The following is a 144,179-nucleotide window of genomic DNA, read 5'->3' on the forward strand; positions in this document are numbered from 1 at the left end:
CTGATTATCTTATATAATCTGCCAAACAATTGTCTAAGGTATGTTCCACTAGTACCTTGGTTTCATCAGTGAGGGAAGGGCTGAGGTTAGAAATTCCACATAACTCATCTAAGATCACTAGGACAGCAGCTGGAGGAGCTGATAAAGCATGGAACTTTTTAACACCAAACTCTACAGCCTCCTGGAGGTGGTTTTATCATGAATGAATTATTGAAATGAAACTTAATATCCTTCTTTTTACATTTTCAGGTTGGCAGATTACATGAATGCTGAAGGCACTGTGTATCTCAATACATCAAAGTATCTCACATCAAAGTATCTCAAATAATAGCTTTATAAGTATAAGGTGAAATGAGATATAAACGATGATTTGATGGGTAAATTAACAGCTAGTTGAATCACTGTACTGAGTAAGTGTTGATTAATAGGGCTATGTCAAACTAGCCTCTGTGTTTTTTGGGAGCAACATATTGTTAAGACCCACACAGGAAAGCCACATGATTCAGCACTGATAAATGCTTGTGGAATTTAACTGAAGCCCTCGGGAGTCCCTGATGAATTGTTATCAAGCCCTATCCTTGACCTTGGCTTATATGATATGATATTTACTTCAGTGAACTGAATGGAGCCCACAGTTCTACTTATAAAATCCATCATGTTACATTAAAATAGTGCTAATAAATTACTCATTAAAGGAAAAATCAGAGATACATGATTCAGCAATATTGACTCAAAGACATCACTGAGCAGCCACTATGTACCAGATTCTCCACTGTACACTGAAGCCACAAAAATGACTAATGATTAAATGATTATCTTGTACCAGATAATGATGATTACCTGGTACAAGATGGCATTTAATAGACTTTATGAGCAGTATTTGATTTATTTTTTAAGGAAATTGCATAATTCAGGATAACGAGTCAAAGCATTGAGTCACATTGGTCTTATTACACAGTTATGGGACCCCAACAGTACAACATTGTTATCAAGGTCATCTGAGTCAAACTTATGCTGGGTTAGAAGAAACACGATGTCCAAATAAAGAGAAGGTAGAACACCCAGCTCTATTTTGACCTGGTCAGGCCACATCCAAAATACTATATCCAATCTGAGCACCATTAAAAACACCACAGCCAACAAAACATTTTAAAATCATACATACACTAGCAATTACCCAAATGAAAGCAACTAGAATGCTCTGGTCCCTGTACTCTAGGAAAACTAAGGGGCTAGAATTATTTAATCTCAAGAAATAAAGGCCAATAAAAGACACAACACATTCACAAAAGATTATTATGTCGAAAGTAGGGTAAGCTTGCACGTTGGTGCTTCAGAAAGGAAGGTGAAAGAAAAGTAGAAGGAAGCCTATTTTGGTTTTACCCATGAAAGAACTTTGTAACAATGACACCAATTTCAAAAGAGGAGTGTTCTCTCTCAGAATATGGTAAGTTTTCTGCTTCTTGAAGCATATTTTTCAAAGCAGCTGCATGTTTGTTGAGCACAATAACTTCTGAAGTTTCTCCCAAGTCCATAGAACAGAGACTGTTTCTGCTCTAGGATAGACCATTTAATGAGTAGAATGTCACTGTGGTTATTCACCGAGTTCATAGAGCCTGAAAAAGAATGCACACATGTATTCCCTGCAATGAGATATTTCTTCCCTGGAGTATATCCAGAAAACTTACTGAGGAAAATAAAATTCAAAATGCAACAACCTTTGTGGAATAAATTCCAGCAAATGGATCTTACACCTTATTCTATTTATTTGAAGAACTCAGATTATTAATGATGCCAGGAAGCTTATTCTCTACAACGCATTTTAGTCACTTGTCTCCTGACCTCCCTGTGCCATATAGTTTACAATGTCATTTCAAATCTTAAGGAATATCTGTAGAGTCTGGATTAAGGGAATGGATATACAACATGACTACATTTGGTTTCAAGTTAATAAATTGGAACAAAACAATACATTTTCATATGTACATCATAAATATGCTTTGCACGTTTTTTTTTTCTTTTTTGGCCAAAAGATAAATAATGTAAGACAAAAAAGTGTTAAATAAATTTTTTAATGTTTTCCAACCAGATAATTAATAACAGTTATGAACACTGGGTGTGTTACTGAAACTAGATAAAAATCTTTCTGTTATCTGTTCCCCAAAGAGACAACGGTTTTCCCTCTTGGCTAAGATCCAAAGAAGGAGCTGCTATGTCACTCAAAATGCTGGAAACCACTCATGAACCATTTATTAGAGAAGGAAGAGTACTAACTACTTATAGAATAATGAAACTTGTCCGGAAGTCTTTTTATTAAAAAAATTAAATGACTGGGTGATTCTTATAAAGTTAACCTCTTTAAAAAAAAATCTCTCACAGTGACTATAGTAAGGTTAAGCAACACATATGTTTCTGACAATAGATATTAGCTGTAAAGTACAGTTCTCAATTAGCAAAGAAGCTAATGATTTATTATGTGCAACAATTAACTCTGAAGACATTGGGCTTTTAACAGGAATCAAACAATGTGTTATGATTCAAGGACAAGGAACTAATTAACGAACAGAAACTTGTGATTTCCACTTTGGGATATTGTGATAGAAAAGGCAGATATGGAGAAATAAAGCAGTCAGTTTATAACACATTTCTGTGGATTTCATAAGAGCTGAAACTTAGAAAAAAAAGAGAATTTGCGGGAAGAATTTTGATGGAACTGTAAAATAACTTTTAGCTTTGGGCAAATTTAAACCATTATCACCATCTTGATAACAAATATAAATGAAGCTCTTATTGTGCACACGCATTATAATAAGCACAAGGATAAAAAGACTTAAGGAATGTGCCCTGCCCTTACTGAGCTGGAAGTTTAGCAATCTGGGATAGAGACAGGCTTTATACTGTGAGTGCTATGATTAATTTAAAATGGTTTCCGGGAGGGCTAGATAGTAAAGGAATCTGATTCAGTGCCAAAGCTTTATGGGAAGGGGAGCCATGTTTATTTACTGAAGCTTGCCATTGGCGTGGGAGAGAGTTGTGACATCACACAAATAGACAGTATGCTTAATGGTTAAAAGCCAGGCTCAGACAGCCTGGGTAAAAACTAAATAAATTAGTGTATACTAATAATTAGATACATATTCATGTTTATACACAGATACATATATATATGTGTGTGTGTGTGTGTGTATACACATATATATATGGAGAGTTAAAGAGAAACACATTGTGTGCGAGTGTATAAATGGATGATAGATTACACACACAAAAAACTTAGACTAGTCTATGCCCAGATGCTAAGGGAAGCTCTCATAGACAAAACTGGCTACAGGAAAGGCTAGGGAACTAAATTGGTCTAAAGAAAAGGCTGGGAACTAAATATGAGAAGTGGAAGTTGACCTCAAGATGGGCCAGGCTGAGCAGTGGCAATAAATAGGTTATTCCAGAACCAAACTGAAATATCCATGGTTTGTTTTTTTTTTTTTTTTCTGGTGGATTGTTTGGATGAAGTAGAAATTTCTTTAAAAAGCCATGGAGAACACAGAATGCCAGGTGCAAGGACTATGGACATTATTTTATGCTTTAGGCAATAACTGATTTTTTTTTAAACAAATAAGTACTGTCTTTTAGAAAGAGTGAGTTTTAAACGTATGTTGGAGGACTATGGGATGCTCAGGGAAGACAGTAGCCACGCAAACTGTAATTCCCGCAGAGATATTCCAAGAATCTAGGGACCAATCAAGACAGTTTGTTCTGACAAAGCACAAAGAAAGTCAGCTTTTAATTGGGAAGAGGAAAGAAAGGAGCACCCTGGACCCAGGGCTTCAGAGCTTTCTATTTCTCCAGACCTCATTTAAAAATTGGTAACTTTATGAGTTAATGCTGCAAATGGGACACAACAGCGCACCCAAATGCAGAAAGCAGTATCTCCCGGAGGGGTTATGAGCGGTTGGCCCTGAGTTGACACTAATCCCCAGGGACTCAACATGCCCACTTTGGTCGATCAGAGAGGGGGCAATTGTGGAAATCAGATCTTCTTGGAATCTTGCCATTAGTCCATCCTACAGTGGGTCCTGTGGACCTGAGAGACCATTCTGAGTTTCTCTTACTTTAGAAAAGCACACTTCACCACTGTCAAAATCTACATAGTGTGCTTTTGAGGGCCATTATAGCAGAAAAGATCAAAAACAACTGCTTCTCCCAGAATAAATGAAACAAAAGTAATATGCATTTCTGGAGGAATTCCGAAGATTAATACCAAGAATAAAAACCTGAAGTATGCAGGGGTGTAATTCCTATTACATCCCTGAATAACTCAAATCTTGGGCTAATCTAAGGGCTTAATGGATTTTGGGCAGTAGATTTATCATAAACTTAGAGAGTGACATCGATCGCAGCTCCCACTGCAAGTGTGATCTCTCTGCTGGTACAGTTCATTGAAGCCCCTTGCACCTGGTATGCATTTATGCACCTGTTGAGCTGGTAAAATTTTTTTCTCAATCCCTCTATAAAGACAATCAGAAGATGATCTTTATCTGGCAGGCAGAGCAGTCCACCCTCTCAACAACCGGAGGTTGTTTTTCTCCTCATCTTTGTCCTCATATGCTCTGTAGAGACCTTGTTTCCCAGAGAACATAGTATTCAATATGACTGCATCATGCTAGTTAGATCTGGTTAAGTGGAAGTTTCCTAGTAAGACTTGGGAAGACACGTGTATATCGGCAGGTGACAGACGAATCCTATGAAAAGTTAGGAGCCTGCCACATCAATAAAATTGCTAGGTATCGTCCCTAAAACATGTCAAAATATTCCCTGTAAAGGGAGGGACAGGTAGCAATTAGCTTCTTTTAGTTTGACGAAGCAGGCTGCACATAGATTCACCTCAAAATTCCCATCTCACTAAACCTTTGAATATCTTCCTTTATGGCAGAGGTCAGCGAACTCTTCCTTTAAAATGGCAGATAGTAAATGTTTCATCTTGTGCACCGTTATGCTCCCTTGCAAACTACTCAACTCTGCCACTGTAGCATGAAGCAGCCATAGACAAGACGTGAATGAACACGGCCACGTTGCTGTGAAACTTGATTGACAGGTAACGTGCCACATTCGGCCTGGGGGCCACCAGCTCGTTTGCTGACCTCTGTTTTACAGCATGCCAGGAAGTTCCAGCAGCTCACGTGTACTGACCATAGAATCTAGGTTTAAATTAACTAGCTGCTCCCATTGGGAGAAACTGAAGCCAATTGAACGGCAGGCTAGGTGATGTAGTGCTTAGAGACCAGTCTCCTTTGTCTCCCATAAATGCCTTACTAATGGGGTACATGATCAAAAAAATTTAGAGACCACAATTTAATAGTTAATATCTATGAGTATGAAGTATTAAGCCAAGATGTGTAATGTACAATGACCATCTAGAGTTGGGGACATGCACACCCACATGCACTGATCTATTAAACACTGGGAAAGCCATTTCCTCAAAATTTCAGTGCTTTCTGCTCTATGGCTAGATGGATACTTGGTTATGAATTTGCTTCCTGAGACGACACTCTGAAACTTGCTCTGCAAAAGCAGTAACGATTCCCCTTCGATGTCACAAGTCTAAACATGCGATTTCTCTGATCCTTCTTGCACTCACGACCCTTCAAATACAATTTTTCCTCAGATAGAATACTAATGATTAAATAATCACCCTTCAGTTGTGTTAATTTGATTGTATTTCCTTCATGATTTTGTTTATCCGTGTTGCTCATCTTCAATAATAAATATAGCTCTTACCTGAAGCTCACTTCTGTTTATCTGACGTTGAATACAATCTATACTTGGAATAACGCTCAGAAAGCTTATCAGCGCAGGCCTAGATGACTGTGCTTTTCTGCGGCAGGGACCTCTCGACATGACAAAAGGGAAACATACGCTCATCATTCTACCTCTAGACAGACCTTATAATGCTTCAATCATGCCCGGACAGGTAACAAATTCCTTTCCCCATTCCTGCTGGGATATTATGAGTTGCTTATTACTTCTCTTTTATAGACCATTGATTTTTCTTATGCACTCCATGTCATCATTACTGTTTGAGTAATGTTAATGCACTCTCATTATTATAAACTATTTTATTTTGGCTTTAATGATTTTTTTCCCCAGACAAATATTGAGAGTCAGGAATCTTTTAACTCTTGGCCGGCTCTTCCATTTACTATTCATTTGACTTTAGGCAAATCACTTCTGGGCCTTAGCTCTCCATCTATAAGAGGAAAGGATGGTTATAAATGTTCAATTACAGTGCTCTTCAAATTCATGACATCTTTTCAGTGGCATTAAACCACTTGTTATTCCCTGCAAAGTTTGTCTGTCTAGAAAATGAGAAGTGTTGGAAGTTGTGATTAACTTAATCATTATCTGATGTTTTTCTTACTTGAAGATATTTCATTTAGACCCTGTATCATATTCCATTTTTTAAATAATATGTGGATGCATTTGACACTGTGACCACTTTATTTTGCACTTCTTTCATTTCCACAATGTTACATTGTAACTCTAATCACCCCTTGTTAAGTTTGCTTTCCTAGCTCTTCATCTCCTTCTCCTAAGCTCCTCAGGGCTCTGCCCGAGGTTTGATTTTTCTTGTCACTCTCTACCATCCTCCTGGCCACTCCTAACCACACACGCGTGGTTTCCAGTGCCATCTATACATTAATGACGGCTAATCAACGTCTCCAGCTCATATCTCTCCAGAGCTGTACCCCTTCTGTTCGGCTGCTTAGTTGGTATCTCTAATCAGACGTGGTACAAGCACCTCAAATGCTCTGTGTCTGATGCCAAACTCATCACATTTCCCCAATATTCTCTATGTTTCCTGTTCTTGTTAAATGTCACCATCATTCACCCAATTGCCCAAGGCACACACTCAAAGACCATCTTTAAATCTTCCCATTCTCAATGTCTACATCCAATTGATGTCTTTGAAGACATGAATTGACATTAATGGTGACTGTGAGAAGTTAAAAGTCAAGTAGCTTTGCTTTGAGTATAGTCTAATAGGACCCTATGGACAAACATCCCACTCCAAATTGAACATAACGTTTCATACAAGAACCAATTCATGAATTCATTTGGTAAAAGCAGAGTTAACATTTAAATGGTATATTCTTCTCCAAACTTGAAGCTTTCCTTCATGTTAAAATTAGTGAAATGATCTAAGTGACTTCTCATCATGTTAGTTGGCTAAATTTTCATTAGTGAGTTTAACTTGGATACACTCCATCCAACCAAAAATATACTTTTAGTTTTACTCAGGTTAAAACAACAAACAATACACATTTTGCTCTAACTCAGGTTGTTTGAAAGAAACAATCTAGAAAGAGATCCTGTGAGATTTAACTTTGTGTTAATAAAAGAATTAGGAAAAAAAACTTTATTTTGTTAGCTTATAACACTCAATTTCCTTCATACATATAAGACCAATGAGTCGTTACCCACATCTATCTATTCCATGTCATGTGACTACAAAAATTTAAAAACGCAAATACAAAGGTCTGGATTCTATCCAGTCTCCTTCTCTCTTGTTTGAAGTTTTGGTTTCCTTTACCATAAGTAAAAGGATCTCATCAGAAAAATATGGACATTGAAACATGCATGAAAGTATTTTTAAACACAGAAATTGCAGCCACAGTGAACAGAATTTTAAATTTGCTTCTTTATATTTAATTTTTAAAAGCTCAGTACTCTATAAATATTAACTTATTTAATCCTTAAAATAAGCCTATAGATGTCTATAAAATCTGTAAAATGGAATGGGGCCCATTTTACAGATGAAGAAACTGATGCTCAGAGACATAAGTGCCTAAGATCACATAGCCAACAAGTAGTCCAGCTGGGATCCAAACCCAGGCTGTGGGGGTGTAGAATTCATGTACTTCATCATAGTGTCAACTTTCTTAACCTGACTTCCATCAGGCTTTAAACTCAAATGGCACTTGCTATGTTTTTTGGGAAATTTTCAGGATAGTCAACTTATTTCGTACGAATTTTCAGACGTGTAGTGAAGCACTGTAAAAATCTTCACAACCTGTATGCAAATTATTCCTGCCTGATCTCTTTTCTTCCATTAGGCTCAGGAGAAATGGTTTCCCTGCTATCCAAGTATCTGTCAGAAATTAGTTCCTACAAGATATACTCCTGTCTTAAATGTAACTTCAACAAGATCAAGGTGATACTCAAAGATGAGAAGATTACTTAGAAGTGGTTCAGGACATGCTAGCACTAGAAAGGAAATGTGGTTAAGGTTTCTGAAAAGACTCACAAAGAACAGAAATTTTGTCCTAAGAATTAGAAATGCTTGGAAAGGCAGAACACATGTATTAATAATTCACAAAGAAGTCCATAGCACTACATAAAATGCTCATAGCCAGAACCTGGCCAGGTGGCCTTAAATGAATTTGGAGAATATTTTTATAAATATCAGATGTGTTTGGTCTCTGAAAGACACCAACACAAGGGCACTCACATAAAGGCAATTATTCCAACATATGTCCCCAATGTTGATATATACACAAAATCAAATGAATTTTAGGGACAATGTTCCAGTTTTGGACATTATGTCTGATTCTTAAACAGTTATTTTAGACTCCTCTATGCCACTGTAGAGGAGTTAGAGTTAACTTTGTAAAACTGAAGCAAGGTCACCATTTAAGTAATTTGATTAATAATATGCTGAGGGAAGGAACTTGGTGGAATATAACCACACATACAGATTTAAAGTAGACAAAAATAATTACAAAATGTTAACTGAAAATGCTGGAATGTCACTTCTCTTTAGGTTGATACAAACTGGTCAGGTAGAATTATGTGAAATTTTATTTACTTTCCATTTCATGTAGCCAACGTTTTCACTAAAGTTAATTAAATAATTACTTCATATGTATTTCTCTCCTATCAAATAAATATTTGAAAGTTGGCAAGTTCCTTTAATACCTTACTGAGTTTAATGGCCTTGTGACTGGTGGGTAAGGCCAAATTCTCCTGCTGTTCCTGCTGCCTACCGGAGGCCCACTATCCCCTCTTAAATGTCACTGTAATTCCTATTACTGCCACCACATGGTTGGTGACTCCTTGAGTTACTGAGAAAAGGCTAGACAATCCATTTTCCCCTGTGTGTAAGGGCTTCGGAACTGGAACCTGCTCACAATCACAAAATAAGACTTGACTAAACTCACAGGTGAATTTAACTCAATACCTCCCTAGAGAGAATTTTAAATTACATACTTAATTTCAATGAAATGGTCTGACCAATAAGAATCACTTAGATCATCATAAACAAGTCTACACTCATCAAGTTTGCTGGTTATTTATCCATACTTTTTTCACAGAGCTGGTCACTTAGACGGTGATCTCTCTGGAAACAAGCTCTCCTGTTATACCTTGTCCTCTAAGCATATCTTCCCTTATGAGAGGAGGAGTAAATTCGGTAGATTATGAGAGAAAAAATTGATACGATCTAGTGTGCTGAGTTTATTTGCCCTTTTGGATCATTTGGAAGGGAGGAAAAGCAGAGAATAGTGGTTTAGAGAGCAAATTTTCTGTAAAAGGGAGTGATTAAAATAGTGATTGTTTCGTAGGGTTATTATCAGTGGTCACTGAGTTCGTACATAAAAGTTCATAAGACAGGGCTGGATATGTCAATGGTAGCTGATAACATTATTAACGGTCATAATTTTTATTCAGCTGGAAGCACCCACACAGTTTTAAATGGGTACCACAGCTCAGTAGAGAAATATGGGCCAGAGAAAGAAATTTGGGAATCACCATCACATTGGACAACATTTCTCAACAATGATTTTGCATTAGAATCATCCAGAAGCATTAGAAAACAGCTTTGTCTCAGCTCTACCCCCGTGAGCCCCATGCACAGCCAACAGTGAGAGCACAGGTGGGCAGACATGGCAGGTGGGATCACACACAGGAAGGTGGACGTTGTTGGATGCAGTCTCCCTGGAAGAGTGGCCAGAATGAGAAGCAGTCTTCAGGTTCAAGGTTTCCAGACCAAACTCATCATCTTTCTAACATGACTCATGTTTAAATCTGTTACATGTTCTAAGTTTAAAAAAGAAAAGCTACTTATTAATGAAAAATATAACAGATTCTTTTGAAAAGCTCTAGCTCCAGATTCTGTAATTTTGCTTGTCATAATGGACAAAGGTGAACCACAGTATCCTGGAAAAATGCAAGGATGCTGGAGTCTGTTGCTTTGCACCACCTGTGATGAGTCATGGGGGGCAGGGAGATGTCACGGGGAAGCCAGTTACCATTCCCACTGTCAGTCATGCTGGGGCAGAATTCAAGCCATCTTTGAGAACCTTGGACTGGAGCAGAGTCAGAGTGTGATTCTTTTGTTGAGGGTGATCTGCCCCAGGACACGTGGAAGTCAGCTAAAAACTCTAGCGGCACCATCCAGCTGGTAATAGTGGAGGAGATAGAGCTTCCAGCCTCAAAGTAGGGCATATAAGTCCTGGGCTCCCAAGCAAAAGGGTAGAGGAATGATAAACAGCTCTTTGAGTACAAGACTAACGGAGCACCCTCCTCACATTTGAAGGGAGTCATTGGCTTCGACAGCCTTTTTGACCTGGCCCTCCAGCTGGTCCACAGAAAGGGACAGATCGGTGCCTCTCAAAGAGCAGTGCCAAGAAGACCTGTAGCATTAGGAAGCAGGCCTACTGGGACACGCAGCCACCAGAGCCGAGCCGAAGAGCAGAGAAAGGAGACTTCCTCTTTAGCTCCCAACCCCTTACACATGCAGATGAAATTATAGGCTATCTGTGGTAGCATCTTCTTCAGAGGCCAGAGACCTTCCCGCTGTGTTATAGGAAGTGCTGTGTACTTCTGAACTAGGTATTGTCAACAGAAACAACTGAAGAACCATCACGAATTCACAAAGACCACTGTTCTTTAGGCAGCTTTATCTAACTCTGCCTTGATCTGTTTTATGTAGAAGAAACAAAGCTCAACTCGGCAGGACTAGGTTATAAAAGACATGTCTAAGCCTAAAACTAGTATTCTCCCACTATTTTATAGGGCATCTTGGGGAAAAATAAATACAGTAGTCCAGTTTGGCTAATGGTAGACAAAACACAGAAAGTAAACTAGAAATAATGCTGGGGAAATGTCTTGGAAGATTACTGGATGCCCTGAATCTCAAGGAAAAGAGTTAAAACTCAACGTAGTAAATGGTGGACAGATTGGTATCGAACAGCACTGATGATTTTTTGAATAACTCACCCACTCTATTCCACAGATGTCTCACGTGGTGCCCCTACAAAGCACCACATCCTGCTGTGGACTTTAGGGAATTTAAGTCAAGAAATGTGACAAAGTACTTGTCACCATGGAGCTTAAATTCTAGCTGAGAGAGGCAGAAAATAAACCAACTTAAACTCATATGTCTGGTGGTGATAAATGCTATAAAGAAATATAAAGTTGGCTAAGGAGGAAAGAGGATGTTGGTGGAGAGGGAGGTGTGCTGCTGACTGTGGTTTATACTGATGGCACCTCTGGAAAAGGGGCACTTGAACCAGACCCGAGGCAGTGAGGGAGTGAGCTACATGGATGTGGGGGGTGAGGGGCAGCAGGAAGAATCAAAATATAAAGGCCCCAAGATGAGAAAGAGGATGTCAAACCCTGTTTCTCTAATTTTGAATTCCGACTGCCTACCTGCTTTCCTTACATGAGTGTCTACCTTATTAATAAGAGGGTTTGTTTGGTATTTTGTTTTGTTTTTGATAGGTGTGCTTTTTCACAACATGGGGTCTTTGGGAACAAGACAAAGGGAAAAAATGAAAGAGTCCTCTCCATCCTTTGTCCTCTAGAAAGACGAGAGCCAAAATAACTGTTTAACAGATCTACCACCACCATTCTTGTCTCCTAAGCCCTACGATCATTTTTTAGGAGGCCAATTTTCTCTTTTATTGTCTGTCGACCGAGGATTTATGGGAGCTGCCCTTTATTGTTCTATGAAACATTCCCTGCGATTTGGGAAAGCTGTGTTTTCCTCCCGCACTTCTAATTATGAAAGGGAACCTGGACACAGCATGATCGAAGATATCAAACAGCTGTGATGAACATTTCTCTGACACTTTTGATTCATTAAAAAGCAGATTTTGCGCCTTTCCGAGTAACCGCTTTTGAGAATTTCTGCAGCACAAATAATATTCTGACCAGCTGGAGAGCATCATGTGTGCAGAACTTTATTTTCTCAACATTTTGAACAGAAGCCCAAAGTTACACGACTTTCTGGATGTTTTAAAGGACAGAAAACACCTCAGAGAAAATTGTTTCTTAGTTAGAGCCTCTGTGAAGCCAGCAAGAGTTTTGACTTTACTAGCGTCTTTCTAAATTGGGAGTATTAGAAATTTAAGGGTTTTTTTTATCTCATCGTGTCATTGTAGGTCTTCCTCTGTTTACTCTCTTGATACTTTTTCTATCCAATCTAACTTTGGTCCAACTTCATAATTTACAACTCTTCTAAAACACAAAGGGCAAGAGAAATCCAGCAGCAAGCACTGTCAGGCAGAGCATTCTTTTTTGCTTTTGATGAAGTAAGTTTCTGGACCATATAAAGACGGCATTGTCAAAGAGGAGAAATACAGTCTTGAATCTGACCTTGACCCAATTATGGAACCTGAAACAGGGCTGGCTTTACACCACGACAGTGTTGGTTAGATCAACCAGTATTACTTGGCAGGATCCATAAGACAGTAGGAACTTCTCTGCTTGAAATACTAACCTTTTCACAAATGCTCCATTAGTGACCCATTCCTTTGGGTTAAGTGTTACTACAGCCCCACAATTTTCCTTAAGCACCATTTATGAAATCTTGGTTATTTTTACCTGAGTTTCTGCAGCACTTTTCTCTTGGTTACTCGAGTCATGAGGAGAAGGGAAAATAATGGAAATGGTAGGGAAGGACTTAAGGTGCAGAAAAATGATGGTTAAGCCACACTGACCCCATTTCTTTAATGTTCGTCCTAGAGGCAGCTCTATGTGAGGCAGCAAAGGGTTAAAATGCGTGCCACTCTGCAGCCTTAGTGTGACCACAGAAGATGGGAGAGGACAATCAGGCACCTGGAGAATGGTTTCCTCCTTGAGAAATACAATCACGGGGCCAGCCTGCCCAGCCATTTCCATCAAATTAAATCTGAACAGAACACCCACCTGGATGGTTTCAGTCTATAGTAATTTTAAATGCACATTTTATGTCTTCTCTGACACAAAAGAGCACTGTAATAGAAAGGTGACAATTTGCCACTTGCAGGCAAGTGAAAGGTAGAAAATTACTCCAAACTGGCAGTACAGATTTTCTGAAAATAATATAAGGATAGCTGCCTTAAAGGAGGCAACAACTTAAAGGGTCTAAGTCCCAAAGAATGAAAAATACTATGTAGCACATAAAGGTTGTAAAATAATTGCACAGAACCGTTAAGTCTTCACAGCATTAAAAAATTGCTTTCTTTTCCTTGCTTACACCATGTGTCAGCAAACGACAAATGATTATTGTCATTATTTCTGTAGCCTTCTTCATTACCCAAATTCTTTACAGACAGTGATTAGTTAACTGCATGACCCCTGCCAGAAAGGTCAGTGTGATTAACCTGAAGGCAGAGCCAGAGCGCCTTGAGGTTAAGTGATTCGTTCTTTCCTCCAAGGAGATGCGTGGAGGACAAGGTCTCAACTCCAGCGTTCTCCTGGCTGAAGTATTTCCTATCCTGGCAGATGGATGTCACAGTGAAAACGCCTTTTCTTCCCTAGCGTAACTGATGTCAGCAGACTGGAGATTGCACACACTTATTGATAAAGAATGAAATGTTAACCTGGTGAGATTCTCTGTTCAATTAGACTAAGTGCACTTAGTAAACTTTACAATCTGTGGCCAGTGGAGGAGTTTCCGGTTCAAGTTCTTATATCTTCATGCAACAAGTATTTATTGAGATCCCACCATCCCCAGAAAGATGTTCTAGGCTCCAGGGATCTCAAGGTGAATTTGAGAGCCAAGGTCCTATTGTCAACGAAACTTACTTTCTTTTTTTTTTTTTTTTAACATTTTTTATTGATTTATAATCATTTTACAATGTTGTGTCAAATTCCAGTGTTCAGCACAATTTTTCAGTCATTCATGGACATATACACACTCATTGTCACATTCTTTTCTCTGTGAGTTATCATAACATTTTGTGTATATTTCCCTGTGCTATACAGTGTAATCTTGTTTTTCTATTCTACAATTTTGAAATCCCAGGCTATCCCTTCCCACCCTCCACCCCCTGGTAACCACAAGTCTGTATTCTCTGTCTGTGAGTCTATTTCTGTCCTGTATTTACGCTTTGTTTTTGTTTGTTTGTTTTTGTTTTTTAGATTCCACATATGAGCGATCTCATATGGTATTTTTCTTTCTCTTTCTGGCTTACTTCACTTAGAATGACATTCTCCAGGAGCATCCATATTGCTGCAAATGGCATTATGTTGTCAGTTTTTATGGCTGAGTAGTATTCCATTGTATAAATATACCACCTCTTCTTTATCCAGTCACCTGTTGATGGACATTTAGGCTGTTTCCATGTTTTGGCTATTGTAAATAGTGCTGCTATGACGAAACTTACTTTCTAATGGGTTGAGACCATAAAAAAAAAATTTAAAGAAACAAAACAATAATGCATAGTGGAAAAAACAGGCAGAGCATCAATGTAGAATAATGTTATAAGAATAATGTCATATGTGTGCCTGGGTGATTTTTAGACGGGGTGGTCAGGGAAGGCATCTCTGAGAAGGAGGTGCTGGGAATGAATGACAAGAAGGAGCTAGCCACGGAAAGAGGAGACCGAAGAACATTCCAGAAGAAATAAAAGCTAAAGGAAAAGCCTAAAGTAGATATGAACTATGTTATGTTCAGGAACCTGAGGGCAAGTCAGTGTGTCTGGGGGATAGGAGACAACCAGAAGAGTGGAGTCATTTAAGATTAGAAACAACAGGGAAGCCCAGAATGTGTGCATCAAAGAAACGACTTTGGAGTTTATTCAAAGTGCCTTGGGGAACTCCTGGAGAGCTTAAAGTGGTGATGGGACACAATCTTACTCCTATTTGCAAAACATGACTTGGTTATTTTGTGGGGGGAAGAGAAGAAAGAGACAAAGCAGTTCGCAGGCTCTTGCGGTGGTCCAGGTGAGACAGGATGGTGACCTGAACTGGGATGGTAGTCATGGAGATGGAGATAATTGGATGGATTTATTTAGGTTTTGATGGTAGCATTGACAGGATTTGCTCATAGACGTGGGAAATGTGAACAGTATAGAACTGAAAACAACTCCTGTACCTTCAGGTGGAAAAATGGAAGAGAAATATTAGGAAATCTTTGAAATCTAAGGCTTGTCAAAAGGTACTTTAACTTGGGAAATGCATAGCACCAGAAAAAAAAAATACTGTAGGATCTGAAACAGTTTAAGAGGTCAGCAAAGGCTTCTTTAGGAAGTAACATGTAAAGTAAGATCTGAGCAACTTAGGTAGAAAGACGCTGTGACCATCACTGAGATATAAAGTCGTAATTCATACACATATACACAGTTTACTGACTACAGCTGTTATGTCTCCTTTAAATTCCAGAGAGAGAGCATTTGGTCCATTGATTGACTGTCCCTAGGGCAGGTGTCCAGTCCTGATCCATTCAGTGGTGGTTTGGGAAATGAGAGTGTGTCACAGGGTCTGTGGTTTCCAAGGGCTAAGGGAGAGACTGTTATATTAGAAGGGAAGTTGGGTATGGCAGCAAATTGACTTATGTGTCTAATATAATCGTCCATTCACCTTGGCATTCCCAGAGCCTAACAGAACACCAAGCATATAAGAAACACACAACGTCAAGTGATTAAATGAATAAAGGCAATTTAAGGGATGAGGCAATCTGGGGCTTCTCTTAAGCATTAAGGAAATCTATTTCTCAGATCAGTCATGACCACCTTTTAAATACACTATTTCTCCTCCTCCCATAATTTTTTATGTGCCTCATTAACAGACATGTTAACAACATTGGGTTAGAAATATTTTGGTTATTATTGATACTTAAAGTTTTTCACATCTTAATCCAGTTTTTCCTCAAACTTTCCAGAACATAAGAATCACCTAGGCAGCGTATGTTAAAAATGCAAATTCCTAGGTCTAGTCCACTTCAGCACAGCCAGAGGAGAACCCAAGATTATGAATTTTAGTATGATCCAGCAATTACTCCTGTAGGTGTACTTGAAGACAGGATCTTGAAGAGAGATTTATACATCTATGTTCACAGCAGCATTATTTGAAATCACCAAAAGGTAGAAAGAACTCAAATGTCTAACAACAGATGAAAAATGTGGTAGACAAAATGTGATCTATCTATTCAATAAAATATTATTCAACCTTAAAAAGAAAGAAAATTCTGACACCCTCTACAACATGGATGAACTTTGAGGACATGGTGCAAAGTGAAACAAGCCAGTCGGAAGATACCTAAAGTAGTCAAATTCATAGAGAAAGTAGAATGGTGGTTGCCAGGGGCCGAGGTTGGGGAGGAAATTGGAAATTATTATTTAATGGGCATAGGGTTTCAGTTTTATAAGCTGAAAAAGTTCTGCAGATTTCTTGTACAACAGTGTGAGTATACATAACACTACTGAACACTACACCTGAAAATGATCAAGGTGGCAAATTTTATATCATGTGTATTTTACTACAATTAAAAATAAAAGGATATGAATTTTAACAAAGATCCTATGTGATTAAGATGAAAATGAGGAAATTTACTTTGAGGTTCCCTGTGCTATAGCCAATGTCTTCCCCAATCCAGTCCAAGGCACACCTAGATAGTCTCATGGGTTCTCTCTGCCTCCTTCATTCTTGTCGCTGACTTAATTTAGACTTCATCACCTACCAACTGGATCCCAACAGCCACAGATCTGTTTTCTCTGGCCCCTGTGCCTCCTGTCTTACTGCATCCTGAAGTTTAATCCAATGTTATTTTCCCAAAACAATGATTTAGATGGATAATGATTCTGATAGAAAAGCAGAACAGAATGAAAGAAAACAAACAAAAAAAAAAACAATGTGGAAAACAGTCAAATGATTACAAAAAGTAGCAGAATTTACTGTGCTTATACTGGAATTATAGACTTGAATTCTATTTTTCCTATATTTTAACCTCTTCAAACTTGATGTCTCTTAATACGACCTACAAAAGAATCCTACTTTTTTACTTCTCCTTATATGATGAAATACAAGCACGGCCACCCCTCAGAGATGTACCTCATGTCCTCTACTCAGGTACCTCCCTGTATTTACTGAAGTCCCTGTTTTACACAACCTAATGTTCCCCAAAAGGAAATACAAAAATGAAAATGCCCAGGAAGCCTGGTTTCAATGCAGTCTTTTCTACAAACCAGCTGTGTGAATGAAAGCAATTCTATTAGTTTCTCTGGGATCCATTTTCCCAGCTGTAAAGAGAGAACCAACTCATGGCTTCATTTGGATGGCCACCCACTGTAAAAAAAGAAGTTTCACATGGCAAAGAAGTTTCTCAAAGCTTCCATGAAACACTTACCCTTACTGTATGTGATGCACTATGATATTTTATTTTCCAGTCTGCTCTAATCTACCCTATGATAGTTCTTTCTTAAAAACACAAGGCTGGTTACAACATTAAATTGACTTCGCAACACTCTACAAGATCATAGCCACAATTTGAAAAGCAGTCACGTAGGTAGGCTGCTTCTGTTCTAATGATCTATGATAACAAATAAAAATGGAATTTCTCCTGCATATTTGTGTGCTTTCCTTTTTCTCCACTTTCATAGATAAATTCATGGAAGAAAAATAGGTTTCCTATGTTTCCGTGACAACTCTGATAAAATGGCATAAATCATACTACACATTCAAAAATTAATAATTCAAACATTACAAAGTTTATTTAGTGATAATACAAGCCTATGGGGAAAAAAGATTGGATTCCTTTCCTCACTTTCCCACTGAGCCAAGGGGGAAACTTGGCTTTACATCCCAAGTATACGTATCATGGTTAAGGAAGGGGCACTAAGACTGAAGCCACGCCCCTTCACATTGCTGTTAAATCGCTGATTCTCAGCCTTGACCCTGCTTGAACATCCCTGGAGAAGTAAAACAAACCATTTTCTGATCCTACTCTAGAACTATTAATTCAGAATATAGGAGAGCAGAACTGAATCACCTCTCCAGGTGAGGGCTGAGAACAATTAGACTAGTTGATACAACACGAAAGTCACCATCCTCTGGGTATCCAGTTTAGTCCAATGACAAAAAACAACTAGAGCAATGACAACCACTGTTGAGTTGAGTCTCTTTTCATTCCACGTCCCTGGATTCTTCCCTGTTATGAACTGAATGTCCCACTCCCACCACACACACACAAAAAAGAGTTTGTTTTGAAGCCCTGACCTCCAATGTGATGGTATTTGGAAGCCTCTGGGGTTGAGGTTAAGTGTGGAGCCCCCATGATGGGATTACTGCCCTTATAAAAAGAGGAAGAGCCTTGAACCTGAGAAGGTAGTCATCTGCAAGCCAGGAAGAGAGCTCTCAGCAGACCCCAAACACTCCAGCACCCTGATATCAGATGACCAGCCTCCAGAATTATGAGTGTTAAATTTCTGTTGTTTAAGCCAGGCTCTGGAATTCTGTTTTGGCAGCCCAACCAAGCTAAGACATTCCCTAAACTTCACACCAGTCAGTCATCTTTGCCTTCATCATCTTCACAGTCCAGCATTGAGAACCGCTATCTGCTGCTGTTGAAACAACAATGGCTTTAAATCCCAAATCTCCATTGGCACCGCTGAAGTGCCTTCGAGTTCCTGAGTGCAAATGTCATAGGAGAAGGGTAACTCTATAAACAGTTGATCCCTTCCTGTCAGTTACATAACTCTCTCTGTGGGGCAGAGTTGTAAACAGCTCGTGGAGGTGTCATTTTGCAGAACTGACAGCTGAAAGTGGGGGAGGGGTAGGAGTAACAACCATCTCTCATCACAGGTAAGCATTGTGAAAGGCTGGCTAGAAACAACTATATTCAATCTCTTGTAATAACCTTTAATGAAAAAGAGTATGAAGACGAATATATGTATATATATGCATGACTGGGACACTAACTGTATACCAGAAACTGACACATAGTAATTGACTGTACTTCAATCAGGAAAAAAAAAAAGAAACACTTAGGGATTTTGAAATACAAACAAGCAGACAAAAATAGTGACAGACTCCAGAGACTAAAAGGAGTTAGAAATTGCTATCTGGCTTTAATATAACAAAGCCTAACTTTTGGGTGAATTACTGATTTTAAGAAATCCATTTCGAGAATATAGAGATTGGTGAAAAAATACACCAAAATATTAAATTGAAATGAAAAAAATTAACAAATCTTTGTTTTAAAGGGTTATGGTGATTTTGAGTTTTTCTCTATAAATTTGATTTTATTAAAGTGATTAGTTTTCCTCACTAACCAAATTAATGGAACTTGTAGATTTAAGAGGTTTTTTTAAATTCATGAATTCTCGTTTCATATGAAAGCTACTAGCTTTTATACGCTTCCTTACCGCCACCTAGTGTATGTTAATATATTGCATAAAAAGGCAACAAGTGCAGCTAATTTGTTAACGTTAAGATCAAAGCTGGCAGCTAATCAGTTTATTAACAAATATCTTTGATGTAGCTCAATGAGTTGCAAATAGCATATGGGTGCATCTCCATTCATTTATATGACTTGCTCAGGCCTTCAGAGACTGTTAAAAGGGCTTCCTTTGGATTTGAGGTTATGACTTTTTTAGAATAGTGCTAAATGTATTTTTATAAAATATTGATGCAAAGAGGTGGTTGTGCTTCATTTTATCATTATATTTTGATTATTTTACTTTGCAAAAAAAAAAAATGGGACAGCTGATCATCCTTTCTGGAGAAGCCTAAGAGATGTGTCCAGAGGAACCCAGACACCATCTCTTGCTTCCTTCTCTTCCCATCGCTAGGACAGGACCTTCCTCATGCTGAGTAGGTTCAAATTCTGGACATCAGCGCATCTGATACAGACACTGTCTTAACGGACATGCATAGATGATTAGTGTAACTGCTTCTCTCGAACGGTGATAACAATGTCACAAACGGCTTAGGGTGAAGGAAGAATTGGGTCTCAATTCTGGCAGGTTTCCACAAGCCTAGAAAGTATCATCAGATACTCTACAGTGATAGACACAGATGCTCTACAGAGAATCAAGAGCAAGGGAAAACCAGCACTGAAATGCGCCGCGTTTTCCCTGCTCTGTGCAGCTCTGTGCAGCTGCCTCATGACCATTAATTTCTCACCACTGGGTAAATACATGGGATCTTGTAACACACACGTGTGTGTGTCCACGTTCTCTTCTCCTCAGTCCAACACCGCCAAACTGCTAGCTCTGTTTTACCACCCCCTCCATACTGTTGACATTTTACTGAAATATAGAATCCACAAGTCTAGGAAGCACTGACATAGCTGATGAAAATAGCAGAATGCGAAAGGAAGGAGCTATTTTGGAGACGTATTCCCTTTGGTCGCTTACCAGTATGAATACAATCTGTTAATTATGAAATATGGATGACAGGCCAGCAGATCCTGGTGAGGTGCCAGTTTGGGGGACAGAGTGGTTGGTAGGGGACTTGGTTCACGAGAAGGCGAGATGTGTTACTCAAATTTGGCAAGAGAAGCTGTAACGAGAGCCCAGGGCTAAGTCTAATTCACAATTTTGCTCAGAAACAGGCCTGTACCTGGCCTTTGATTGGGCAGTGATCTGGGAGCATAGGTTTGTGGGCACGTTTCCTCAGCAAGAGACAAATTTTGGAACGACCGATGCTAGACAGTAGAGGCACAAGTCACTAAACGTGTTTCTACTCCTTCCTTCCCTCTTAGGTTTTATACAACCATGGCTTCGATTGCTAGGTGTTTTTTGTTTTTTCTCTTCTTCACATTTTTTCTTTAATCACTATAGTAAAGGCTTAAGAAAAGCATTTTATCAAACTCTAGAAATTTGTCTAGCCTTTAACATATATATTCACATTCTTAATTCTGTTCATTTAGACATTTCATATTTCTTAGAGCAGTGTCTGATTATTCAAGAGATGCTCATTCTCCCTTTTACAAATACTTCAAGGGTCTACCGTTGGCAGAATTCTGACAGCCTCCAAAGCTTTAGCAAAGCGCACCAACTTGGTTTAATTCAGGAAAAACCTCATTAACTTAACTAGATCAGAGAGAGTCTCTCTGCCAAAAATTAACCTGTTTAGCACATAAATAGTGACTCTTTACCTGTAATTGTCATTTCTCCCAGATCACTGCAGTCATCAGACTGTCATTTTCTTGTTTTTCTCCATCCACAAAGACTGAGACTCCTGCAGCTCATAGAATGATCTGGCATTTTACAATTTGGGACCATGTCAAGGGCCGTGTACATATTTTCTCAATTATAATCTGTGCTCTCCCAAATATAGCTTTTGCTCTGGTGGATTTTATAGAAACTATCTATCTTTAAAAATCCCATTTTTAGCACTAACGTTAAAGCTCCATCCGTGATATGTATTTCACATCTTCCCTTCGAAAGGAATAGTTATGGCTCTTTGAATAAAACAGAGATACAAGTTGCTACTTAGACTTTCAAAGAGGTTTTTTTTTTTTTTTTTTTTTTTGCTACTGGTTCATGCAGTAATTGGAAAGAGAAAAGCTGGATACGTGAGAAGTAGTAAAAGTACTTTCTTATTCTGTAATCAGTGAAGAGTGGGAAATTGTATAATCTTTGATTCATTATTAGTACTTACAAAGGCAATATGCCAAATGTGAACACTTGCACCAAGTGGGTTCTCATTGCTTTTTTTAGCAGCACTGGCTTAAAAAGCTTAAGTTATATTTATAAAATGAAGTTAAGTGTTTTATTGATGAGAGAAATTTAAGCTGCAATGAAGATATATTACTAAAAATCATAGAATAATTGAGCTGGAAGGCAATTTAGAGAAAATATAACCAAATGCTCATTGTGTCTCCCCGTTTTGTTGTTTCACAGATGAGGAAACCAAGCCCTACTGAGTTGTTTAATCCCACAGATCTAATCAGTAGAGCAAAGAATTTATTTCATTTTTTTAAGGAAGCCAGCAATGTATATTGCCTTAGATTAGGTGCTACAAAAGCATAACTTATTTTCAAACTCTATTAAAAATGAGTAAAAATTAGCATATGTCTAGAGTTTAATACTCTTTGCTAGGGTCTTGTGATTGTAACATTCTTTGTATATAAAATAGATAATAAATGAAGTCATTTACACTGTAGAGTTCTTAGGTATTCATAACAGAAATGAGATCAATAGTTTGAAAATTATTATTATATGAATTAGTTGGATTTTTGTGTTACTGAATAGTTTAACTTATTTTTTATTGACGTATAGTCAGTTACAATGTGTCAATTTCTGGTGTGCAGCACAATGTCCAAGTCATCTGTGTGTATATATATATGTGTATATATATATATATATATATATATATATATATATATATATATATATATACGCATACATACATATTCATTTTCATATTCTTTTTCATTAAAGGTTATTACAAGATATTGAATATAGTTCCCTGTGCTATACAAAAGAAATTTGTTTTTATCTATTTTTATATACAGTGGTTATCATCTGCAAATCTCAAACTCCCAAATTTATCCTTTTTCAATAAATAATTGACACATGAGATGGAATCATACTCTTATCGAAACTTAACATAGGCAGAAACACACAGGAGCCCCCACAACCAAAGTTCTGGAGGCAAAGTCAAGTCAGAACAAAGGGCCTGCTATGACCTAACGCTTTGAGGAGAGAAATACCCTAACTCTCAGCTCTCTTACTGGTGTTGTCTCTGATGTATTGCAAACTGAGTTTCTTCCTAGTTTTCCCTCCAGCTTCTATGCTTAGAAAATCTTTGTCTCAAGAATAAGGAAGAAACTCCAAGACACCTATGGGCAGCTGAGACTTTCTTCTCCTGGAGTACCCTTGCTAAAAACCAAGGTTCTATCAGGCATGTTATATTTACATCTGCCAAGTCCAGTCCACCCTTCATCAAGTAAGACCACAGAGTCACCAACAGGATTTCATAAGAAAAAAATAAATTATTTTCTTTCTACAGAAAGACGTTTTCTTAGGTAACTGAATCGAACCAAATAAAAAGCATTTGGTTTACCTGGAATGACTTGAGTTTCCTTACCTGACACGGATCAACCAGGAGAATGAGTCACAGTCCTTTCATTGGTCAAGTCAGCCTCTGTCTGAAGTTATGGTCACTTTCTGAAAAACATAAATTCCGAAAAATTCTTCATAAGACACTTTAATTGGAAAATGTTTCATAGAGTTGAGGATGCCTTTGAAGAGTATGTTTCACGGGAATGACCTTACAACCCCTGATGACTTCTTTTTCTTTGGAAAGAAAAGGAAAAAGTGTAATTCAATTATACCAGAAATCCAACTAAAATTAACAAGATTTTAAAACTTGCTTTCCTGTGTTATGAGCTTTCAAGTCCTTGAGTCTTCAAGTCTGCCTTTAAACTTTTAGTTCACAGTTACACAGTTTAATACCTTTTCTAAGGAGTGAAAATAGAAGGAAATTAGAGGACATTGCACAAAAATTTAAATATGATGAGACGTTTTAGATTATTTTCCTTAGAAGTTCTCAAATGTGTTAGTGTATTTAACCAATTCAAGGCTGTTCATTTGTCCTACAAATATTGTCCCAGCCGTGTTCTGGGCACTGAGATGACACTCGTGGTCGAAGTGCGCAATACCCCTTCCTTCATAAACCATACAGTGTGAAGGGAGAGTGAATATTAACAATAATCAATTAACAAGGTGATCAATACAACACAGTTCAAAATATAGTTCTGAGATTATGAAAACCCCTCTAGTTTAGGGTAAGTGGTAAGGAAGAGTTGTGTAAGCCAGTAATATTTATCCTGAAGGAAAAAGAAGACGCAGAAGACTTAAAACTCATAGAGGGAGGAAGTCCCAGGCAGAGGGGCCCTGAGGTGGAAAAGGTTAGGTTTGTTCAGAAACATAAAAAGTATAGATTTCATAAAATAGTGATTTGAGGGACAAAGATATAAAACAAAGTTAAAGGGTGTATAGCTTCTGTTACATAGAAGGATTTGGTCTCTATCCTAAATGCTACAGGAAGTCTTTTGAGAGTTTTTAGAGAGCAGAGTAACCCAGTTCTGTGTGCTTTGCAGCTTATTTTGTTTCACCCAGGACTGGGGTACCTTCCATGGGCAGGAAACACCTTTGCCTTTATGGGCCCATTCTGCCATTTTATATTTGGAATTGACCCTTGAACAATGCCAGGGATCGGGGGACTGACCCAGCTTCCAAAATGGAAAATCCAGTATAACTACAGTCGGCCCTTCCACATCCATGGGTTCCACCTACTGTGGTTCTGTATCCCAGATTCAACTGACCTCAGGTCGTATAGGACTTATTTGATGGAAAAAATCACATTAAGAGGACCCTTGTAGTTCAAACCTGTGGGTTCAAGGGTTATCTGTGTGTGTGTATATACACACGTACACATACATATATATTAATTTATTTTATTCTATTTATTTTTTTATTGAAGTGTAGTCAGTTTACAATGTTGTGTCAATTTCTGGTGTACAGCATAATGTTTCAGTCATACATGAATATACATATATTTGTTTTCATACATTTTTTCACAGGAAGCTACTACAAGATGTCAAATATAGTTCCCTGTGCTATACAGTATAAACTTATTTATCTATTTCATATATACCAGTCAGTATCTGCAAATCTCGAACTCCCAATTTGTCCCTTCCCACTCCCTTCCCCCTGGTAACCATAAGTTTGTTTTCTATGTCTGTGAGTCTGTTTCTGTTTTATATAAAAGTTCAATTATCTTTTTTTTTTTAGATTCCATAAATGAATGATATCATATGGTATTTTTCTTTCTCTTTCTGGCTTACTTCACTTAGAATGACATTCTCCAGGGCTATCCATGTTGCTGTAAATGGTATTATTTTATTATTTTTTATGGCTGAGTAGTATTCCATCATATAAATTTACATGCAGCTGTCCAGTTTTCCCAACACCATTTGCTTAAGAGATTGTCTTTATTCCATTGTATGTTCTTGCCTCCTCTGTCAAAGATAAATTGACCAGAAGCTTGTGGGTTCATTTCTGGGGTCTCTGTTCTGTTCCATTTGTCCATATGTCTGTTTTTGTACCAATACCATGCTGTTTTGATTACTGTAGCTCTGTAGTCTGAAGTCTGAGAGAGTTATTCTTCCAGCTTCATTCTTTTTCTTGAGTAATGCTTTGCCAATTCTGGGTCTCTTCTGATTGCACACAAATTTTAATATGATTTGTTCTAGTTCTGTGAAAAATCTCCTGGGTAATTTGATAGGGATCACATTAAATCTGTAGATTGTCTTGGGCTGTATGGTTATTTTAACAATATTGATACTTCCAATCCAGGACCATAGGATATTTTTCCACTTCTTTGAGTCTTCTTTAATTTCCTTAATCAATGTTTTGTAGTTCTCCATGTGTGAGTCTTTCACCTCCTTGGTCAGATTTATTCCTAGGTATTTTATTACTTTGTGTGCTATTTTAAAAGGAATTATTTCTTTAGTTTCTTTTCCTGTCAATTCATCATTAGTGTAAAGAAATGCAACTGAATTTTGTACATTAATCTTGTATCCTGCTACCTTGCTGGATTCTTTTATTAGTGCTAGTAGTTTTTGTGTGGAGCTTTTAGGGTTTTCAATATATAGTATCATATCATCTGCATATAGAAACAACTTTACCTCTTCTTTTCCAATTTGGATCCTTTTTGTTTCTTTTCCTTGCCTGATTGCTGTGGCTAGAACTTCCAAGACTATGTTGAATACAAGTGGTGAGAGTGGACAACCTTGCCTTGTCCCAGATTTTAGTGGGAAGGTTTTCAGTTTTTCACCGTTGAGTACTATGCTGGCTGTAGGTTCGTCATATAACTTTTATTATGTTGAGATATGTCCCCTCTATACCCACTTTGGTAAGAGTTTTTATCAGAAATGGGTGTTGAATTTTATCAGATGCTTTTTTGGCATCTATTGAGATAATCATGTGTTTTTTGTCCTTTCTTTTGTGGATGTGGTGTATCACATTGATTGATTTGTGTATGCTGAACCATCCTTGTGTTCTTGGGACGAACCCAACTTGATCATGGTGTATGATCTTTTTTAAGTGTTGTTGGATTCTGTTCGCTAATATTTTGTTGAGGAATTTTGCACCTATGATATCAGTGATATTGGCCTGTAATTTTCTTTTTTGGTAGTGTCTTTGTCTGGTTTTGGTACCTACGTGTGTTCTTCTCCCTAAAGTGGGTCTCTTGTATGTAGCATTTAGGTTCTTATTTTATTATCCAGTCTGCCACACTATGTCTTTTGATTGGAGCATTAGTCCATTGACATTTACTGTAATTATTTATAGATGTATGTTTATTGTCATTTTGAACTTATTTTTCCAGTTGATTTGGTATTTCCTCTTTGTTCATTTCTTTTTCTTTTTGTGGTTTGATAATTTTCCTTTGTATTATCTTGGTTTCTTTTCATTTTTTGTGACTGTATTGTAGTTTTTGGCTTGTGGTTATGCTGTTTTGTACATATATTAACCAATTACTATATATATTTGTTTTAAACTGATAGTGATATAAGCTCAAACCCATCCTACAGAGGACAAAAAAAAAAAAGAAAGAAAGAAAGAAAAAAATCTGTATTTTCTTGCTCCCTTCTCCCACTCTTAATGATTTTGATGTCCTCTTTTACAACTTCATGTTTATTCTGTTGTAATTCATTGTACTTATCACCTTTCCAGTTATGGTCTTCTCCTTTCTGTAGCATCCTGCTTCTTTTCTACTTAGAGTAGACCTTTCAATATTTCTTTTAGCATAGGTTTAGTGTTGCTAAATTCTTTTAGTTTTTGCTTATCTGTGAAGTTCTTTATCTCTCCTTCTATTCTAAAGGACAGCATTTTTTCACTTTCTGAACTTTGACTATATCTAGCCACTCCCTTCTGGCCTGCAGTGTTTGTGTAGAGAAATCAGCTGAAAGCCTTATGGGGGTTCCCTTTTAACTAACTCTTTGTTTTTCTCTTGCTGCCTTTCGAATCATTTCTTTATCTTTAACCTTGGCCATCTTGATTACAATATGTCTTGGTGTGGGTCTGTTTGGGTTCTACTTGTTTGGGACCCTCTGTGCTTCCTGTACATGGATATCTGATTCCTTCTTTAGGTTTGGGAAGTTTTCAGTCATGATTTCTTCAAATATCTTTTCAATCCTCTTTGCTTTTTCTTCCTCTTCTGGGACCCCTATTATGTGTAGGTTGACATGCTTTATATTATTCCATAGGTCCCTTATATTGTTTTCATTTGTTGTTTTTTTTTTTCTTTCCTCTGCTGTTCTGATTGGGTGACTTCTGTTATCCTGTCTTCTAAGTCACTTACTTGTTCCTCTGCATTATCTAGCCTGCTTTTCAAAGCCTTTAGCTCAGCTCTTATCTCAGCAAATGACTATTCCATTTTTAATTGACTCCTCTTTATAGTTTCAATTTCCTTTTTGACATATTCTCTGTCTCTATTCATAATTTCTTTTAGTTCCTTCAGTACTTTGATCACTACTTTTCTGAAATCATGATCAGTAGACTATCAAGGTCTATTTCACTGATTGTTCTTTCAGGGGGTTTTTCTTGTTCTTTTACTTGGGAGTGGTTCCTCTGCTTCTTCATTTTGCTTATATCTCTCTGGCACTATGGATTATGGAGTATCAGTTATCTACTGTGGTCATGAAGGGGTTTACTTGTTTACTATTTATTTAAAGTGGATGTGGAAATAAAACTAAAAAAAATTTAAAAGAAGAAAAAAGATTTGAAGAGTATAATCAATAACAAGAAGAAAACAGAAACAAAAATCAGATTGAGACAAATTTTTTAAAAATTTAAAAGAAGAAAAAAATAATTGAAAACAGTATAATCAATAACAGAAGTACAAAACAGATAAAAATCAGATTGAGACAAATTTTTAAAAAATGTTTAAAAAGAAAAAAGATTTGAAAACAGAGTATATAATAACAGAACAAAACAAAGAAACAAAAGTCAAATTGAGGAAAGAAACTTTTAAAAGGGATTAAAAAATAAAAAGAATAAAATTTAAAAAATTAAAATCAAAAATTGAAAAAGAAAACAAAGTAAAAAAAAGAATGTGTTACCGAGTAGGCCGTGTGTTCCTAATAATTTGTTGCGAGGTCCTTTCTAAGTGTAGTTGGTTGCCTAGCCTTCCTTCCATGCCTTTCGGCTGTCATCCCTTTGGGTGGGGGGTGTGGCCGGTGCTGCGGTGGCCAGAGCCTGACCTGGATATTGAATGGGGCCTCCTCTTTGTTTTGTGGTTGTCACTGCCTTGCCCTCATCCTGCTGCACGAACTCCACTCAGCTGCTCCAGAGGTGCCCGGGCTGTGCCCCACCTCACTCCTCCACCCCAATCTGCGCCGCTCCCATTGCAGTGCTCCGGCATGCGAGCCGCGCCCCCTCCCAAAGCCTCGCCCGTGCAGGGCGGTTGGACGGGTCGCTCCCCTGTTTAGTGCTGCTCCCTGCGCCGTGAAGGGCCGGCCGGGGCCTGGCAGGCGGCAGGCGGGCTCGCAGAAAAGGGCCTCCCCAGCCCTCACCCCTGCCGTGCACCAGAACTCCGCTCCCTGTTGGCTCGTCTTAGAGCTGTGAGTTCACAGAGGCAGCGGGGCAGAACGGTCCCCCCTGCCTGCGGCTGTAAACCGCAGGTCTCAGTTTCCCCCAGAGGCTGCGGAGCCCCAGGTGCGGCCTCAGGGCCCGGCCCGGCCCCACCCGGGCGCTGCGCGCAGGGGCACATGGGCTGTGGCTGCGCCCGCCTCTCTCCTCGGGGGAAGTGCCAGTAATGGCGCGGCGGGTCTGAGGAGACAGAGGCCGTGGCGCCCCTCCCCTAGGGCACACCGGCCGTGTTGCTTTGCTTTTTTTTCCCGTAATTTATGGGGGACCCAGGTTGTTCTGCTCCGTATCCCCTCCCAGCCACGGCGCGCAGCCCCCTGCGGTCCCCCGGGGCCGCCTCAGTGCCGCCACCCCCGCCCTCCGCCCGGCTCGGGCGGCCTGGCCCGGCCCCAGCTGCCGGCTCGCGTCCCGGGCTGCGTGCCGCGGGGACCCTCTGTGCCCGTTTAACTCGGTTCTGTCGGTCAAGGGCTGCTCCGGGCAGATCCGCGCCTCGGACGCTCCCCCTCCGGCCCGCTGGCCCCTCCGTGGGAGAGGGAGACCCAGCGAGCGAGCGCCAGTCCTCCTCTGCCGCTCCCTCCCCGCGGCCCAACCCGCTCTGCAGTGCTTTGCCTTCCTTCTTTTTTCCTTTTCTCTTACCAGATTTGGGCTGCCATTTGTCTTTTGAAGAAGGCGATGTTCTGTCAAAGTTCAGCAGGTGTCCTGAGTGGATAGGCGGGCGTCAGTCTTGGTGTATTCGCGGGAGAGGGTGAGCTCCCAGGTCCTCTACTCCGCCATCTTGGCCGCGCGCCTCTATTTCTATAAATAGAAATTATGGTCTAGCATAAAGATGAGTACAATCCAGGCTGGACTATCTTGTCTGTGTATATAATGTACTATATGTCAGATACTACATATAACATACACTTAATAATATATTACTTTGTTTTATTATATATAAAATACGAGTATATTATACATAGTATATTATATATACTTTGTTTTATTATATATGTATATTGTATATTAATAACATACATACATACTTCTCTGATATTAAAACATTTTATTGGCCCCTAAAATTATCATAGACACTGGGTCCTGTGCCGACTCTGCCCAAGGCATGAGGCAGCCCTGGTCTTATCAGGAGAGAACAGATTTTAGTCAAGATAAAGTAGAAAACTATTCCATGAAGACAAGCCAGAAAGGTGGCACACACAGGCAAGAAAAACCAAGAAAATACCATTAATTTAGTTTTTAAATAAAACTAAAACATATCATTGACCCAGACACTGTAAAAATATAGCTCAAGAAATTTAAACCAGTATTTGCTAAAAAGCAAAAAAAAAAAAAAAAAAAAAGTCTCATTGTGGTCAGTTTAAAAAGTGACAGAAAGGAAAGGGAAAGAAATGAAGGAGGCAGAATGAGAAAGCTGAGTGGTGAAAAAGAAGAACCAGAAGCCAGGGGGGGAAGAAATACAGGGAAGCAGAGTGAGGAGAGAGGAAGAGGGGTAATCAAGAGGGGAAATGTATGCAAAAGCTCTTTGAAAGGTGTATACGCTGTACGAATGCAGGAGAGGGTGACCGGAGCCCAGGAAAACTTCCTTGGGAGGCTGGAATCGATGCATTAAAAATCTAATCATCCATAGTCCTTCAGAAGAAATCAATAGAAGCAGGCCATTATTGAAATAGTTGTGTTAGCAAGACAGAGATTTCAGATGGCACATATGTAGGGCTTGTTAAACGAGAATCTCTGCAGAGAAGTATGTTAGCGGAAAGCTGGCAGGTGTTTTTAACTGGAATCATGTGCACACTTGCAAAAAAAACTACACTTGGGACAGCAGGGCAACAGTATTGTTGTTTTTCTTGTTCTTTTTTTAAATTTTAAGTTGAAAAAATTCCAAAATAGTTTAGAAGACATCATTCATGTTGGTGAGAATGCAAACTGGTGCAGCCACTATGGAAGACAATACGGAGGTTCCTTAAAAAAACTAAGAAGACACTTACTATATGATCCAGCAGCCCCACTCCTGAGCATGTATCTGGAGAAAACTGTAACTCAAAGAGACATGCACCCCACTGTTCATAGCAGCACTATTTACAATAGTCAAGACATGGAAACAGCCTAAATGTCTATTGACAGATGACTGAATAAAGAAGATGTAGTGTATTTATACAGTGGAATATTAGTCATAAAAAAGAATGAAATAATGCCATTTGCAGCAACATGGATGGACCTAGAGATTATCATATTACGCAAAGTAAGTCAGAGAAAGACAAATATCATGATATTGCTGATATGTGGAATCCAAAAAAGAGATACAAATCTTATTTACAAATCAAAAATAAAGTCATAAACATAGAAAACAAACTATGGTTACCAAAGGGGAAAGGGCAGGGGAGGGATAAATTAGGAGCTTGGGATTAACAGATACACATAACTACATATAAAATAGATAACAAGAACCTACTGTATAGGACAGGGAACTATATTTAATTTCTTTAATAACATAAAATGGAAAAGAATGAAAAAAATAATATATATATGTATAACTGAATCACTTTGCAGTATACCTGAAACTAACATTGTAAATCAACTACACTTCAATAAAAAACAAAATTTAAAAAAAGAATTCAAGAATTATGATCATTAAACATCGCTCATATGGGTAAAAAAAAAAAAAAGGAAAGAAAGAAAGAAGTCAATGTATGCTCACAGCCCCTCCCTCCCTTCCTCCATCTTCTTTGTAGAGTACCTTTTCACTTTTCAGGTTTTGTACTACATGGAACAGGACATCCTATAAATACAGCTGTGGCCCAGCTGTGATGGGGGCCTTTCTTCTCTTGAGCCTCCGCTCTCTGCTCAGCAACCACACTTAATCTTACATGTCGACCTGAAGCGGCCATAGACCCCAGGCACTCAAACCCTAATCTAGTCACTGCTGTGAAGGCATTTTGGAGATGTGGTTAACACACACAATCAGTTGACTTTAAGTAAAGGAGATTATTCTAGAAAATGTGGGTGGGCCTGACCCATCGGTTGGAGGGACATAAAAGCAAATAACCGAGGTTTCTCTGAGAAAGAAAAAATTCTGCCTCCAGACTGCAATGCCAATTCCTGTCTTAAGATTTTCCAGCTTACTAGCTTTCTCTGCTAGATTCAGGTTTGCATCATATGATTGCAGGAGCCAATTCTTTCAAATAATTCTATTTACATACATATATTCTCTCTATATATATATGTATATGTATATAGAAAAATATATATAGTGTGTGTGTGTGTGTGTGTGTGTGTGTATATATATAGCTGGTTCTATTTCTCTGGAGAATACTGAATGATACAAATCTTGGTACTGGGGGTGGTTCTAGAGGAACAAAATCTTAAGGATGAGTTTTATGAATTGGTTCTGGGGATTCTAGAATTGGTTCTCTTCACTGTTTGATTGACTGACTCTATCTCCACTGTTAAAGAGGATGCTGAAAATCTGGGGTGTGATGTGGGATTAGAAATATGCCAAATATCACTGCTGGATACCACTCATCATATCTGTAAGTGGTGAGTTTCTGGGTGACCATGTATTTGATACCTTAGAACACTTTTGTCAAACTAATGAGTATTACAGTGAAAGTAACTCATTGCTTCTGATTACACTAGAGAGAAAAGGCTGAGTTTAGGGCTTCAGACTCCCCTCTCAACTGCAGCATCCATGATCTGGAAGGTTCTATGTCTGCCCTGAAATAACTTCTTAACCTCCTGTAGTTGAGGAGCTAAGATTTCTGAAAAGCAAACCCAGAGATCCATCCTTCATCCTACAAGTGGATAAATTACAACACAAATCGAATCCCCAATCTCACGGGGTGCAGCCTGAACCTTTTGTGGGAAAGAATTAAGTGCATGTCTAATGGATCCCATCAACCATCTCAACAGAAGCCAGGAATAGAAAACAGGTTTACCTAGGAGAGATTGTGGAGAGCACGCTTGTCTGATGGCTTACACTCCTGTGAATTGAACAGAAAACTGACAAGGTTTTTGAGGATTTTTTCATCAGCAAAAACACTGCCAGCCTGGATTAAAAGGGACCAAGATACAAGACACTCGGAGAAGACCATGTAACAATAAAGTCAAAAACTGTGGTGGTGCAGCTGTAAGCCAAGGAACAGCAAGAATTGCTGGCAGCCACCAGAAGCCAAGAAGAGGCAAGGAAAGATTCTTCTCTAGAGCCTTCAGAGGGAGTATGACCATGCTGACACCTTGATTTCAGATGTCTAGCCCCTAGAACTACAAGAGAATAAAGTTTTGTTGTTAATCCACCCAGTTAGTGGTCATTTTAGGGACACCCAAGGAAACCAACATGGCAACGATATCCAACCAATAAGTCATCCATACAGTCCTTCCCATTGTGGGGGAAAACGCTGAGAGACACATAGAAATTGTATATCTTATGTTCCTTTTTGGGATGTTTGGGAATTCAGAACAGGTGTCATGGGGAAAAGAAAAGTTTTAAACTTTCCTCACATTTTCTCAGTTTTTCCAAGGTCTGTATGAAGCTTGGTCTAAGATTGATCTACATAAAGATGGTTTGAAAAGAAAGATATCAGGTTTTCCTTTTCTTGACCCAGGTAGTGTCTCTATGATTAATTATTGCTAAGGGAATAAAGCGAAGAAATAGAGAGAGGAGAGGTGGAGGAAGGATTAGAAGGAAGGTGAGGGAACAAGTTATCAAAATGCATGACTTGGAAATGACATGAGTGGATCCGGAGCTGTCCCAAAGATCTAATGGGACCTGCCAGTCTCTGACTCTGTAACATAAGCTGTATGAGTTGAAAAAGACATGAGATATCATGTAGTCTAGAGACACAGTATTTCTCCAGCGGCACAATGTAGGGCAGCACTTCAGCATGCCTAGAATGTGAACATATGCAGATCAGGCTTCGGAGTAGAAACCACGGGGACAGACGCACATCCCTGACGGCCCTGCCCAGGGAGCTGGAGAGCCTGGTACGCAGCAGCACAGTTCTCAGTATGACACACTGGTGTGGCTCTCTTTAAGGTAGGCAACCACATTTTGGTTGTACTGGGTTATAACCATACTGCTTCAGAGACATCTTTCATTTAGAGGGCTGAGCTGAGCAGGTCCTGTGACATGTGTGTGAGCTATGTGAAACTACACTTTCAAAGAAAGGTTGTATGTTTAGCAGAATATGAAAAAATAGAGGAGATCCAGGTAAGGGAAATGAACTGGTCTAAAGAAAACGACAGAGGAATAATGGGTTTTCAATGGGTCCAAGCTAACAGAGAGGCAATTGTGGGTATTTTGTAAGATGTTACACTGAAGTACTCTGTGTTGTAATTAAACCCAGTGTTTAAGACTGTTTTGGGAGACTTTTGATCACTTCGTGTATGCTGCTAAAAATTGTATGAGTTCAAAAATGTTGAAAGCTATTGCAATAAGATCTTTCGTCGTATTTTATAGACTCGTGTTTCGTGTAAAGTGCTGCCAACCTTGATGAGCTGTGTCATCAGATCGTAATAAATTGAAAACAGGCAATTCGAGGTGGGAGGATGAAAAGGGGCAACTACACGTAGAACTGACAGCCTGGTGAAGAGGAGGGAGGTATCTAACCACTCTAGAGCTTCACAGTAAAGAGCTAATTTGTCATAATAAAAGCAAACCTCAGCTGTGTCTGTAGTGCCTTGAGCCTGGGTTGTGTTCCCTCTGAGGCTCAGCCATGTGTGGGCATTTCAGAAAGGCCAGTGAGATCTGCACGTCTGCACAGATCGTCTATTTTAAAGGACAATCTTGTGATTGGATAAAGAAGATGTTATATATACACATATATATAATATATATATAATGGAATACTACTTGGCCATAACAAAGAATACAATAATGTCATTTGCAGCAACATGGGTGAACTTGGAGATTGTCATACTAAGTGAAGTAAGTCAGAGAATGAAAAATACTATATGGTATTACTCAGATGTGGTATCTAAATAATTAAACATATGAACTTATTTACAAAACAGAGACAGACTCACAGACATAGAAAACAAACTTCTGGTTACCAGAGGGGAAGGGGAGGATGGAGGAATAAATTGGGAGTTCTGGATTTGCAGATAATAACTACTGTATATGAAATACATAAACAACACGGTCCTACTGTTAAGCACAAGGAACTATATTCAAATACCTTGTAATAGCTCATAATGAAAAAGTATATGAATAGGACTATACATATGTATAAATAAATCAATATGTTGTACACCAGAAATTGACATGACATTGTAAACCGATTACAGTTAAATTAAAAAAAGAATAATCTTGGAGCACCTTCGAGAAAAGATCGTTTGGGGTCCCCCACCATGTCTGTTACCATATTATCATTTAGTTCAGTCTCCATGAATTTGTCAATTCCTAGGGAACCATGAGGCTGCAAGTAAGAAATGAGAGACCTGTTTCCACATAAAACCTCTGTGAGTGTGTAGGAGCAAAATCATTCACAAGTGAGAGAAAATGTCCTCCCCTCTTCTAAAGAGCAGCTTCAGAGACGTGACTCTGCCGCAGAAGGGCTCGCAGGCCCACCACGGGAAGTGGTACCAGAGTCGGCGAGTCACCCGGGGCAACAGGTAGGGTGGTCTTCACTACTTTATGGGTGGCAGAAGCAGGGGCCAACCTTGAAGCATCAATGGGCAACAGTCACTAGTGACTTCCTAGCTCACTGCAGCAGGACAGTCTGAGAGTATATATGGCAATGTCTGGGGGACAGATAGACACACCTGTGACAGCAGGACCAGGAGGAGTGGCAGAATTGAGGAGCCTTCATCTACCCACATCCCCCAAGAGATCAGGAGCAGAAAAAGACCTCATGGAGTATTTGAAAAGAATTGTCCCTTTTCCCTTCAGTATTTTTTCAAATCATTAGAGAAGAAAAATCCTGCAATAACAAATGGAGGTTAGAGTCAAAAAAAGATATTTATTGTCATTACCATTACTTGATTTTTATTCCCTGCCCAACTTCGGATCCCATCTGGTAGTTCTAGAGAAATATTGACTTCATTAAGAAAAAGTGTTAACTGTTTGACATATGCTATTTAACATAGCAGGTGTTACATAATACATCTGAGAAGTGTTTTCATCAAAATGGTTCACTTTGTTCAAGTTTTTGTACTTGAAGTTGTATTTTCCTGTTATCTGTGAAATTAATTTACGTGGAATAGCTCACTCCTTTACCAGACAGATAAATAGTGTTGCCATCATAACAGACTGTTAATCCCTGAACAAGCTTGATTAAAGATGGATTTAAGAACAACCTGTATTAAGAACAACTCTTGGTTTAATTAGGAGCAAAGGGAATTCTATTTTTAATAATTATCTATTAAAGTTGGGCCAGATTTTGTAAAGGATTGATTATTGCCTAATGCCTTTTTAAAAATTATTATTCTTTCTTTCCATTTTGACCGTAGTCTAGCTGTTAAAAATGTAAATTTATGGCTGATATCCTCTGTAGCATAAATAATTCAAGTTCTGAAGTCAACGTAGTTGTCTTAGAAAGAGCTCTCTTACCACGCACACGGGAAGGCGAACCCTTAACCACTTCACAGCTGGCTGTCTTCCGCTGTGGGCGGTGTCAGCCACTCTTTGGCGCTACAGTGGACTATAAAATTAACAGCTCGCTGTTATGATACTCTGCAGGGCATTGTGCATCTGGCCCAAGGATGCATGTTGGGCAGCAGTGACATAGATTAGTAACTGCAAATAGACCTCAGATTCGCAAATTAGATTGGCATTTTTTTTTTTACAACAGAGGCTCTCATATCCAATTTGCATACTGTACACTATCAACCCAACTGCTAATAAACTGTGCCCTGAGCAAATTGTCTTTGATTAGAAAATTAAGTCTGTAGGAAAACGGGATAAATGTAGTAGTGGGGAGAATTTAAAGTTACACTCATCATGTCATAAATATTTTTGTATGTTTTCCCATTAAAATATCAGATTTTCCTTGTTAGTTTTTTTTTTTTTTTCTTTTTGAAAACGAGGAAAAAGCCATGCTTATATCTAGACTTCAGATAGGCTATCTCAAGTCTGAGGCCACTGCAGAAGGTGTAAAATGTGCTGGCTGAACTGCCCCATGTGGCTCAGTCTTGGATAAGATCAATGATGAGTCCTTCCTGAAACACTAATTCATGAAGAAATACATCATCCTAAGTTTCAAGACAGGTGGGATATCAATTTCCAAAGAATGATAGGGCCCTTATAAGATATACTTGGGGATAAAATGAACTGTGTGTGTGTATATATATATATACACACACACAGCACATATATACCTATATAATGGAATACTTAATAACAGTGTAGACCTAGAGTAAACAGTCAATCAATGCATCTCTTGTTTTTTTCATAGGTTACAAAAAGCAACAGCAAACACAAGTCCTGGGAAGTTTCCATATCTCAGAAAAGAGGGATGGAATGCCATTTTTAATTTTTGTTGGTTTGTAAGAGGCTTTCTCTTTTGGTCTATTTCTCCCAAAGAAATGGATTGTCACCTTAATCCAAAAAGAGAGTTAAAAAGAGATCTTTAACTACTATATACAAAATAGATAAATGAGAAGTTTCTACCATATAGCACAGGAAACCGTATTCACAATCTTGTAGTAACCTATCATGAAAAAGAAAATGAAAATGAATATACGTATGTATATGGATGACTGAAACATTATGCTGTACACCAGAAAGGGACACAATATTGTAAACTGACTATACTTCAATTTAAGACAAGGGATCATTTTGGCCTCAGATCCAGATATTTCAGGGGGAAAATAGTGCTGAAGCCGCAAAGGTGAGTCTTACAAGTGGTCCTCCGTCCAGATTTCCAGAGCTAACCCACGAGGCATGCTCTGTGAAGACGTTACAAGAAAAGAGAGGACATCCTGAAACCAGCTCGTTCCCTCTCTCACTTCCCTCAGTGACTGACACAGTGTCCAGACCAGCATCGCCTCTTTTTCTGGGTCCTTTCTATACATGAAAGGGTCCTTTAAAGTCCAGTGAAGCCCAGATCATTTTTGAGGCTTCTCCAGAGACCTAAGGGAGTAAAGAAAATGAAGAAGCAAAGAGCAGGAATGCCATCCCCCTTTCTGTTTGATACGGTGGCACCAACTCCTATATGGGATGGGGAAATGGCTGAAAAATGGTCAATCTCGGTGAACGCTTTATCAAACTGTAATTTCTAGTAAATTAAAAATATGACTTAGCCTGCAAATACAGAACAAAGACATGTCAAGGAGATATTTAGCTCATTAGTGAGAAAACCAGCAGGATGGTAAGGACTGGCACAAAGCAGAATTCAGAAGACTGAGTAAAAATAGCCCCAAAAAAGAAGAAATGCAGGAATACATTTGCTTGGTTACATACAAAACTCTTTAATGTCTTGCTGGGCAATCAAACCATAAGTTTCCGAGTCATCTCTCTATGGAACAGAAATCGTTTGCATCCCTACAGGATAAAGTCTGCATGTTAACAACACGTAATTTCGCACAAGCTTGACTCTACTAAGTAATAGGTGGTAAGTCAAAACAAAAGCACGCCCACAAAAGAATCCAGTAAGAAGGTGCTCTGTTACAACATTAAGAAAACAAGCAGTTATTCTTTGGCCTTATTTGCAAATTCTAGGTAATTTTTCTTAACAGCATCAAAATTATCTAGATAACGTTTATCTCCTCGCAGGAAATGCTCTTCAAAGGTGATTCCAAAAAGTTGTAGTGACTTAGATGCCCTACTACCATCTAAGATATGCCTTCCATCTTTGAAAACCCGTCTCAAGAATCCCAGTAACCATCCCCACCCCACACACACTGTATTAGAAGGAACTGCTGCCTTCTTTGCATTCTTTGCACTGTTTCATTAGAACAGCAGTTATCATAGTTTAGTTCTGTGTGTGTCTCTCACGCGACTGTGAGTTCTCTGATACCAAGATTACACCTTGATAATCTTAGCCTCCCCAAAGCCCGTCTCACACACTACACTGAAGAACATACTCCCCAAATCATCATCCCTGATTGTGGACAGAGACCGGATTTACACAGGTTTTATAGTCCTCTTTACTGGGGACGATACCAACCTGTCCAAAAGACGATTAGTTAGTGGCACATTATCCAGTGAAGTGTGATAATCAGCAAAGAGTTACTGAGAATTAATGCAACCTATTTCCTTCTAAAACATGTTGAAATGCACAATCCACAGTCACCTCATTCCATTTACAATATTCATAATTACACATACAGTATCTTAATTGGTTTAGATTTATTCTTCATTTCGTACAAAGGACTGTTGTCAGCCACAACTGGATGTGGCAAATGTGCACTCACCCAGGATTTACAAGGCACTCATGCCTTAATTAACAGACCTTATATCCAATGAGTAGTAAACTCATTTAAATTTCAATAAAATTAAATGTCCATGTTTATGCAGTCCTTTATCTAAATGCTGCCATTTGAATAGCAACATCTATTTCATTTTTCCCTTGGTTTCCCTTGATTAAACTTGTAGTAGATTGCATTGAGGCTGAATTATCCAAAAAAGAATTCTAATGGTCTTGGCATTTATTCAGTATAGCAGGATAAAACTGCTAAAGTTTCAGTGGTAATGACATCTGAGTTTCTGCAATGCTGTAGCTTTTACCCAAAAGGTAGAAAATAGGATCCGTTAGACTAAACTCTGTTTAAGCGAGATTACCTCCAATCCAAAATGTATGTGATATCTTTGTCAAATTACACGAACAGACAGTATGACTTTCTTAGATTTCAGATACTAGATCTAAGTTGAGATCTGGCTTTCAAGTGGGGTATTTAATGCATATATGTCATTAATATGGATAATTGACTTAGTGACCACCTGAATCATCATGTAGGTGAATATCCAACATTTTTAGAAGAAACAATAAAGAAAAAAAAAGTTAGGATTTTATTATTGAAAGGACCCCCCAGTGAGATTTTACATGTATAATTAGAAAATTATTTAATATCCACAAGTGAATATGAGTATGTAAGAAAGGGAAAGAGATACTCCATCAAGTCAAGGAAGCAAAACGCACAAAGCAGGTGACTACGGTTCACATCTAGGTTCCACCATTAACTAACTAGCTACATGGAGAGGGTCAGCTCCCTTTGCGACTCTGGGCTATAGCAACTTCCCTCTAGTTAAGGAGAAATTTGCCAGATGTTCCCCAATGTCTTTTTCAGTTTCAGTGTTCAATCTCCTTTTAGGTAGGATCAAGGAAGAATGCTTTGGGGGCGTTCTCTTTAAAAAATCTCTCCCTAACCTCCACTAAATCACAAATCCCCAAGATTTTTCTTTCAAACTAACCTATTAGTTTCTCTCTGCCTAGAGCCTCCTTATTGGTTCAAGCTATCATGGATTGTTGCCTGGATTTTAGTAATAACCTTGGATTTGACTCATTCATCTACCCTTTTCCTAGCTCCTTCTCCCCACTCCCAACAAAATTCTTTGCCCCACTATAGCCAAAGCTAAATTTTTAATGAAAAAATAATATTTCTTCAAAATATAAATTAACCAGGGTCTCTTCTTCCCTGGCTTTCCATTTCTCTTTGAGTAAATTCAGAAATTCTTACCATGCCTTTCCAGCTATATCTCAGAGCCCTTCTCTCCCTACTCCAGAAATCCGTGACTTTTCTTAAACCCTCTGGATTGTCAGCACGGAGTGCAATTCCTACATCTCTTTAGGGAACTGATTCCATAATCTCACTTCCTCAGAAAAACTTTCACCGATTCACACAAGTTAGATTGCACCAAAAGTCTTACTGTTCTTCCTTTACTATTTAGTACAATTATGATTACTAGACTCTTCAATATCTGTGTTGCAAACTGACCTGAGCCAGTCTGCTCCTCCAACAACTGGCAGATTACTTTGCTAAATAGGGTCATCGCCAACAACTGGAGGGAGAGAGGAACCACCTACACTGAACCTCCTCATATACGTGCTCACTAGTGGATGGTATAGGGCAAAACAAGTCTCCAAAAAGTCTACACAGAACATTTATTAGCCAAGAGGCACAGAGACATCCCCGGAGGCAGGGCTAATGAGTGAAATCCCCTTTGTTCACTTGGACACTGACAAGCAGTTTGCTGGAGAGATTCTGTTGACAAAAAATTAATCAATAGTCCATCTTAGAAAAAAGTGAAAATTTCTATTTGAGCCAACCTGAGGATTATAACCCAGGAGACGGTCTTTGAGAAAGCTCTGAGGACTGTTCCACCGTTAGAGATCAAAGCACAGTTATACAAGTTTTTGAGACAAAGGGTTATATGTAAAATAATGTATTATTGACAGTTCACACAATCCAGATCTACATGTACAAAGCGAGTACTGGGTGATGGGTCATCTCGGCCCCTTACAAGATTAAAAAGGAGGGTTATCTCCTAAGGAGGTCTGGTTAAAGCAGATGTGTTACTGGAGAATAGGTTCTTGTCTTGCGCAGGAAAGAATTCAAGAGTGAGCCATAGTGAAGTGAAAGTAGATTTCAGGGAGACACACACTCCATAGACAGAGTGTGGGGTATCTCAGAAGGCAAGAGAGGCAGCCCCAGGGTGCAGGGGTGGCTAGTTTTTATAGGCCAGGTAATAAGTGGGAGGATTATTCCAATTGCTTGTGGAAGGGGCAGGGAATTGGGCCTCCACCCACTTTTGGCCTTTTATAGTCAGCCTGGGAACTGTCATGGCACCTTGGGTGTGCCATTTAGCATGCTAATATATTACAATGAGCATAAAATGAAGCTCAAGGTCTACTCAAAGTCAGACTTTCAGCCATCTTGGGCCTAGCTGATTCTAACCAGTTAATGTCCTATCCTCAATTGCTGAGTTATTCTTTTCACGGTTGTCCTCTGCCCCCTTCCCTCCTGTCTCAGATTCACAACACACACTAAAGGGAAGGGAGGAGGCACAAATGAACAAAGAAAAAATTTACATTTAAATTTTCTTGTCTTGCCATAAAATACGAACTTTATCCCGTCAATTCCCTCCATTCACATGTAAAGATATTTTATGACTTCAGACTCAGCCCACTTTCTACTTGGAGCTGGTGTTCGCTTTCTATCAACTGGAGTAAAAAGGACCAGAGTTTCAGATGCCTACACGTTAGGCTGCTGGCCCTGCTGGTACATTACACCTCAGTGATTCCCAAGGTTACACTAACTTAGCTTACATTCACCTAGTTTCCAAGGTCCTCTCTCCATGTGAGGAGGCTGGGTCTGGAGGGGCTTCCTGCTCTCCTGACAGGTGAGGCTCTTGTGCTGAGCCAAGGTAACCAGGGCAGGAGAGGCTGTGCTTCCCCGGTGGGTGCCCTCTGAAGGGCCCTGGGGCACTTTCCTCAGAAGCAGCCTCAGGTCAGAACATCTACTCATCAGTGGCTAAATGCAGTGAATTTCAAAACAGGAAGACTGGAGGGCTCAATTCTCTTTCTTAAGAGCCAATTGGCTTGCTTTGTCCCAAAGGGGAAGCTGTATTGGAAGGGCAATACATTTCAAGTTGAAACAAAGAAGGGGTAATATCACTCCTTTAGAGCAATTAGTTGTTCTTTTCTAACATCTGCACAACTCAGAGAGGCCATTCAAGGGGTTTTTCCCAGAACAAAGAAATTCTACTCCAAAATGGCTTATGCTCTCTTAATAGAAGAAACCGCAGCAATAATATTAGCAAAAATGAACTTCAGTTCTGTCTAACTCACAATCCATCCTAATAATTTGTTTAGGGGGTCACTGGTATTAAAGATATTAAAGCTGTTCTGTTTATAAATAAAAATAAGTAAATAAGATTATGGGGGTAAGGGGATATGTGCATATATTCTGTTAGGAAAGAAAATGCCAAGAATGATGAAACAAAAACCTGAAGGCAAAGATTGCCTTTTTCCCCCCATATTTTATGATTAAGGTTTACCTTTAAAAGTCTTTCGTTTGTTTACTTATTTATTTCTTCAAAAATGTTATTATGTGCTTATTACGGTGCCGAGAGTCTGCTAGTCCACGGCTCAAGGATAAAAATTGATAAAAGTGAAAATGTTTTGTAATGTATTACATAAATCTAGGAAAAAGCAATTATTACTGTTAGGGAACAAGATTCAACTGAGTAAATTTAAAATATCTTATTGGTTTTATTCAGTGATTCATGAATTAGGAAGCCTCTGATCCAGTGGATAGAAAGGAGCTCTGAAGAACTGTACAAGGCGTGAGATTCTTATAGACCACAGTGAGTGGGAACAAGGAAGTTATACTGGGCATGTGCTGATTGGTTGAAGCAGGGTTATCCCCTTACATGGAGCTGAGGGAAGGCTTGGAGCCTTCAGGTACCCTGAGCTGAGCAGGCAAGTGCTGATGAGATGGTCCGGGACATCTTTCTCTGGGTGAGCTGAACTTAGAAACTCAGTTAAGTTTTGGTTTGCTGACATGGGGCTTGACATGAGTGACTCCATGTTGGGCCTCATCTTGTGACATTAATACTGTAATAACATCCATGAGAGTTCATGGGCTTTTGCTGGAAAGTCCACCCGTATTGTTAAGGAAACAATGATACAGATGTTTTGTCCTATAATGGCATCACAAAGACCTCAGTCATTGGAGCTGAAAAGTTCCCTAAAGGCGTCGTTCAGGAACAGACTCAAACCGAAGTCAATTTCCCACCACGGAAGGCTGACAGACGCCAAAGTGTGGAAGGTGCCACTGTGTCTAGGCTGGAAGTGAAGCGGACGCAGCAGGTACCGCCCCTTGCAATGAGCCAACACGTTCAGCGACTGCAGGGCACACCTTCTAAGAAAGGCTGGTGCTGCTCTTTAGAAAGAATTTCATACATATATTTGGATTTCCCCTGTGTGCACAATGCTGCAATTTGGGAATTGGGGTTTGCTGTAAAAGATCACCTAATTTGGAGTGCAAACTTCTCTTGGATATTTACCTGTGGTTAGTTCACAAATGCAAGGTCTGTAGCCCATTCTAAACCACTCTGCCTATAGTGTGATAATAGGTTTTTTTTACATTTTATGACAGGAAGAGATGAAGAAAGCCAAAATTACCTGTGGGTCCCCTCATCCCCTATGTCCCATTTCAAATATCCTAATCACCTCCAGAAGACCCCACTTCATCAAATGACTACATGAGCCAGGAGGGAAAAAGATACATAAAACTCGTTCAGAGCAAGGAGGAAAAAATGCAAAAATCAAATTTTTCTAGCTCTTCTATTCATTCCACAAACACTTATCGAGTGTCTACTATTTGCCAGGGACTTGGGGTAAATCAGCAAACAAAAGGGGCAACTATACTCATCACAATGGTATTTACATTCTAGCTGAGAAGGAAAGGCAATAAACAATAAATGATAAATGTTTTAGAATGGTATTAATGTCAATAATTAATACTAGCTATTGCAAAATAAATACCCCCAAATCTCAATGGTTTGATCAAAAAATGTGTATTTTCTCTCATACTATAGTCTGTTATGTACTGGGTGCCCACATCTACCTTGTGACTATCCCATCTGGAAATGTGACATCTAAAGTCCCTCTACCAAGAAGCAAAAGAAAGGCAGAGAGGGCAACACTGCCTTGACTAAGAAATGGCATGTATTATTTACGCTTATATTTGATTGGCCAAAACTGGTCACGTGTCCCCACGCTAACTGCAGTGGAAACTGGGAAATCTACAGTAGCTCATAAATATTTGATGAACACTAAGACCTCTGCTGCAGGCTGTTAGAAGGTTAAAAATGCAATGAAAAAACACAGAGTAGTGAAAGGGGGGCATTTGGAATGTGGGACACTGAGTGGTGAGCAGGTTTCAATGTAAGTAGAGTGGTCAGGGATGGCTTCGTTCAGCAGGCGATTTGGGAAATAAAGATTTGAAAGAGAGGGAGTTATTCGTGTAGATATTTGGGAGAAGAGAATTTTAGGCAGAGGGAATAGCCAAAGCCAAAGTAACAAAACACAAGTGTGTTTGGCTTGTGAAGAGGTGTCCAAGGAGGCCACTGTGGCCCCAGCGGACTGAGTGAGGGGAGGGGAGGCAGAGGCCGGGTTATTGAGGGAACTGCAGTTCACTCTAATACTTTCAGGTTTTGTTCTGAAATGTGGAGATCTGCAGGATATTGAACAAAGGAGTAACAAAGGATACATTTTGCTGTATCACCTGGACTAAGATCTCAGAGACGATGGCCACACCATGAAAGCTGAGGTGGGGCTGAGTCAGCAGAAGACCATTAGTTCCCGAAGAATCTGAGAAAAATCAGCCCAACCACAAGACACCAGCAGAAAACCCAGGGAGCGTACCTTTGTCCTCAAGGTGGAGCATGTAGTCCATGGTGCCCACTCACTTCCACAGCCCTCTCCATGCAGTCCTGTAAAAAATGCCATCTTGGAGAGCAGAAGGATGGTGACAGAAATCTGGGAGCCTAAATACTCTTACCTGAAGGCACTGAAAACCTCCTAAAGATAGGTCAGGTGGTCAGCTGCCCCCCCCCCTCCGGTGGTTGCCCCTGGCTTTCAAGGACTAGCATCCCCTCCTTTGCTTCAGAGGGCCCCTCTGATGAGCTGGTGTCTGTGCGATGCTCGTCGTTAAGTATTTTGAATCTCCTTCCTACTTTCTAAACTTGCACCAGGTTGTTTCAAACCTAAATAGGCTACAAATCATTATTGACCCTTATTCTCAGAGACTGAGTGGAGAAGAGGACCAGGTAAGATAGAAACCAAGTAAGTAAGCTATGTTTCCCCTACACTGTGTCATATTTAAATAGTGGTTTGAGAAAGTGTGTCACTTCATCACGAGTAATGCTGGCCCAAGAAGAGTATGGGTGCTGAGAGGGTTAGGGTCACAAGGAACTGGAAAGACTCTACACCTTTGCTCATTGACTGTGTATTTACTGGGTGTCTTCTATGCAAGAGGCATGGTCTACAGACAAGTCTGTGCCAAAAGGTACCAAGATACCACTCAAAAGTCCATGAGGTAAAATTATGAACGAGGGTGCACCCAGTTCTTAATCTGTAATATGTGTTCTATCGCCATCAAATAAACCAGAAATTTTGGTTAAAAAAGTGAATTTTAGGTATTCTGGTAGGCATGTGAAATAAACAACATAAAATAACTCAAAGTAGCTAAAAGCAGGATTCTTTCCCAGTCATCTTCATCCTCTTGGGACACTTTGAACTGGAGGTTACAGTTCTTAACTCATGCACTCATTTCAGTGACTTTCCTTCTTTTAATAGCAGATGTGTAAACTTGATATGATTGCATATTGGGCAATGGTTTGGAGAAAACTGTAAAATGTGTGGCATATTTTTATATCATGGGAAATTCTTCATAAAAAGAAAATTTAAAGATAATGAAAACATTAAATATGTATTTAGTATGTATTATAAAATTATGGCATTTTAAATAATGATAATTAACATAGTTTAAAGCAAATAGATGCCATTTTCTATTTTATTGGGAATCAGTTAATCTAATCATAAATGAAGGTAGTAATGTAGAGAAAGAATGGGCAGTAAAATGCATTGCGGAAAAAAGAACAAATCTAAACTCGAAATGATATTCTGTACAACACTGTAAGTATCTCCACTATGTGTTAAATTAATGCTAACAGAGAGCAACAGAGATCATCTCATTTATTATTTATCTATCAATATACTTTTCAAAGAATATTTACATATGCTAAAAAGTACAGGTCTTAAAGAGTATAATCTGGTGAGTTTGATGAATTCTTCTAGTCAAATAACCAACACACCCATCAAGGAATGGAACATCACCACTACCCTAAAACGTCTCCTTGGCACTCTTTTACTCACTCCCTCCCACCAGAGGAAAACACTGCTGTGATTTTCTATTTCTATAAGTTGATTTTGCCTGTTGAAGAACTTCATATAAATTACATCAAAAATTGAACTCCTTTGTGTCTGGTTTCTTTTGCCCAACAAGATGTTAGTGGGATTTCTTTGTTATTGCGTGTATCCATAGTCTTTTCCTTTTTACTGCTAAGTTTTCCAAAGCACATAGCATTCTGTAGTCTCACCAGTAAAGGATGGCTTTCAGTTGCACCACCGCCTCGACAACTCTTGGTGATTTCAGTGTCTTTAATTTTATTCATTCTGGTGGATATTTAGCGGCATCTCACTGAGAACTTTGTTGGGTGTTTGTTGACCATTTGTGTATCTTATTCTATGAAGTGTCTATTCAATTCTTTGCCTACTTTTCATTGTTTCATTTGTCCTCTTATTCATTGTAGGAGTTATTTTTGTATTCTGGATACAAGTCTTTGTCAGATATATGCACTGTGAGTATTTTCTCTCAGTCTGTGGTGACCAGACTAATTCTAATTCTAATTTTTCTTCATTAGAAAAATATTTTCCCTTACTTTGTAGATTATCATATAATTTCATTAATGTTGTCTTTTGATGGGCAGTTTTTTTTTAAATTTTGATTATGTCTACTTAACTACAGCAGCATATAGCAAAGTATGTTACCTAGTTCAGGTGGAGAACAAGAGAATGGGTCTATTTAGTTTTTCTAAATGAAGGTCAACTAAACACTCTGTGTACATTACCTCTTATAATATTCAAACCATTTCCATGAGGTTAAGTTAACTACTTCTAGGTAAAAACACAGGCAAAGAGAAGTTAAATAAGTTTTCTAAAGATGGACCCAATATTCAACCAAAATCTATCCAAATTCAAAGTTTATGTTATTTCACTATAAAGCACAGAATTTCACTGAGAAACAGAAAGAATTTAATTTCACCCAGATTTGGATACAATTCTCCCTGACATTGAATTCTTTAGTTCCCAAAATCTGGTACCAAAAAAAAAAAAAAAAAAATTGCAAAAGTAATCAGCCAAGTCTACTGAAATAAAATGAGTTATTTTTCCCTAAAATTACTGTGCAGAAAAGGAGTCACTTTATATCTGAGTTTTTAAAAAATCAATTACATGAAAGAATACATCACCATTTACATTATTTTGAAAAGTCAAAGTACTGTTTGGGGACAGCATATTAGCCTGAAATAACTTTCTAGTCTTGAGAGCTTATAATGACCATCTGGTAGAATTTGTGCTTAAAAAGCATTGGACAGCTACATGTAAAAGAATGAAATTAGAACATTTTCTCACATCATATACAAAAATAAACTCAACATGGATTGGAGACCTAAACATAAGACCAGAAACTTCCAAACTCCTGGAAGAAAACATAGGCAGAACACTCTTTGACATAAATCGCAGCAATATGTTTTTTGATCTATCTCCCAAGGCAAAGGAAATAAAAGCAAATATAAACAACTGGGACCTAATTAAACTTAAAAGCTTTTGCACAGCAAAGGAAACCATCAACAAAATGAAAAGACAATCTACTTAGTGGGAGAAAATTTTTGCAAATGATATGGCCAATAAGGGGTTAATATCCAAAATATATAAATAGCTCATTCAATTCAATATCAAAAAAAAAAAAACTTGATCAAAATATGGACAGAGGAACTGAACATTTTTCCAGAAGACATACAGATGGCTAACAGGCACATGAAAAGTTGCTCAACATCACTAATTATTAGAGCAAATCAAAACCACAATGAGATGTCACCTCACACCTGTCAGAAATGATTACCATCAAAAAGACCACAAATAACAGGTGCTGGCAAGGATGTTGAAAAAAGAGAACTCTCATATACTGTTGGTGGGAATGTAAATTGGTGCAGCCACTGTGGAAAACAGCGTGAAGTTTTCTCAAAAAACTAAAAATAGAACTATCATATGATCCAGCAGTTCTACTCCTGGGTATACATCCAAAGAGAACAAAAATACTAATTCAAAAAGATACACACACACCAATGTTTATAGAGGCATTATTTACAACAGCTAAGACATGGAAGCAATCTAAGTGTCCATCAACAGATGGATGGATAAAGAAGATATGGCGCACACACACACACACACACACACAATGGAACACTACTCGGCCATAAAAAGAATAAAATTTTGCCATTTGCTGCATCATGGATGGACTTGGAGGGCATTATGCTTAGTGAAATAAGTCAGACAGAGAAAGACAAATACTGTCAGGTATCACTTACACGTGGAATCTAAAAAATACGACAAACTAGTGAATATATCAAAAAAGAAACAGACTCACAGATACAGAAAACAAACTAGTGGTTACCAGTGGGGAGAGGGAAGGGCTAAGGGGGGAGATAGGGGTAAGGGATTAAGAGGTACAAATGACTATGTATAAAATAAGTAAGCTATGAGGATATATTATATAGCACAGGGAATGTAGCCAATATTTTATAGCTATAAATAGAGTATAACCTTTAAAAATTGTGAATTATTATGTTGTACATCTGAAACTTGTGTAATATTGTAAATCAACTATATTTTGATAAGAAATTTTTAAAGGTGCAATAAATATACTGCTCATTTAGCAATCATTTCTGCAAGGATATCTCCAAGTCTTGTGTTAGACTTTGTTAGTTAGATCAATGCTAGATTCTTTAGCAAATAAATTTACAAATTCCCAAATTTTCATGAATACAATGAGAGTTTGGTTCTTGCTAGATTAACAACAAACTCAAGTTGTTCTCAGATGGCCAGAGACTTTCCTCCAGCATCAATTCAGAGATCGGATGCCTTCTCTGGGATGCCTCCTCGGACCTCGGGAACAGGGGGCTGCAGAGTGGAGCTCACAGACAGAAGCCGTGCCCTTTCCTTGACATTCTGTCTGTGTCTGTCTGCTTTCATAAAGATGAATAGCTGCTACAGAGGCTGGGTACCAAAGGAGACTAAAACACTACCATCTGGCCCTTTACATAAAAGTTCACTGACCGTCCACAGCTGGGGGAAGAGACTGTGGTAAAAGCACTTCACCTTGTAAGAGTCCCATCCCAGGGAGGGATAAATTAGGAGTTCGGCATTTGCAGATACTAACTACTATATATGAAAGGGATAAACAAAAAGGACCTACAGTGTGGCACACGGAACTATATTCAATATCTTGTAATAACCTGTAATGAAAAAGAATATGAAAAAGTATATATATATACACATATATGTGTGTGTGTATGTATATATATGTGTGTGTGTATAACTGAAACCCTGTGCTGTAAACCAGAAGCTAACACAACATTGTAAATCAACTATACTTTGATTAAAAAATTGTTTTAATTTAAAAAAAAAAAAGAGTCTCATCCCAGAAATGAGGCACTGCTGCTCCTGCTGACACTTCATTGGCAAGAACCAGTTGCACAGTACCACCTAGTTGGGAGGAGCTTGGGAATGTAATTTGGGCTAGGTAGCTACTTTCTAGGGATGATTCTAAACAGTGCAAAGTAAATTGCTGGACAGATTTTTGCTGGACACCCAGCTGTTTCTCCTGCAGCTGTCATTTTAAGCAAGCCTTTTAAAGATCTATTGAAAAAGCAATAGAGATCACATACATGCATGCTCAGGATGAATAAAAAAAGCCAAATGTTCTAAAGCTGGGACTCGAGATAAAATTTCCAGTGACAGCACCATACACAGATACAAAAAGTGCAATATCTCACACTAGACAGCAAGATAAAGTGGTATAAAAAAAACCTGTTAGATAGCTCAAAATGTTTCAGTGATAGCAAAGGAACTGATACAGAAACACACTGCAGAGTCTGATTTAAAATATCTTACAGATATGCAGGCAAAAGTGCAACACCTCTGAATCAACACATATTATATACCTTAAATGTGTGTAATTAAATTTTAAAATTAAATATAAGTAGGTATTTGCATCATCTACTCACCTCAAACTTTACCTATTTGCCATGCATGATATCCCACAGTCTAATGCCACCTGGCTTAGCAATGAGATGTACTGATGACAACATACAAGGAAGGGCTAGGAGGAAGCACAGATCCTTCAAACTCCCACTGCAGGAGATGCGCCTGCATGGACAGAGCTGGATAGCTATGAAAAGCCTTCCAGTAGAGAGAACCTTGGCATCATGAATTGGCACCATGTAGCATCATATATTTGCGGGCTTGCCAGAGAAGGGGAACGTGCAATCTTCTGCAAAATAATATAATGAAGGACCACCAGGCTAGGAAATAGCCTTGGGTTGCTTCCTGAGATCACCTAAAAACTGTGTATATCATTGCTGAAATATCATCCCAGGCTTTGATGCCAGATCACACAAAGGAGATTGGGGAGAAGTTCCCAGGACCATATCTCAACACCAAAGTTTTGTGCCTCCTCAGTGCTCATCTCAACCAAAACATTCGCTACAGTCATTGGGAAGAGAGGAGGACTGACATGTATTTGAGTCAGTAGACTCCATATGCAAGGGAGACTGCCCTTTTATTATTAATGCAGGAAGATGGAAATTAAAAAATTTTTATGTAAGTTGAGATCAGTATTTTGGTGAAAGGATTACTCAGCCTTATTATCCTAAAAGTTCTGCTCTTCATCTCCAATTTACATTACCTTGCTTTTGCCTCATCTCAAATACAAGTCAGAGCTGTGGCTAGTTTTTATTACCTTCCCTTTTAATATTTTTGCTGTAATTTGGTCCACACCTGACTTTTTTCTTAGGTGATGCTGGCTCCACTTTCAGAATAACTAGGAAAAGGAGTCAGAGCAACAGTTTATTCGTCCAGTGTATGTTCTCAAAGCCTTGCTCCAAATGCCTAGGAACGAGCATCTAGTTGACCCACCTGAGTCAGGAATCCACACGTGCGCCAGCGAGCTTCGGTCGAGGGTAAGTCTCATAGGACAACCACCGTTGCTGGGGCTGCTTCCTACAGACCCAGGGTGCTCCACAGGGGAGATGAGGAATATGACCCTCGATCCTGGAAGACAGCAAGACAGGAGTCCGCTGCAGCGGACTTTAACATGATCCTCCAGAAGTGATCAGAATACCCTGCGGTATTCACCAGCCTATCTGAGGTCTTCTCTGTTTTCACCAGTTCTTACTGCATTGTCTTTCACTTTCCAATTCCAACCTGCTTCCCAAATCAGAATGAGTTCTCTCTTAGCTACTGGATCATTCCCGGATCCCACTGCTAAGCTTCTTTTACTCTGCTAGGACTAGCAAAGAACCTCTCCTCTGGCCTTGGCTTGTGATGAATCCCAGGTTCCACTCTTTCTTAAGCTGTGGGCAGCCCTTTACTCGGCCATGGTGTCAGTGCTGTCATCAGTGCCTTCCTAAAATGAAAAGGAATTTTGTCTCTCTTAGAGAAGCCAGTAAGTTGCACTTTGTTTACCCATTAAAACAAAATGCCTCTTCAAAAGTGATCTATTTAACAACCATAAACAACTCATCAGCATGAGTTCACAATACAAGCTTGTCATGCGAGAGTTGTGACTAGGAACTTGTTACCATATATTCTCCAAATGTGAAGAGTTCTAACATGACGCAGCTGTCCCCAGTTATTTCCATATTATATATGGCTGTGTCAAGGGATCTAATGCCTAGCATAGGGCCGTTGCAAATAAAGCACTGAAGAAATATTTGTAGATTTGATTTGAGCTCCTCTAGGGGAGAGGAGCTGTATTACTGAAAATAACAGCAGAAAAATAATATCACTTAAGAATTATATAACTTCTTTCCAAAGTGGTTTGTATTTGTGTGATTGATGTGTATGTGTGTATGTATATACATATACACACATACAAAATATATATGATGTTCCATTGTATGTGTGTATATTTATTTTATTTATATATATACAAACACAAATACATATAACATTCTTTTTATAGCCTTATATAAAATTAATCTACATAATTTACCTTTAACAAATTTATTTTATTTTCATATTCGTATTTTTATTTTAACACCTTAGGAGCCTTCTGAGATCAAGTAGCAATTCTGAAACATGCTTTACTTCAAAATAATAAAGTGTATCTCTTGGAGCTCAAATATCAGGAGTACAGATATGCAAATTTCAAGTTAGATACAAATTTAAATAAATTTTCCACAATTAGCCAATTTATGGAATGATAAAAGCAATATTAAGGTGGGGAGGGGAAATATAGAGGTGAAAGTTACTCCCTAACTTTGAAATACAGTTCCCTGAACAGAAGCTCACTCACAGCCCAGGACAGACAAAACGGACTTTGAACAGGGAATCCCTTTGGGTAGCGTGAGAGAGACTAAGAACACAGCACTGACATCAAATATTCTACTATTCCTAAAATGATATCAATATTATCTACCCTGTTGAAAGGACTGAAATGCCATGCAGCCCAGTTGAAGCCTTTGGAGAGAACTTGACCTGCTTGTTAAAAATTACAAAGACAGCAAAACCATATGATATCAACTTGCTAATCATTTGACCTTTGTGACGAAGCGTTTTCTTCTTCTGTCCCTGGGCCAAAAACAAACAAACAAAAAAAACTGATTTACAATAACTTTGATTCCCAACTCTACTCAATTACCCTCTTTAAATTTGCTTTCTGTAACTTTTAGCTTTGTGTTGAAGGCCAAATAACACACACAAAAAAAAATGACAGCACAAACAAAACATTTAGGAAGGAAGTAAAGCAGTTGAACTGTTTTAAGTATGATTTGCAGTCCATTGAGAGAGGTGGAAAAAAGTGTCTTCCATGTCTCTGGCTTTTAATCAACCCACACACACATCTCCTCTGTACTCAGTTCTAACATGCAGATTAGTAGGAGTCCAATTAAATGGGCTTGACTAAAATTCTGCATTTTAATATTAGAGCTTAAAAGAAAATAAAAGCAGACCTAACCCTGTTTATTCCCTCCCTATGACAGTCCCAGGATTTATCCTATGTCCTCCAGCCCCATTGCTAGCCAGAGTCCTCGCCTAGCCTTTATCAATCCTACTTAGATTTATTGTAGTAGATGTCTAACTTTTCTCTCCTTTTCTAATTTCTTCTGACTATTCTCTCTTTTTCTTGCTGCTTCTTTTGTCAATATCTTTGGTACTTCTGGTCATTACTTTCCCCAAAACACTACTATTAGCATGTCACTGGACGTGAGCCAATTACTTAATACATAAAAATCAAATTCCTTTTTCTTTCAGGCAGTCTCTGATTACACGAACTCATCCCATTTCTTTTCCCATGGCAGAAATTCTCCCATCTAGTCTGGCTGGTCCTATTCTTTGTCACAATAAATTTGCTCCAGTATTTATGTTGCTACCTCTACCCAGAATGCTTTTTCCCGCTTCACTTCTCCTGTCTCGATCCTGTGTACACTGTGAGGCTCGGTTAACTTCCCATCCTCTCTACAAAGCTCTATCCCAGTGTAATTGATGCTTCCAGTTCCTAAATTGCTAGACTTCTTAAGATATAGGCAAGAAAACTTGCTGAGGACCTTAAGTTTCAAATGCTTCACACATACACATATACATACACACCCACACACACTCCATCCACTAAAGAACAATGGCCACCTCTGTCATTCCAAATACAGTGGTCAGTACTGGCAGAGGAAAACCCACAACCCAAACATCTGCTTTTGCAGCTAACACTGGTCAGGTACTAGAGACATTCTTGACCAAATTTCTCCTATGATGCTTTTGACTGTTGTTGACTACCATAAAGGATTTGGGTTTGAGTGCTGCCAAATGTGTGACATGAACACTGCCTTAGGGCACAGGTGCAAGACTTGCTTTGGTAAAAGACAAGACGAATGAACTTGTCAAGCCCTGGCTCTCAGTCTGCATGCTCTCAACGGAGCCTTGCATAACCAAGCGTTGTTTTCCCAAACTGCCACGTGTCCCTTTTCTTGCTTCAAATACTGACCTAATTTGTGGTTGCAGAAGTATTTGTAATTTAGCATGGCATTTGCAACAATTAGAAAGAGTGACTAGAAGCTTTCTGTAATGTTTAAAGATTCATGTTTTCTTAATTTCATTTATTTATAAAATTATATTTTCATATATATAGAATGCACAAAGTATTCCTTTACAAGAGCAATTAGACACTATATACTAGAATATAAATATTTGATACAATTTAATTAAATTTTTTTTAAAAACTAGGAGTTTGGGATTAACAGAAACTCATTGTTGTACATAATACAGATAAATGACAAGGACCTACTATATAGCACAGGGGACAATATTTAATTTCTTGTAATGAGCCATAATGGAAAAGAAACTGAGAAAAAATACATATGTGTGTGTGTGTGTGTGTGTGTGTGTGTGTATGGATAACTGAATTGCTTTGCTATACATCTGAAACTAACATTACAAATTGACTACACTTCAATAAAAAATAAGAATAAAAAATAAGGATTAAAAAAAGAGATCCCTGAAAGCTTTAAAAAGTTGATGTAAGATTTTTTTTAAATTAATAATAACTGGTATAAATTATAGTTATCCATCTACTACAATAGATAATTTTGAGTAGTTTTAAATATTTTAGAATAAAACAACTTAAAAAATGTGATTTATGCTTTAAGAAAAATATTTTCAAATTTAGCACACTCTAATTATATTTACTAGTATTTCAAGTCATTACTGTAAAAAAGTTAACTATTACTAATTATTAGTGAAAATATTAACTGTGAATTTTATTAAGGTTTAGTGGTTTGCTGCAGTGAAGGATATAAAGATAAATCTTATAAAACAAGTATGTAATGGATTATGAATTAGGTACATATTTATTTTATTATCATCTAGACATTAACCAGACTATCAAAAGGACTCTTGGGCACATTTGATAATGACTGAAATCAGTCACCATTGCTATTTTGTCTCCCTTCAGTCATGCGAAAACCAAAGCTTTCCACAAATGTTTTAATTCCATCATCATAAAAAGCCTTTTGTCAATGATGGAGGGACAAATATCTTATTTAACACTTTGGTAGCTCCTCCTATAATTACAAATAAATTAACTTGTGGTAAGTAGACCCTCCTTCATTGGTAATTCCTGCCTCAGAACTTGTGATTATTGTACCCGGCCATAAAAATGTTACCTCAAACTAAAATCTAAGACTGTTACCTTTGCTATTATTGTCCCCACTTGGGGCACATGTGTTGGCTCTCTTTCCCCATTAACTGGTGAATTATAGGGTGTGGTTTTTCTGGTCTCTCTCCTGGTCCCCATCACCAGTGTGAGCACTACATGAGCTCTTAAACTGATTAGAAAAGAGGTGAGAAAAAATAATTAGGAAGTTACGAATAACTAGTGTTTCCAAAGGGAGTCTTGGGTGCAGGTCGGTGGTAATGGCAAGGAAGTTGCGTCCAGACTTGAAGACAACAACATCGCACGAGGGACATAAAAATCGGAAAAGGCTGCTTCAGTGAGGGTTTCTGTGGTCCCTGCCTGACAGAAAGCTGGTGAGCAAGAGTCTTCCCGACAAAAAAGCAGGGTTTTACAACCGCACGGCAGTGCTCAATGGCGTTTAATTTGAAAATGAGGGGGATACAAAGTGAGTTCTTAGGAAGCAAATCCGCAGTCAATCTTTTTTGTCGCTCTACTTTACGACCATGTCAAACTCTTTCCTTTCCAGACCTTCAGTGAGTTTGCTCAGAATTGATTTTTCTGTGAGCAGAGATGAGAAGCTTAAGTAATAGCTTTCTTAAAAAAAAAAAAAAAAAAAATTTAACCAAATAACTGAAACCATTATTTTACAAAGACATTTCAGTTTTGCTAGTTGGAAAGCGATTGTTGAACAGCTACAAAATAGTTCCGTTAAAGAGATTTCTTGTGAGCAGGGAGCCTAACGTTGCAAAATATGTGTTGTGAAATCCGAGATAAAAACTGCCTTATTGCTCTCGTTTTAGGTGTTTCATAAATATTTGTAAGATCATGCTCAAGACAGTTTTTACTTGGGAAATAAAATTAACAATATTCCTCAATGATCAAGCGTGTGATTTTCTGCCATGTGTTTTCATTACTCATTCCAAAATACACATATGTTTATATATACAGAAAGAGTGATTTGAAAAAGGAATTAAATGAAAATCAAGACCTTCACCAAAACTGTGTTCTCATACTTGACTATTAATAAGCTCTATTCCACATCACTTTCCCTATCTTCTTGGAACTTGAGTTAATGAACGTAAATTAAGTTTATTTAGATTTTAGTATACATATGATATGTTCAAGTTAAATTATGGTGAGAAAAAATTTATGAAAGGTTAAGTTTAAGGACTCAGATTGGGTACCAATTACCCAAAACTCTGAATTACAGGAAAGCAAACTTCAGCTCTGAGGTACTCCTCTTCTTCCACTTTCTCTTTCTTTTCCTTTCCTTTTCTTTGTAATTCGACAAAAGCCATTTGATGTGACCAACCAAGACAGGCATTTGCACAGGAGTGGGGGAGGTGATGGATGGGAAGTCACGGTGACAAGAGGGCATGTCAGAGGCCAGCAGGAATGAGGAGGGGGCCGCAGAAGGGGCAGCCCATGTGGCACCAGGGAACTTAATTAGGGTAAGTGTCCACACACAGGGACAGGCCAGTTCAGAATGTCAGAGCCCAGGCCACATGAGGACGGTTCCCATATTTGTGGGTGACCTGAGCAGGTGGTGAAGGCTTGCACGCAGGTTAAGCCGGGGTCCAGCACTAAGCGTCTAAACACAGGTGGGGTGGGGGGATGTGCCCATGAGAGGGGACACAGGAACAGCCAGTTCCAGGGCTTAAGTAGGGTGGTGAGGGCAGTCATACCAGAGAAAAGGCAGTGGCGGTAGCAGAAGATATGGGGCAAAGGGGAGGGCCACAGATGTTGACCAAATGAGTAAATATATTCAGTATCGAAAGAGACACTGTTCTCACTATCCATGTGGAGAGAGAAAAGCAACTCAAACAAACCCTGTGCTGTTGGGTTAAATGGAAGCTATTTCTGTCAGTACACTGTTTTCAATATAGAGAAGGAAACTTAGAGAATTGAGTACAGACATCAATGTATACGTGCAGGCGGACATACATATTCACGCTTGTATCCCTTAGCTCTGTCCAGCAACACCCCAATGGCAACAAGCACACCTACATCCTACATCCCAGATCTCAGCTTCTGAAGCCCATTCGCCCGCTCTCCACTTACAGCAACCAGACCTCCTAGGAGAAACGGCTGCTCCCAGAGCTTGTGCAGGAGTAATGTCAGATAAGCCTTGAACACATTGCTACGTCAAAAAGAAAGGAAATACTCAAAGATGGATCCATGCCAGAAGGACACAGAAGCCCGCTTGGAGAGGTTAGCAACAGAACAATCTGGAAATCTGAAACACCCAAATAAATTATGATCATGGATTATAACCCATTCTTAAAATAAGAAACTATGAATTAATATTGATAGAAGGAGATGGAGAAGATGGCAGAGTAGAAGGACGCTCGCAGCTCACCCTCTCCCACAAATACACCAAGACCCACATCTACAGACCCACTCAGCCAACCAGAGCACCTGCGGAACTCCGATAGAACATCACCCTCTTCAAAAGATAAAGACGCCAAAAATCTGGTAGGAGAAAAGGAAAAAAGAAAGAACAAAAGGCAAAGCAGCACGGGATGGGTCCCGTGGGGAGGGAGCGGCAAAGGAGGACTGGCGCTCGCTCGCTGGGTCTCCCCTCTCCAACTGAGAGGCCAGCAGGACGGAGGGGGAGCCTCCGAGGCTCGGATCTGTACAGAGCAGCCCTTGACTAACAGAACTAAGTTAAAGGGGCACAGAGCGTCCCCCCGACACCCAGCCTGAGACGCGGGCCGGCAGCGGCGGGCAGGGCCAGGCTGCACAAGCCGGGCGGAGGACGGGGGCGGCTGCACGGAGGCAGCCCCGGGGGACCGCAAGGGGCCGCGCGCCGTGGCTGTGGGTGCACAGGGCAGAACAACCTGGGCCCTCCATAAAACAGCAAGGTTGATGTGCTCTCGGGGGAAGGGTGCACACCCCCATCTCTGAAAACCCGCGGAAAGTTTTCGGGGGAAGAGAGGCGGGGCTCAGGCGCAGCCGCCATATCCTCCGTGCTGAGCACTCAGGCGGGGGCGGGGGCGAAACCTGCATCCGCACCGAAGGGCTTAGCAGCCTCAAAGGCCAGACTGAGACTGGCCTGCAGCCCGTGTCAGATAGGATCCTTCCATCCTGGTCCCTCAGAGAACTTGCTCCACAAAGACAAACAAGGAGCTGGGCTTTGGCTCGGAGCAGGGACAAGGCTGTCCCTCGGTCTTCCCCGAGCCCACCCGCGGAGCGCCGACCAGGGCGGAGCACCGACAGCCGCACAGAGCAGCGGAGCTACCGGCGGCGGCGCAGGTAGAGCGAGAGCGGCCCCCAGCCTTTCGGGCAGGAACACAGCCCCTGACCGAGGTGCTGGGAGGGGGCACGACCCGCCCTCCTACCCGGCCAGTCTGCAACATCTGACTGCGGCATCCGGAGGGGCAGCGACCCGCCCGCCCACAGCAGAGAGCTGCACCTGACCCAGTGTTAGGAGGAGGCGCGATCGGCTTGCCGACAGGTGCTGGGAGCAGCACAGAAGAGGGCGCCAACGGAGGGCCTCTGAAAACAGCAAGCTGAGCTTCCAAAACAGGACGAAGACAGAAAGAGTTCACATTAAAAGCACACAAACTCCAGGAGAACATGGACAAACCCACGCCCCCTTTTTTTTTTTAATCTGTTTTTACCTGCTCTATTTTCTATTACTCTCTTAATTTTTACTTCTTAATTCATTTCTATTTCTCTTGGGGTTTGATGTCCTGTTATTGATTAGACACAGGTTTCAAATACATCTATTCATCTCTCCCCCCCCCCTTTTTTGGAAAGGTTTTAAAAGGACATCTCAACCCGATTAATACTCTGCTTCAACTCGCTCTTCTATTATTCATTATACACTGTTTTCAAACCCTCTTTCTCCCTTCTTTTAAAATTCTTTCTCTCTCTCTCTCTTATTTTTTTTCTTTTTTTCCTAAGTTTTATTCCTAAATAGGTATTAGATAGATAAAATCTTTAAGGACCAAAATAAACAACTGATACTCCATAAACCACAGTGCCAGAGAAGTATGAGCAAGATGAAGAAGCAGAAAAACCTTTCCCAATTAAAAGAACAAGAGAAATCCCCTGAAAGAAAGATCAACAAAATAGACATCGATAGCCTACTAGATCAAGATTTCAAAAAAGGAGTGATCGAATTGCTGAAGGAATTAAAAGAGATAGTGTTTAGAGATATAAAATATGTCAAAAATGAAACTGAAGCTATAAAGAAGAGCCAAGTAGAATGGGTAAACTCATTGACAGAGATGAGGAATGATCTAATAGCTGTGCAAAGCCGACTAGATAATGCAGAGGAACGAATAAGTGATCTAGAAGACAGGGCAATTGAAAGCACCCATTCAGAAGAACTACAAGAGAAGCAAATAAAAAATAATGAAAATAGCATAAGGGACCTATGGGATAACATAAAGCATCCCAATCTTCGCATAATAGGGGTCCCAGAAGGAGAAGAAAGCTCAAAGGGGATTGAAAAGGTTTTTGAAGAAATCATGACTGAAAACTTCCCAAACTTAAAGAAGGAATCAGATATCCAAGTACAGGAAGCTCAGAGGGTCCCAAACAGGAAGAACCCAAATAGACCCACACCAAGACATATCATAATCAAGATGGCCAGAGTCAAGGATAAAGAAAGGATTCTAAAGGCAGCAAAAGAAAAGCAAAGAGTAAGTTACAAGGGAACCCCCATAAGGCTCTCAGCTGATTTCTCTACACAAACACTACAGGCCAGAAGTGAGTGGCAAGATATATTCAAAGCCCTGAATGAAAAAAAGATGCAGCCTAGGATCCTTTATCCAGCAAGGCTATCCTTTAGGATAGAAGGAGAAATAAAGAGTTTCACAGACAAAAAAAAAGCTGCAGGAGTTTAGCAACACTAAACCCATGCTAAAAGAAATATTGAAAGGTCTACTCTAAATAGAAAAGCAGCAGGATGCTACAGAAATGAGAAACTCACAACTGGAAAGGTGATAACTCATGAATTACAAATAAAGTAAACATGAAATTATAAAAGAAGACATACAAATCACTGAGTGGGAGAGGGAGGCAGGGAAATATAGAATATCTTTTTCTTTCTTTTTTAAATTTTTTTAACAGTACTATGGGTTTGAGATCATGTTACTATCAGTTTAATAAAAACAGTTATAGTAATGGGTTGCTAGATTTACAAAAAAGGGTAACCACAAGCCAAAAATTTACAAAGGAGTCACAAAAATTAAATAAAATCCATGAAAATACAAAGGAAAATTACCAAACCACAAAAGGAAGAAGAAGGGAACAAAGAGGATATACCAATTCAACTGCAAAGATAAGTTCAAAATGGCAATAAACACACATCTATCATTAATTACTGTAAATGTTAATGGACTAAATGCTCCAGTCAAAAGACATAGACTGGCAGACTGGATAATAAAGCAAGAACCTTCAATATGCTGCATACAAGAGACCCACTTTAGGGAGAAGGACACATATAGATTGAGAGTGAAAGGATGGAAAAGGATATTCCATGCAAATGGAAAAGCCAAAAAAGCAGGTGTTGCAGTACTGATTTCAGACAAAATAGACTTTAAAACAAAGGCCATAAAGAAAGATAAAGAAGGACATTTTATAATGATTAAAGGAGTGATACAAGATGAGGATATTACACTCGTTAATATATATGCACCCAATATAGGAGCACCTAAGTACATACAAGAATTACTAACAGAGATAAAGGGGGATATTGATGGGAATACAATCATAGTTGGAGATTTTAACACTGCATTAACATCACTAGACAGATCTTCCAGACAGAAAATAAACAAGGCAACAGAGAAATTAAATAATACAATAGAAAAATTAGATTTGGTGGATATTTTCAGAGCATTACACCCCCAAAAAATAGGATATACATTCTTTTCAAGTGCACATGGAACATTTTCCAGGATCAATCATGTACTTGGGCACAAAAGAAACCTCAACAATTTTAAGAAGATAGAAATTATCTCAAGCATCTTTACTGACCACAATGCCATGAAACTGGAAATCAACAACAGAGAAACAAAGGAGAAAAAAAGGAAAGCACGGAGATTAAACAATATGTATTGAAAAAACAATGGATCAATGAGGAAATCAAAGCTGAAATTAAAAAATACCTTGAGACAAATGATAATAAAAGCACAACCACTCAAAACCTATGGGACACAGCAAAGGCAGTGCTAAGAGGGAAGTTTATAGCGATACAGGCCTTCCTCAAAAAAGAAGAACAATCTCAAAGAAACAATTTAACCCACCACCTGAATGAATTAGAAAAAGAAGAACAAAAAGCCCCAAAAATCAGCAGAAGGAAGGAAATAATAAAGATCAGAGAGGAATTAAATACAATAGAGATTAACAAGACCATAGAAAAAATCAACCAAACCAAAAGCTGGTTTTTTGAAAAAGTAAATAAAATCGACAAACCTCTGGCCAAACTCACAAAGAAGAAAAAAGAGAGAACACAAATTAGCAAAATAAGAAAGGAAAATGGAGAAATTACAACAAACAAAATAGAAATACAGAATATCATACGAGAATATTATGAAAAACTATATGGAACCAAACTGGATAACCTAGAGGAGATGGACAAGTTTCTGGAAACATTCTGTCCACCAAAACTGAATCAAGAAGAATCTGAACACTTGAACAATCCGATCACTAGAAAGGAAATAGAAATAGCAATTAAAAACCTCCCTACAAATAAAAGTCCAGGACCGGACGGCTTCACCGGGGAATTCTACCAAACATACAAAGAAGAACTCATACCAGTCCTTCTCAAACTCTTCCAGACGATTGAAAAGGAGGGAATACTCCCAAACTCATTCTGTGAAGCCACCATCACCCTGATACCAAAACCAGGCAAAGACACTACCAAAAAAGAGAATTATAGGCCAATATCACTGATGAACATAGACGCCAAAATCCTCACCAGAATTTTAGCAAATAGAATCCAACAACACATAAAAAAGATTATACATCATGACCAAGTGGGGTTCATCCCAGGGACACAAGGCTGGTTCAACATACGCAAATCAATCAATGTAATACATCACATCAACAAGAGAAAGGACAAAAACCACATGATCATCTCAATAGATGCAGAAAAAGCATTTGATAAAATTCAACACCCATTTATGATAAAAACTCTCGCCAAAGTGGGTATAGAGGGAACATATCTCAACATAAAAGCTATATATGACAAACCTACAGCCAGCATAGTACTCAACGGTGAAAAACTCAAAAGCTTCCCACTAAAATCTGGTACAAGACAAGGATGCCCACTATCACCACTCCTATTCAACATAGTCCTGGAAGTCCTAGCCACAGCAGTCAGGCAAGAGAGAGAAATAAAAGGGATCCAAATTGGAAAAGAAGAGGTAAAAGTGTCACTATATGCCGACGACATGTTACTATATATAGAAAACCCTAAAAGGTCCACACAAAAACTACTAGAGCTGATTGAAGAATTCAGCAAGGTAGCAGGTTACAAAATTAACATTCAAAAATCAGTTGCATTTCTTTACACTAACGATAAATCAACAGAAGAAGAAAGTAAAGAAACAATCCCCTTTAAAATAGCACCCAAAGTAATAAAATATCTAGGAATAAATCTAACCAAGGAGGTGAAAGAATTATACACAGAAAACTATAAACCGTTGATGAAGGAAATTAAAGAAGACTTTAAAAAATGGAAAGATATTCCATGCTCTTGGATTGGAAGAATCAATATTGTTACAATGGTCACACTGCCCAAGGCAATCTACAGATTTAATGCAATCCCCATCAAATTACACAGGACATATTTCACAGAACTAGAACAAATCATAATAAAATTTATATGGAACCATCAAAGACCTAGAATTGCCAATGCATTACTGAAGAGAAAGAAAGAGGCTGGAGGAATAACTCTCCCAGACTTCAGACAATACTATAGAGCTACAGTCATCAAGACAGCATGGTATTGGTACCAAAACAGACATATAGACCAGTGGAACAGAATAGAGAGCCCAGAATTGATCCCACAAACTTTTGGTCAACTCATCTTCGACAAAGGAGGCAAGAATATACAATGGAATAAAGACAGTCTCTTCAGCAAATGGTGTTGGGAAAACTGGACAGCAGCATGTAAGACAATGAAGCTAGAACACTCCCTTACACCATATACAAAAATCAACTCAAAATGGATTAAAGACTTAAACATAAGACAAGATACAATAAACCTCCTAGAGGAAAACATAGGCAAAACATTATCTGACATACATCTCAAAAATTTTCTCCTAGAAGAAATAAAAGCAAGAATAAACAAATGGGACCTAATGAAACTTACAAGCTTCTGCACAGCAAAGGAAACCAGAAGTAAAACAAGAAGAAAACCTACGGAATGGGAGAAAATTTTTGCAAGTGAAACCGACAAAGGCTTGATCTCCAGAATATATAAGCAGCTCATACGACTCAATAAGAAAAAAATAAACAACCCAATCCAAAAATGGGCAGAAGACCTAAACAAGCAATTCTCCAAGGAAGACATACAAATGATCAAAAAGCACATGAAAAAATGCTCAATATCACTAATTATCAGAGAAATGCAAATCAAAACTACAATGAGGTATCACCTCACACCAGTCAGAATGGCCATCATTCAAAAATCCACAAATGACAAATGCTGGAGAGGCTGTGGAGAAAGGGGAACCCTCCTACACTGCTGGTGGGAATGCAGTTTGGTGCAGCCACTGTGGAAAACAGTGTGGAGATTCCTCAAAAGACTAGGAATAGACTTACCATATGACCCAGGAATCCCACTCCTGGGCTTGTATCCAGAAGGAAATCTACTTCAGGATGACACCTGCACCCCAATGTTCATAGCAGCACTATCTACAATAGCCAAAACATGGAAACAGCCTAAATGTCCATCAACAGGTGACTGGATAAAGAAGAGGTGGTATATTTATACAATGGAATACTACTCAGCCATAAAAACCGACAACATAATGGCATTTGCAGCAACATGGATGCTCCTGGAGAATGTCATTCTAAGTGAAGTAAGCCAGAAAGAGAAAGAAAAATACCATATGAGATCGCTCATATGTGGAATCTAAAAAACAAAAACAAACAAACAAAAACAAAGCGTAAATACAGGACAGAAATAGACTCACAGAGAAATCAGACTTGTGGTTGGTTACCGGGGGGTGGAGGGTGGGAAGGGATAGCCTGGGATTTCAAAATTGTAGAATAGATAAACAAGATTACACTGTATAGCACAGGGAAATATACACAAAATGTTATAACTCACAGAGAAAAAAATTTGACAATGAGTGTGTATATGTCCATGAATGACTGAAAATTTGTGCTGAACACTGGAATTTGACACATTGTAAAATGATTATAAATCAATAAAAAATGTTAAAAAAAAAAAAGTAAATACACTGGACGTTTGATGGGGAACAGGATATTTGCAGAGTCTCAGAGTGACTTCCCACAAATTACTTGCTCATTACAAAGGAAAGAGAGTGTTTTTACAGAGAAGGTTGGCTGATAGCCCCTCGATCAAATAATTAAACTTACAGTCAGTAATGGGACAAGTCTAAATTGTATGATACTTAATAGGAAAAGAGAACAGCATCACTTCAGGCACATCCTTGCCAAAGACCCATAACCTAAATGTAATCTGAGGAAGTATCAGAAAAACCCTAATTGAGATAACTTCTGTAAAGTGATTCTCCTATAATCTTCAAAAGTGTCAGATTATGAAAATTAAGAAATTGAGGGATGCTTTCGGCTTGAAGGAGACCAAAGAAACCTTACAACAGATGCCGAACTGTTATTATATACATCCTTTTGTTATGAAGGACACCAATGGGACAACTGGCCAAAGTTGGTGTGGTCCAAACGGGAGGATGCAGGAAAGCATCTTTACAACTTCACCCTGCTGATGTGCGTACTGTGGTCATGCAGAACTTCCTGCTTTGGAGGAAGGTACCCTAAGCTTTTTAGGAATGACAAAGCACCAAGCCAGCAACTGACTCTCAAATGGTTTAAGAAAAAAAGAAAGATTCTTCATAGTGTCCTGGCTACTTTTCTGCTAGCCTGGGATCGTTCAAAATATAAACTCTAAGCCTGAACATATAAAGAAGTTTTCTTCTTAAAGGATAATGCAAAATAATCTGAGAGAAGCTCTAAACTAACTTACCAGAATTCTATTCCCTCTCCTGATTGTATTCCCGTTTTTCATTTAGATAATGTGATCAGAGCACACTTCATAAGCCTTTATAGTAAGTTATTACTAATATAATATGGAAAAGTCAGGAAGGACTCACTCACACCAACCAGTAATGCCTAAATCTCCATAAACAGAAATTCTTTTCCATGGGCTAAGAATAACTTTAAAAGGACTCCTAGAGAATGTAATTTCCTGAATGCCAGATGAAGAACTACTCACAGGACAGGACACAGAAAAGCTTAGGTGCAAGATGGGCTCCTCTAATCTCTCCCTTTTCCAAACTTATTTTGAGAATATAATGGGGGTAGTAAGGAAATGTCCCTTCCCAGGGGAGAAACTGAGCTGTGGTGTGGCCAAGCCGAATCTGTGGACCAGAATGGAGCCATCAATGCAGCCAGAGATCCATTAAGTCAGCATGACCAGGGAGGTGGTGTGTCCAGATGGATGACTAATCTGGGACAAGGGCGACCCCCTCCAAAAAAAAATACCCCACATAAACCTAAGAGATAAAATAAGCCTGAAGGTGGGTTATAAACATGAAGATCAGCTAGCCAAACGTGATTCACAAGGCAAAGAACCAAAGGTTTAAAAAAAAAAAAAAAGATTCCAAAGGCAAGTACAGAAATGAAAGGAGAGTAAGGAACAGACTCATTTTTCACAGGTAAGACTACCTGCTAAGAGAGTCCCATAGGATGTTGTTGTGTGGCCACAGTTGTCTTTTCAGTCCTTCTTTCAGTGTGAAGATTACCATCATAGATTCTGAGAACACAGAGTGGATTCAGAGAGAGTAGATCTGTTTCTGCTCACCTGTTTTTTTTCCTCAGGTTTTGTAAGGATAGAAAAGGAACACATTGTAATGTAATACACAGGAGATGCCCCATCAGAACTCCCTTCAGGGAAGGACTTTCTGGCTTACTGTGGAGAATGTGGTCAATAGGCAGTCTTCAAAGAGACAGAAGATAACAATTGTTGGTGAGGATGTGGAGAAAAGGGGTCCCTTGTAAACTATTGGTAGGAATATAAATTGGCACAGCATTATGGAAAACAACATGGGTGTTCCTTAAAAAATCAAAAATAGATCCAGCCATCCCATTTCTGGATATATATCCAAAGGAAATGAAATCAGCATCTCAAAAGAGCTATCTCCACCCCCACATTAATTGCAACATTATTCACAATAGCCAAACGTGGAAACAACCTAAATGTTTGTGAAGAATGCCTGGTGGGAAATGTGGTGGATACATACACACGAATAATATTCAGCCTTTAAAAAAAAGGGAAATCCTGCCACTTTGGACAAGATGGATGAACCTGGAGGACATTACGCTAAGTGAAATAAGTCAAATACAGAAGGACAAATACCTCATGATTTACTTCACTTATACATTGAATCTAAGATCATTAAACTCACAGAAGCAGAGAATAGAATAGTGATTATCAGCAGCTAGAAGGAGAGAGAAATGAGATGTTGGTGAAAGCATACAAAGTTCCAGTTGTTAGATGAGTATGTTCTGGAGATCTAAGTTACAGCAGTATGACTGTGATCAACGATACTTTATTGGATACTTGAAATTTGCTGAGAGGGTAGATCTTTGTTCTAAAAAAATAGAAAAAAGAGAGAGAGGGAGAGAGAGAGAGAGGGAGAGATATAAAGAAAGAATGAAAGAAAGAATGAAAGAAAGAATGAAAGAAAGAAAGAAAGAAAGAAAGAAAGAAAAAGAAAGAAAGAAAAGAAAGAAAAGAGTGAAAGAAAGAAAGAAAGAGAAAAAGAAAAGAAAGAAAAGAAAGAAAGAAAGAAAAAGAAAAAGAAGGATGGAAGGAAGGAAGGAAGGAAGGAGAAGAGGGAGGGAGAGAGAAAAGAGGAAAAAGGAAAGGGAAAGGAAAGGAAGGGAAGAGAAAAAAGAAAAGAACGTGGTAACTGTCAAGCAGATTCCCACATACTGGGACAGACTACCATGCACTGGTTATCAACCCCAATGGAGGACTCTAAGCACCTCTGCCTACTGTATCTTGGTATCAGAGGACTCGCCAAGAACACAAGGCAGTCAAGCACTGATGGAACAACATTTAACTCACGTAGAGAAGAGACAGAGCAAGATCAGCTTCAGTGGTGGGTGTTGGTCCCCGACGACGAGCATCCCCCAGCTGCCTGAGGCCCGTGCAGGGCAATCTGTGTACTCACCCTTCCCCGCAGTGCATTAGACCGACCCCTCCTCCCCAGAGGGCAGACACAACAGTGGGATTGGCCAGGTGCCATGTGAGGCCCACAAGTCAAGCAAAGATACAGGAGTGTTCTTGGAGCCTGAAACAAAGATAAAACGCCCACAAGGTGGGAAGCCCTGGGCAAGCTGTGCGGGCTCTTTATCTCTGGGTGAGGCAGTGTTCTAAGCCCAAGGCCATTCTACACAGAGAAATGAGGTGCCCAGCTGCCTTTCCCAACAGTGACTCTGTGAGGTGATTGACACGTGCATTAGCGTGAGTGTAGTGATTGTTTCACAGTAAGTACCTGTATCAAAACATCAAGTTGTGCACCTTAAACATATATGATTTTTGTTGGAAAAAAATAGAAAATATTCCACTCTCAGCTCCTTCAGGGTCCACGTGAGCTGCAGAGAGCCACCTCACTCAAGGCGGTACCCTTCCTGGGACACCCTACATCAGGAGGCTGAGCAAGGTTGGAGTAAGGTGTCCCGGTACCTGGGCCACCAGGAGAAAACCCTGGGGAGTAACACTCACTCTAGACTTCCCCATTGGCTTCGGAGGTTTTGTGAAGCCTCCATCACCATTCAGCTTTCCACCCAACTCTGCTCCTTCCCGCTTCCTCTCATCCCTGCTAATCCTTAATAAATAGCTTCCAGCAAACCCAACCCATGACAGTCGGTATTGGAAATCATCTGAGAAAGCCCCATGGAGTTTGGGAGAGGAATCATTACACCCAAGCTGAAACTGAGGGAAGCGGAGCCAAGCAGCCCCTGAAGACGTCGTCCAATTGCTAACACTGTCCCTAGCACTGAATTGGGAGAGAATCCATTAGCAGGTACGACGTGCCGAGCATGGGATGCAAATGGGGAAGTGGTATTGGCAGCTACGGCTAAGAGTCACTGATGTGCTAATGTGCCACTGGCAGATAATGACGAGCTGAGATGAGTAAAAGCCAATTGAAACGTAGGTGTGAAAGCCAGAGGGTCGTTTGGTTGTATGTGCAGAGCCTGAGACTAAGGTAAAGCCAAGTGAGACACTCACTTCAGCTGCAAATTTAAGGGCGTGCCAAACGCCAAAAACCTCAGTATCAACAGTGACTTTCTCTCAGGGCTGCAAAACTTTATTCTTTAAACTAATCCCTCTGAAGTTGAGGTCGAGAGGAGAAAGTAAGCAGACCCCCCCCCCCGATGTCTAACGGCTTGTGCATTTTGTCTTGTCCCGTATTAGTGTGCAAATGTTTTCAAACACTTGATCTCAAGCAGTGTGCTCTCTGGGTGGGTGTGCAGGGCTTTGTCTATGTCACGTGTTCTCAGCTGGAAGATTTGGCTCCCATGACCCAACTGGCAATGTCTGGAGACACTGTTGGTTGTCACAGTCGGGGGTGATGGTCCTTGCCTCTAGGGAGTGGAGACCTGAGATGCTTCTAAATATGCTATGGTACTAGGATACCCCCCCCCAACACACACATAAAACAGCCCACCCCAATAATCAGTCCAAAATGTTAATAGATTGGGAAATTTTCAGCTACACCCGAGGTCGGTTACCATTTGAAGTACCCCCAAGAGAAGTACACATTGCAGTACATTAACTGTTATATACAGGACCCTAATCAGGAGTCCAGGATCCAGAGATGGCCTCTACAAACTTCCACCATCACTAGCTGGTAGCGCTGGTGGATTCTACAACCAGCATTTGGACTTAGGGTTGTAAGAGAAGTAGGCTGGTTACAAATAGGGAGCAAGCACTTCCATCCCTCCACGTGTAGGAATGCAAAATCTGGTGAGAATAGCAGACGGTTCGCATCAGGAAGTGCTCTTGCTTCCACGCATGTCCGCAGGGCATTCCATCACATGACCCAGCTACAAGCTCACCTGACTCTGAGTGCCTCTCCCCGGTGGTAATTAACCTCTTCTAGTAATGCCAGGTCCTTGAGCCCAATGGCTCATGAACCAACCCACTGAAAACAGGAGTCAGTCTCTCCTTCTGCCAAACAACTTCAACCAATGGTCCTCTTTAGTTCCTCGTTCCCAGCAAGTGTAGGGCATGGAGCAGGGGCAGGTGGAGGCTAGGGGCCTCCTTCCCCTATATCGCCACAGTATCGCCATCAAGTGTCTCTTATGATGAAGCCAAGTCCAATGATGGTACTACAAGATACTGGTGCAACCAACCTAAGCATATTTGGACCTTCATGATGATCAGGCGGTTTCCAGTAGATTTCATCATCCACCTTAGGATAGTCTCTATGAACATGGAAATCTCCAAAAAAGCTGATCCTACAAGCTGTCCGCCACTTCTCTCCCTTATGGCAAAGGCTACCGAACCTTCTCTCACTCCTGGGAGATTTCAGAGAATTGCTCACACCTGTAATGAGGCCTTCTTCTAACTCTGCCATAAAGAATGCAGTGTGTCTGTGTGCTGTTTCAGCTGTAACTCATACCCAGTTCAAGAGCAGAAGAGTCTAATGACTACTTTGCAACATTCGACAATACCGCTATTTGAAACTGCCCAAAAAACCCACACTCAAACTGAGTGGTACTTAAGTGCAAAGCTTGAGTCCTTCTTTTCTTAAGATAATTATTTCCTTGGTTTCACCATGCCAGTACATAAATAAACATGAATGCTTTACAGAAAAATATGCGATTTTGTCTGAGCAAAGCCCTTTGAGATTTTAGATGTGTACATATAAAACCAAGACCTCTGAAGCTGAACTTGACTTTTTTCAAATAAATTGCAATACTTCCCACTTGATTTTTATAGTTTCTGTCTCAGTATATACTTCACAAAAATGTCATAACAACGGCCTAACATCCCCTAACACCTATCACAAATATAGGAATATTTTGTTCTCATCTGAGGACAAAAAATGAGCAGAGAAATTTGGGAATGTTAACTATTCTTCTCAATTAAGGGACACCGAGATCTGTGTGCACCTTTCTTAAAAAGGTGCATTTTTTACCACAATAGAAGCATGCATAATTAACTTACAGAGATCATGTATTATTGCAAGAGCATTTGATGCTTGCCCAGTTTCTGCGATGCTGTTTATTTTTGCTGCTGAAGAACAGAAAGACCCTCTCAAGCCCACCTCTGACTGAAGTGGCAGAAAGAGGCTTGCCTCTCTCTCTCACCACCGCGCTAGTGGTTCCTGTGGTAAGAGGGGCCATTAACCGCTCTTCCTCGAGGCAGATGCCCAGTGATGGGCAAGACCCGTTGTGTTTATCCCTAAAGCATGAGGCGTCCACCCGACACAGACATACGGGAAAGACAGTTCATTGTAAAAGGAGAGGACGGAAACCAGTCAAGTAGTATCTGAATGTTGTGTGTTACTGTTTAGTGTGGAACATAAAGAAAATAAACAGGTTTTTAAGTCTCGACTTTATGGATTCTCTGCCTCTTTTTTAATTTAACAGAACTAAAAATTAGGCTTGATGAAAAAGAAGGAAGTACTGTGTTTTGGAAAATGCCTAATCGAGATTCTGGCTACTAACTCATCAAGCATTGGAGAACTGGCAAAATCATGCACCTAAGAAACACAATAAAATAAACACAAGGTGATATGTATGTTTGGGGCTGCGGATCCTTATGTGAGTGTCAGTTCCGGTTCTACATGCAGATGTGAATTTATCTATCACAGAGCGAACACACCCATTCCCTATATCCACAAACCCCTAACTGCCTCATCTCCTTCACTGCAATTCTTTATCAATTAAAAAACAAACATAACAGCAGCAGAAGAGCTGGGGCAGGGCGGTCGTGTGGCTGGCGGGTCTGCACGTCCCAGGTGGAACAAGAGATGCCCAGATGCAAGGGACAGCAGGTGCCTGGGGATCCTTGGTTTCAGAAGCGCCTCTGCAGCCATCAAGGTGGAAAATGCTATCCCACTGGTGGTGTTTGAACAAGGTGAACCTGGCAGAGTTCAAGGGCAGGGAAGTTGTGCTGTTTGGAGTCCTTGGGGCCTTAACTCTCGTTTATTCCTAGACCCACCTGCCAGAGTTTGCAGAGCTCTGCTCATCCAGGGGATGGCAGGACTGAGGGTGAACAATGTCTGTGACCAAAGGGTGGGGACGAACCCACAAAATGGATGGTAAGAGTGGGCTCTGGGCTGATCCCACTGGGGCCTTTGGGCAGCAAACAAATTTGTTACTAGATGATTCCTGGGTGTTCCTTTTGGGGAATCGACAGCTCAAGAGGTTCCTCGCATGACAGAGGAAGGCAGAGTGAGGTCCACGAATGGGAGACGCCGTCACAGGCCTCACCTGTGGCCTAGCTGGCTGGCAACCTCACCCAGTACAGCTCGGAGGCCTCCTCCCAAAGGTACTCTGTCCCACCTGCCGGACCGTGGCAGACAGCCCCAAGCCAGCCTCAGCTGGGGCCACCTGATTGGAACTCATGCCAAATTTCTGCAATAAACATTTCTGGTTAAAAAAAAAAGGAGGAAATAATCTGGGGGCTCTGGTTAAAGTGGACTCAGTCCCCTAACAATGGAGGAAAGAAAACCGAATGCCACCTACAGGTGTATTAAAATGATTGTGCTAATCCGAATATAAACACTTAGGCTTCTAGTAAACACATCTGAGCTACCAACCTCAGACATTTCCATCATGGGCACCCATGGCCGTGAACAGCATATTGACTGTTGTTGAACAACTCAGGAATGTCGGTTGACTTCTAGCAGCTGCTGTTGGAATCAGCCAGAAAAAGCTAGCTGCAGGAGAAAGTTGATCTAGGGAGAGTTAGCAACATATGTATGTCAAATGGTCTGAGCTCTACTGTTGCACAAAAACTGAACCAGGTTGGGTTAGGTGTGGTTGGATTAGGGCCACTTAATTCCCCAAGGAAGTGGCAGGGAAGACTCATACATCTATGAAGGAAAGCCACTGAGGCTGAGGAACTTCTACTGGGAGATCTGTGCAAGTGTTAAAAAGAAATCTTGATAATTTGTCTATAGATATTTCTTTTATCTTTCTGTGTTGGCTATTATTAGCAGCTGCTTTTGTCTTATTGATGTTTTAGATAAATATGATGATTTCTGAACTATTTCTAAATAAATGCTTCTTAGTTGCTGGGTTGTGTCTCCCCCATGTAATCATAATATTGGCCATTTATAACAGATTTGCTTATAAAAGACAAGCACTATTGAATTTGTTCATTTCCTCTGTTATACTAAATCTGAAATTAGCAGTCATTGTCCCCAAATATATGGTGGTGTCTTGGTAACAGCCACATAAGGAGCTATAGTTGAGGGGGAACCATTTTCCACTAAATTATCTTCATTAAAATAGTCACTTATTAGAGGTGGTGACTTTCTGCCCAGAGTCTCCTTCAGGTGTAGAAAGCCCATTCTCTAAGCTGCTGGGAGAGTCTCCTGATGACAGCCCATGGCTGTCTGCCCCTTTGCGGGGCCGGGGGAGGGGGCGAGGGCATGGCTGAATAAACCTGCCTCATCCGAGACCAAGCCCCTTTTCTGACTCTGCCTGCACTCAAAGGCTGCTCAAGCGGCAAACGTGAAATTCCTTCATAAAGGCCCGTACCCCCAGTGCCAACTCTGACTGCTCTAAAGGGCCATCCTACTGCAAAACTGCCGTGAAAGCAGCTGAGACTTTGCTGAACTTGCATCGCTACTCAAATACTCCCTCTGCTCCCCACCCCCACTTCTGTCTTGCCTCCCTTCCTTAGATGTGGGTCCCCTGAGTTCCCTCTACCAAACTTCCTACATGGTAATCGCTTTCAGGGTCTGCTTCCCCGGGAACCCAACCTAACCTGTGACAGTTTGTGCTAGGCATGGTCCCTAGCAGTAAACACTGATAAGATTTTGGATCACAAACCACCTGGATGGCACTAAGGGGTTGCTGGGCACCGACATCTCCAGGCAAAGGAGATCTGTGGGACTGTTAAAACTTTTGCCGGTGGTGACCTGGGATGGCCTACTGTCGGAAGGGAAGGGAGGAGCTGATAGACTATATCAGCATTTGAGAAAGACAGGGAAATGGTCACTCTAAGGACAATGGAACCTAGTGACTCCTGCTAAGCATAATGGATGCTTTTAAAAAGGATAACACCATGCTGAGTGCACTGGTCAGTCATTAAAAGTTGCATGCAGGCCAGAATGCCCCCTTGGCAGCATACAGAGGAGCTCTCATCCACAGCAAAGGATGAAGAAAACCAGGCCACGGACTTAATTGTAAGAGTAGTGAGGTTCTGAAGAAGGTTAAACTCCCCATAGGGGCAGGTCTTCTGGAGCGAAGACAGAGCCCTGGTTGGGAAAGAATGGGCTTTCACACATGAGATGAGCACGTCAAGGCTCATGACCCCAAAGTCTGGAATCTTCCAATACTCCTAACCCCCTGACCTACACAAGCGGTCCACTCTCCCCTCGCCCCTCCCGCTTAAAGGAGAAGCGAGCACCATCCCTTGCTTAAAGAAGGTGCCAGAGTCTCCCTCCCAAGGTGACCTGGACCCTCCTTAGGATATGTCGCCACCATCCCTCCTGGCCAAAAGACCAATAACCAGAGGCAAATCATAATGGCACCCGGCCAGGGGAGGTTTTTTTTTCTTTCATATTAAGCGTTATCAAGCACAGCCCATAGAAGGCAGAGATCATCATGCTGATGAACTTGAAATTCCAGCTCTCATCTCAGCTCTGCCAGTGCCCCTCTGGGGAGACCTTGGACATGTGACCTCACTGTGACCTCAGTCTTTTCATTTACAAAATAAGGGATTTAAAATCAGATAAAACATCTAGGTGTGCGAGTCTCCACCTCCAGGGGAGCCTTGAGAGACAGCAGTAAGGGAAATACTCCAGACGGGCAGGGTTCCGTGCACCCGACCATTCACTTTGCATGGAAAGTAGCCTGAGGGGTGTGTGTGTGTGTGTGTGTTTGTGTGTTCATGGTCAGTGGCAAAGGGAAGCAGGGGGTTGTGGGAGGCAGAATTCTAAATTTACCCCCAGAACTTCCTATCCCCCACCTCTTGCATACACCCTGCAAAATCTCCAGGACTGAAGATAATGTACGTTACTTCTGTGATTAGGTTATGTCAGCTGGTACGGTTGGCAAGAAGATGGAGAGAATATTCCAGGGGACGTCCCTCATCACACAAGCCTTTGAAAAGCAGAAGACTCTCCCCCTGGTAGCAGAAGGGGACATCAGAGGTTGAAAGCACAAGAAGGACTTGGTAAGTGTTTGCTGGCTTAAAGATGGAGGGAAACGCGTGGCCAGGAACACAGGTGGTCTCTAGGCACTGAGACCAGTCCGTGGTTGACAGCCAGCAAGATACCTGGATCTTTCTTACAAAAACAAAGACTGAATTCTGCCAACCAGAAGAATGAGTCAGAAAGCAGATTTTACTCCAGAGCCTCCAGACAAGGACTGAGCCTCGCTGACCCTGATTTCAGCCTTGTGAGATTCTGAGCCACGGCGGACTTCTGACCTACAGAACTGTGAGCCCTGGCTGTTGTTTTAAGACCCTTTGTTTACTGCATTTTGTTTTGCAGTAATAGAAAATTCACCGAAGTGTCTGATTTTACAGAAATCCCAGTCCTGGGATGCCTAAGGTTCAATGATGGAAAACAGCTGCCTCATACGTTTTGTCCATTTTTACAGTTGTTTGAAGCAGGAGGGTAAGTTTGATGCCGGTTATACCATCATGGCTGAAGCAGGAATGCAAAGTCACTTTTCTGTTTTAAACGAGCATAAAACCATAGACTCGAGCCAGGCGTAAAGTTGATCACTCACGCCGCCCTGGTCTAGTATTTCTGATGAAATAATGAAGAAATCTAGTTCTTAAAAAAAACTTTGGAGAAAATTAAATTATTGACTAAAGTAAACATCATTGTGGGTAAACAATACACAGATTTTCTTTGCATGAGTTACGGATACACACGGAAGTGAGTTCAGTTTTAAAATCATGATACTGCCCCCATAGGGACAGGTCACCCTGTGACAGTCACATGCAGCTAGAGTTAGATGTTTTTGGTCCTGCCCTTTCTCCTCAATAGGCTCTTCTAGAGCAACCTCTTCTGTTCTGAGTTAAGTTTTCCTTTTATTGAGTTCCACGACGTCTTTGTTCCCTTTGTCAGGTCACTGCCCCTGTTACATAAATTATCAAAACTCAAAGTCCCCGAACACTTGTTTATAGAGTCCTGTCACTAAGACCTATGGTCGACCTACTCTGCCTCCCCAAAGTCTGGTGCTTATATTCCTGTCTTAATTACTTTCCCCTCCCATCTTTGGGTTTTTTCTGGGTTATTTTTTTTCCCCTTTGCATCAATGTCAAAATTCTTCTGTATGACCAGGAGGAGACTATTTCTTGTCTCTGAAAACGGGAGCTATATTGTGTCTTTCCCATTGTGGATGCTGTAATATTTAAAATTACTCTCCAGAAAACCCGTACATAGTTACTGTGCACTTGAATAAAAGAAAAAGGGAAATCACATTTGGTAAATGTGTTCTGTATTAAGATAAAGTTGATTGCTTGAATTGTCTTTTTAATGCACTCCCGTAAGAAACTCAGATATGAAGACATATTGGCTGAATAATTTCATTGTCCTTTTCCAACTTTTGCAGTCAGAGGCAATTACATGTATGTGGAAAGATGCAAAGGCTAATGGACTTTGATACAGTCAAGGCATCTACAGTGCAATGTTTCCCGGAAGTGCTTCTGTGAGGACAGGTCATGTCCTGAGAGTGGACTTCCTGATGCCCCAGAAGTATATCCCTGACAAGATTTCTAAGCTCCACGGGCTGTCAGAGGAGAACCTTTTGGGTTATTTGTTGTTTATATTCTGACAGTAAAAAATGCTCTCTAGAGACCTGGGAAACTGAGTGCGAGCCTGGTATCACAGGACTGGATTTCGCCCTGAACAGACCCTGTCTGTCCTCCCTGAGAAGCTCATCCTTAAGATTCAGGAGGAGATCATGAAGAATTCTAATTATTTGTACTTCTGTATTTTCCCTACCGTAAGAGAATTCACTGTCCTTCTTAAAATTTCTTTTAGTACTTTTAGAATTTTATAAATGATCATGTAATCATAGCTCCGTAATATGGATTTAGAAGAGTGGCTGTGATTTCTAATTTATCCCTTATATAAGGATGTTGTTTTAGTGTTTTTATTTCATTATAATCCAGTTAGACACATTTGGAAGGCCATAGGAGTTTAAAATAAGGAGGAAAAGGCACCAATTTAGTTTTAGAGAATCCACAGCAGTGTTATAAAATGAACTATTTTGTATGCCTGACCTTAGCTCCTCAAGACACCAGTACTGGGTGAAACCTACTCAATGTGCACACCTGACAAGAAAGTTTGTCTTGACAGAGTTCAGTGAGAAGGGACACTTTGCATCAGTATTTGATGGTGAGCTGTCAGTGCTCAGATGGGGAGGAGCACGTGCCATGGGGCCCAAGATGATAAGGTCTAGGCATGTGGAGAGGGAGGGGGAGGGAGGGGTTCCAGGAACGCTTTGTTCAGAGGACTGCAATATTGACTCACTATCTGGGAGAAGGGAAGTTAGCACCATAATGGCCAATCAGCTTTCTAACAGTATCAGGATGAATGACCCAGGCAGCTGCATAGAATTTTATCTGCAAAAGAGCTCCCTGCACAGCTAAAGGGGTGTGTGTGTTTGTGCGTGCGTGTGTGTGTTTATGTGTGTGTGTGTGTGTGTTTGGGGAGGTCTAGGCCATGCTCTGCTCATGAAGTTGCACACCCAGCTTGGGATTGTCTCCATCTGGAAGAGTGGGGGAGGGGATGGCTTCCGATTCACACCCAGACGCCACGTGCAACAGCAAAGGCCTGCCCTGTGCTCTGCCCCTTCTTGTCCCCTTCCCCTCTCCTTCTCTTCCTTCTCTTCCTTCTGCCTTTCCTCCCCCCACCCCTACACCCTCCTTGCCTGTCTCCTTTCTCAATCGCTTTTCCTTCCCTGTCCTTCATCAAAATGCTAAAAAGAGCATTATATAGATATGCCAGGAAGATGAATTTGACTTCATTAATGAATCAAAGAAAAAGAATAATGAAAAATGAGACTTGTGTGGAAGGGAATGAAGAGGGAGGAATTGATAGGGTGTATGAAAATCCGGAACTGGAGATTTGGAAGGGGTTGGAATATTTTGATTAAACTAATGCCAGGATGAAAACAAAACTAGGGGCTGGGGATTAACAGACACACATTACTATATATAAAATAGATAAACAACAAGGACCTACTGTGTAGCACAGGGAATTATATTCACTTTCTTGTAAAAACATACAATGGAAAAGACTCTGAAAAGAAAAAATACATATATGTATGTATGTATGTACATGTATAACTGAATCACTTTGCTGTACACCTGAAACTAACATTGTAAATCAACTACACTTCAATAAAAAGTATATATATATATATGGGATATTTTTATGACATATGGATACAGTGACTTAGACCAAGAAGAGATAAAAGAGACTCAGTTTCCCATAAATGAATGGATTATAAAAAATAATATTTGTGAGGGAGGGAAGAAGAGTTGGACCACACAGGATTAAATGGAACCAGCCAACATTATACTCAGGAAGATCAAGGGAGACTCAGTGGGGCATACTTATAACAAAAGTCTACTAAGTAACTGAATTCCAGTATTAAAATGTTGTATTCTGTTACTGGAATCTGGTTAGCTCAGAACTCCTCACACAAGCAATTTGAACGGGTATGGAAACAGAAAAACAAAAAAGCAGAATATAACCAAATACTAGATCTACGTATTTCTAAGGTGTAGAAACAGAACGTTTCTACTGAGTATAGTGTTTGTGTGATCGGGGGAGAGTATTAATTCCTTCCTAATTATGAAAAACCCTGAACAAGGTGGACAGGTTAACAGGGTAAAGGGGTAACCCAATAGAGACAGCCCTCTATTCCAATTATGATTTCTTCCTACAAAAGTTCCAGTGGCAGAAGTGAAACTTTCAGGCAGAGATCTTTTAGGTAGAGATCTATCTTCAAATAATTTAAAAGTTGTAATAGAATTCCAAGACTCAATCTTGACAATCTACTCCTAGCATTTTGTTCCTGTTCTTCATTTTGATTCTTTTTCCTCACAATTGAGCACACAATTAACTGAGTACTTCACTGGAGCTAAGAATTCATTATTTTTTAATAGACAATTATTTCAATCTTTGCCTCAATTTTATGCAGTTTATAAGACCTAAGCTTATCACTTTTTCTATTGATCACTTCATTTCTTGGTAAATGCAACACACTCTTCAAATAGTGAAGAAACACTACTGTGTAAATTAGCAACACTGACAACACAAAACTGTTGGCTGTCATTCAGTGCTAATGAAGCTCAAAATTCTTGTTTTTTCAGATAATGCATGATGGCTAAATTCAGAGCACCACACGAAGTGGTTTAGGATATCAATGCATGATAATGTGAAACAAGGTAAGAGTTTATGAAAGACAGACATAGAAAAGTTAAAAGTCCACCCATAGTTTTAAAAACCACTCCTCCGATTAAGCAAATGTACTGTCTCCATGAAAGGTGATAGAATCAGTTTACAGAAGAACCTAGAAGATTAACAGATTGGAAATACATTCTTCTAAACATAGAAATTGTGGTTAATTTGACTTGCTAGAAAAAAAATATTGTCGCTCACAAGTGCCAGCAACAGTACAGAAGATGCTCCTGTAAAGTTCATCTTGACCATAAACAAGAATGGGTTCATGATATAGAAGCGACAGGATCTTGTGGGAAAGTGCGCATTCTGAAGAGTCTTGGAGAAAATGAAAGGTGTAGTACAAGGAATTGGCAGCTACGTGCTATAGACTTTAAGAATACAGTGTTCCATGGTTCAGTGAAAAGTGTTGGGGTGCCTTCCTAGTGTTTGCCTACAATCTTTCTACTCCCTTTTCCATAATAAAGTAGTTCTGCCTTAAATCTTCAATTACCAACCTTACACTAAAGAGTCCCTAATATATAACTCCAACCCCAAGCAGTCATTTGAGATTCAGTCTCCCATCTTCAATTGCTTTCTGTAGTAGTTTCACGTACGGACAAGTGCATGGATGTTGGAATTCGAAATAGCAAGATTCAAATCCCAGGTCTGCAATTGCTGACTGCGCAACCCTGGGCTAGTGAGTTAATTTCTCCCTAAAAAGTTTTTTGTTTAATCTGGAAATGGGGACATTACATACATATCAAAAATGTTATATTAATATCAGTGAAATTATATATGTAAAACCACTAGGATGGTACTTAGTGTATGGCATCCATTCCTTTATTCAAATATGTCCTTATGGCCTGGCTCTAATATTCTCCTGGTTCCTCTAAATCATTTAAGACTATTAAGTTACTTGAAATAATATGAAAACAACTTGATTTAAACTAGCTTAATTTTCTCAGATTGCTGCTATAAGCCTTAATATAACTAACTTAATGATAATCACGAAGTAGCAAGAGGCAAAGCGGGGTAGAGAGAACTGAGTACAAGTATTTATCTAGGATAGATAATAGGATTAGGTGATAGATGAGATATTGGGATGAAGGAAAGTGGAGTGAACAGGAAAGAATATAACCTAAAGGAATAGTGTTTCTTAAGGGCTTAATAAAAACTATTGACTCATTCATATTAGGTCATACAGAACTGGATGTCCTAAGGGCATATCACAGCCAATATATGAGTTAGTCATTTTCAACTTAATCATTTTCACACCATATTCCTTTAACTTTTGTCTACTTTTGTCTATTTATGGTTCTTTCTTTTTTCTTTTATTGATGTATTTTATTGATTCTTTTATTGATGTACAGTTGAGTTACAATGTTGTGTTCATTTCTAGTGTACAGCATAGTGATTCAGTTATACATACATATATATATATTCTTTTCCATTATAGGTTATTACAGGCTATTGAATATAGTTCTCTGTACTGTGCAGTAGGACCTTGTTTGTTTATCTATTCTGTGTATAGTAGTTTGTATCTGCTAATCCCAAACACCCAGTTTATCCCTCCCTGCCCCCGCTTCCCCTTTGATAACCATAAATTTGTTTTCTATGTCTGTGAGTCTGTTTCTATTTGTAAATAAGTTCATTTATGTCTTCTTTTTTTAGATTCCACATGAAAGTAATATCATACAATATTTGTCTTTCTCTGTCTGACTTACTTCACTTAGTGCGATCATCTCTAGGTCCATCCAGGTTGCTGCAAATGGCATTTCATTCTTTTTTATGGCTGAGTAGTATTCCATTATACACATATATATCACAACTTCTTTATCCCTAAGAATCAACCAGTTCAAAGTGAGGTCCTCTCTGATCCTTTACATCTCCTTTTTCCTGTATACCCTTTTACTTCCCTAGCTCATTATGAATTCACACTTGGATGAAGAGTATAATTTTATATTTGGTCTTCCTTGTCAGCTAAGCTGGAAGCAAATCTGAAAAAAATTATCTAAGAAAGACCCTCCTACCCACTTTTATCCAGATCTTACAGACGACTCAGCCAAAGCCCAGAAAAGTTAAATGAACTTTCTAAACTTATGTAACTAATAAATTCTAAAATGAAAATTATAACCAAGGAAATCTCTCTGACAATGCAATACTTTTTCTATCACACCCACCTACATATTATTCTGCTTTCAGATTTATCCTTTTCAAACAATAATTTCAAATCCTCAAAAGCTGCTAGTGGTTCTCTGTTGTCTGAAAACACAATCCAAATTCACTGCCATTCAAGGTTCTCAATTACCTGTCCTCACCTTACCTACCATCATTTCCAACCACATCTCAACACCAATCCTCGCACCTCTCACTCTACTATCATTATCTCCTGCACATACCACACTCTTTATAGTCTGTAAACATTTCCTTATGATGCTTACTATCCCTAAATGGCCATTTTTTATCTTAGCCCCAATCTATCCATTTCTTTCAAGTCAATGTAAGCTCATTTCATTTTCTCCATTCTTTTGCTTTCCCAACAATAATGGATCTTTAGCTGAATTGTTGATTATATCATACACTTCGACAAAATCATATTGTACCTTGCCAAATAATGATTTGGAGTAAATAAGCTGTTTCTTCCAAATTATTTCCCAAATGCATGAGAAGGGTTGTAGCCTCATCCAGGGTTTCTTTCAGGTTCCCTTTAGCAAATACAGTGCAATCATGTGCTTATCAATGATACTTGTTAAATGAATACAATCAATACTCATTGACATAATTAGAGAGAAATATATTTTCATGGCCAACTTCAATTTCTTGGCTTTTACCTGGGATATCAGCTCTCCTCCATCCACCATGATCTACTGGCAGTAAATCTGCATTGCTAGGAGAGGGAACTAATTTTTTTTTTTTTAAAGCAAATCCCTGTGTCAGCTAGTACTATGTTTTTTACTATTCAAAGCAAACTAACATCTGGAACAACCTTCTATACCCAGGAAACTCTGGATCCTAGAATTCATTTTTGGCCCCATCCAGTTGTTCTTCAACACAGAGAAACACTCTTGTAGAAAGGATATTTACATAACGTAAGTTGAATTTGGGTAATTGCCTTGTTTAACTTAATCTGGAAATTTATAGATATTTATAATATACAGGTTCATCACTTGAGTTTGACTAAAAGTGTCTGTTAGTTATTTCTATTAAAAATTGACTCTCAGGAGCTTATCTAACAATGTATTATAACTGTAGTTCAGTTTTAAAAGGATATTCAAATTATGTAGTTTCACCTTCCTGACTTCATCTACAAATATAATCCATCACAATTCTGAGAAAAATTTTAGAGAATCCTGGAGACAATTAGCCCTACGGAAGTATCATGGTCATTGGGCCCCAAACATGATTTTACAGATAAGGTAATTCCATAGGAATCAATCTCCCCCCAGAATTCAGAGTTTAGAGGTGACTGATTATATTCTGTATTACTTTCTGATTGGCTCAATGAGACCAACGTTGTTAATTTATTTGTGAGATACATTCTACCTTTTTAACCACCTCAGAACCCTACCTCAAGGTATCCCAAAAGCCAATAGTGCTACCAGGAATCATGTAGTATTTATTGTTTGAGAATGTAAGATCAAAAAAATAGCCACAGAAAATACATAAAAGAACACAGCTTGAAGGGACAGAAAATCAATGAGCAGAAATTCCCTAGAAATTTTAATAGCTCTGCCCATATACCAAAGAAATGAAAACATTTTCTTTTTCTTTTTTTTTTTCATTTTTTCCCTTACACATCTAATATTCTTATCTTATTAGGGAGCTAAACTTATCTGCTACTAGCTGCATTTTCACCTCTCTCTCCTCCATCTCTACTCCAGTTTTTAACCTTTTTTTTCCCTCGTGGATCTAATGGAAATCCTAATAACTGCTCGACATAGCCCCTGGGTTGTTGTGAGATTTCAATGTGCTAATAACTAATGAAACTGTTTGGAAAAGTTCAAAGCTCATTAAAGCTGTAAGATTTTATTATTATCACTCCTCTCTTAAACAGTAGTCACCTTGTTGTAACCTAGGGGAAAAAAATGTCCGTTTGATACAAGCACAAGACTATAGGACTACAGGGAATTGTGGAAGAAAGAACAATGTTCGTTATCTACTCAGCTGAAACAAAGATAGCAGAGAGATGAATGGAAGGAAATCCCAGGTCAGAAAAATGTTAGTATTCAAGTCAGCAAACTGAGGTGGCCCAGCAGGCTGTGTGGCTTGGAGGCTGCCATCACAGGGCCAGCCCTTGTTCTTGTTTGTTCTTTTTCTCAGTCCCATCTGAACTGACCTACCTCCCCTGACTATTCCACACACCTTTTTTTCGGTCTTGAGTTTTTTGAAAACTGAATTTTTTTTTTTTCTCTCTCCAAGTGATTTCATCCCTCCAACCTCCATTTCTGGTTTTCCCTTGGATAAATAGGTCCCTCCACCCAGAGTCATTTGATCTCCCCTGGGGAAGAAGGCAGCTCATGTTTCCTCACTGCAATGAGTAAAGAATATGTGTGTGTGCGTGTATGCCTCAGGGTGGTTATATGAAAAGGTCACTCATTGACATAGCAAGGGTAATACTCACCACATAAGTGCATCTATATGTATGTTGGTACAATGTAGTTTACAAATCATAAGGTATACAGAAAAACTGGAACCAATCATCATCTGTCTCAAATGACAGTCATGAAATAATGCTTACAGAAAAAAAAAATAACCTGTTTAATGATTCCTAGTGTCTGAAGCCATCTGTTTAGTGTGGTTCTTGCCTTGTAGCAGAGTTCTTGACAGAGCTGCTTATTCATCCTGCAGGAATCCGTGCTAAAGCTAGTACTCCGTGACGATTGTCTCTGCTTATTCTAATCCCTTCTAAGACAGGATGATGAAATGAGCACTTTGATGTGCAGATGTGAAATGTAAATGTATAGGCTTTGAAGGTCTGAATTGACAAAACTGTAAGAGGCAGTAAATGTCACAAAGCTGTAAGTGTTCAATTCTGTTCTCATGTAAAATCACCAGGCCCTGAGCAAAGAAAGCAAAATGAATATTAATTTTAGCTTTTCTTTAAAGAAACACACAGCCTGAAATCCCTAAAACTTTATAACCTAAGAATTGAGCTTAGTTTGAACATAAAAATAAAAATTGGATATTAGAATCAAATATTTGTAATGTCTCATTTCTTTGTGGTTTTCATAATTGAACAATGTAATAATCCTGGAGAATTTCTCCAAACATGAATAATTTAAATATCACAGGCCTATTTTGTAAAACGGAAGAAAATCTACTGAAACTCAACATTTTCTCTATATTGATCATAGAATTACCATATTCATGGGCATCTTAATTGGGAGCTCTATGTCATTCACTGTGACTTCATACATTTGTTTTCTAGATAAGCCCAGTTCATGCAATTTCATCAACCACCAAGAGGTAGTAATGACTGCTAATATGCTAGCAGGCAAGTCAGATAATAGAAGGTATCTGTGGACACAATGAACCAAGATCTCAATTATAATATGTGATCTAGGCAGTATAATAGTTGCAGTTATCAAAGAAAGACCATTAAAGTAATGCCAACAATTTTTTCAATTCATTATACTTACCCAGTATAGATAGTACAGACATGAAATGAGATAGAAGATACATGTTATTTATCTTCTTCCTCTAAACTCAATTATTGACCTTGAACTGTCTAAGTTAAATTTGGTTTCTTCTCTTTTTGTCTTAAGGATACTTACTTTGTCCCATTTATGCTTTGAGCATCAAAAACCTGCTTTTATTCTGCAGCTGAAATGTGTTATTTTGCAACTCCAATAATCTAATTAGAATAATCATCTTCTACTCTGCAAAACCTGAATTCTCAGTGTGTTCTTGTGGTTTCTTTCTGAACTTTCCCATTCCAGTCATGAAACTAAAAAATATTTCTTCCCCAAACATTTTCAAGAAGCTGTACAAAACTAACACTATTCTGTTAACATCACAAACATAATAAAATTTTTCTTTTAAAATGTTAACTTCCTAGCACATAAATAATATTTTCCCCATAATTCATACATTCATTCATTCAGCAAAGACTGATGTTTCACAATACCTTCTAGACCATTAATTAAGAACCAGAGAACTGGAAGGTACCCAAAATGAATTTGAAAGCACACACAGATATCCAGACCTCGGTTAAGAAATGCTGCATTGCAGTTAACGTTATTACTTTACAAGATTACCTGAGGACAAAGCGGTCACAAACACATATGCACCAATGACAACAAACAAAATGATAAAAAATGGCACTATCTGATTGTACCTTGGTTATCAAGATTATTAAGATTACGCTTTAAACTTTTTATTGTCATCTAAATAAAAAATATATAACTAAGTGTATAAAGAGATATACATATAAAGGAAGAAAGTGGAGAACCTGGGGATCTGAGAATATGGGAACAATCTACTAGAAGTCTCTTGACATCAAGTTGAGAATCCCTGATCCAGTGTAAGATCCTGGTTTCCCCTCCATTAAAATTCTAGTTTCTGCCTCACACAATCCACCTGTGCTTGCCCTGTGTTATCCAACCTGGTTTATTCCCCCATCTCTAGCCTTCTATCTAGTTCAGGTATTAATTTATTCAGCAACTGACTAAATATTAAGTCTTTTTTTATATCCTCTGTCTTTACTCAAATAGTTCAAACCAAGGAACACATTTAACTGTTTAAATGCCCTTCTCTCCTGATTTTAACACTGGGTCAATTTCAGTGGATTCTCCTAATTCATATTGCCCTGCCTGTTCGCATGGCCAGGCATCGTTGATTGAATCCCAGACTAAATATTCTTTTGTTGGCTGCCTATAAATACCCTTGAACTTTGTTCTGGGACACAGTTACATTAGTTGGAAGCAGTTTGATCCTTTCAGGTACTGCTTTTAAGATTTGTGAGATGGGACAAGAGCAGTGTTGTAGTCCAGGGTCAAAGTACCTTACAACTGAGTCAAGACACTTCTGAGTACAGGACACCCCTCTTTATCCACAACTTCGTTTTCCATAGTTTCAGTTACCCAAAGTCAACTATGGTCCAAAAATATTAAATGGAAAATCCCAGAAATCAGCAATTCATAAGTTTTAAATTGTGTGCTTTTCTGAGTAGCATGATGAACTCCCATGCCGTCCATTTCATCCCATCCGAGGTCCCCAACCGTCAACATCCATCGACATCGTCTAGCAACATCATCATGGCTGGATGGTCCGGGATCACCCGAAGCCGATGATCCCCCTTCTGAGCATAGTCAGAAGACCCACAGTAGCCTAATGCTACTTCACAATGCCTACATCATTCACCTCCTTTTATCTCCCTACAAAGGCATTTTACTGTCTCACATCATCACAAGAAGAAGGATGAGTTCAATACGCTAAGATACTTGTGTGAGAGAGAGAAACCACATTTACAGAACTCTTATTACAGTATGTTGTTATAATTGCCCTGTTTTATCATTGTTGTTGTTAATCTCTTACTGCGCCTAATTTATCAGTTAAACTTTACCATAGGTGTGCACGCATAGGAAAAAACACAGTCCATGTAGGGCTCAATACTACCTGTGGTTTCAGGCACCGACCGGCGGTCTCGGAACAGATGCCCTGGATGAGGGGATAAGGGGATGGTGCTGAAATCTATTCAGTACCTTGTGAATCATAAGGTTTTCTATTTCAGCTTGTGTAAACGGGTACTATTCTTGGCTATGAGTGCAGGGCACTGCCTCTAACCTTTTTTTTTTTTTTTTTTTGGTGGGAGTGGGGTTGTTTCTCTAGCCTTAGGTAGTTTCCTCGTATGAATATGCTGATAGCATTCATCTACAACACAAAAGGGCAACTCCCTGCAAATGGGAGGGTCTCTCTCTGTCTGCCTCCTCTTAGGTACTCTGCCCTGCAAACTCCAGGCGCCTTGATCTCCCTGGGTCCTTAGATATATCTCCTCAACTCAGACAGCCCACCCACTCCTGCGTGAGTGTCCCTCCTAGCATGGGGACCTGGAAATTCCTTCAGTCAGCAAGCTAAGACAGTCCTAACGCTCACCTCATTTGTTTCCCTTCCCTCAGGGATCACTGCTCCTCATTGCCTGATGTCCGTTGTGTCAAAAACCCACTGTTTTTCATATCGTGCCCAGTATTCTTGGTTGTTTTCGGAGTGAGGGTAAATCTACTCTCTCTTATTCCATCTTAGCTAAAAATGGAAGTCTGTTATCTTCTCACTAAAAATTGAATTGAAATGAATGAAATCCGAGAATCAAAGACAGGTAAAATAATTTCCTACACGAATAGCACTCCAGCACTTTATCAAGTTAAGAGTACTGGCTAAGATACTCTAACAAAGGGAATAAAACTGAGGGCTCCACAAGGTCATTTAGAATCATTCAGGGACCAGATTCATCCTTTTCTGTGGCTGCCGTCTCCTCGGGTGTTGTTTTAGCCAGTCGGCCGCGTTTCCAGCGAAAACTTTCGGGTTTCTATTATTGAAAGGAAGACGGGAAAAATTGATGCCGGAGGCCAATAAAGAATTTCGGCCACAAAGACTAAGAAAATTAACTTAAACATCTCATATGCTCTACATACTTTATTTCATCTTTTGCCAGAAATACCTGAAATGGTTTCAGACCCTGGGAAGAAGAATAATTTTTAAAAGCAAAGGACAGAAAAAAAAAAACACCTCTCAAGATTATAATACATAATTTGCATACTAAGTTAATCTAAACTTAACTCCTCACATCACTAAGCAGCTTTGGGATTTGTCTAAAATTTTGCAAAATACTCATGTAAAATAGAAAGTAAACGCTTCGGGGTGAATTTTCTACATCTTAATCTAATGTGATTTCTTTTTAAGATGAATGTCTAGGAATTGTTAAGCTTCAGTTATCTTTCTATAACCACTGTACACTATTCACTTGCTAAATTCTGTAAGCCTGGGACCCTAACAATTAGCTTCTTTTCATTTCAACACCAGGTCCTGGACAACGAATCAAGACAGCAAAATTTATCCCAGACTGATTTGAGGTCCATTACCCCCCAGTCAACTTGATGAATTAAATAAGTATTTCAAATGCCAGGAAGACCTAAATATATGTAAGCCTGTTAGCCTATATAAGAAAACAATTTAAAAGATATTCCAAAAGTATACAGAAACGGCAGTCCTATGGAAATTGCCTTTGCCAGACAGACCCTTTGGCTCTCCCATTAAGCATTTCAGAGGGCATTCTGCAGCACTGCTGGAAACAGAAGATTTGGTGCCCATGTTTCCTGGCCAGCCATGTCTTTTCATTACGCAAGGAACCACTCAGTTCAATAACATTAGCCTCTAGATTCAACAAATAGTTGGTCTTTCTCATTTTACAGAACGTCTCCAAAGACATTTAACTTCTTTGTTAATATCTCTGGGGAGCTGGTTAATTCATAGCAACATATTTCCACATTTTAACCTCCTAACAACAAAACAAGTTAGGGAGATAGTTCTGCTTCAGAAACAGTGGGATTTAAAACAAAAAGATGCACCTACCATTTTTTTCCTTCTCCCTGAAGTCTATGAGGGCCTGTTTTAGCCAGAATAAAACCATGGCGAGATTCCTAATGTTTACTATGAAAAATCTCACACTGATTCGGAATTCTAAATGGGGAAGCCTGTTTTCGAAGTTTTAGGGTTCAGCCTCCATCTGATCCTCAGCTGAAAGCACACAACTTTCAAGATACATTTTCCCCAGAATGTTTTTATGTTCCCGAGAACAAGGTGAAGGCGAAAGACTTGAAAGAGAGGTGTCGTCTCTCTGTAGTGTGAGATGGACAGGTGTCGGAGATGACAGCGAGAAACTCTGGGGCTGTTGGACCTTTGAATTTTCACAGAGAGGAGAGCAACCTCAGGAAGAGGAAGGTGAACATAAAACCAACCAGCGAAATCACTGCAATAAAATTTTATGCTTGGTTGATACACTTCAGGTCTAGGGGAGGGGCAGGAGAGGGCACTGTGAAATGTACATTTGATAAAATATGTCTGTCCCACAGTTGGTTTTAAGCATTCCACAGCAGAGATCTTGAATGATTAATAAAGAATAGCCACCACTTTGATTGGGAGAATTTCAGTAACCACGTAGACAGATCCCCTGACACAGACTGAATGAGTCCATTTCCCACTGAATTCAGGCCCTCATTACCAGCTAAATACTGTCAACATACGGTGTTTTATGTCCTATAGGAATGAGTAGACTATCTTTTATGAGAGAAAACAGCTGTAGGTTTGAGATCAACTTTTTGTGCCTCTATTACAAGCCCCTGAGACTCTCCACCCTTCTGATTTTATATGCTTTTAACATAGAACCAGAATTACACTTTCACACGAGTGGAACAAGGCAGCAGAGCGTCATGATCTCAGCCTGGGCTTTGACATCAGATGTCCTGGCTCCAGCACTCACAAAGCCTGTCACCCTGGATGAATTACGGAAGCTCTCAGATGCTCCGTCTCCACATCTGTAAAGCAGGGATGACAGCAGCCATTCAGCTAACTTCCTTCCAAAGGCTTGGTAACTCTCACATGACAGAAAACTCTTAGCAGAGGGCCTGTTACATAAGCTGGCTCGAAAGCAGGTTGTTTTGACTCATAAAAATAAAAAACAAACTATAGCTACCAAAGGGGAAAGGGCGGGGAGGGAAAAATGAGGGGTTGGGGATTAACAGACACAAGTTACTGTATATAAAATAAACAACAAGGACCTACTATATAGCACAGGGAACTATATTCCATTTCTTGTAATAACATATAATGGAAAAAATCTAAATATATATATGTATGTATATGTATAACTGAATCACTTCGCTGTATACCTGAAATTAACATTGTAAATCAACTACTCTTCAATAAGAAAGAAAGAAAGAAAGAAAGAAAGAAAGCAAGCAAGCAAGCAAGCAGAAAGGAGGAAGGAAGGGAGAGAAAGAAAGAAGGCCGTTTTAATTTGTTTTGAGGTAAATATCATCAATTATCACTATTTCCTTCGCATTGTTAGAAAGTTAGCCCCTTGTGTACCATGATTTCGGAAGCATCAGGGCTGCCCATTTCAAATAAAATACTCACTCTTACCCACCTGATGACGTGAGACCCTTACAAAATGTCCAAATCCCAGATTACGTATGGGTTGTGGGCAACAGTTTATTCTGGGAAACAAGGGAGCTACACACAAGAGAAGATGTATTTAGCTTAGGTTTTGGAGGAAACTGAAATTAATAAATTTTCACAAAGGGAAATACACTGGGAGCTTGGAGGTATGTGTTAAAATGTGGATAAAGTTGTATGTTGTGATTTGGATTTGAAACTGCCAGAAGCGTTTCAAGTTTATTCTAAGCATCTACAGCCTGGAGAGCGGAAGTCAGGTTGCTTCCAGGCAGCAGAGACTTGACTAAAGTTTTCATTTGCATTCAACCTTAAAGAACTTGGCTTTGGAATGGAGTGATGGTTAAAAAACAGTAAGTTCACTGAAGTTGCTTCTAGCTATGTTTTTTAACCATAAGTGCAAATGGTAAACTATCACTTCCCCTCCCATTGTCATGTTCTAAAACCTCCCTCAATTATCTGAAATGTAGTTCACAGACCTGGAGCACAAATGCCAAGTTTTACATGGAAGATGTAACACTTCAGCTGTGACAGTGACAACAGATGTGTCCTGACTTGTAGGTAAACACAGCAGAGAAAGCATCGCCATCCCAAAGGCTGAGCACAGCCAAGCTTACACTTGTATGAGAAATTAACTTCAAATGTTGTTACCCAACTAATGCTTCTTTGTCTAGTTTACTAGATCAAAACTTCAGCTTTCTTATAAACACCCAGAACGGATTTATAAGATAGAAACTGAATAAGCAAGTATTTCCACATGCACCCCATCCCAGGAAATTGCCTGGCTTCCCTTTAATTAAAGCTGATTCTTTTTTTAAAGGGAAGATCATATTTCTGATTTTATATTTTCATGCATCAAAGAAGGGCCTTATAATATGGGCTTTTACAGAGGAAGTGTAAGCAGAGAAGTAAATACAGGGAGGGGTCAACATCCCAGCCCTGGGAGGAGCACAGCAATGGCCCTGAATGAGGAGGGTCAATCATTTAAAGGCTGAAGCTGCCCAGGAATTGTATTCCATAAGCAAAATATCTGGCTTATTTGGGAAAAATAAAAAAGGTGGCATGTCATTATCTGTTGATTAATCTTCCTATTGCAACTGAATTAAGCATACTTATCCAGTATTCACACACCGAAAAAGTGTTTTTAACGGTTTTCTTCATTCAGCACTAATATACCTGCAGGATGCACACAGCGCCAGTGACAGACCACCGAGTGGTTCTCCGTGACAGAAGTTCTCCCTCAGCTGGAGAACTGCATCAGAAATTTGCAGAGAGGAGATGTAGACAGAGCTTTGAAAAGCACCCCCAGACTTAAAAAGAGTGAAGTAGGGGCAAAACCCATCAGCAGTTCCATCAAATCAACTCAGAGACTTCAGGTCCAGGTGCTGAGCTGCCCCAGGATTACGGTGCAGACTCCCTCTGAGAGAAGTGTGGCATCGCGGTCTTTAGTGCTGAGATAATTAATTACTCTATCTAATATTATATGAGCAGAGAAAGGGGGATGCAGGCCAAATGGCAGGATCTGAGCAAAAAAGGAGGGCCATGGGTCAAATGCAGGAAACTGTACATCATGTAAACAGCAGGGTCCTTGGACAGACAGACAAAAGCAGGAACCTGGGGACTGATAAGAAATCACACATTTTGGGGTGACAAACAGCCTGGAGGCTCACAAAGAAAGGCGGGAAAAGGCAGAAACGTCTAGTGTCCAAATGTAACCTTTTGCTCATTATGCCCTCATTACAATAAAATTAGCCTTGCAGATTGGAAGTACCAATCATGCACCGATGCCATGACACTTCTGATCCAGACTAAATAAGGACAAAAATCCGTCCTCCCCTTGGGAAGGTGGAGCTGGCATGAAAATCAGGGAACATGACCCCAAACCCTTCCCTCCACAATGACTATTCCACCCATTCATTTTTACACTCTATGAAACCAACTTGCCAAAGAAACTCAGCACAGCTGCTCACCTGAGCCCGCCCGCTCTCCCCTTGAGAACACACTGTCCCTTAACGTTACCTTCTTAACCTCCATGTCTCTGAATTCTTTCTGCCACAAAACAAAAACCTAATCACTGGCAACATTATGGAATCACCTGAAAGCAGATTATGATAGGGAGAAACGTGAAAAATAGTCAGGACGTGGACATCCAGGAGCAGTAGAATGGAGATCCTGGTGCCTGCTTCAGAACAGGTGGGATCAAGGGAGAAACTGTGAATGCAGTAGTTGAAGGCATGGGCTCTGGGTTTAGAGCTGCCATATTCTCTACTAACACCTTTTGTGACTTGGTAAATCACCTAGTTCCTATCATCTCCAGTTCCCTCATCTCCACAAGGTGGACATTAAGCCTGCTTCACTCAGCTGATTGAAGGAGGTAATGCTCATACAGCGGTTAGCGCAGAGACTGGTACATACTTATCCATTAATTCATGTAAATTGCCTTCATTCTTGGTGTTGGTGGTGTTGATAGTGGAAGGGAAGGTGCAGGATCTGTGTCTAGCCAAGGGGAGGCTTCTCAATATCCCTGAGGCTCTTCCCTGTCCTCTCCAGGATCATCAAAAGACTAATCCTTTAGTAAGAAAATGCCTGTGTTCTCACTCAGAGCAAGGAGGATGGCTCACCCCAGATTCTTAAATGCTCTGGTCCCCTTTGGGTCCATGTGTGAAGCACATCAGGATTCGTCACCCAGAAAATACTCTTCTAGATGTCATCCAAGCACACAAAAATTTGGACTCTCTCTTTTCAATTTATAAAATGTGCTTAGTGCTTTTCTAATGGCATAGCTGAAAAGCACTTCAATTTTGCCCAGAAACTGAGAACTGTGAATGCACCATGTAATTTTCTTACAGATTTAAATGTTTCTTTTCTCTTATTTGAAAAGAAAATGAATGCAAAAAAAAAAAAAATTATTGAAACGGGCAAAACTTAAGCATCCAAACATTCAAAAATTTACAGTAATAGGGCAGTCATCTTACAATGTGAAGTCTAGTCATATTAAATATAATTTGTAAAATAAAGGTAAGTTTGTACCAAGCTAGAAAATGGAAATTTTGTATTTTCTAAGTATTGTGCATTTAAGATGTGAGTTTTTAAGGTACATTTAAAGTTACAGTTTTATATGCTGTTTGACCTCATGCACCCAAGATGAAAGCATCGAAACAATTGATTTTAAGCATTTCATTGTTCTAACATTTAATTTTTTTGCACAATTTCCATATCTGTGCATTTAACACTATTTTTCTCTTAACCAATACAATTAACCTGCAGAAATTGTACCAAAAAAAAAAAAAATCAAAGAATCTACTCAAAAGACTGTTATAAGGATCAGTCACTTTCAAACTTATGAATCTATAGAGCAGTTAATAAAACTGTATTGTGGGGGAAAAAATCCAAAATCACCAGAAGAGAATTTAAGATTGTAGAACATCAGATTATTCATGTACAAGCCGAGTGTGTGTATATTAAAATGTCAAAAACAAATATGCTTTTCCCCCTGCAATTGCATAGTTACCAGTTGCCATTTGTTAAACATAAAACTTTTTAAAATGTATTTTTATATTTTTACCTCTGAAGTTAACATTTCCAGTTCTCTTTATTCTAAGTTTTTTGTTTGTCTGTTTCTGAGGGGTGGGAGATAATGAGGTTTGTTTGTTTGTTTGTTTGTTTGTTTTGACAGAGGTACTGGGGATTGAACCCAGGACCTCATGCATGCTAAGCACTTCTTTCATTGAGCTATACCCTCCCCCAAGATAAAATTTTAATATGATACAAATAATGGAACTAATACTGAATGCACAGTACTATGCTATGAACAGCAAAATATGATCCAGTTTTAAATGACTGACTGACTGATTGATAAAGTACACTTGCAGGGAGATATGTCTTTAATTAAAATAGAGACTTAGCAAACATTTATGAGAATAAAATTATATCAAGTCTCTTGAGTGGTTATAAAATTGATACAATGAGATATTGAGTGAAGATGATAGATCCTAACTAACCCTGATGCAATGAAAACTCCCTTCAGCTATGGAAAGGAAGATACATGATTTAGGAAACCCAGGTATAGAGGAGAAGAGAGATGAGATTACAGGCTGCCTGGTGATAAAGACCTAGCATTGTTGTCTTCCTGTCCCTCTTGCAACTGGGGCACTGACATGCACGGTGGAACTTCAGTAAATGTCTATTGTAATAAACCAAATTTGTGATTGATAAAAAGCAGCCTTTGAGATATTTGAGAGCTTGTTCAGGCCCAGTAATGATGCAATACCTCAACTTCTTTATTAAGTCAGGAGAAGAGAAGTGATTAGAAAATCATAGGTTTTTACTGGTTTATGTCTTCAGTCATTCAAAAAAAAATTTACCAAACTCATCCAGAGTTCCAGAAAATATCCCCACTTCTGGATACTTAACAGATGAGTCCTTAACCTCAAGGACCTTATGAGGTCCAAGATTCACCTAGGCTCTGAGCACCTAAGCTGAGGGGTAGCCTGAGAAAGCAGGAGTGTTGAAATGTCTAATCTGAAATCTATTGTCTTTGCTTAAAATCTTTCCTGGTTTTCCCAGTTTTTAGGATAAAGTTTAAACTTCTTAGCATTGCTCACAAAGCCCTTCTAGAGTCAGCTTCTGCACACCTCCTGGCCTCATTCTACCTCAGCCCTTGTGTTAGAGCAGGCAGACAGCTAGATATGAGCAGAGAAAGGGGGATGCAGGCCAACCGGCAAGAATTAGGCAAAAACAGAGGGGCATGGGCCAAATGCAGGAAACCATAAACCACGTAAACAACAGGGGTCCCTGGGCAGAGAAAGAAAAACAGGAACCTCTGGGCTGATAAGTGGTCACACATTTTGGGGTGAGGAGTATTCTGGAGGCGGACAAAGAAAGGTGGGAAAAGGCAGGACTCGCCAGTGTCCAAATGTAACCTTTTGCTCATTATGCCCTCATTACCATAAAATTAGCCTTGCAGATTAGAAGTACCCATCATGCACCAATACCATGACACTTCTGATCCAGACTAAATACGGGCAAAAATCCCTCCTCCCTTCGGGAAGGTGACGTTGGGATAAAAATCAGGGAATACGACCCCAAACCCCTCCCTCCCTAATGAATATTCTGCCCATCTATTTTTACATTCTTTGTAAACAACTTGCCAAAGAAACTCAGCACAGCTGCTCTCCTGAGCCTGCCCGCTCTCCCCTTGGGAGTGTGCTATCTATCCCTTAATAAATCCTCACTTTACTTTCTTAACTTCCCTGAATTCTTTCTGCGATGAGACAAGAACCTGGTCACCAGCAACACTTTCAAACCCTCTGAAGGAGCGACGCAGCTCACCCACTTGCTCCTGTTCTCTGCCCTCGCTGGGCCCTCGGTCTGGAATGCCTTTGCCTGGATTACTCACCAGATTAAATGGAACAAATCCAATCAACATTTCAAGTTTGATTTCAGTGTCTCCTTCCTGTGGATGAGTACGTGTGTGCACACAAACACACACACACTTACACCACAGCCAAGCCTGAGTCAACTGCCTCTTTTCAGTGTTCTTTCTCTTTACTCTCACATCCTCTGAGCATCTTCATAGAGGTTTATCAGTTAGGTTTATAATCATTGATTGTTTTGCCTCAACTGAGTTGCAAGAGGAAATCTATCTTATTAAAGTTGTATGAACAGCCGTTACTATGTCACCTGGCCATGAAAAAGTTCTCAATAAAAATCCTTACGATATCATAGATACCAAAATATAAAAGATTATTCTGGAAATAAGAACCTGACATCTGGACTCTACATACTCTAATTAGACCTTTTCCCATCTATGTGCACTTTACTTTGTTGAGTTAAATATTTCCATAAACCGTAGTCTAAAAGTCACAACATAATCTCATTCAAATTGAGGAAGAGACCAGATATTTGCACCAAAGTCATAGAGTGAGAAATAGATTCGATGCTCAGTGACTCCTAAATGTATTTCTCTTCGCCCCTCAATGCTCAGGCAGGGTTCTAAGTGACCTCGCCTGCCTGTTGGTCACTCCGAAAAGGAAAGCACACACATTCTCTACTGAGTTGATTAAACTCCCTCCTTGCAGAAGCCTGGATGAAAAATAACAAGTTAGAAAGCCTAGAGACATCATGCAGCGAAAGAAAGAAGTTGTTAAACCATAGAGATTGATTTACTTTAGATGAACTATTCTTAATATTTCCTTTGTGTTGCATAAATTCACAAGAATGTCATTAATTGAATAGAGGAGATAGTTTCTGTAATTCTTTTCAGCAATCATAAATGTGGCCCAGAGCTAAATTAAGACATCCTTTCACTACTCTGGGCATAGCATTTTTTTTCTGAACAGCTGGTTTCTCTTAATAGGCATATCCTTCCTGCCAGAGCAAGCAAATTTGTAATCCCCATCATGCTTGCTGTGGAACAGCCCCAGAGCACATAATCACGGAGTACATTCCCGTTGGTTTACAAGGATTTTTTTTCCTTTCAAAGTTTTACTTTTGGGAGACACACCATCTATTTTGTACTCCAGTTTTATGCCTTTCTTTAATTATAGCATCTGATATTTATGGTGAGGAGAAGAAAATACAGTCAAAGGTGTACACACTGCCTATTAAAAGTAGGTGCACTCACAAATCCTCAAAATATACCAAGTTCTCCGAGAGGCGATAGAAACGTATTTCAAATTACAGCAGTCTCTCCTACCACACAATGAGGGGACATTAAAAAATGGACGATGGCGGTAATAGATTTAAGATCTGATAAGCCCTGAAAGGCACTGACTAAGAGTGACGTGGCTGCCTGACTGTGACTTCATCACTTTGTTTCATGTTCATCACGAGCATTAGGTAATTCATTAGGACTTGGCTTTTTGAGTTTTCATTGGTTTTATTTTTCATTTTAGATAACGATGCTATTCATAATCTAGTTACGGAGAAGCAATATTTGGGCTTAATACTTAATTTTCCAAGTAAACATGGTTCATTGCAGGTTCGGATTGTGAGTTGTTGGCCCACAGGTTCCATTTGTTTGAGTTGGTCCCTCTGGGAAGGCATACGCTTACTTTGTAAAGGTGAAAACAGCATGCAGTGGAAAGGATATTGACTTCCGAGTACGACATATATTTGAATCTTAGCTTTGCCGTGAATATTGTTACCTCGAGGGGGTTAGGGAGTCTGATCTAATGGTCCGTGCTTTTTAAAGAGTGTCTGTTTTTTAAGTAAATGGCATAGGCATCTTGAGAGACATGGATGATTGTTTTGTGTCTGTGTGACAATAGATAAGCCTAAAAGTAAAATGTAGCAATGAAGAAAAATGTATGATTATTTGAAATGAGAATATATAGAAAATTACCTTTTCCACAAATGAAAGGAAAAAAAATTTAAACAGAATTTGCACATGAATGTTTAATCTGTTAAGAGGCAAATAAAAATGTTTCGTATCACTTAAAATACACAGTGTGATTTTTGAAGTATTTAGGAAAGGTTTATTTTTCAAAATACCTTCAAAAGTCAGAAAGAGAGCTGAAAAGAGTTTGATCAGCAAGTGCAGGTGAGATCAGGCAGGAATAAATGGAAAACATGCACAGTGGTGAGACGAAAACAGGTGATTAAAAAATGGATTTACTCTCTGCCCTTCTCTGGATAAGCCGATCTCAGAATGAGGTCTCTGGAGGTAAAGCAAAAGGCATTGTCAGAGATAAAGAGGGCAGTTCCTAAAGATAAAAGTTTTAATTAACAGAAAGAGAAAAACAGTCCTAAATTTGCATTACCTAATAAGATTCAGAAACTATAAACCAAAAACTCACATAAGGAAGAGGAAACGTGATTAAATCAACCATCATATTGGGATACCCTTTAATAAAACAAAATTTCTGTAAGGATAGAAGATTTGAATAGCATGATTAATAAAATTCAACTAAATTATATAAAGCAATCTGTTTATAAGTTGCCAAATACATATTATTTTTACATACACAGGAACATGAATCATAGGGAACAAATTCTGGGATATTAAACAAAAATTAAATTATACAGATTGTTCTCTGATCGCAGGTAAATAGGTTAGAATTTTTTTTAAAAAAGTAACTGTACAATCACCATATAATTAGAAATTAACAAGCACATTTCTAAATAACTCATGAGTTATAGCAGAAACCACAATAGAAATTAGAAAGTATTTTTAACTGAATGCTTATGCAAATTCAATATATCAAATCTGAAGAATGTAGAAAAGGCTGTGCTTATGAAGAAACGTATATCTTTTCATAAACATTAGAAAATTCACTAAACAAAGTAGGTTAGCCTTAACCCAGAGATGGCCCCATTCTGAAACAAATGTCTCCTGGCATTCACATCTTTGTGCAGTCCTCTCCCTTGAATTAGACTGGTCCTTTGACTCGCTTTTAACCAGCAGAATGAAGCAGAAGTGAATTTGCATAATTTCTGAGCTCAGGTCATGGAAAGTCGTAGAACTCTCTTAGAACTCTCCCATCTCACACTTTTAGCTTGCTCACTCTGAGGCAAGCCAGCCACTGTGTAAAAAGTTTAACTATCTTGAAACCACCATGCTGTGAACAAGCCCAAACATCCACAGTGAAGACACAGGGTGGAGAGAGAGTAGGATTTGTGTCAGTAAAAGATTGAGTAGGTTTGTTTGACGTTACTTGTTCTTGGTGAGCCCATGATGGCTCTTAATCTTCACTTCTTCATTTTCCATCTCCTTTCACAGCGTTTATAGGATAATTCATCATGTCATTTAGGGGATATTGATCCCAAGGCTTCCTAATTTGCATTTTCCAAATTTAGTTTGATGATTCTGATAAGATTTCCAATTTGAATTCATAATTTTATAAATTAGAACATTTCATTTTTTCCCGTATTAAAACAACACTTCCAGTTACCGTGATCTCTCAGATTTCAAGAGTTTCTGAGAACACGTGTTTACAAGCTTGGAATCCCCCTACATAAGGGATCTGGGCTTAGGAAAAGGAACAGTTAAAAGTAATTAACTCAGTATATTTTGTGTGATTCTCCTATTTGATTATTTTTTATTGATGTAGGATTTAAATCTTTGTTCTTTTTTAATCACTTACTTTGGTGGAAAAAAGAGAAGGAAAATCAGAATTGATTACTTTTACATTCTCTTTGTCAACAGCACTGGGCTTTTGTTAAGCATACACCTGTGTTAAATAAATAAAATCTGTAAATCTATGCTAACTACCCTTTCCTCATTCATCTTAATGCTTAAAAAGAACCATAATATGTATAGTAATAAACTTTTCTTACTTTTGACATTGTTCTCAAGTGTCAAATAATTTGCTTTTTTTTAAACTTTAGGCACTAGTCACAGATAATTTTGATACTTTTTCTTCATTTTTTGTTGTATATATAGCCTTCCATCCTGTACTTTGATTTTTTTATAGCCACGTTTGTCAAAGACTTTCCTATGCAGTTCACCCCTATACTTCTGATCTTCCTAGAAGAGAGCATTTGGAGGAAGACCAGAACGCTGCCGTCTCAACGCATGAATAATTCATGCGGTACAACTTCAACCTGACCTTCGCTGGTGCTCAGTCATCTCTCTATTCAACCTTCATTGATTTTATGGAGAAAACTGAGGCCACATACACTTTCTTCTTCACATCCAAGAATTAATGTCCCTACATTTATACAACTTCCAGACTCAGAGAAAGAATAGAGCTATTATTATAATCATAGGGTGATAGAAATAAAGGAAACTTTGACGGTCATTTAGTCTGAGTCCTTTCAGTTTACAGCTGACCAACCTGAAGCCCAAAACCCTGAAGACCAGAGATGTCTATTCCATTATCCTTTTAGTTCATTCTTTCCTTAAAAACACAAACAAACAAACAAAAACCCTGTTATTTAGTTCTACCCTTTCTGGTCTTTACAAGATGCTTCTTTATCAAAAATCTCTTCCCTCTTTAATATATTTTCAGTGTGTTCGATTGAACTGGTAAATTTGTTCACTCTGTATGTCACTGTATCAACCAGAGATGCATTAAACCATAAGCAAGAAAAAACCTAATAGTTGCATTAATATATAAGACTTGTTTTTCTCACATTTCAGACTGTCTGAAGTGAGGGGGCCTCTCACATTGGTTCAGCAGCATGAGAAAGTCAGGACTGACTACCTGCAATTATTCAGTCTTTTCTTCATGGTCGTAAGACAATGAATGGCCTAGCTGCTGGTACCAAGGGTCTTCAAGGTGCAAGGAAGGGTAAGGCACAGTACTACTCATATCTGTACCTTCTTCCAGAAAGCAAAGTTCTCCTGCAGACTCCATTCGAACATCTTCTACTTGTATCTTGTCGGACAGAAGTACACCCTCTGGTAGTCCTGGATGCAGGAAGGCTGAGGACTGTAGTGGGTTTTGCTTTTGTTTTTCTTTCTTTTCTTTCTTTCTTTTTTTTTTTTTTAACACAATCTGTGTGGTTTCATTTCTATAGACTTATCACAATAAAAATGGTTTTTCATAAGAATATTTCTCATTCAACTTTACACTGAATAGCCATTATGTGCTTAGCTTTGTGTTGCAATTACAAAAGCAGTGTGCTTTTTTCATTACTTGGACCATTGCTAAAATTGTCAGTGATACCACGTGATCTGTCAATAAATGAAAAATAATAGTTTTGCACAATCAGACCTTCTATAGATATTCACATCCTTGGCCACAGAAACTCTTGCTTTGGGACTTTGGTCTCTGCTATGTGATGTGAACTTATAGAAGATGTGCTCATAGTAGAGAAAATCTGCCCAGGAGACATGCTTTCAGAATGAGTAATTCAGTCAGATACGTCTCCACAAATCTTTTTCCTATTTAAAAAGGAGGGGAGAGGAGGATGTGGGTATAAAGGCCAGAAATAGCAACATACCAATTCAAATGCAAGATTCACAACTTGCTTGCAGAAAATTCTGATGATCATCCATTCTACATTCAACAGTTTCTACCACACATACTGAATTTTCCGTGGAAGCTTTGATTCATTTTCTCTAGTATAAATGTATGAATGATAAGGCAGTGCTCTTTGAGATAAAACATGCTTAATCCCTGAAAATATATTCACGTCTTTCATTCAAATCAGAGATGAATGCACACATCTGGGCCACTTCCTTGTCATCAAGAGGAAAAGAGAAAAACGGTTTCTTCTTTCTCATCTCCTAAATATATGTAGATAATGATACAGACATATAGATGTACATATAAATACATGTTTATATATTTTAGTGAATCCTGATATTTTTATTCTCTACTTTTTTGTTTAATTCTGTGGTAACCATAAACTTTTCATCTTTATGTGCTTCTTATTTACTAAGTAACATGCCTTGCTGACTGCACATATGTTCAGCGAATTTCTTCCCCCCCGGGTGCCAATGCTAACCTGTTTATTATATGATACAGTGTTATTCACTGTGGTCAGCATGCTGCAGATTAGAATGCGAGAACGTACTCATCCAACATAACTGCCACTTTGTACCCCTTTGACTGACATCTACCCATCTTCCCCCACCTCCACACCCCTGGGGACCATCATTCTACTCTCTGCTCCTATGAATTTGAGTTTTTTAGATTCTACATACAGATAAGGTGATGGAGTATTTTCCTTTGTGTTTCTGGCTTACTTCACTTAGCATAATCTCCCAGGTTCATCCAAGGTGTCACAAATGATGGTGTGTGTGTGTGTGTGTATGTATATATATATATATATATATATATATGCAATGGAATATATATATATATATATATATATATATGCAATGGAATATTATTCAGCCTTAAAAATGATTTTTTTCCTTTTCATTATAGGCTATTAAGAGGTATTGAATATAGTTCCCTGTGCTATACAGTAGGACTTTGTTGTTTACCTATTTTATGTATAGTAGTAACTGCAAATCCCAAACTCCTACTTTGTCCCTCCAGCCCCCCTCCTTTTCCCCCTGGTAACCATAAGTTTGTTTTCTATGTCTATGAGTCTGTTTCTGTTTTGTAAATATGTTCATTTTATGTCTTTTTTTTCAGATTCCATATATAAATATCAAATGCTATTATTCTTTCTCTTTCTGGCTTATTTCGCTTAGTATGACAATCTCTAGATGCATCCATGTTGCTGCAAAAGGCATTATTTTATTCTTAAAAAACGGAACTTTTAAATACAAAAAGAACTATAGACATAAGTCTCACAAGGTTTACTGTTCTTGTGTATGAGAAATAAATAAATCAAAAAGGTTTGCCTGGAGGTTTTCTTCCTTCCAGAAACATTTCCTATTCCTTAGCCTAATGTGTGGATGCATTTGTGAAAATGTGACAGTAGAAGGATTTGGAACCATTGCGTCTTTCTTCTAAGACATAAACAAAAATCCAAAAGACATATCAAATGATACCCTCACTACTGCCAGGCAGCGCTGAATATAATCAACATTGGAAGGTAGTTTTTTACTCTGTTGATCACATTTCTTGAAAACAAAAGCATCTTTGTTATCTAAAACAATCTCTCATCTGAATAAGTTTTAATGATCTACAACTATAAAATGAGAAATTTTTCATAATGTTTCACTTGAATGCTCTTTATTTGGTTTAGGAAACCAAAGAAAGATATCTTCATAATTCATTTACATATTTTAATTTTCTATACTCAAATTCCTTCTGCCAACCCCAACAAATACACACACACAATCATTTATTCTCTCTGAATTTGAGTAGTTTTTTTCTTATTGAGGCTACTGTATAAGACTATAATCACAATTTCCATTTTTCTTGCACCTTGTTTACTTTGCAATTTCTCAAGATAGTAATTGATGCTGAAAGTGGTCCTGGAATGCTTTAATTTTACCAGCTGGAGAATGAGACTGCCTCATTTATAATTCAGAAAAGAAGAAACTGCATGGTACAGTAGAAACAGTATGAAGCTTGGAGGAAGACCCTAGAATGTTAAGGTTATCGGTAGAACTAGAGTAAGTCTCTTCACTTCTCTCTATCTACATCTACCTTAGTAAAATATTGTAGCATTGAAAAGTGTTTTGCAAACTCTAAGAACTATGTAGTATCCATGCAGTACCTAGCATTTGCCTAAAAATATCCAAAGTATTGGAAAATAAAAGCAAAATATGCTATTTTCTTTCTGTAATCTTAGATCTTATTTTCTATGTAATAAAAAATGTATACATAAAACCTAGCCTCTTAACAATTTTTAAGTATATAGTACAGCACTGATTTACATGCAGATCACTGTACAGCAGCTCTCTAGAATTTTTTCATCCTGCATGACTGAAACACTATACCCATTAAACAGCAACTCCCCTTTCCCCCTTTCCCACTTCTCTAACTCCTAGCAACCACCATTCTACTTTCTGCTTCTGTAAGTTTGACTACTTTAGATAAATGGAATCATGCAATATTTGTCCTTCTGCAATTGGCTTATTTCAGTCAAGTTGTCCGTGTTTTGATAGTGTATGACAGGATTTCCATCTTCTTAAATCTGAATATTCCATTGTATGTGTGTATCACATTTTCCTTATTCATTCATACATCAATGGACATTTAGATTTTCACCTCTTGGCTTTTGTGAATAATGCTGCAATGACATGGGAGTACACATATCTCTCAAAGATCCTAATTTCAGTCCTTTTGGATTAAAATTTAAAGTGGGATCATTTAATCAAATGGCAGTTCTACTTTTAATTTTTTTTGTAATCTCTATACTGTTTTCCATACTGGCTGCACCATTTTATATAACTACTAACAGTGTACAAGGGTTCCAATTTCTGCACATCTTCCCCAACACTTGTTATTTCCTATTTTTAATATATATTACATGGTAATATAATTATTATACACTATATATATGTATGTATAATGGCCATCTGAATGGGTGTGAGGTGATATCTCACTCTGGTTTTTATTTGTAGAGCCCTGATGTTTAGTGATATTGAACATTTTTTTCATATACCTGCTGGTCATCTTTATGTCTTCTTTGGAAAAGAAGGCCTTTTGCCCATTTATTAATCAGTTTTTTTTTTCCTTCTTTTTGCTATTGAGCTTAGGAGTTCCTTACATATTTTGAGTATTAACTCCTCATCAAGTATATGGTTTGCAAATATTTTCTCCCATTCCATACTTTGCATTTTCACTCTGTCATTTGTTTTCTTTGCTAAGCAGAAGCTTTTTGGCTTGATGTCGTCCCACTTGTCAATCTCTGCTATTGTTACCTGAGCTTTTGGTGTTATATCCAAGAAATCATTACCAAAGCCAATAGTGTGAAATTTTCCTGTGTTTTCTTCTAGGAATTTTATAGTCTCAGGTCTTACATTTAAGTCTTTAATCTATTTTGATTTTATTTTTGTGGATGGTGTAAATAAGTAGCTAATTTCATTCTTTTGCGTGTGAATATCCGGTTTTCCCAGCACCATTTGTTGAAGGGACTATCCTTTCTCCTTTATGTAGCCTTGATACACTTGTCAAAGATCATTTGACTATGTATGTGTGGGTTTATTTCTAGATTCTCAATTTTGTTCCACTGGTCTGTATGTCTATTTTTATGCCAGTACCATACTGTTTTGATTACTGTAGTTTTATAATGTTTTGAAGTCAGAAGTCAGTGTTTGTAGAGTTTAATTGGTGACATAAGTTTGCACACATTCAAAAATAATAGATCAATATAATTAAAGATTGAGAGGAAATGAAAAATGCTGCAGAGATCAATACAAATCTATTATTATTACTTGGAAAAACATTATAGAAAACATGGATCCTACAATATGTGGAGAACTATGTTAAGTAAAACCCACTGAAGGTTAAAAGAGGATAGTGTTACAGAAGTTCAGAGATGGGTGTGAGAATCACAGATATAAGAGACAAAAGAAGATGTGTCAACAGAGGCGTGGCCCCCTTTCTTTAGAGCACATTCATAATTAACACACTCCATGGAATACTTGTCTTCTCTACATGTTTGTTCCTCCTGTTCCATACGTTGAAACATCACTCTCCTCATGGGCACAGCTTCAAGTGCAGTACTCTCAAGTTGAGACAGGTTCTCCTACATTCCAAATCACTCAGAAGAAAGAAGTGATATTGACTCCTTCATTGCTCACTATTTGCTTCTTATATTCTCTTTTTAAAAATCCAAACTCTCCTGAAGCTCATGCCACCAGGCTATGTCCCCTGACATGTTTTAGTCTTTGGTCCCTTAGTGTCTGCTACACTGTATTAGTCTACTAGCACTGCCATAACAAAACAGCACCATTTGGGGGGCTTAAACAACAGATATTTGGAATTCACAGTTCTGGAGGCTGGAAATCCTCAATCAAAGTGTGGGCAGATCTGATATCTCTTGGGGCCTCCCTCCTTGGCTTGCACATGGCCCCCTTCTCACTGAGTCATCACATGGACTTTTCTCTGTGTATGTATCCCTGGTGTTTCTTCCTCTTCTTCTAAAAGACAACAGTCATACTGGATTGAGACTGACCTTATTTAACCTTAATTTTTAAAAAAAATATTGAAAGAAGCAAGAAAACAACACAATACATATGAGGAGTAGTAGGGGAAAGGACTATTTGAGTTACTGTGGATCGCTCGTCAAAGATCATGGAAGCCATAAGACAGGAGAATAACACTCTCAAACCATAATTCCATATCCAGAATTTTTTTTAGAAATTAAGACAAAGTAAAGATATTTTTCATGAAAGGAAACCAAGATAATTTGTTACAATAGTTAAATATAAAAAACTATTTTTCCCTCTTCACAATATGTACAACTATTTTAAAAGAAACTAATTATTGAGTAGGTAATAAAAATATTTGTAGATGGCATACATATGAAAACTATAATAAAGTCAGTAGAGTATGGGGGTGAAAGAACCTACCTATCTGGTTGCAAAGTTTTTACATTTTAAATGAAGTGTTACAATGTTAATGCCAAGTAGATAGCACTTGTTTAGTTATGCAGATTGCAATATAATACAAAAAATTAACAAAAGTGTCCAATAGATAAGTTAAAATAGAATACCAAAATACTCAAATAATTCAAGAGAAGGCAGTAAAATGAGAACAAGAGGAAAAATTAGAGGATACAAATGGAAAATAAAGAATCATAAACCTAAACCCAGCCATATCAAAAATTACATTAAGTGTTATTGGTCTAAATACTTCCATTAAAAGGCAGAGATTGGCAGAGTTTTTTAAAAAACAACCCATTCACAAGCTGCCTACAAGGGACACATTTTAATATAAAATGAAAATAGATTGACAGTAAAGAGATAGTAAAAGAGTATACAAACGCAAACTATAAACACACGAAGGCTAGAGTAGCTATATTAATAGTAAATGAAATTGACTTCAATACAAAAGGTGACACCAGAAATAAAGAGTGACATGTAGTAATCATAGATGGTATAATTTATGAAGAAATCACAGAAATTATAAATTTTATGCCTACTTAAAAGAGCCCCAAACTACAAGAAAGATAAAAATGAAAAAACAAAGGGAAAAATAGACAATCTCACAACCATAGCAGAAGACTGCAACACCACTCATTCAGCAACGCAGGGAAATGCAGAACACCCATTCATTTCAAGAGCACATTGTAAATTCACCAAAAGAGACTGGAAAAAAAAAAAAAAAAAAACTCTCCAAAATAAAATTTCAGGCCCAGGTAGTTACGCTGGTTAATTCTATCAAATATTCAAGGAAAAGTTCTACATAAACTTTTACAGAAAGAAAAAAAAAAAAAGGAGGGGACCTAAGCTGAATACCAAAATCCATCAACTATAATAAAATATAAAATTTTCAAAATAAGGTGAGTGCTGCAATGAATAATCTGTTTCCTATGCTATAAAACATGACTGATATCTGAAAAAGAGACTGAAATGTGGAGGGTATGGGATTCAAACTGTAGAAAATCAGAAATGAGACTCTTGAACATTCTCACGAGAATGTTTCCAACAAAATGAGGGATGTTGAAAAGGGTGGCAAAAAGCATGACAAATGTCCATTAAAATGGAAACGTTATTAGATTTTTTTCTAGTTATTTGTACTTTTGTCATATTTATTCCGTATTAGATGTTAAATTATTTCTAATTTATAGTTTAGAATTAGTTCATTATTGTAGATTATATCAATAAAGATAATATTGTAAATACACATATTCCTTCTCTCTTGTTTATTTATATCATTAATTCAGTCAACCAAAAATATTTATTGAGGGGGGTGGGTATAGTTAGTTCAGTTGTAGAGTGTGTGCTCAGCATGCATGAGGTCCTGGGTTCAATCCCCAGTACCTCCATTAAAAAAATAATAATAAATAAACCAAATTACCCCAAAAAAGTTTTTTTAAATTTTAAACTATTTGTTGAGCATTTGCTATGAGCCAGGTACTGTTTGATACATTGAGATACACAGGAAATAAAATAAACAAAATCTCTGCCCTCATGGAGCTTATGTTCTGGCAAGAAACTTAGCCATGGGAGCATAGCTTGTTATTCAGAAATCACACTGAGTTTAAAGAATAGTGGCAAACAGGAAATAAAAATCAATGATCATCAAATTTAATGACATGTCAGCAGCTGTCAATAGGGTGTTGAGAGAAACATGGATAATTATTACAGCCCATTACCAAAGAGCCTGAGTGTGCAGAATTCTGCTGGCAATATGTGCCTAGTTAAGGGAAAAAAATTAACCTCTACAAGTCAAGATAAGACTGTTATATTTACTGAACTACATACTGAATGTATCACAGTTACTTAAGGATGGTGTTGCAGTGCTGAATAAAGCAATCTTAAATATGTCAAGTGGCGATGTAAAATGGGTTCATTGCACCCTGGAAAATGCTTCGTAATAAAAGATGTACAAATCTAAGTTCTTTCTTGGGCAAGTAATTTATATTCATGAAGAGGATGCATAGCAATGATCATTAAATTAACAAATACAGAGGATTCTAAAGAGAAATGATCCTTCCCTTATGCCAAATGTGTCACCCAGCATCAGTGTCACCGCAGAGGTATCAGGAACGCCAGATAAATCTTCAGATGCCTCATCGTCTATGCAGTGGAAGCAATTTCACTTGGGGATAAAACTGCCATTTGGCTCAATTAGCTTCATACAGTCTAATTCTAGAAGGCAAGCAGGTTCTTTTTTCTACACTCCTTTAAACTTCAGAGGGTTTCATCACCAGAATGATTTCCCTGGACTTGGAGTATGTTTCATTTCAGCACTGAATGCAGTTTAAAACCAAACAATCTTTGAGGAAGATTTTAGCGGGCAGTTTAGGTCGCCCTGTTAGTGGGGATTTTTTAAAGCATGCATAGGAAAGAGGAGATGCAGCCATTGCATTGTGTACCATGCAGGATTTTAAAATAACCTGCAGAGGAGAACTGATATTTTGTCAATGGACCGTGGGATGAGTAATTTATATAAAGGTCAACAAAGGTTTATAGTGAGCAGAAGACAGATATTTAAAATACCCTAGGACTTGCCATGTTTACTGTTCATTTCTCTATGAATTTTGATGTTCCTTGTAATGTTTACACATTAAGTTTTCCATTTATAGAAAGCACCATATACAAAGAGGGAAATTTAAGTTCATACTCAAATGTGTTTCAAGTCATAGGTAAATAATGTCTTGTTTTAAAAAATACAGTCTTGTTATCACAAGGTTTATGTAAAATACAACGTGAATTCCATTTTAAAGAAATATTAAGTAATATTTTGGACAAAATAGTTGAATTCTAACAGGCCAAAGAAATCAGATTATTTAATCAACATTATTAGTTTTACTTCTAATGGTTTTTAACTAAATATTCAAACATAATATTTTAATATTAAGAAACTAAATTTAGAAGTATACTCTCAAATGCAACTGTTTGTGCATCTGTTACTACTTTGCTAAGTTAAACAAAACTTCAAATATATATTTAAGGAGTGAAAAAGCAAAAGGCAGTAATGCAAGTTCAGTTATGTCTAGTGTCTCTGATTTTGAATTTCTAACTGAATACTTCCTGATATTGTTTAGTAAGAACGTCTTTCATAGTATATGTAAGTGTGGTCAGCTTTAAGAACTTCATTTTCCAGGATATGCTCAATTTCAACTTGTGTTTAGCCTCCATTTTGACCATTAGCAATGTAATTTGTTCTTTGGATCCATTTACAATTATAGTAATTATCTTTTGAATGGAATAATTACTTAGTCATATGAAAGTTTTAAAATATTATGTGATGATATGTTTTCACCTATTTCTAGGGGAAAATTGATCTTTATTTTGTACTAAGAGCCTCTCATATTGTGTATGCCTTGTCATCCCAAGTTGTTCGCAGCAGTAAAACACTTCTGGATTTTCTCATTTCCTACATAATTCAAAAGAAGGAGGAAGGAAGCAGGGAAAAACACAGTCAGCTCGAAGACAGTTCATTCCGGCTACTCAATTAAGGAAAATAAAAAAATTGTCTACCTTGTTTCAATATGACCTCAAATGGAAAAAATAAATAAAAGACAGGAATTCACTTTGATGAGCAGACAAAAGAGATCACAGAATAGTTTTCCATATTTTTCACCTAAGTTTTTTTTTCCAATAAATTCAAATTCAATGATCATTTTAGTTTCTTTTACGTACAATACTGATAATGTGTTACTGCTAGTATTCTTATTGTGCCAAGTTTATTTAGGTATACAATAACAAAAAATGGACCAACTGTAAACTTTGTATTATAAATTATTAGCAGCAACTCATAATTTATACACAGGAAAATTATTCATAAATTACAAGAAATCATCACCATCTGCTGTATGCCCTATGAAAATTAAATTCACCATTCAACTGTCAGCCAAAAGGAAACTTTCCATGAAGAAAGTGCATATCACCTGCATATCAAATTATCACAATCCTTCATTATGTCTCTTGTCTCTGAACTTCTTTATGAACTTCTGTGGGGAAATAAAACTTCCTTGGACCCTGTTCTTCCAAGTATACGTGTGTCTAGAACAGCCTCAAGGAAGCACTTGCAGAGAGAGGCCACGCCACACCGCCCGAGAGGAGACCTGGTGGTGTTCTAAGTACAGTCCCGCAGAAAAGACTCTTAATGGTCTCCAAAAGTCACTCCTCTTTTCTTAGCATCAAAGTAAGCTTTTACAACAAACATTCTATATAGAAAAAATGCAAGTCTTTAATTGGGGAACCATCCTTGGGTTACTTATCTATTCCTAACTCAGGAATTTAAAGGTTTTTAAATGCACTTAAAATTATAATTAGTCTTTTATTGTATTAATTTTTGTCTTGTATAGTGCATCGATGCGGGAAAGGGTTGGTTGCATTCTTTTCTGTTTTATCTCCCTCTGATATCACTACTGTGAAACAAAAAAGGACAAAGAGTGTACCGAGCAGGGAGGGAGATCCACCTGTGTGCAGGCTCTGGGGAAGAGCAACGCAGCTGGGTTCTGGGGAGAGAGGGGAAGAGGGAAGCAGATGCTACAAGGCTAAAAAGCTAAGCCAGAGCCTCAGGGCTGGTAGGTCATGTTAAGTAAGACTCATGTCGGAAGAACAAGGGTGATGTCACTAAGTATTAAAAAAAAAAAAAAAAGACTTTTTATTTGGAAGTAATTTCAAACTTAAACAAGAGTTGCAAGAATTATACAAAGATTTTACCCTTGACTCATATTTCAGTCATTCACATTTTTGTCACGTGTATGACACCATCTCAGTGTAAACTGCAATACATCCTTCCCATTCCCCTAAATATCTCAGCGTATTTCCAAAGAACAAAAGAACTATCTTGCACAACCACAGTACAGTGTCAAACTCCAGGAACAGTAAGCATTACAAAGACCACAGCCCGTATTCCAATTTAGCCAATTAACACGCTGTGAGCTGTATTCATTTTCTATTACTGCTGTAACAAGTTACCACACATGCAGTAGGTTAAAACAATGCACATGTATTTCTCAGAGTTCTGTAGGTCACAAATCAGGTAAGAGTCTCATGGGACCATAGTCAAGGCATGGGGAGACTGAGTTTCTTTCTGGAGGCTCTAGGAAGGAATTCTTACCTTGCTCATTTGGGATGTTGGCCGAATTCAGTTCCTTGATATTGCAGGACTCAGATCCCTGTTTCCTGGCTGGCTTCAGGATGACAGCCATCCCCAGATTACAGAGACTGCTGCCATCTGTTAGCTTGTAGCCCCCTTTCTCCATCTTTGAGGCCAGCAATGATGGGTCGAGAATTGTTGTACGGAAGTTCCCCCACTTTTAAGGACTCATATGATGACATTAAGCCCACCCAGATAATCCAGTATAATCTCTCCTCATCAAGACCTATAACCTTAATCACATCTTAAAAGTCTCTGAGCCACGTAACAATACATTCACAGGCCTGGGATTAGGAGTTAGCCATCACGGGGGTGAGAGGGGAGCATTACTATGCCTGCAACATAGGGCAGGAGCTCTGCCGCGTGGCAGCCAAACACCTTGCATGTCTCCACACAGTCCCTGCAGGCAAGGCTTGACCAAGGTCTCACCTGAGCCCTGGCAGACACCCGAGGATCCTCCTGGATGGCGGAGGGCTATCCAGCCTTGGGAGGCGCTGCCATGGGGGGTGTTCCTCATCCTTCTCCTTAGTTTCATCTGAGCCCAGGATTGTCTTCTCCCCAACCCCCACAACACAGCTGCAGGCTTTTGAGTGAGTTTACATAACTCCTTCACTCTAGCTTACAATGGGCTCGTCAGCAAGCATCACTCATGCCACCTACCTGGCCCCTTCAACTGGCTTCGTCTTGTGAGAAGAGGGACGTGGAGTGCCGACACACCATGATAACCTTGCACAAGCTGTGTGGATAATAAACCGCCGGAATCCGTTTGGGCTTCTTGTCTCCTTACTGGCCAAATCCCTGGAGGTGGGGCAGGTCACCTCAGTAGCTGCAGGAGTGATTCTTTCGGCCTCAGCACCCACTGTGCTGCAGCATAGGGTCTGCTTGACCACTGGGCATCCAACAACGTCCTGTGTAACGCTCAGTCCAGGATCATGCATTGTGTTTATCATGTCTCCTTAGTATCATTTAATCTGAAATAATTCTTTCACTTTCCTTTTCCCTGAAACATTAATATTTTTGGAGGATAGTTGTGTTTATCTTAGGTCTCCTTACGATTCGAGTGGGGTTATGCATTTGCGGCTGCAGTACTGAATAACTGATGTGTCTTCTCATCACATTACATCAGGATATACATGATGTCCATGTAGCCTTTATCAGAGATAGATGTTAATTTCGATCCCTAGGTTAAAGTGGTCCCCACTACGTTCCTCTACCATGTTACCATTTTTCCTTATGTGATGAGTAAGTGCCTTTGTGTAGCAATATCTTAATTCTATGCAAATACCCTTCTCCTCATCAACATTTTTACCTATAAGTTTAACACCTGCTGAACATTCATGCCTGAATTGTAACTGTGATGGTTGCAAAACTGCAATTTTCTACTTTGATCGTTGTTATTTGGAATTCTACCGAAAGAGCTGTTCCTTCCTAGTTAGTTAGTTAGGTGCTTGGTTATTTTCAGTTAAAGAAATCATGAGATGCTTGTTTCAGGCTATTTCATTCTGCTTTGTGCTTGGGACTTGTGGGGGAGTCTCAGCAGATTTGGTGTTTCGGTTTTCATCTTCTCTTCTTACAGTAACTGTATGGATGTGATATGCTTTTTCCTGCTCCAATGCATTTTCTGGGCAGAATTCCTTTTCCATGGACTTCTCTTTCCTGCCACTCACTACATGTTTATAAAGGATGCTTCCCCTTTCTATTTATTATCTACTTTCTGTTGCTTTTCTGAAGCAGCCAGTCAGGTGCACACTTTTTTGAGACTCTTCCCTGCAGCCAGAGTTATGCCTAGTATTTGAACAGTTAGTGTTGGGCTTTTTCTGGGATGATTTTGACTGTGCTTGGTCTCTGTCCTCAGCTTCCCAGGCTCCTGCTTGCCATTTTTCAGTTCACCCTCTCGTGCTTGCCATGTGTGCTGGCTGGCAGAGGCATCTTGGCTCCAGCGATACTTCTGTTGCTATTTGTGCAGTGGATTTTTGTGTGTGCCCCTTCACGTTATTGAATGGTTTTTAGGAGAATGTGCACAAAAATTGGATATAGATGGCCTGTGAACTTAGGAACAACCAGAAATTCACATAAGAACTTTAAGTAGAAAGCTGACATGATTCGGTTTGCATTTTGAAAAGATCCTTATTTCTTGAAGGAAATCAATTATAAAAGTCAAGAATGGATTCAAGAGATGGTTTCAGAGATAGTTATATTAGTCCACATAAAAGATTATTGTGTTTTGATCAGAGGTTCTGAAAGTGAAGATGGAAAGAAACGTACAAAATCAAGGAATGTTTTGAAGTTTTTATTCAGAAGATTCAATAAGACACCCATGTTCCTAGCAAAAACCAAAAGCCCCAAACATGCTCTTACCTCAAAGCTTTGGCATGGATTCTCCCACTGCCTGCAATGCATATTAACGTGTACAGGAGACAGAATAATAATCTCCCACAAAAAAGAAAGAGAAAGAAAAATACCATATGAGATCACTCATATGAGGACTCTAAAAAAAAAGAAACAAAACAGAAATACAAAACAGGAACAGACTCATAGACATAGAATACAAACTTGTGGTTGCCAAGGGGGCGGGGGGTGGGAAGGGACAGACTGGCATTTTAAAATGCAGAATAGATAAATACGATTATACTGTATAGCACAGGGAAATATATACAAGATCTTGTGGTAGCTCACAGAGAAAAAAAAATGTGACAATGAATATATGTATGTTCATGTATAACTGAAAAATTGTGCTCTACACTGGAATTTGATACAACATTGTAAAATGACTATTACTCAATAAAAAATGTAAAATGAAAAAAAAAACTCCCACAAAAAGATACTCATATCCTACTCCCCCAAGCCTGTGAACACCTAACGTAGCAAACGCTAGTTTGCAGATTCAATTAGGTCAAGGATCTTCACCTGGGGAGGGTACTGTGGCTTTTTCAGGTGGAACCAATATAGTCACGAGTCCTTATAAGAAAGAAGCAGGAGGCATGATGGAAAGAGAAAGAAGAACAAGCCAAGGAATGTGCTTAACGTCTAAAAGTGGAAAAGGCAGGAACACGTTTTCCCTTTAGGACCAATGCCATTCTATACGCACTTGATTTTAGCCCATCAGAGCCAGTTTGGACTTCCGACCTCCAGAACTGTAAGATAATGTATTTGTGTTGTATTTGTGTTGTTTTAAGCCACTAAACTTTTGGTGTTCTGTTAAAACAGCCATAAGAAACCAATACTGCGTGCATCCCACAAGTTAACCCCTTCACCTTCTCTCCAGCATTCTGCTGGAACCTTACCTCATCAAAGAAAGTTTCCCTGATGATCTGATCTCAGACACCCCTCTCATGCTCTATCCCTCTAAGCCGGCTTTATTTTTCATAATAGCTGTTATCAATTAATCTCTTGGGGTTTTTTTTTAATTTTTTATTCAAGTGTAGTTGATTTACAATGTTAATTTCAGGTGTACAGCCAAGTGATTCAGTTATACATATATATAAAAGTATAGGTTTTCTTTTCAGATTCTTTTTCATTTTATTTTTATTATAAGAAATTGAATCTAGGTCCCTGTGCTATACAGTAGGTTCTTGTTTATCTGTTTTACATATAGTAATGTGTGTCTGTTAATCTCCAGCTGCTAATTTATCCCTCCCCGCCCTTTGTTCACTTTACCTTTTTTTTCGCAAGTGAGAACAGACTTGCTTTTGATCACCACTGCTTTTCAGCATCCTAAAACAGTGTCTGACACAGGGTAGTAAATATTTCTTGAATAAACTTAGAAAATAAATAAACTGTTGAATGGTAATGCCATTTTTTTGTATTAGATTTTTTATTGAAGTACAGTCAGTCTAAAATGTGTCAATTTCTGGTGTACAGCACAATGCTTCAGTCATACATGAACATATGTATATTCATTTTCATATTCTTTTTCAGTATGAGTTACCACAAGATATTGAATGTGGTTCCTTGTGCTATACGGTATGAACCTACTGTTTATGTATTATATATATTAGTTAGTATCTGCAAATCTCAAACTCCTAATTTATCCCTCCCCATCCCCCCCACCCCCAGTAACCATAAGTTTGTTTTCTATGTCTGTGAGTTTGTTTCTGTTTTGTAAATAAGTTTTTTTGGCTTTTTTTTTTTTTTAGATTCCACATGTGAGTGATATCATATGGTATTTTTCTTCCTCTTTCTGGCTTACTTCCCTTAGAATGACGATCTCCAGGTCCATCCATGTTGCTGCAAATGGCATTATTTTATTATTTTTTTATGGCTGGGTAGTATTCCAGAGATTTTCTAATATAAATAACACTGGATAAAGAGAGGATTTGTAGGGAAATAGGTTTAGTTTGGGATATGATGAATCTGAGATGTTTGGCAGACACTGTTTTGAACTCAGAAGGGCTTTTTGTCCTGGACATACAATTATGGTGGTCTTAATCATATAGTTGGTAATTGAAATCCTGGAAGAAGATGAGCTTTCAAGAAACATGATGTGGACCCTTATTGGGCATCACCAAAGGCATTACCCCACTTGTACCTTCACACTTCTCCAAAATGACTCATTTTCCCCTCACCTCCACATAGGGATTTCCCCTTGATGTCTCATTCTTAGTTAATAGCACTACCTATCAGTCTTGCCAATAGAAACTTTTCCTCTCCCTTCTTCCATACTTTAATATAGAATTATTGAGATTAGGGTAAAATAGGGCAGGAGTCCTTGTAAAAGGGAGCCAGGAGAATCAGCCAATTAATTAAGCACATTCTGTTGTCTCTACCTTAATGTATCTCAGATTGCCATCCATCATTTTGTGTTACTGTCCTCACCCCAGTTTCTGTATCTTCTCTTACTTGACTTATTATAATAAGTTTCTAACAGTCTCCTAGCTCCAACCTTCTTCTCGAATTTATCTTCCTATCACAAAGCTAAAATTTAAATCTGTCATTTCTTGACAATGAAAGAACTCCCTAATACACTGTACAAGATCTGTCACAACCCATTTCTAACCTCCCTTGCCATATTTTATTTCAAATCTCTTATTTCTTTCCTCACCAGATACCACCCCAAAGCTATTGCCTCAGTCCCCACATTGTGAGCATGACACACTTCTCGACACTTCTGTGCTTTTGCAAATGTCCTTGTAATTTCTCTCTCTACCCAGGCTCAACTTCTTCAAAATCCACCTCCAATTTGAGCTCTTCCATGAAAACTTCTTTCTACTTTTTAAGCCAATGTTGGTTTCTCCTTCCTCTCTCATCCCACAGCATTGCATACATTTGTCTAATAGGAATGCTCACACTCCTCTGAAATGGTTTATTTGCATGCCCACATACATGCCTTACTGTATCTCTGGCACTGCCAGTTTTTGTTCTTTTATTTAACTGGTCTTTGGGCTCATGTGTCTGGCATTGTGCCTACCCTATGTTAGGTTCAAAATAAAAATGTGATGAATGAATACAATCTCACTAAACTACAGCTTGGGAAATAATAATATAAAGGAACTCTAAATGTATTTCCTAAATAGCTCCTGATGCCAAGTTCTATATATTAATGTTTTATTACCTCTCTTTATTATCAAGAGACATTATACTCTGCAATATTGGTTAAAAAATACTTTGCAATAATCAGAGAGTAGGAAATGGGAGCTGGATATTTCAGGGTAAGGCAGATATAGATGAAGGCAATGTCCAGTTCATGGCCACGGTCACAAGAGACAGAAGTGGAAAAAATTCAAGATCATTAAAGTTGAGATCATGTATTGAACAACCATTGCGCCCCACCTCTCATCCTCTCATTCATTCCACCGTGTGACCCAGCCGTCAGTGCTGCCCCTGTTCTTAGGCTGGGTAGTTCTGAGGATACCTGCCCTTAGGACAAGTAATTTGTCTCAACTGTACAGCACTCTTTACTCCTGAGTCTGGAACCATGCTGCTCGGGGAGTCTGTGTGAGCGACTCCAGGCACGGAGCAAGTTCAAACTGTGTCTGTGCGTAACCAGTGGTGTGTGCTGGTCCTCAAGTAGATAACCTTGAGGCTCATTATACACAGTTGCTTGGAAGACCCCAGCATGGTCTAGCCTCAGTTACCAAGGTGGAAACACAGGCAGAATGGACCCAGAATTGGCTTTCCGTACTGCTCTGGCTACTCTGCCCAATTTCCCACTCCAGTTCCCTGAAAACACTTCCTCCAGAATAAACTACCTGCTTACAAGCCCTTGTCTTAGTTTAAGCTCTCTGACAGAAACTCTGACCGGGAAAATTCGTATCAAAATTGTCCCTAGAAAGCAGACTCTTGAGAGGGAATTCTTGTCCTGGTCAGACAGTGGTAACTCGGGTAGTGACAACCCCTGGCACACAGTAGCCAGTGGTAAGCACTAAGATTCTCACAGATGGTTACCTGGGGTGATATATGGGTGGAAGGTGAGTGCAGGGGCTGTGGCAATGAACAATATGGGACAAAAGTAATTCGAAGAGTGTAGAATTGGCTGCTTTTGTTAACTGCTTCAGAAGTCTTGGAAAAAAATTGATAGGCTCAAAGTTAGTGTATTATAACCCAATGTATTCTGTGAAAATCAGAAAACTTGATAGAAGTGTAAAAAGTAATCTTTATCTTGAGGACCCATGAGGCAGACTTTGCTGAAAATCCTGCCCAGGATGTAATACTAATGTAAGATGGCATGTATGAGATCTACAGCTGACAGGAAAGTAATGGGTGCCTGAGATGAGAGGCCTTTGGGTAGATTAACTTAAGATGTGTGAGCCCCTAAGATCCTCTGGAATCCATCAAGTCAGCAGAATTAACTGTCTTCCCATTGCAAGAAGAGGAAGTGTACCTCATTTGGACACCCTGAAAGAACCTTACCTGAGGCAGATGTCTTGCTACGTGATCCTTGTCCTTCTCTAGAGCTACCTATGTGGAAACTTCATTGACTCCAAAGCAATAATGTGGTTGGATCATAGCACTACCTGCACAGGGAAATTCAGTGCTCGCTCTAAGAGAAAACAGCAGACATACCCCTAGTTATAAGACATGACTAATACGCTTTTGTTGCACACAGAACACGGTGGCAGTGGCTGTTGAGGATGTCAGACCAAGAGGGACTGAAATCCAAGTAGACAATAACACATTGACATGATTCAGAGTTTAACATCTTAACAAGGACACTTAGTGCCAGCCCGAATTTGTTTCTGAGATGGCTCCTTCAAGTTAGGACATAACATTGGCATATAGTAAATGTTGTAGAAGTGCCAGAATTGTCTTGGCAGGGTTATCAATGAGAAGCCCAGGGTTGTAAGAATGTTCGAATGGATTTATTATACAAGATTGGAGAACCTGCCATCTGACCACACTTCCCAGGAGGGCCCATAGAGCAAACCCTTCACTAACACGATGACGGAAGCACAGGGGCAGATGACTTGTCCATTTTGATGGTTTGCGTATGGCCATCCTAGAACTAAGATCACTAGTGTCAGCAGGAATAATAGGATTCTGGAATGGCAGAGGCTAGGTGCAAGACATTAACTGACAAAGGTAACATGCACGTAATGACTGGAATAGGCAGCAAGACTTAATTGACAACCAGGTAACTTGGTCCATAAAGATCTATGACCAAGGATAGTAGAGTATGGTGTTCCTATGGATTAAAATATGGGAAACCAATTATTTATCTTATTTAAAAAAAAAAAACTTGAGACTTGTTTAGCAGAATGTTAATATAAGCTATCACACTGAAAAGTTGTGATCTCTCATTCTGTTATCAAATCTGAGGGAGTTCACAGAACCAGAATGCATTAATTATCAAGGAGGCAAGTTTCTGTAAAGTTTCTACAAGTATGTAAAGTATAGAACATCAGCATTGCCCCAATCTTTCCCCCAGAGTGGCCTTCAGCTGTTTCCAGAGGAACTGAGAAGGGGAATATCCATCTTGAGGGTCATCAGATACAAGGTCTGGTCTGACTTTGACACCTGGGAATCCCAAAGGCCATCATGGTGCCCATCAGGGTAGGGGCTTATGGAGGCCAGAAGATAAATCAAATCCTGGCCTCAGAAGCTATCACAGTGGGTCAATGCATCTGTAGACCTTTTCCCTCGTCTCCCAGTGTACAACTGGAATGGATATACTTTGGATCTGGCCAAACTCAGACCTGCACAGTAAGAGTCATTAAAGGAGAAAAGACCAACCAGAAGTTCCTAACATATACCATATGGGTACTCAGTCTGTTGTAGTGTGACATTTTAGTGGAAGTAGTTAAAGAAATATACTCTGCTTCACACAGATATATAATTGGAAAAGGCAGAAATATTTTTATATCCTTTCAGATAGTTACAGTGGCTGTTCTTTGATACTACACCAGAAGTCAGCAAGGAGTGGATTTTAAAATGTTAGCTGCAATGTGGAATCTGAAACCGTATCAATGGACTCTTCCTACTTAGATACTTAAAATTCCATTTGTCTGTATTGCACTTCAAATGGATCTTTTTACCCACTCTTGATTTTATAACATCTTCCAAATACTGACACATTTCATTATGTGGTATTTTAAAAATCCCATTCATGACCATCACCACCAGTCTCCTCAGAAAGGTCTTGAAGTTTTGAGAAGCTGTCAAGTGCCCGGCGCAGTTAAATGTTTTCCAGAATTCTAATCGTTGCATACAGGCTTGAATTTTCTCATTGGCAACAAATTCTTTCAACTACTTTTCTTAAAGTGACAGGCTCACTCCATTCTTTCTCGAGAAAATATCTGCCAAATACCCACCTCTTAGTAACCATAGAGGGTCTAATCCGTTGTTCTTTCAAGCAAAGCTGAGATTCTATGAAAAAGTGACTGGAGTGACTCAGTCTCACAGCACTTTACCTAGAGACAATCTTCATAGTTGGATATACAGCAGAAGTACTTCATGCATACTTCCCCTTTCATCACACAGATTATGGAAAATACTCATTAACACAAATAACATCTTATGGAAAGTAACCCTATTTTCAAAACACAGCAAAAGGAGTGACACTGTTTTACCAGATCAAAATGAATACTCCTGCTAATTCATCAGGACATCCTTAAGTGCTTATGCTATTTCATCAAGATGTTCCTAACTTTTTTTTTTTCACTCTGAGTGCACAGTGGGGAGGAATATAATGTCAACAGGTGAAGTGCAGGCTGGGGCTGCTGCTTTGATCTGTGCAACCACACCAGCAGCGTTGCCCCTTGAAGTTGCGTCACTGGTGCAAATATCATCAGAGTGAAAAGGGAAAATAGTGCTTTATATTATTATGAAAATAGTTTGGGCCCAGAGACTCCCAGGGACGCACAAACTCCACTTTGAGGACCACTGTCTTAAAACCAGTGAAGGCTGAGGCACCAGATAGAAACAGAGTTGATGAGAGCCCACATGTGATCTTTATGAAGGAACCACACAGAATAATGATCAGAAATTGCAACAACACTTGTCAAGAATCCCAATGTGCAAGCAAAGGACATTTAGTCCCCAGCATTTTTTCCACCAAGATAGAAACAGACCTAGGTCCTAGTAGGCAAAAAAGGCAGTTACCTTTGAGAGGAGGCCAGTCACAGCTCTCCCTCTAAGTAATCTTCAACTTGGAGGCCCCGGGAAATTCATGTACAGCCATTCCTCCGTATCTGTGGAGAACTGATTCCAGAAACAACCACAGACCACGAAATCTGTGGATGCTCAACTCCCTTAAATAAAATGGCATAGCATTTTTATATAACCTATGTACAGCCTCCGGTATGTTTTCAATAATCTCTAGGCTATTTATAATGCCTAATACATTGTAAATGCTATGTAAATAGTTCTAAGTGGAATGTAAATGCTATGTAAATAGTCTCTGGAGCATGACAAATTCAAATTTTGCTTTTTGGAAATTTCTGGAAGTTTTTTTTTTCAAAAATTTTTAACATTTTTTTATTGATTTATAATCATTTTACAATGCTGTGTCAAATTCCAGTGTAGAGCACAATTTTTCAGTTATACATGAACATACATATATTCATTGTCACATTTTTTCTCTGTGAGCTACCATAAGATCTTGTGTATATTTCCCTGTGCTTTACAGTATAATCTTGTTTATCTATTCTACAATTTAAAAATCCCATCTATCGCTTCCCACCCTCCACCCCCTTGGCAACCGTAAGTTTGTATTCTATGTCTATGAGTCTATTTCTGTTTTGTATTTATGCTTTGTTTTTTTGTTTTTGTTTTTAGATTCCACATATGAGCGATCTCATATGGTATTTTTCTTTCTCTTTCTGGCTTACTTCACTTAGAATGACATTCTCCAGGCCCATCCATATTGCTGCAAATGGCATTATGTTGTCGGTTTTTATGGCTGAGTAGTATTCCATTGTATAAATATACCACCTCTTCTTTATCCAGTCATCCATTGATGGACATTTAGGCTGTTTCCATGTCTTGGCTATTGTAAATAGTGCTGCTATGAACATTAGGGTGCAGGTGTCATCCTGAAGTAGGGTTCCTTCTGGATATAAGCCCAGGAGTGGGATTTCTGGGTCATATGGTAAGTCTATTCCTAGTCTTTTGAGGAATCTCCACACTGTTTTCCACAGTGGCTGCACCAAACTGCATTCCCACCAGCAGTGTAGGAGGGTTCCCCTTTCTCCACAGCCTCTCCAGCATTTGTCATTTGTGGATTTTTCAATGATGGCCATTCTGACTGGTGTGAGGTGATACCTCATTGTACGTTTGATTTGCATTTCTCTGATAATTAGTGATATTGAGCATTTTTACATGTGCTTTTTGATCATTTGTATGTCTTCCTTGGAGAATTGCTTGTTCAGGTCTTTTGCCCATCTTTGGATTGGGTTGTTTGGTTGTTTCTTATTAAGTCGTATGAGCTGCTTATATATTCTGGAAATCAAGCCTTTGTTGGTTTCATTTGCAAAAATTTTCTCCCATTCCGTAGGTTGTCTTTTTGTTTTACTTCTGGTTTCCTTTGCTGTGCAGAAGCTTGTAAGTTTCATTAGGTCCCATTTGTTTATTCTTGCTTTTATTTCTTCTAGGAGAAAATTTTTGAGATGTATGTTAGATAATGTTTTGCCTATATTTTCCTCTAGGAGGTTTATTCTATCTTGTCTTGTGTTTAAGTCTTTGATCCATTTTGAGTTGATTTTCATGTATGATGTAAGGGAGTGTTCTAGCTTCATTGCTTTACATTCTCCTGTCCAGTTTTCCCAACACCATTTGCTGAAGAAACTGTCTTTATTCCATTGTATGTTCTTGCCTCTTTTGTCGAAGATGAGTTGACCAAAAGTTTGTGGGTTCATTTCTGGGCTCTCTATTCTGTTCCATTGGTCTATATGTCTCTTTTTGTACCAATACCATGCTGTCTTGATGACTGTAGCTCTATAATATTGTCTGATGCCTGGGAGAGTTATTCCTCTAGTCTCTTTCTTTCTCTTCAGTAATGCTTTGGAAATTCTAGGTCTTTGATGGTTCCATATGAATTTTATTATGATTTGTTCTAGTTCTGTGAAATATGTCCTGTGTAATTTGATAGGGATTGCATTAAATCTGTAGATTGCCTTGGGCAGTGTGACCATTGTAACAATATTGATTCTTCCAATCCAAGAGCATGGGATATCTTTCCACTTTTTAAAGTCTTCTTTAATTTCCTTTATCAATGGTTTATAGTTTTCTGTGTATAATTCTTTCACCTCCTTGGTTAGATTTATTCCTAGATATTTTATTACTTTGGGTGCTATTTTAAAGGGGATTGTTTCTTTACTTTCTTTTTCTGTTGATTCATCATTAGTATAAAGAAATGCAACTGATTTTTGAACGTTAATCTTGTAACCTGCTACCTTGCTGAATTCTTTGATCAGCTCTAGTAGTTTTTGTGTGGACCTTTTACGGTTTTCTATATATAGTAACATGTCGTCGGCATTTAGTGACACTTTTACCTCTTCTTTTCCAATTTGGATCCTTTTTGTTTCTCTCTCTTGCCTGACTGCTGTGGCCAGGACTTCCAGGACTATGTTGAATAGGAGTGGTGATAGTGGGCATCCTTGTCTTGTACCAGATTTTAGTGGGAAGCTTTTGAGTTTTTCACCATTGAGTACTATGCTGGCTGTAGGTTTGTCATATATAGCTTTTATTATGTTGAGATATGTTCCCTCTATACCCACTTTGGTGAGAGTTTTTATCATTAGTGGGTGCTGAATTTTATCAGATGCTTTTTCTGCATCTATTGAGATGATCATGTGGTTTTTGTCCTTTCTCTTGTTGATGTGATGTATTACATTGATTGATTTGTGTATGTTGAACCACCCGTGTGTCCATGGGATGCACCCCACTTGGTCATGATGTATAATCTTTTTTAAGTGTTGTTGGATTCTATTTGCTAATATTTTGGTGAGGATTTTGGCATCTATGTTCATCAGTGATATTGGCCTATAATTCTCTTTTTTGGTAGTGTCTTTGCTTGGTTTTGGTATCAGGGTGATGGTGGCTTCATAGATAGAGTTTGGGAGTATTCCCTCCTTTTCAATCATCTGGAAGAGTTTGAGAAGGACTGGTATGAGTTCTTGTTTGTATATTTGGTAGAATTCCCCGGTGAAGCCGTCCGGTCCTGGACTTTTATTTGTAGGGAGGTTTTTAATTGCTATTTCTATTTCCTTTCTAGTGATCAGATTGTTCAAGTGTTCAGATTCTTCTTGATTCAGTCTTGGTGGACAGTATGTTTCCAGAAACTTGTCCATCTCCTCTAGGTTATCCAGTTTGGTTCCATATAGTTTGTCATAATATTCTCGTATGATATTCTGTATTTCTATTTTATTTGTTGTAATTTCTCCATTTTCCTTTCTTATTTTGCTAATTTGTGTTCTCTCTTTTTTCTTCTTTGTGAGTTTTGCCAGAGGTTTGTCGATTTTATTTACTTTTTCAAAAAACCAGCTTTTGGTTTGGTTGATTTTTTTCTATGGTCTTGTTAATCTCTATTGTATTTATTTCCTCCCTAATCTTTATAATTTCCTTCCTTCTGCTGCCTTTTGGGGCTTTTTGTTTTTCTTTTTCTAGTTCATTCAGCTGGTGGGTTAAATTGTTTATTTGAGATTGTTCTTTTTTGAGGAAGGCCTGTATCACTATAAACTTCCCTCTTAGCATTGCCTTCGCTGTGTCCCATAGATTTTGAGTGGTTATGCTTTCATTGTCATTTGTCTCAAGGTATTTTTTAATTTCAGCTTTGATTTCCTCATTGACCCATTGTTTTTTTTAATAACATATTGTTTAATCTCCATGCTTTCCTTTTTTTCTCCTTTGTTTCTCTGTTGTTGATTTCTAGTTTCATGGCATTGTGGTCAGTAAAGATGCTTGAGATAATTTCTATCTTCTTAAATTTGTTGAGGTTTCTTTTGTGCCCAAGTACATGATTGATCCTGGAAAATGTTCCATGTGCACTTGAAAAGAATGTATATCCTATTTTTTGGGGGTGTAATGCTCTGAAAATATCCACCAAATCTAATTTTTCTATTGTTTTATTTGATTTCTCTGTTGCCTTATTTATTTTCTGTCTGGAAGATCTGTCTAGCGATGTTAATGTGGTGTTAAAATCTCCAACCATGATTGTATTCCCATCAATATCCCCCTTTATCTCTGTTAGTAATTGTTCTATGTACTTACATGCTCCAATATTGGGTGCATATATATTAATGAGTGTAATATCCTCATCTTGTATCACTCCTATAATCATTATAAAATGTCCTTCTTTATCTTTCTTTATGGCCTTTGTTTTAAAGTCTTATTTTGTCTGAAATCAGTACTGCAACACCTGCTTTTTAGGCTTTTCTATTTGCATGAAATATCCTCTTCCATCCTTTCATTCTCAATCTATATGTGTCCTTCTCCCTAAAGTGGGTCTCTTGTATGCAGCATATTGAAGGTTCTTGCTTTATTATCCAGTCTGCCACTCTAAGTCTTTTGACTGGAGCATTTAGTCCATTAACATTTACAGTAATTAATGATAGATGTGTGTTTATTGCCATTTTGAACTTATCTTTGCAGTTGAATTGGTATTTCGTCTTTGTTCCTTTCCTCTTCCTTTTGTGGTTTGGTAATTTTCCTTTGTGTTATCATGGATTTTATTTAATTTTTGTGACTCCCTTGTAAGTTTTTGGCTTGTGGTTACCCTTTTTCGTAAATCTATTAGCCCATTACTATAACTGTTTTTATTAAACTGATAGTAACATGATCTCAAACCCATCCTACCGAGAACAAAAAATTTTAAAAAGAAAAAAAAATTCTATATTTCCCTGCCTCCCTCTCCCACTCTCAATGATTTGTATGTCTTCTTTTATAATTTCGGGTTTATTTTATTTGTAATTCATGAGTTATCACCTTTCCAGTTGTGAATTTCTCATTTCTGTAGCATCCTGCTGCTTTTCTATTTAGAGTAGACCTTTCAATATTTCTTTTAGCATGGGTTTAGTGTTGCTAAACTCCTGCAGCTTTTTCTTGTCTGTGAAATTCTTTATCTCTCCTTCTATCCTAAAGAATAGCCTTGCTGGGTAAAGTATCCTAGGCTGCATTTTTTTTTTTTCCATTTAGGACTTTGAATATATCTTGCCACTCCCTTCTGGCCTGTAGTGTTTGTGTAGAGAAATCAGCTGAGAGCCTTATGGGGGTTCCCTTGTAACTTACTCTTTGCTTTTCTCTTTCTGCCTTTAGGATCATTTCTTTATCCTTGACTCTGGCCATCTTGATTACTATATGTCTTGGTGTGGGTCTATTTGGGTTCTTCCTGTTTGGACCCTCTCAGCTTCCTGTACTTGGATATCTGATTCCTTCTTTAAGTTTGGGAAGTTTTCAGTCATGATTTCTTCAGAAACCTTTTCAATCCCCTTTGATCTTTCTTCCCCTTCTGGGACCCCTATTATGTGAAGATTGGCACTCTTTATATTATCCCATAGGTCCCTTATGCTATTTTCATTTGTTTTTATTTGTTTATCTTGTAGCTCTTCTGATTGGGTGCTTTCTATTGTCCTGTCTTCTAGGTCACCAATTTTTTCCTCTGCATTATCTAGTCAGTTTTGCACAGCTTTTAGATCATTCCTCATCTCAGTCAATGAGTTTACCCATTCTACTTGGCTCTTCTTTATAGCTTCAGTTTTGTTTTTGACATATTTTATATCTCTAAACACTATCTCTTTTAGTTCCTTCAGCACTTTGATCACTCCTTTTTTGAACTCTTGATCTAGTAGGCTATCGATGTCTATTTCATTGATCATTCTTTCAAGGGATTTCGCTCGTTCTTTTAATTGGGAAAGGTTTCTCTGCTTCTTCATCTTGCTCATATGTCTCTGGTACTGTGGCTTATGGAGTATCAGTTATCTATTGTGGTCCTTAAAGGAGTTTATTTATCTATCTAATGCCTATGTAGGAATAAAACTTAAAAAGTAAAAAAAAAAAAAAAAAAAAAAAAAAAAAAAAAAGAAAGAAAAAAGGAGAGAGAGAGAAAGAGAATTTTAAAAGAAGCAAGAAAAAAAGGTTTGAAAACAGTGCATAATCAATTATAGAAGCGCAGTTTGAATCGGACTAGCTTTCGAGTTGAGACGTCTTTTTTTTCCCTAAAATCCCTTAAAAGAAAAAAGATCCAAGAACGATATTTGAAACCTATTTATAATCTATAACAGGAGATCAAAACCAAAAGAAATGAAAATGAAATAGGTGGATTTTGTTTTTAAGAAAATAATAATAATATAACTACTTTAACAGAGAAATTTAAAATGGAATTAAAACTAGAAGCATATACAATTGTTTAGAAAGTAGAAATTAAGAAGGTAATAGAAAATAGAACATAAAAAAAAGATAAAATAAAGAGATATTTTAAGAGAAGGGAGGGAAAAAAAAGGCCTGAAAATAGTGTATAGTCAAATATAGAAGAGCAATTTGAATTAGACTAGCATTCGCATTGAGATCTTTTTAAAAACCCTCAAAAAAACTAAAAGGAAAAAAGATCCAAAAATGACACCTGAAACCCATTTATAATCAACAGCAGATCAAACCCAAAAGAAGTGAAAATGCAATCAAGTGGATTGTCTTTAAAAAACAATAATATAACTACTTTAAGAGAAATACCCAAAAGGAAACAAAACTAGAAGCACACACAATTGTCTAGAAAGAAAAATTCAAAAAGGAACCAAAAGTAGAAGCATACACAACCTTCCAGAAATTAGAAATCAAAAAGGTAATAAAAAATAGGAGAGACAGAAAAAAAAGATATGATAAAGAGAGAATTCCGAAAAAGGGGAGAAAAAAAAAAAGGCCTGAAAACAGCGCACAATGAACCACTTAAGAGTAAATTGAAGCAGAACTGCAATCGGGTTGAGACGTCTCCTCAAAAGCTCCAAAATAGGACAAAAACACATTTCAAACCTGTGTACAATCAACAGCAGGCGATCAAAACTAAGAGATAAATGAGACGACGTGGATCTTTCAAAATAACAACCATATCATTTTAAAAGCAAAATTCAAAAGGGACCAAAACTGGGAGGACACAACTGTTTAAAAAGCAAAAATCAAAAAGGTAACAGAGAATACAACAGGCAAAAACAGATAAAAAAAGTAAAGAACTAAAAAGGGGAGGGGGTGTTCTCCTGGAGACTGTGTTTTCTTAATGAGAAGTCTTTCTGTCTTCCCCCTGTTTCAAGAGCTCCGCTTGTTTCCCCGAGGCCCTCCGTTGGCGTGCCCGTCTGTGCTGCTCCCAGTGCCTGTCGGCAAGCAGATCGCGCCCCCTCCCAGCACAGCGTTCCTGCCGGAAAGGGGCGGGAGGGGCGGGGCGGGGGGCACCCGCCCTCTCCCGGGGGCAGGTCGCTCTCCGGCTCCCTGCAGCTGCGCGCTCCGTCTCGGGGGCGGGGTCACCCGCCGTCTCCCGGCGCCGGGCGCTCCGCAGCTCCGCACCGCCTCGCGCTCCACCCCTGGTCGGCGCTCCGCAGGCGGGAGCCAGGAAGACTGCAGAACAGTCCCGCCCTTGCTCTGTGTCCAAACTCAGCTCCTTGTTTGTTCTGGCGGCAGGAACTTTGCGAGGCAGCAGGGCGGAAGGATTCTGTCTGATTCGGACAGAGTTTTGGCATCTTTGTCTTTTGAAGAGGACAGTGTTCCGTGGGAGCCCCGCAGGTGCTCTGGTTGGCTGAGTGGGTCCGCAGACGTGAGTCTTGGTGTGTCTGTGGGAGAGGGTGAGCTACGTGCGTCCTCCGACTCCGCCATCTTGGCCTCCTTCCCCCTCAGATATTTTGGATCTGCATTTGGTTGAATCCAAAGACACGGAAACGGCAGATACAGAGGGCAACTGTATACTCTGTCCCCAGCCTTGTCCCATCCCTCTTAGGGCAGGGAACAGTAATGTGAATAAACAGTCACGAGCCACTCAACTGTCACAGTGTCCCCAAAGGTCAACCGGCAAAATAAGATCTAACATGAGGTAATGGCTCTGTCTTCCCCCCAGCAGGCTTGTAATTTCCTTAGCAAGAAAATGGATCATTTGACTTTCTAAAATGCCTCCACAGTCCCCAGCACAGCACTGGCCCTGTAATACGCCTTAAATAAAAACCTGATTCACTGATTTATCGATACAATAAGCAGCCGAGTTAACATGTGCATGGGGTGATGCCGGGGAGCATAACTGAGCAAGTAAGTCCCCAGGAAGAGATACTTAATGGGAACTCCCGCATAACAAAGATACGTGCTTACGATAAAATTCTCTTAATTCCATTTCCTTCATGTTTTTACTTGCAAATTGAATATTTTGTTAATGTATTTTCACAGGCACGCTAGACCACTTGTCCTGACCTGTAAGCACTGCTGTCGTTGCTCTTTCTTAGCTCAGCCTCACTCTGAGCCTTACAACCCTCTGATGTCCCAAAGCAGAGCAGGCAGGAGGGGGCTGGCGGCATCTCTCAGGCACCCTGGGCAGGGGAGGAGATTTGGGAAGCTGTTGGCAGGGCTGTGATGAAGAATGAGATGCAGGAGTCCAATGTTTCTCGTGTGGGACAGCAAGGACTCGAAATCTGTTTCCTAAGCATTAAGTGCTTCATGAGTGCCTCCCTCGAAGCCCCATTTTGCTGTTATGACACCTAAGACGCATTTCAAACTTGAGAATACATTCAGCGGTTTCATTCAGAGGAGTGTGTTTGTTGGCATTGAACATACCACTCAAAAACTGGTGCCAAATGGAAGTCAGACAATTCTTCAGCTAAGCTTCTTGCCTCCGCAGATCACCATGATAGATGTCTAGGACCCCGAGAAACTAACTTGTTCAATTTAATCCTCTGTGCAAACCACCTAGAATACCAGCTTGCCATTGTATGTATGTATCTGCGTACATATACCTGCCCACACATACATGACACATCCATGTTTACATATGTATACATACATCTACCTGCATATGTATACACACATAGAGTATATATACTGTATATATTATACCTTATATTTATTTATGTAATAACCTTCTGATTTTTCTTGTTTGTTTAATTTTCAGACAGTTCTCATTACGGGCCTTCATCATAGACAAAATCAGCTCTTTGAGGTGTGATTTTAGGTGTGATGGAAATGCCCTCAGTTTCCTGAAATTCCCTCTGCTCAACCGCTCATAGGTGAGTGAAAGCTCTTTAACAGAAGCAAATGTTTTATTTACAAAAGCCCATGTCTTAAAATACAGAGTTGAGTTGGTCATTTCTAACTCCTTCGTACAAGAGAAAAATGATGGCTGAAAGTGAATTCTCTGTTTGGGGGAGGGCAGGCTACAAAGGACTAAGATCTTGAGGGCACTGGGTACCATGATGCAGCGTGGAGGAGGATGGAATATCCCCAAGGGGACCAAGAAGCTTAAAAAAAGGAAAGGTCAGAGCTGCCAAGCAGCAGCTGCATGGATTTCACAGTTGTGTCAGGTTCTTTGAGAAAATGTAAGTTCTCTTATTTCAGACTTTCTACAGAACAGCCTTGCTGAAAGAATTCTGATATGTGTATGCCTTCTGCTAATTGCTTATTACACAGAACTGTCCAAATGCTGTAGTTATGGGGTTTTTCTCCTTGTTCACTGCTTTCAGGAAAGAAAAAAAAATGTTAGTGATTGGCGCGATTTTGATTTCTACATGCACACCACAGATTTGTGAGTTTGCTCACTCCTCTGCAACAAATTCTGCAAACGAACTGAAAAAAATCCTCATTCCCTGGTAGCGCCGCCGGAAAGTGCAACCATGTGCTTGTTCACCTGCATTGGGAAACCAGGGCCACTTCCCTCCCTCCCTCTCACCCACCTTCCCATCAAATCTCAGCCCCGATCTTTATAAATAACTGATGCCAAGGGCCGGAGGCCTTTAAGAACAAAACACAGCATAAGAAAGCCAAGACATGTAACTGCCGCAGGGCCTCTGCGCTTTCTCCTTCCACAAATATCTCCGAGTGTAGATGTCAGAGGCATCCAGGGAACTTGCTTGGAAAGTCTTGGCCCAGTTCTATTTGCAGGACTTTATTGGTTTCTCTCTCCTTCTCTCTTCATCTCTTTCTTTGCTTTTCTCTCTTTCCGCCTCTTAGACAGCCTGCGCCTCTGCCTGACTGTGGCTTTCTGATAATCTCCCTCATCTTCCAGCTCTCAGCTTGTCCAGTTGCAAACTCTTAACCCACAATGTCTGGAATTGACTTCTGCTTTACCGACACCTCTGGAGTTTAGGGATCAGCTCCAAAGGGGCGCAGTCATAGGAAACGAGACACGAGCGAGCCAAGCACATTCTAGGCATGTCCTAGATGTTACCTCTATTTTTCTTTCCATGGTACGAACTAAGAAATGGAATGCATATGTAGACTATAAAAAATAGAATATATATTTGCATTAAAATTAGTATTTAATGGCCACAGAGTATAAAATCAATCAACAGTTACCACAAAGTCAGTCTTTCCCAGAAGACTCCAGGGTGTCCCCTCTGCCCGCTTTGTGGCTCTGCTTGGATCCCACTGCCCAGTCTGCACAGATGGAGTCGGGGCCATGACATCTGTGACCTCACATTCACAGCCCAGTGGCTCACAGCATCTGTGAGCAAATCATCCTTCTGTTACTGCACTCTGAAATTTTTTTAAGGTTGGCCATTTGACAAATCCTCGTGGAATTACCCCATTTTGAAGAATAATTCTGGTGATGTTATGCCCAAGTGATTTTTTTTTCTACTTCATTTAAAATATTCTCACAATCTTTTTTTTTTTCTCCTTTTAACTTTTTGTTTTTCCACTTTCGCATTTTTTTAGCTCTAATTCTTCCTTATCCTCAATTCCATCTTGAAGAACAGTTTAAGGTTTCCATCTCATTACTTTCTATCATTTTGCTTAAACCTTTTACTGCTTCTATACTAATGTTTTCAGGATTCGGTTTTAGCTCTCATTTTAAATTGAACCTCTTTTGTCTGAAACTTCAGAGTTGACCTTTAATGTTGAACTTTCTTATTCTTAACTCTGCTGTGTTTATGGGAATATGAGTTAATATCATAATCTCATTTAACTTTTCTTCTCTTAACGTTTTGTTCTCACACATTTTTAGAATTTATTTTCCCAATTGCTCCCCTTCTCTCATTCTTTTCTATACTGCTTCATAATATTTGGTGAGAACCTTGGTCCACTCTCGTGTAAATTGCATAATGAATCTAAATTATAAAAAATAAAATAAAATAAGGGAAGGGGAAGGTTTTACTACAAGAGTTCTCCTTATGTTTACTTCTCTGGCTTTTCCAAACAGATTTCCTAGACTTCACATCTCATAATAATGAATGTTAAACAAACACACTTTAAGACACCCAGTTTAACCTATGTGTTAACTCTTAAAAGATTTAAGTTCTTTCCAGTAGGCTTTCCATCTGGCCATCCAAGCCTTATGCAGAAAGAGGCACGTCTTGACACTTAGCTCTGCTCATATTGCACACACAGAACAATAGCCTGGGGGTTCTGCCAATTCAGAGCGCAGACAAGATCCTCGATTCATTGCCCCTGGCCTGAAACCTGAGGACACCAGGCGAGAGTGAACCTACTGGTGGTTACTTGTGATTAGGAACCCAGTAGAGGCACCAGAGACAAATTCTAGTTACACTTGTAAGAGCAATGGATTTTCTGGGTTGTGCCAGTTTCCTTCTCAGAAGAGTCACCCAGGAGTCGTCCGTGTGTCGGAGTCCGCTGACTCTTTTCACTCATTAGGAGAGTTAAGGCCGTCAAGCTTCTAATGAAAACTGTATCCAAATTCTTGCACACGGGTGTCTTAGTTTTACTTGGAATTATATTAGACAATCACAGGATGGAAAATATATCAGACCCTAAAGAGAGGAGAGGAGAGAAACATGTCACATCAGGCCCCGCTTGGTGGCTCTCTCTAGAAAAATGCCGAGATCTCAGCTGAGTGCAGATGTTTGCTCTAAAGGAGGACAGGATAGTCTTCCGGGGAGAAGAGAATTTATGAAAGGCAACCCCATCTACCAGGACCTAGATGATAACCAGGTTATTATTCATCTCATGTCCCACTCTTTGTCTCCCCTGTGGGACCTGCTGTGCAGTTGTGTTTTATCATGGGCTTGACTTGAATTTCCATCATGGCCAATGGCATGGAACATCTTTCCTGGTGCTGCTTGGCCATTTGTGCATCTTCTTGAATGAAGTGTCTGTTCAAATTGTTTGCACATTTTAATTGGGGTTTTTGTCTTATTACCGAGTTGGAAGAGTTCTTAATACATTCTTAACATGAGTGATTTGCTAAATACATGATTTGAAAACGTATTTTCCAACCTGTGGCTTTTCAGTTTATTAAAAATCCAAAGAGGGTATATATTTTGGCCAGAATCCACAACAAGCCAGCTTGATTCTAATTTCACCATTATTTCCAACAAGGAGTAACAGAGGCAGAGTTCCCTCTGTAGAAAATTTACGGAATATTTAGGAAACATACCATGGATGAGGGGCTCATAGCGGGGTGATAAGAATCAGTAAGCATTGTGTTGCCTCTTAAGAAGGAACCCCTGGAGAAGATTACCAGCCCCAAGTGTTAATAGTGATCCTTTTGTTTTTTTAAACAGTTTGTAATGTAATGAATAAATCTTATTTTTTTTTAAAAAGCCCTCAATGCACTAAAATATTGACTGTACATGTAAACAAATTTAAGCTTTAATAGAATGCAAAAAAAGTAGCTTTTCAAAAATTTCAGTGGGCTGGTTCCTATGAACAATAGTTTATACATAAGCATGGATTTTGCTACATTAACAAAATCAGTCGTTCAAGACCATAACAATGACCTCGAAGTTGTTCTCATTTCTGCAGGGACATACCTGCAATCCATGAAGGGTACTGATATATTTGTGCTGATCTGTTTATATTCTTGTACTTCATTCCCCCTGAAGTAACTGGCAGGGCATAGCTGGGGATGCAGAGTGACATAGATTCAATCTACACCTTTGGCCTAATGCTTCTAATGTACTTACTGGATTTTTTTCCCCTCCAAAAACAAAATTTGTTAAAATGTTTTCTAATGCTCTGAAAGAACTTATATTCACAGTAACTGATTTATTTAAGAGAGTCCACAAATTAATTACTGGGGAAAATCCTATTTCCTAAATAATTAACTATAAAGGATATTGGAACTTATGATTTAGCAAGAAATTGTCACATTACAAAGAGAGAAGGTTTTACAATACATTCATTTTTTCCTCCTTGACTGAGACAAATGTGTATTTTTTCAATTTTATAGATGCAAGTTGCTTTTTAAGTCTCTGCAATGCTCTCTAATTTTATAAAATTTTATTTAAAAACCTAAAAAAAGAAAAAGCACCTGGGTACCTAACACAAGAACTGATCCAGGAGTTCTCTGCTTTCTGGGCTTGATGGTTGACTGGTCATTGCTTTTATCCACAATATTGGCATGGTTCCAGCTGCCTAGATGCAAAGGATAGCCTATCACAAGTTTTAAAAGGGCAGCTCATTGCTTCCCTCCACCGAAGTTGTAGACTCATTAATTTATTATATAGTCTGTCTGAAACACGTGCCACTGTTTGGGCCTCCTCAAGCTTATGGGTCATTAGAACTACATGCAGACTTTGGATGTGGCTATTCTTCAGATGACCCCAGGTCTACTTTTTTGTTGTTTAGTTATGTTTTTCTTTATTAAGATTATATATGCCTACATTTTAAATATTTTCATAATGTGGTTACATGAACTAGTCATTTCTCTGATCAATTCCTTTGCCCCATTTCCTTCTCTCCATAAGCAGCCACATTCAATTATTTCTTTTGTTGTTGTTGTTGTTTGCAATGTCTTGTCTGTTAAGTTTGATATTGGATGCATAGTTGCTACATTATTCTTTATACATTATTCTTTATACTGTTTCTATGGCTGAAATATTCCATAACAGATTTAAAAAAAAAAAAACAACCATTAGAAAGGTCTACATGGAAGGGTAATATTTGACAGTTGTCTAAGACCATCTTCTACTTGCCTGATGAACAGAGGCTGATACAGTGATGTACATCAAGGGGTACAAATAGGAGAATCTGATCCTTCATCTTCTCCAGGGGATCATGTACCACTATCTTTATGTGCCTGGGTCCCCCTTCTAGTAACTAAACTTTTTTACAAAGTGCTATAAAGATGCCTATGGATTTGAGGCCAGTTGAAATTGTAACAGTCTGATCTCCTTTCTTATAAGTAAGTAATCTGAGGCCCAGAGAAGTGAGTTTATTAGCTCAAGACAAAGCTAGATGAGATATAACTGAAAGGCCCAAACCCAGGACTTCTGAGTTAGTAGCCTTTCTGCTATACTGTGGTGACATCTACAGATTTGCCCTCCACCATTCAGCTTCCCCTCATCCATCTAGCAACATCACTCTGACCACCTTGTTCTTTCTTTTTTACTGAAGTACAGTTAATTTGTAATATTATGTAAGTATTAGGTGTAGAGCATAATGATTCAGTATTTCTGCATTTTATACTCCATTAATCATTATTACAAAATAATGGCTGTAATTTGCTCTGCTATCTATTATATCCTTGTTGTTAATCTATATTGTATGTAGTAATTTATCTCTCTTAATCCCATACTCCTAATGTGCCCCTCCACCTCCCTCTCCCCACTGGTAAGCACTAGTTTGTTTTCTGTATCTGTGAGTCTGTTTCTGTTTTGATATATACTTTTGTTTGTATTATATTTTAGATTTTGCATGTAAGTGATATCATACAGTATATGTCTTTCTCTTTCTGACTTATTTCACTAAGTTTAGTATTCTCTAGTTTCATCCGCGTTGCTTCTGATGGAAAAGTTTGATTCTTTTTATGGCTGAGTAATATTCCTGTGTGTGTGTGTGTGTGTGTGTGTGTGTGTGTGTGTGTGTGTACACACATACATACATACCAAGTCTTCTTTATTGACTTGTCTCTTGATGGACACTTGGGTTGCTTTCATTTCTTGTCTGTTATAACTAGTGCTGCTATGAACATTGGGGTGCAAGTATCTTTTCCAATTAGTGTTTTCAACTATTCCAGGTACATACCCAGGAATGGAATTGCTAGGTTAATGGTAGCTCTGTTTTAAGTTTGAGCAACCTCCATACAGTTTTCCATAGTGGCTGTACCAATTCACATTCCCACCAACAGTGTACAAATATTCCCTGTTCTCCTAACCATTTATTATTTGTAGACATTTTGATGGTACCATTCTAACAGGTATGAAGTGATATTCCATTGTTTGGATTTGCTTTTCTCTGGTAATTGGCAACGGTGAGCATCTTTGCTGTTCTGACTGGTTGATTTCCATTATTCTATCTCCAAGATCACTTATGCGTTCTTCTGTATGACTTAGTCGGCTATTCATTCCTTCTAGTGTGTTTGTCTCAGCTTTTGAATTCTTCATTTCTGATTGGGTCTTTTTATATTCTAGTTTCTTGTTAGTGTTCCTTATTTTGGTAGATGATAATATTTTACCATATCTTCCAAGATAGGATTCATTCAAAGTAAATTTTTGAGAACTTACACCTCTAAGAATGTCTTTACTTTTTTCATACTCACTTGATGATTTCTAATCTATAATTCTATACTCAGACAAATTATGTCTTTCAGAATTTTGCTTTCTAGCTTCCAAGGTCATAGAAAATTCATAAGATTCCTGATCCTTTGTTTGTGATTTTTATTTTTAATTTTTCTAGGACTCATTGCTCAACAGGAATTTCTGTGACCCATAAATGTTAGCCACACATATAATTTTAAAGGTTCAATAGCCCCATTTAAAACAGTTTTTAAAATAGGTGAAATTTAATATTTTATTTAATCAAATATATCCAGAATATTACCATTTTAATAAATAATAACATAAAACATAATGTACTTTACAATGTTTTTTTTTAATCCAAGTTTTTTTAAATCTGCAAAACGTGCATTGATAGTGTATGTCAGTTTGAAGTAGCTACATGTCAAATATTCAATAGCCATGTGTGGGCAGTGATACTGGACAGTGCAATTCAAAAAGGATTTAGAATAAGTTCTTTGCTTCCAGTGTTACAGTATGTCTTAATGATTCACCTTGGTGGGAGCCACATTTCACCCATTTTTCTAGGCCTATTTTCTTGACAGTTAATGTGCACCAATCCTGAAAAAAGTCATTTAAATTATTGCCTTGATAATTCCTCTTTCCCTACACTTCCTTCTTTGTCTCTTTCTGAAGCGTCTGTTATTCGGGTAATGTGTCTGCTGTGCTAGTCCTCTTGTTTATTCTTCTGTTTTCCCATTTCTTTTTCTTAGTTCTGCTTCCTGGGAAATTTATTGAATTTTATTTTCAACACTTCTGTGTTTCTATTCCTTTCTTCTATCATATTTTTAATTTTGAGAAACTCTGTTTCCTGCATGACCATTTTAACTGCCTATGTTCTTGTTTCATGATTGGTAATAGCCGCATGAGCTCTTTAAGGATGTTCATAATGGCGTGTTTTAATCATCTCCTTTCTGTATAATTGGTTTCCTCCAAGTTTCTTTTTTCCCTTCATTTGTTTAGTCTCGAATTTTTCTTATGTAAGAAGCTTTCCTCAATTATCTGGCAACTCTCAGTTATCCATATTTAAGAGTAAGAAGTTAAGAGTTGACTCATTGAGTATGTGAGTTAAGCCTCTCAAACATTAACTTTACTGTAGAGTGAGGTGACAGACTCATTTAATTGGAGAACCAGTGATGTTGGTACATTTAAAGCTTTCCTCTTGGATTAGTCAGATTCTCCAGAGAAGATTCATCTATTCTCCTGTTCTAAGGGTAAAAGACTTGCTGTTAATTCTAGGAGCCAAGTAAGAGAGCAGGACTAGAGATTATTAGCGTCATACGTGCCCACATTTACTTAATCGAATTGTGATCAGTATGGGATTTCCATTTTCAATAGCAGCTGGTGTCCCCCATTTCAAAAACCCACTGTTTTACCCACTAAAAAAAACCAAATCTTTAGTATTCTGCTGTGGTAGGGGAAGCTGTATTATTTTTGCACTCTTTAGAAGTTCTTTTACTGTGTTCCACTTTGGCGTGGTGCTGTAAACATATATTGAGAAATGCTGTATAAATAAGCAATGTCTTTAGTTCCACATTAATCAATTAATTACATCACTGTGTAAAAGTTTGGCATTTGGAAAACTAGTTGGGGCCAGAATAGTTGTCAAAAGTATTTACGTGTGAATGTTCACTGTGTCTTCAGCATGCTTTGTCTGGTCAGATAGAGGCAGCCTAGCTAACCACAACCAGCTAGCGTGACGTGTGTGCTACCTCCGAACTTTAAGTTCAGCAAGTTTACATCTCACAGGACGGGGCTGCCACCCTCCTGCCCCACTCCCAGCGCCCACCCAGCAGGCAGTAGATCTTGAAATCATTCCTGATGTCTCAACAATAAATTATACCTTGTGAAGGAGTTTCAAGGTTTATCTATCAATGTCTATATTCATATTACTTTTGAAAAGAAGTGTTTTTTTTGAAGAGTCTAAATATTTAGATATGTCATAGTAAGGAATACAATTCATATAAGTGAGCGTTTTTCTTCAAAAAGTAATTTCTAAGGGAAACATGACATCCTTCTTACTATTATTTGTTATCAAAAACAGCTTAATCTAATCCTGTTCTTCATGCTTATAGAATACCTTTTCTAATACTTTCTGAATTCTAAATCTCAAAGCAAGATTGGTTGTAAATACTTACATACGACTTTTTATCTTCCAAGTACTTTAGCCTCACAAGCCTGAAAGATTTTTAAATATAGCTCCACTTTGCCTGGTATTTTGTTTCTGCTGGCTACTGTGTGCCTCTGATGTGTTAGTGATAAATCTAGGTAAATTTTCCTATGCTTCATTAGAGCAAGAGAGACCATGTCTGGGACCAAAATGTGGATCAGCCAAAAGCCATTGTGAAAACAAGTGAATCTCTACTCAGCAAGAAAAATGAGCAAACTATTGATAGACACAACCCAGGTGGATCTCAGGGACATTATGCTGAGTGCAAAGTCCACCCCCAAAAGGTCATATACTGTTTGATTGCATTTGTATGGCATTCCAAAAATAATGAAATTATAGAGACAAGAAGCAATTCATAATTGTCAAGGGTTGGGGTAGTCAGGGAGGGAGATGGGTGTGACTACAAAGGTATAACAAGAAGGGAGTCTTTGTAGTGATGGAATAGTTTTATGTTTTGATTGCACTGGGGCTTACATGAATCTACATATGTGATAAAATGACATAAAACGATATACACACTGGGTACCAATTTTAAATTACTGGTTTTAATAATATATTATAATTATGTAAGATGGAACCATTGGGGGAAACTGGATGAAGTTACCTAAAATGCTCTGTACTATCTTTGAAATTTCCTGTGAATTTATAATAATTGCAAAGTAAAAAAATTTTTAAATAATAAATCAATTTTTAGTAATTAAAACTTAAATGTATGAAACATAGACATTAGAAATACCTTTGAAATGTGCCATCAGTTGTGGGTAAATTGACTAATATTGTATCTAGAAAGAAAAGTAACAAAACTCCAAAATTCTAGGTAGGAACAAATTTTTTTTTAATTTCACTACATCATGGTCCCCATTACCATGGTGCAATTCATTTATACAGTTTAAGAATCTCTGTATCATAATGTCTATATTAAATTTGGTTTCATGAGTTTTCTGAATTTGTGCCTCTTTTTGGTTTATTTTCTTGCTGTTGCAATGGTGAGGTTTCTGAAGGCTTTAAACTTGAATATTTGTACTCCGTAATGTGGCATCTTAGGATCCTGCACTTTTTAATTTATTACTTGTCATATAGTTTTATTACTTCTTGAAAGATTGTTTTCTTTTTCTTATTGTTTTGAGCTAAAGACTGTTAAAAATGGCAGCAAGCAGTCGTTCAGAATAATAACAACATTTTATGGAGAAGTTTGGAACCTTTATTCCATGCAGAAAAGTTATTCTGAAGTTTTAATGATACCCCCATCAATCATTATAATTATGTTATTGTTTGAACCTGCACCACTGGAAAACAACGCATGATATTTTCCCAAATCAAATTTTAATGAATAACAACCTGATATTTATTACATTGTTATTCTTGTAGCTTTGATTTAAACTTGAACCACATCAATCGTATATCTAACTGATAACTAAAGACATTCCCAGCTTAAAAACTGACTGTATTCCCTGTATAAATTGATTTTTAAACATGAAACTTACTCTCTCATAGCAACACTGTTACTTATACTTGACTCACAGATTAATCCACAAAGTCAGATTTAAAGCCATAGGTAGATGAATTATCATTAGAATGGACATGTATGCTATCATTAAGCTCTTTTGTTGATGTTTCAAAAATCAAAGAAATGTATAGTTTTCTCACCAAGATGTATTCAAACAAAGCAAACTGCCTCTCATATTTTCTCATATTCTGTTCTCTGTGTAACTTTCAAATTTCTTCCAGTCTTGTTCACACTTTGTTCAATTCTGGCCTCATTGTGCTGACCTCGAACTTTCACCGGAGGTAGGGCTTCCAGCCCATACCCCTGACTCTGGGCAAGATCGCCAGGCAAGGCCAGAGGTCGACTTGCCTCTTTCTGTCTCATTTTCTTCACCAGTTACCAAATCGCTGGCTCAGCTCGGAATGCACCCTTTGATGCCTGCTCTGTAGTAAATGGTGAACCCTCTTGAACACTTCTCCTTTAGAGTGAGCAGTGTTCCAAGGATGTTGGGGGTGCAGTGCCTCTTCTGGGGTGCCTGCAGCTTGGGGTCCTCAGCGTAGGCGCTAGGACCTACAGGGCTCTGCCAGAGACGCCTCCCAGAGTGCTGCCTGGACCACCTGGCAGCCTCCACCTGGCATGAACTTTTTGCAGAAACCTGCACCCCTCGAAGGCTGCCCGCCAGCAAAAGTGCTGCAGGAGCCTCACACCCAAGTTCGCTCTGGAGCACCTCCATCCCCATGCCCTTCTTGTGCCCTGGGGGATTCCTGCTGAGCATAGAAACCTCACCACTCTGCAGTCCATGCCACCAAATCACTTGTCCCTCCCTGCACTCCAGAGGTTGCCACGTGTCAGGCCAGCTCCTGCAGATCAGCTCCTGCTGAGCCAAAACTGTACACTTCTCTACTGTCCCAGGGAGGAGGGGGACCAGGAGAATGGGCACAATGAACTGTACCTGAAGATGCAGTTAGTCCTAAAAGTAGGGTGACACTCAGGCATATTTGTACATCGTTACCCTCTTCTTCCTGCCCAAGAACAAAGAAGCTGATATATCTGGGAAAAGAAGACTCAAAGGGAGTTTGCCTGGGCTAAGATGAGGGAGCAGCCGTTGGTATCCACATAGCTTGTCCAGCAGGCACTAAAGAGGTGGTGGTTACTGTGTTTAAGAGGGAATGTGGAATGCCCTCCAAGAAGCACTGATGGTTCCCTGGTCCTTTTGAGGGGTGTCCTTGGTTTGACTAGAGCAATATTTATTTCAAATGATGGGTGTCTCAACCGCATGTGTATTTAATGGGAGAGGAAGCTTTGTTTGGTCAAATCTGTTGGCCTCCTTTAGCATTATTTATACAATATAATGTTGACTATCTATCCAGTCCCCAGGTAAGTCCACAATTTTCTTTGTGTTGTATCTTCTTTCAGTCCCAGAGCAGAAAAAGGACCTATGATGTGTCTCTAAGATTAAATAAAATCCCAATTAGACAACGAATTGGTCAATGATAAAAAATAATACAAGCAGAAATTTTTTAAATGCAGAGTGTTTGAAGAGGGGAAGACCTGTTTAAGAACGCCTCAGTTTCCCATCACTAAAGATGTCCCAGCAGAAGCTGGACAACAACTAACCTGGAAAACTGTAGAAAGGATGCAAATCACAGAGGTCATGTCAACCCATGTGGTCTATGATTCTAAAAGCTGGGAGAAATTTAGACGTTAAAATGATGAAAGTGTAATTCATTGAGTTGTATTTTAGCCGATAACTCCACTTTCTGTCTGTGTAGCACAGATGAAGGTTCATTCTTTTCCTAAGAGTCAGCCTAAGCCCTTCGATCAAAATGTAATTCGTGTACATGGAGTAGACATTCAGAAAACATTAGATGACCTGAGAAAACAGTGCACCAAAAATTCTAAAACACAAAGGGATACCTACCCCTGAATTTTGACATTGACCTCTGGATATTATTCTATAGGATGAAGGTTTGGGATGGGAAATGGAAACATGAGTTAAGCTCTGAGGGAAATACTACTGTGTTTATAAGCATTTGAATTAAAGCAAGGGCTTTTTAAAGAGTTTTAAAACAGCAGTCAATGTGTACAATAGACGACAAAAGTTAAAAAAAAATTTAACTCCCAACATATTGTCTATTAAGTTTGATACTTAATTTTTTAACAGAAATAATTTCAACACAACCTTTTGAGACAAACTGCTAAAAGTTAAAGTTTCTTATAAAGTTCAAAGGGTTAGACAGGAACTAATCGTAAATCATTTACATCTGAACTTTATTGTCTATGTCATCCATATATTTTTCAGAGTTCACCAATGACCTGCCTTGGTATTTACAAAGCCCAGCACCTGCGTACGCTTAGAACTTTAGATTGCTGCAAGAGAAGATGTGATCACAGATTCAGAAGTGAGTTTGAATTCATTTTCTTTTGTAACATTTATCCCTCTTTTGCAATTGGCTTCAATCTTCTTGTTCTCCAAAATTCTTAGATGATGACATTTTATCTCTTTGTCTATTCAAGTGTGGCAGGTTTGTATTCAATTCTACATGAAATTAAAATGTGTCCCCACTCTCCTATGGACATCTATTGCTTTTATAAATGTGTACATCTGTCATGAATAGGTGAGCACTGGTTCATCCTTGAATAGATGGTATTGATTCACTAAACCCTAAAGATTTTTGACCTTTTTAAATAGTGATTCCCACTGCACAAGATATTTTATAAAGTGACAGGGATTTCTGTGCTTTGAGATTAAATCAGTACCATTGAAACTGAGCATGTTTCCTCGGGAAATTGTTGACTACATAGTATTCAAAAATTGTATCATGTTAAATAAGGGACATTTTGACTAATTTCAGTTGTGCTTTTTCTGAAAAGGAAATAGTGTAAAAATAAAACTCTGTGCTATTAATTGAAACTAAAATCAGCAAAGGGATTAATAACTTAAGTTGATATTGATATAAATGAGCTGTAAAACTGAAAAATGCTTTTAGGTATAAAGGAGGGATTAAACCAGAAAGTAATTAGGCTATGAATGATCCAAACCACTATGTAGAATTAAGACTTGAAAGTATATGTGATTTAGAGTCAAAAAGACCTGAATTCTATTCCCACCTCTGCCACCTGGTGAAATTGACTTTCCCTCCAAACACACAATTTCTTCTCAAAAAGAAAAGTATGCGTTGAATTAGATAATGGATAGAATCTTTTCTAGATTTGAAATCTGTGATTAACCAGGTCCACACTTCATTAAATAATAACCTATGGTACAGGTAGATTAATTTAAACAGAAGTTTTACATTCATTTATTCAAGCACTATTTATAAAGCAAGTATTGTGTAAAAAGCATTCTAATGGACATTTGAGATGCAAAGTTTGATAAAGGAAATTTGAGTTTGATATACCTGCACATCCTCCCAGCAGAGGTCTTCTGAAAATCTGTGAAAATGCAGGTACAGAGTTTTGGAGAAAGGTTGGACCAGAGGCTATAGACATGTGGGTGATCAGCATGTACATCTCTTTTGCAATCCAAATGCTTTAGAATAGTACTACAGTAAGCATCAAGGGTCACATTTAGTGAAGT

This window comes from Camelus bactrianus, chromosome 7 (genome assembly GCF_048773025.1).
Source record: "Camelus bactrianus isolate YW-2024 breed Bactrian camel chromosome 7, ASM4877302v1, whole genome shotgun sequence".
Lineage (NCBI taxonomy): Eukaryota > Metazoa > Chordata > Mammalia > Artiodactyla > Camelidae > Camelus > Camelus bactrianus.